The 126,866-nt window shown below is 46.8% G+C and overlaps 1 protein-coding gene across 4 annotated transcripts; it reads left to right on the forward strand.

Moving 5' to 3' along the window:
- Positions 1-33,934: 33,934 nt before the first annotated feature.
- Positions 33,935-114,138, forward strand: VSTM2B (V-set and transmembrane domain containing 2B). Of its 4 annotated transcripts, none has more exons than XM_040329482.1 (6): positions 33,935-34,426; positions 35,740-36,376; positions 37,907-38,088; positions 50,575-50,607; positions 64,904-65,279; positions 113,253-114,138. In XM_040329482.1, exons 2-6 carry the CDS (start codon positions 36,295-36,297, stop codon positions 113,339-113,341), a joined length of 762 nt encoding a protein of 253 aa, XP_040185416.1. In that variant the 5' UTR covers positions 33,935-34,426; positions 35,740-36,294; the 3' UTR covers positions 113,342-114,138. The 4 variants fall into 4 exon arrangements, with proteins under 4 accessions (XP_040185416.1, XP_040185417.1, XP_040185414.1 ...); XM_040329480.1 differs by having other exon boundaries at positions 33,937-34,426; positions 37,904-38,088; XM_040329481.1 differs by lacking the exon at positions 33,935-34,426 and adding an exon at positions 34,699-34,717 and having other exon boundaries at positions 37,904-38,088.
- Positions 114,139-126,866: the final 12,728 nt, after the last annotated feature.

Consider the following 126,866-nt stretch of genomic DNA (forward strand, 5'->3'; position numbering starts at 1 on the left):
AACCTTGGATTACGAGTATAATCCGTTCCAAGAGAATGCTTGTAATCCAAAGTACTCGCATATCAAAGCGAGTTTCCCCATAGAAGTCAATGGAAACTAAGATAATTTGTTCCGCATTGACTTCAATGACATGTAATACCGCATGCAACTAGAGGCGGGGGGGCACCAGAGAGCCTCGGATACATCCAGAAAGGCCCAGGGACAGCTCGGCTGACCTCGGCAAAGTGGAGAACCATAGTGGTTCTCCACTATGGTGGGATCAAAGCTGACTTGAATCCTGGTCACGATGTAGTGGATCACTGTTTCATCAGTATTGTAGGATGGACTCACCACATAAAAAAGGAAAAAAGCAAAAGAGGACGCCTCCTCATAGTGTAAAAAATGTATTTTCCATGCAGGTGGTCAATCAAACATGAACACACTCAAATAAAAATATAAAATGCATATCCACATCAAAAGGAAAAAACACAAAAAGCTTAGAAAGTCCCTGTATCCGAAAAAATAGCACAGTATGGGAATGGCTGCGGCCATGGTATAATATAGCCCCGAGCGTTAGTCAGACCCATCCCGGGCTCCGAAGCATCCAGGAGGGATCGCGCTTCGGCGGGGCCGTCAAATTGCACAAGCGTGGCGTTATCTGTCCGCCGGCCAAGCTAATTCTCAGAAAACGTTTGTGTCAGGTCCGGCCAAATACTCATTTAATGAGTCAAAATCAAAAATTAAATATTAGCCATCTGTTCTGCAGCTTTAGATATTGTTTTCCTAAGATCTCATCTTTTTTGTGCCACTGCCAGGGCAGAGCTGGTTTAAAAAAAAAAAATTAAAAAAAAAATTAAAAAAATTTCTTCTCCGTGACTAAACGCTGGGCGGGTTTTAATATATACAAATACGCGGTGGTGCCTTACCGGTGTTACGTGATCGATGCCTTCTCGGAGAGGTGAGGTGCATATTTATATGTACACAGCAGCTGCAGGGTCCTCGCAGGGAATTAGCAGATTAAAGAGGGGTATAAATTCAATTTTCAAGTCAGATGATACAGCAGTAATTTAGCACCGAGCGCACACCTATAGCAAGCTAATGACTCTGCTGTCATGCTAAGCCAGTTCCTGGGGCACTGCAGTCAGGAGAAAATTGTCTGCAAACTTTATATCATACAACTGCGAGGTTCAAGAGCCCCAGAACTGAGATCTTAAGGGGGTCCTTTCACCCTTTTTGGCAGAGGCGGCTCTAGGCTCTGTGAGGCCTTAGGCAAAACTTGACATGGGGCCCCACTCACACCCATGATGGGAAAAATAATTCAAGGACAAGAGCCTCCTCCCCACAACCCTGGCCGGTGGTTGTGGGGGTCTGCGGGCAGGGGGCTTATAGGAATCTGGAAGCCCCCTTTACCAAGTTGGCCCCCAGATCCTGCTCTTTATTAACCACTTAAGGACCCCTTCACGCCGATATACGTCGGCAGAATGGCACGGCTGGGCACATCATCGTACCTGTACGTTGCCCTTTAAGCCCAGCCGTGGGGTAGCGGGCGCGTGCACGTGACCCGGTCCGAAGCTCCGCGGCCGCGGGACTCGCGGACCTGATCGCCACTGGAGTCCCGCGATCAGTCCCCCGAGCTGAAGAACGGGGAGAGCCGTGTGTAAACACGGCTTCCCCGTTCTTCACTGTGGCGGCGTCATCGATCGCGTGTTCCCTTTTATAGGGAAACACAATCAATGACGTCACACCTACGACCACACCCCCCTACAGTTAGAAACACAAATGCCCCTTCAGCGCCCCCTTGTGGTTAACTCTCAAACTGCAATTGTCATTTTCGCAGTAAACAATGCATTTTTATTGCATTTTTTTGCTGTGAAAATGACAATGGTCCCAAAAATGTGTCAAAAGTGTCCGAAGTGTCCGCCATAATGTCGCAGTCATGAAAAAAAAACGCTGATCGCCGCCATTAGTAGTAAAAAATAAATAATAAAAATGCAATAAAACTATCCCCTATTTTGTAAACGCTATACATTTTGCGCAAACCAATCGATAAACGCTTATTGCGATTTTTTTTTACCAAAAATAGGTAGAAGAATACGTATCGGCCTAAACTGAGAATAAAAAAAAAATGTATTTATTTTTGGGGGATATTTATTATAGCAAAAAGTAAAAAATATTGAAATTTTTATAAAATGGTCGCTCTATTTTTGTTTATAGCGCAAAAAATAAAAATCGCAGAGGTGATCAAATACCACCAAAAGAAAGCTCTATTTGTGGGAAAAAAAGGACGCCAATTTTGTTTGGGAGCCATGTCGCACGACCGCGCAATTGTCTGTTAAAGCGACGCAGTGCCGAATCGCAAAAACTGGCCAGGTCCTTTAGCTGCCTAAAGGTCCGGGTCTTAAGTGGTTAACTAAGGGTTCGGGGGCCACCCGGTGATGTCACCTGGTGAACCCACCCCCTTTTGACGTCATTGACTGAGGGCATGCTGAGTCATTGACATCACAAGGGGGTGGTGCCCAATCCCCAACTTGGGTTGGCAGGGGGCAGGCCCCCTCAAATACAGCTCTGAATGGTCTCCAAGTATTTTCAAGTCTCTCTGGTGCCCCCACCTCTGGCCACATGCGGTACTGCGCACAATAGATAAGAACACAACTAATTATCTTAGTTTCCATTGACTTCTATAGGGAAACTCACTTTGATATGCGAGTGCTTTGTATTACAAGCATTCTCCTGGATTATACTCGTAATCCAAGGTTCCACTCTATGTAAATTGTTGATATATAGTGTAAATAACTGCAATAAATAAATAGGTGTATAGGAGGGACTAATGTGATTGTACAGTATGTAAATTGTTGGTGGTATATACTGTAAATAGCTACAATAAATACATAAGAATATAAAAAGGACTGATGGGAATGTACAGTATGTGAATTGTTGGGGATATATCGTGTAAATAACTGCAATAAATAAATAGGAGTATAGGAGAGACTAATGTGATTGCACAGGATGTAAATTGTTGGGGATATGTACTGTAAAATACCTGCAATAAATAAAGTATAAGAGGGACTCATTAAAAATGTAAAGTATGTAAATTGTTTGCACTATATACTGTAAATATCTGCAATAAATATAATATAGGAGAAACTAATGTAAATGTCTAGTATGTGAATTGTTGGTGTTATACAACGTAAAAACCTGCAATAAACAAATAAGAGTATAGGAGGTACTGATGTGAATGTACATTTTTGGGGCTGTATACTGTAAATGCCGACAATAAATAAATAGGATTATAAGAGGGGCTCATTAAAAATAGTTAAAAAGGAGGGACAGGTGTGGATGTACAGGAGGTTAATTGTTGGCACTATATACTGTAGATACCTGGAATAAAGTATGAGGCCCCGTACACACGATAGAATCCATCCGCTGAAAAATCTCAGCGGATCGGTTTCAGCGGATGGATCCCCTGGTGTGTACGTTCCAGCGGATATTTATCCGCGAAAATTACCCAATTCCAGCAGATAAAAATTTGTAGACATGTCTACAAATCTATCCGCTTGAATTGGCTCCCGCGGATCGATCCGGTGGTCTGTACAGACTCACCGGATCGATCCGTCCGAACCCATCCCTCGCATGCGTCGTAATGATTCGACGCATGCGTGGATATCCTTATATGACAATGTCGCGCACGTCACCGCATCATCATCGCGGCGACGGCGCGACACGTCACCACGATGGGGATTCGGCGCGTATTTCAATCCGATGGTGTGTACACTCCATCGGATTAAAATCCGCAAAGGATTTATCCGCGGATACGGTCCAGCGGACCGTATCCGCGGATAAATTCTATCGTGTGTACGGGGCCTAAGATGTAAATTGTTGGTGCTGTATACTGTAAATACCTGCAATAAATAGTGGATAAGAAGTACTGGTGTAGATGTACAGTATGTACATTTTTGGGGCTATATGCTGTAAATACCTACAATAAAGTATAAACGGGACTAATTTTTGGGGGGTCGCAAACAAACTAAAAAAGAAGATCAATTGCCGCCACTGTGCCCATCAAACGCAGCCACTGTGCCCAGCAAATGCTGCCACTGTGCCATCAAACGCAGCCACTGTACCCATCAATTGCTGCCAGTGTGCCCATCAATTGTTGCCAGTGTGCCCATCAATTGCCGCTACTGTGCCCCATTAAATGCTGCTTAAACTCTTTCAATGCTGCCCCCCTGCAAAGTGCTGCCCTAGGTCTGGGCCTTGTTGGCCTAGGCCAGTATACAGCATTGCTTAGGGCCCCCGCAAAGCTGCGGAGGGCCCCCCCAAATTACTAGAGGCCCCGCCTAGTGAGAAGTCATTTTTGGCCCCTCACCCCGCTTCTCAACACGCTGGCTGCATGGGAGAAGAGTCAGCCCCCCCCCCCCGCTTCTCACTTTAATGTAAGATGTCATTTCCGACACCCCCTTCCCCCGCTTCTCAACTTTAATCTTTAATGTGGCATGTCATTTTCGGCAGACCCCCCCCCCCCCTTCTCAACTTTAATGTGACATGTCATTTTGCTTAGGGCCCCAGGGAGGTCAGGATCGACACTGAGTATTGGAGAGGGACAGATGTAAATGTACAGTCAGGGCCGATCCTAGGCAGGGTGCATTGCACCCAGGCGCCTGCAGAGGTGGGGGCGCCGAAGTGGCAGAGTTCTCCCCTCCCTCCTTCTCTCCTTGTTTGTGTCCGTCCAGAAGTAGTGTTCTGAGCATAGGTATGTGTCCATCCAGAACTGATGTGTGAGCATAGGGCAGCCCGTTCAGCCTGGCAGTGCTCAGGGGAGGGGCTGCTCCTCTTCCTGACATGAGGGTTCTAGTTTTCAGTGGCTGCTGAGTGCTGATGTGCAGGAATGAATTCCTAACACTGGGAGTCTTGGATCCGGCATTGTCTCCACCAACTCCAGTTGGAATGCCTCCCACTTCCATCTCTATCTCAGGCTGCACAGAGAGATAACAGAGGTGAGTCACAGTGTTCAGTGTGCTGGGGGATGGCATCCCCAGCATCCCTTTACATGTGCTCTGGGCTGCCCCTGCTCTAGATGTTTTATGGCATGATAGATTGCATAGGATACACAGCCCTGCCCATTCCTGCGCCTAGTCCATCTACAGATGTGATGTATAATGAGATGTAAAGGGGAGGAGTTAGTAAAATGACAGAAATATTGCCTATGACCCTAGGATCAGCCCTGTGTACAGTATGTATATTGTTGGCGCTCTGTACTGCAATAAATAAATGGGAGTGTTGTATAAGTTTGGAGATCATCAGCAGCACCCGCCGAGCAGGTAAGGAATCAAGTCAGCACTTCTTGCATTCTTTTTTTTTTTTTTTTGCCGGCTAATTAAAATAGACTTATTGTAAGTCTGGCACCCCTACCAAAGTAATTAGCTGGAAAATACACCTTTGGAGATAATTCATAGCGAGTATTAATACCGAGGGAGAGCTTATTGTCTCCATAATGTCACCACTGTGATAGGATTATCTGTGTCACCAAATACACTGACCTCTAGCTAAGCACAATCAGATCTCTATGTGGGCTCTGCCGTTGACGGGTCCGCGGGAGGGAAGGAAATGATTCTTTTGCTGAAACATGCAGCGAGACAAATTATACGGTAGAGACGCCGCCGCGCAAGAATCCAGGAATCATCATGCCATCCTACACAGCCCTTAAAGGGACAGCAAAAAAAATAAAAAACCCCAACAATGAATTACTTTTATTTAACCCTGTCTGGTCTGTTATATTTAAATCATTAAATGCATTTTTTTATATCTGTTCAATAAGTGCAAAAAATTAGCCATTGATCCTGCCAAAAATCCAGTGGGCTGGGGATTTCCTGTGCTCATTGCAATGCTGCACTCTTGTCAGTTGAACAGTTCCCAGTTTTCTGCCCCCCCATGTGGGTCTATATATAAAAGATTATTTTAGTGATAAAAACTTTATTATTTTCTTGAGAATCTACAAGACATTGTGAGATCACAGCTGCCTCCAGAGCCGCTCTCCAAGGTGCTGAAGTTACATGAGAACTGACTGCGGGCCAACGCCAAGTTTCATTCCAAGTGTTCTTCTCTCCACGACGTCTTCCATAGAGATGATTATCGAGCCTCGCTGATTGAGCCTCTCCTAATGAAGACTTCATAATGTTTCACAATCAATTCTATTAATCACAACACGGTGCAATTAGGACAACGCAAGGTCCTCTCCAGACTTCATTGTGTCAAATGAATGGCAAGGACCTTCTCTGCCAGTCTGGGGGGGGGGGGGGTTGGGTCAATATTGTCATGAAACATTCTTTGTAGGTAAGAGGGGCATTCCCCGAATATTATATGAATAAAATGAATACATGCATGAGAATATTAATATTTACAATCAGAATCCAGCCCAGAATCTGGAAATAAGTGTGGAGGAGGGGATGTGAGGAGAAAGGGAGGATGGGAGGACGGATAAAGGGAGGAAAGAAGGGATTAAAGGAGAGGGAAAAAAAATGAGGGAAGCCAAGGAGGGGAAGGAAAAGGAAGTAAAAAAAGAATAAAGAAAACAAGGGAAAGAAAAGAAGGCAAAAACTGGGAGGAAGGAAAGAAGGGAAGGGGAAGTTGAAGCAAAAAAGAGAAAGAAAAGGGATAGGAGAGGAAAGAGAATGAAAAAGGAAAGAGAAATGGAACAGAAAGGGAAAAGGAAAGGGAAGGTAAAGGGAAAGAAAAGAAGAAAAGACAAAGAAAGGGAAAGAGAAAGGTAATGAAAGGAAAGAAAAATGAAAAGATAAAAGGGATAGGAGAAGAAATGAAAGGGAAAGAGAAAGGGAAGAGAATCAGAAAGAGAAAGGACAGGGAAAGAGAAAGGAAAGGGGAAGAGAAAAGAAAGGGGAAAGAGAAATGGAAGGGAAGGAGAAAGGGAAGTACAAAAGAATAAACAGACAAGGGAAAGAAAAGAAGGCAAAAACTGGAAGGAAGGAAAGAAGGGAAGGGGGAAGTTGAAGCAAAAATAGAAAGAAAAGGGATAGGAGAGGAAAGAGAAATGAAAGAGAATGAAAAAGGAAAGAGAAATTGAACAGAAAGGGAAAAGGAAAGGGAAGGTAAAGGGAAAGAAAGAAGACAAGACAAAAAAAAGGGAAATGAAGGGAAGGGAAAGAGAAAGGTAATGAAAGGAAAGAAAAATGAAAAGATAAAGGGATAGGAGAAGAAATGAAAGGGGAAGAGAATCGGAAAGAGAAAGGACAGGGAAAGAGAAAGGAAAGGGGAAGAGAAATGGAAGGGAAGGAGAAAGGGAAGTAAAAAAGAATAAACAGACAAGGGAAAGAAAAGAAGACAAAAACTGGGAGGAAGGAAAGAAGGGAAGGGGGGATTTGTAGCAAAAAAAAAAGGAAAGAAAAGGGATAGGAGAGGAAAGAGAAATTAAAGAAAATGAAAAAGGAAAGAGAAATGGAACAGAAAAGGAAAGGGAAGGTAAAGGGAAAGAAAAAAGAAAGAGGAAAAGACAAAGAAAGGGAAATGAAGGGAAGGGAAAGAGAAAGGTAATGAAAGGAAAGAAAAATGAAAAGTTAAAGGGATAGGTGAAGAAATGAAAGGGAAAGTGAAAGGGAATAGAATCAGAAAGGAAAGGGGAAGAGAAAAGAAAAGGGAAAGAGAAAGGGACGGGAAAGAGAAATGTAAGGGAAAGAGAAAGGAAAGGGAAAAAAGGGAATTTTCCCCCAGGGGTTTTTTTTTGCGACATGGTGTAATAGTCAAAGGAGATGAAGATATAATAAAATTAAATAATTTATTTTATTTATACAAGGAATCAAAATACAAATTAATTGAATTCTTAAAATTATAAACTCTATAAACAATGTTAAAGAATGGTCAACAATACAGTACATTGTAAGCAATTATTAAATTGACATCCCTATGAGTACCCCTGGGAGAAAGAGAGGGAAAGGGAAGGGAAGGGAAGGGAAATAGAAAGGGAAAGGGAAGAGAAATTAAAAGATAAAAGGGATAGGAGAAGAAATGGAAGGCAAAGAAAAAAGGGGGGGGGGAAGCAAAAGGGAAGAGAAAGAGAAAGTAAAGGGAAGAGAAGGGAAAGGGAAAGAAAAGAAAAAGTGAAGGGAAAGAGAAAAGAGAGGGAAAGAGAAAGGTATGGAAAAGAAAAGGTGAAGGTAAATAGAAAGGGAAGGAAAGACAAAGGAAAGGGAAGAGAAAGGAAAAAGAAAGGGAAAGAAAAAAAGAGAGGGAAAGAGAAAAGATGGGGGAAAGAGAAAGGGAAGGGAAAGAAAAGGGAAAGGAAAGAAAAGGGGAAGGGAAGAAAAGCGGGAAGGGAAGGGAAAGAGAAAGGAAAGGAAAGAGAAAGGGAAGAGAAATTAAAAGATAAAGGGATAGGAGAAGAAATGGAAGGCAAAGAAAAAGGAAAGAGAAAAGGAAGGGAAAGAGAAAAGAAAGAGAAAGGCATGGGGAAAAAAGGTGAAGGGAAGTAGAAAGGGAAGGAAAGACAAAGGAAAGGGAAGAGAAATGAAAAAGGAAATAGAAAGGGAAAGAAAAAAAGAGAGGGAAATAGAAAGGAGGGGGGAAAGAGAACGGGAAAGGAAATAAAAGGGGATGGGAAGAAAAGGGGAAAGGGAAGGGAAAGAGAAAGGAAAAGAAAGGAAAGGAAAGGAAAGAGAAATTAAAATATAAAGGGATAGGAGAAGAAATGGAAGGCAAAGAAAAAGGAAAGAGAAAAGGAAGGGAAAGAGAATGGAAAGGGAAGAGAAGGGAGAGGGAAAGAAAAGAGAAAGCGAAGAAAAGAGAAAAGAGAGGGAAAGGCATGGGGAAAAAAAGGTGAAGGGAAGTAGAAAGGGAAGGAAAGAAAAAGTAAAGGGAAGAGAAATTAAAAAAGAAATAGAAAGGGAAAGAAAAAAAGAGAGGGAAAGAGAAAGGGAAGGGAAAGAAAAAGAGAAAGGAAAGAAATGGGGAAGGGAGGAAAAGGGGGAAGGGAAAGGAAAGGAAAGAGAAAGGGAAAGGAAAGAGAATGGAAAAGATAAAGGGATAGGAGAAGAAATGGAAGGGAAAGAAAAAGGAAAAGAAAGAGAAAGGGAAGAGAATTAGAAAGGAATAGAAAGAAAAGAGTAAAGGAAATAGAAAGGGAAAGGGAAGAGAAAAAGAAAGAGAAAGGAATGGAAAGGAAAGGGTAAGAAAAGAAAAAGGGAAGAGAATGAGAAAGAAATAGAAAGAAAAAGGTAAAGGAAATAGAAAGGGAAAGAGAAAAGAAAGGAAAGGGTAAGAAAAGAAAAAGGGAAGGGTAAAAGAGAAAGCAAAGGAAAAGAGAAAGGAAAGGGAAAGTGAAAGTGAAGGGAAAAGATGGAAGAAAAGAGGCAAAGAAGGGAAAAAAAGGAAAGGGAAAAACGGATGGAAAGGGACCTAGCTTCCAGTTCCTGCCATACTACCACTTGAACATAAAACACATGAGGGTATTTCAGAGCGGGGAGCAGTTATCCAGCACATACAGACGCTGTGGAATCGCTCCGTGACCCGTAATACAATTTCTTGTTTCATTGCCTATCCTGTCTCCAGAAAAAAAAAAAAAACATAAATCTGACCCCCGACCCCATCTGTCTCTTCTGTCTTATGACCTTATTTCCTGTCACTATCTATGGAGTTGTCATCATTCTCCTTGTAATGGCCCTAGGGCCCGGTGCCGTACCTCCTGCCGTCACCCCTGCTGTCTGTTACATCTGTGTGCATCACTTTGTCAGGTTCCCTCCCCCCCCCCTGTATAATGTACCGCATGCTTTCCAACTGCTAATTCAGCTGAAAAATAATGACAAAAGTGATATTTTTGGAGGCTGTTGTTGACTTGAGTGCCATGGTAGAAGAGTACAAGGACATCAACACATACATAGTATAAAAACATATTTGGATGTCCTTGTACAGTTACAGTATCAGTCCACAACAGCCTCCAAAAAATATCCCCTTTCTCACAGCGAACATCGGACATTTGTTGTCGGGAAAATCCGATCGTGTGTACGAGGCTTAAGTGTGACAGTGCTAAAAGCTGAAAAATTGGCCTGGGCAGGAAGGGGGGTAAAAGTGGATAAAGTAGCACAGTGTTGAATACAGTGGCGGTGCGTCCATAGAGGGCGCAGGAGCTCCGCCCCCTCTCGCTCCTGCACCGCCACTGAAAACAATACATAGATTTATGCGTTGCATGAATCTATGTATTGTCGCTGGCGCCTCTGCCGGCCACTATTCAGATGGCCGGCCCCCTGGCGAGCGCCGGCCATCTGAATAACGGCAGCTGGTTGGCTGTGGAAGTGTCTATCAGAGCCACACGGGGTGTGCGTTCCCTGGTTAACACTGACACGCACTTCAGCCGATCAGGTTCACCGGATCTGGTTACCAGTAACCCGATTGGCTGAAGTGACATCGAGGGTGGGAGAAGACATCGAGGGATCATGGAGGAGGATGGCTGACCAGAAAAAGGTAAGTGCTGGGCGGGGGGGGGGGGCAATCTGGCGGTATTTTAAGGAGCAATCTGGAGGCATTTTAAAGGAGCAAGCTGGTGGCATTTTAGGAGCAAACTGGTAGCAATTGATGGGCACAGTGGCGACAATGGCATGGCACAATGGCTGCGTTTGGCATGGCACAGTGGCGACAATTGATGAGCACAGTGGCGACAATTGATGGGCACAGTGGCGACAATTGGTGGGCACAGTGGTGACAATTGATGGGCACAGTGGCGACAATTGGTGGGCACAGTGGTGACAATTGGTGGGCACAGTGTCAGAAATTGATGGGCACAGTGGCAGAAATTGATGGGCACAGTGGCAACAATTGATGGGCACAGTGGCGACAATTGATGGCACAGTGGCGACAATTGATGGGCACAGTGGCGGAAATTGATTGCACAGTGGCTGCGTTTGGCATGGCACAGTGGCGACAATTGATGGCACAGTGGCAGCGTTTGGCATGGCACAGTGGTGACAATTGATGGGCACAGTGGCGACAATGGCATGGTACAGTGGCAACCATTGGTGGCATGGCACAGTGGTGACAATTGATGGCACAGTGGCTGCATTTGATGGCATGGGACAGTGGCGACACGTGATGGGCACAGTGGCTGCGTTTGATGGCATGGCACAGTGGCGACAATTTTATGGCACAGTGGCGACAATTTTATGGCACAGTGGCTGCGTTTTATGGGCACAATGGCTGCGTTTGATGGGCACAATGGCTGCGTTTGATGGGCACAATGAGACTGCAATTGATGTTTTTTTTTTTTTTCATTTGTTTGCGCCCCCCAAAAAATTTGGGCACCGGCCGCCACTGGTTGAATAGCAAAAAATGCCTTGGTCATGAAGGAGGTCAAGTGGTGTAATACTGCTTTAGGACAATGTTGTCTCATTTTCGTAAATCACAAAAAGTGTTAACACCTGCCCTAAATCATGGAAGTGCCGCACCCCCCACCCCCCACCCGCATCGCCACCTTTAATTATCCAGCGAAGTCCCTTACCTCGTTTGCTATGCATTGCCTCCCATTACTTATTCATTTATTTGTGCCATTGTCTTTTCATACTCTCTGCCTTTGTGTTGATCCGCATTCTTCTCTTTATTAGAATTGTGCGGCTTGATAAGCTAATTAGCGATTGTCTGGCTCTCTTGGAGAATAACCACAATGCGCACAATGACACCTCCAGACAAACAAACTAGAAAACAATGACAAATGCAGAAATAACACAAAAAAAAACATTTATTTATTTATTTTCCGATAACGACTTCGCCTGCAATCCCGTCTTCTCTTCTTTTCTCTGCGTAATTATGATATACATGGAAGCCATTACATTGTCACAATTTCTCCAACAACAATGAGCTGAGACAATTATTTCAGCTACATCGTTAACTTAATTAGAGATGGCACCTTTCATGTGTATGACGCCGTGACCTTTAATTGCACAATATAAGACAGGTAGTAAAACTCGAAAAGGAATCAGACCGGAGGCATTTATCTAGAATTATAGATCAAGTGGGGTTTAGTTCCCTTTCAACGCATTGGTTTCTTTAATATATCCAAGTAAAAACAAATTTGCACCTAGAATATTTTACCTTTATGCTTCTGTCCCCAAATACACTAAATTGCCAAAAGTATTGGGACGCCTGCTTTTACACGCACATGAACTTTAATGGCATCCCAGTCTTATACAAAAAATAAACTGCGCCAATGGAATAGACCAGCAACAGGGTGCCAGTACCTAATAAAATAATAAAGTCTCTGAACCCCAAATAAAAGATTAAATGGGGGTAGATAATATAAATTGATACAGTTCCAAGTAGTAATAAAGGGATCAAGGTGGACCCCACGAGCAGGATAAACAAACACCACCGTGAGAATGACTTCTTGGGCCATATTCTGAGTAAAGTTACGATGGAGTATCTCAGGATACTCCATCATATCTCTCTTTTTTGGCCAGTGTATCTATGTGAGTGATTCTTAGAATCATTTTCGCATAGATACGCTGAAGATCCGACATGTGTAAGTCACTTACACTGTCGGATCTTAAATGTAATTACTCTGCCGGCCGCTAGGTGGCGTTTACGTCTCATTTGTTTATGCAAATGAGCCTGATACGCCGATTCCCGAACGAATTTGCGTCGCGTAACCGCCGCTTACGTCGTTTGCGTAAACTTACCCCTGCTATATGAGGGGTAAGTTTACGCAAGTCCCACGTAGGCCATGTTAAGTATGGCGTCGGGTCCGCGTCGTGTTTTCCCGTCGGGTACGTCGTTTTACTAAGTCGTTCTTGAATACGACTTTACGTCAATGACGCACACGTCGGCTTCATTGACGTTTTACGCCAAGAACTGGAGCATGCGCACTGGGCTATTTTAAGCCCGGCGCATGCGCAGTTCGTTAGAATCGGGGGTGCGCTTAATTTAAATACAAGCCGCCCCCTTGGATATACGCGTGGCTACGCCGGGCCATTTACACTCCGCAGCCCCAAACTACAGAGCAAGTGTTTGGGGAATACAGCACTTGCTCCTGTAGGTTGGGGCGGCGTAGTGTAAATGGCTTACGTGCCGCCCGCCTAGAATCTTAGAGAATATGGCCCCTTGTGAGGAAACCACCACCTAATGGAAAGCCACTTACCACAACCAAGAGCTTAATAGGCCTATAGAAAACTCCATCCACAGACCGGGGCACCGAGCCAAGAGGGATTCCAAGGACAAATAGGCAGGGTGTGATCGCTTCCTTATAGATGAAAAGGTCCTCGATTCATGGATGGAAAAGAATACGAACCAATAGTGTAACGAAAACGTACTTACAACAAGTAATGTAGTTAAAATCATGTATAAGTTGCCGGCCGGCCCTTTGGGAGCCTTTCCTCCAAACGTTCAAATGCGGTGACGTCAGTGTGCGCCGTCCCAGACGCGTTTCGTCATCAACAGACGTTATCATCCCCATTGATAACGTCTGTTGATGACGAAACGCGCCTAGGACGGCGCACACTGACGTCACTGAGTTTGAACGTTTGGAGGAAGGGCTACTAACGTTTCCGTCCTTATTTTTAAATTAATTTATACGGAGTTACACTATTGTTCCGTTTTCTTTTCCATCCATGAATCGAGGACTTTTTCATCTATAAGGAAGCGATCACACCCTGCCTATTTGTCCTTGGAATCCCTCTTGGCTTGGTTCCCCCGGTCTGTGGATGGAGTTTTCTATAGGCCTATCAACCTCTTGGTTGTGGTAAGCGGCTTTCCATTAGGTGGTGGTTTCCTCACAAGAAGTCATTCTCATGGTGGTGTTTGTTTATCCTGCTCATGGGGTCCGCCTTGATCCCTTTATTACTACTTGGGACTGTATCAATTTATATTATCTACCCCCATTTAATCTTTTATTTGGGGTTCAGAGACTTTATTATTTTATTAAGTACTGGCACCCTGCTGCTGGTATATTCCATTGGCGCCGTGTCCGCTGGAAACCTGTCCGCTCGGCCGTACAGACGACCGAACATGTCTGCTGAAACTGGTCCGCGGACCAGTTTCAGCAGACATGTTCGGTCGTCTGTACGAGCCCTTACTGTGATCTATGATCAGCTGAACAGCGTACAGAACAAGTCTTGGGCCTTGTACACACGGACAGATTATCCGATGAAAACGATCTGCCGGACCGTTTCCATCGGACATGTCCGCTGACGGATTTTGGTCTGATGGATGTACACACCATCAGACCAAAATCCCAGCGGAAAACAAACGCGGTGACGTGTCGCGACGTGGCCGCGCCGTCGCCGTGACGATGACGCGGCGATGTGCGCGGCCCTGAAAGTTCAATGCTTCCACGCATGCGTCGAATCAGTACGACGCATGCGAGGGATGGCGGTCGGTCGGACGTGTCCGGTGAGTCTGTACAGACGACCGAACACGTCCGATGGACAGGTTTCCAGCGGACAGATTTCTTAGCATGCTAAGAAATTTTTGTCCGCTGGAAACTGTCCGATCCGCCGGACAATTGTCCGGTCGGGCCTACACACGACCGGATCTGTCCGCTGAAACTGGTCTGTCGGACCAGTTTCAGCGGATAGATCTGGTTGTGTGTACGGGGCCTTGGTATGTCTATAATGGGAAAAGTCAACCACAGGTGGACCACCTTTGCCCTTTACCTGCCAATTTTTGGGCACGGCTTTTAGATTTGAATTTAAATAAAGAGAAACTTCTTTGCAAGATCTAAAGTCAGCTGGAGACATTCAATTCCCACGGCATCTCTGTGCTTTAAAAATAATCACGCCGCTGTTTTGCGCTGAGCAGAATAAATGGAGTCTTCTATGGTCCTCTAAGTATTGGGTATAGTTACTGCAAATATTAAAGGTCGTGCATATCTTCGCTTTGTGCCACTTGTGATTGAGGACTCTCGTCCAATCAAAAAAAAGGGATTCAGTCAGAATTTTCGGGCTATGTTTGCTTTTCGAGGTCAGATGGCATCACCGTTTTGTTCGCTCTTCACACAGCAGAAGAAATTTCGAGAGGAACTTGCCTGCAAACACATCATTCCCACCATAAGCAAACAGCGGCAGAGTCTCCGTAATTCCTGACCCCTCCGGTGAAGCGCCGTTTGTATTTCTTTTTTTTTATCGAGGCCCCCGTGACCCCCCCCTCTCCGCGCATTCGCTTATCGAGACGCCGAAATGACTTTTCAGCCTTATTATGCCCAAAAAAAAAAACATAACCAATCAGCGGCTCGTAGTTGTGTTTATGCCTCTCCTTGCCTGAAATTGCTTTGAGACCCGCTCTAGACTTGAAGTCAGGAAATAGGAAAGTAATTGTGTAGATATTGAAAACCATGCAAGGCCCTTTGAACTCGTCGCCGGCGCGACCTTTGCTGCTTCTTTTGGGAAACGGATAGGCGGCGGCGCCGATGTTTTTTTTGTTTTTGTTTGTTTGATGGCGGACCAATTCTTGTCGCAAAAAAAAAAAAAAAAGATCAGGTTAACACAACGGGGTTGGATGTTAAGTCACTGACATTTGTAAAAGCGGCCGAGGCGGGAGACGCTGTTATTCCGATGGTTTATTTTCTGGTCAGATTTGATGTTTAACGCTCTGGAGGAAAAATAAAAATGAGACGACGTCGGAATTGTTCTGGTATGAGGTCCAGATAATGGAGAGGGGATGATGAGAGAAGGCATTAGGTCATTTAGCTCTTACAAATTCAATAACTACCCAAGAGGACAGTAAGGGGGCGCCAACAGGGTCAGATTGGAGCTATGCTCTCTCTGTAGAGATCCCTGTTAAAGTGGTTGTAAACCCTCTATCCAGGGGCAGCCTGACCATTTGGGCACTGCCCGAGGGCCCCATGCCACTACAGCGGCTCTCCCTGTCAGAGGGGGGGTCTGTGCTGATAATCAATACATTGATTATCAGCGCAGCCCCATCAGATGTGCCACCGCAGTTTCTCAAAAGGTACCCATCATCTGCCAGCCAGTGCACCCTCAGGATCGCCTGTCAGTGCCCAATAAAGTGCCAATTAGTGTCCACCACAGTGCCAGTCAGTGCCCATCACATTTCCAATCAGTGCCCTACAGAAACACCTGTCAGTACCTCATCAGTGTTGCCCATCAGTGCCACCTGTCAGTGCCAATCAGTACCGCCTGTCAGTGCCAATCAGTGCCGCCTGTCAGTGCCCATCACAGCCGCCTGTCAGTGCCCATCACAGCCGCCTGTCAGTGCCAATCAGTGCCGCCTGTCAGTGCCCATCACAGCCGCCTGTCAGTGCCCATCACAGCCGCCTGTGTCCATCAGTGCTGTCTATTGGTGCCCATCAGTTCTGCATATCAGTGCCCATCAATTATACATATAAGTGCCTCCTCGTCAGTGCCCATCAGTACCACCTTATCAGTGCCAACATAGTGCCCATCAGTGCCACCTCATCAGTGCCCAATTATACATATTAGTGCCACCTTATTAGTGCCGCCTCATCAGTGACCATCAATTATGCATATCAGTGCCTCCTCATCAGTGCCAACTCAGTGCCGCCTCATCAGTCCCCATCAGTGCCACCTTATCAGTGCCAACTCAGTGCCCATCAATTATGCATATCAGTGCCTCCTCAGTGCCCATCCGTGCCACCTTATCAGTGCCAACTCAGTGCCGCCTCATCAGTGGATCGCACCATCTCCTACGACTCCTACGAAGAGTGGTTCCCATCATCCCTAAAGAAGACACAGCGGTAGTGGTAGGGTCAATCATTAACTCCAGATTGGATTATGCAAATGCCCTTTACCTCGGACTCCCAAAATACCAGCTTGCCCGGCTCCAAATCATCCAAAACATGGCAGCTCGACTGGTAACAGGGGAAAAACCCTGGGAACCAATCACACCGTCCCTGAGATCCCTCCATTGGCTGCCCATAAAGGACCGAGTCACTTTCAAGGCCTTATGCCTAACGCACAAATGTGGAAGTGCGCCCTTATATTTAAGTGAGAATATAAAACAACAAAACCTAAACCGAGTTCTTAGATCAACCAACCAAAAATTATTACAAATTCCCAAAGCCCGATATAAGACCAAAGGAGAACGTCGTTTTTCAGTTCAAGGACCTCGACTATGGAACGCTTTACCAACTAATATCCGAATGGAAATTGATCACCTGGCCTTCAGAAAAAAACGAAAGACCCATCTATTCTGATGGTCAAACTGAAGGAAAATGGATGCCAAGCGCCTTGAGGCGATTCAGTTTGCATTTGTAGCGCTATATACGGTATTTATCGGCGTATACCGCGCACTTTTTTGCCCTGAAAATCAGGGCAAAATCGTGGGTGCGCGGTATACGCTGATACCCGCTTTCTCGTGCCGAGTTTTGAATACTGCGCCGACATATACCGAGCGCAGTACACTCGGGTATAGTCGGGCAGTCTCGGCTCCTCTCGCGCTGACGTCCTGGACGTACAGGACGTCAGCGCGGGTAGGCGAGCATTGCCGACAATACACGAGTGTACTGCGCTCTGTATATGTCGGTGCAGTATTCAAACTCTGCGCGGGAAACGAGCGGGGAGGACGCGAGGACGCCGCAGAAGGACGCCGGAGCCGCGGAAGAGGACACCCGACCCGTGGAAGAGGACACCCGACCCGCCGAAGAGGACACCCGACCCGCCGAAGACGGACGCCGGACCCGCCGAAGGGGACACCCGAAGCCGCAGAAGGACGCCGGACCCGACGAGGCCGCCGATGGACGCCGCGCAAGACACCAAAACTGTAAGTACAAAAAAAAAAAAAAAAACTTTTCCACAGGATTGGGGGCCACTTTAGGGGTGTGCGGTATACGCGGGAGCGCGTTATACCGCGATAAATACGGTAAGTAATTCAGTCACTCACTTATCAGTGCCACCTTATCAGTGCCAACTCAGTGCCGCCTCATCAGTGCCCGTCAGTGAAGAAGAAAACAAAATTTTATAACTGAAGCGAAGAAAAACTTTTTTTTATTTTCAACCATTTCGGTCTTTTTTTTTAAAACCCCAGAGGTGACAAAATACCACCAAAAGAAAGCTCTATTTGTGGGGGGAAAAAATGTAGTTTGTGTACAGCGTAGCATGACCGCGCAATTGTCATTCAAAGTGTGACAGTGCTGAAAGCTGAAAATTGTCCTGGGCAGGAAGGGGCAGAAAGTGCCCGGCCTTGAAGTGGTAAAAAAAACAAAAACAAATTGCATCCATATGTGTGAAGTATTTTAGGAAGTTTTGCTCGGTATAATCCTCACTTCAATTTCTATCCTTAAGTAGCAAAACAGAAAAATATATAAATATAAAAAGCGCCCCAAAAAAAAAGAAAGAAGAAAAAGCCTCTTACTTCAATGCGTGAACCCCGCTGTGTTTTATGCAAGGTAGAAAGCTGATTTGTAACGGGAATGTGAGATTAAAGAGTTTTAATATTGTTTGCATTCAGAATATTGTTTACCACAAGGGCTGGTACACATATTGCCGCAGCTGAAAAGCGATGATTTATACGTCTTGCCGCGCTCGCTAAAAACGCTTTATGCTTTGCCATAAAATAATGACATGCTTTTTATTTCAATTATATAGTGGGTGTTCCAAGAAAGATATCGCTAATATGTATTTCTTTCCTTTTCTTTGGGGGGGGGGGGGGGTTCCCGGGACTTAATACTCCAGTGAGCTAAATACGTACATTATCCTATATAGAACGCATACTGATGACGGCAACCTTGCGTGGGGGGGATTAGACTACAATGAATCATAATAGGCAGCCACATTTTTTTAACCACCTAAGCCCCAGACCATTTGGCTGGTCAATGACCGGGCCACTTTTTGCGATTTGGGCACTGCGTTGCTTTAACTGACAATTGCGCGGTCGTGCGACGTGGCTCCAAAACAAAATTGACGTCCTTTTTCTTCTACATATTTTCGGTAAAAAAAAAAAAAAGAAAATCGCAAAAAGCGTTCATTGATTGGTTTGCGGAAAAGTTATAGCGTCTATAAAATAGGGGATAGTTTTATGGCATTTTTATTAATATTTTTTTTTTTTACTAGCAATGGCGGCGATCAGCGATTTTTATTGTGACTAAGACATTATGGCGGACACATCGGACACTTTTGACACTATTTTGGGACCATTGTAATTTTTATAGTAAACAGTGCTATAAAAATGCACTGATAACTGTAAAAATGACACTGGCAGTGAAGGGGTTAACCTGGAGAGGGCGCTGAAGGGGTTAATCGTGTCATAAGTGATTCTAACTGTTATGTTACAGCCTTATTCCAAAATGGATTAAATTCATTATTTTCATCAAAATTCTGCAAACAATCCCCCATAATGACAACGTGAAAAAAGTTGGTTTGAAATATTTGCAAATTTATTAAAAATAAAAAAAACGAAAAAAATCCCATGCACATAAGTTTTCCCCATCGTACCGATCACCCCTGACTGTCCCCTGTGTCCACCTCCGGTCCCCTTCCATGTCCTCCTCAATGCTGCTCTGGTCCCCCTCTTGTGCTCCTCCTCCAGGTCCCCTCTGTGTCCTCCTCCATGTTGCTCCGGTCCCCCTCTGTGCCTTCGGTCCCCCTCCGTGTCCTCCTCCGTGGTGCTCCGGTCCTCCTCTGTGCCCCTCCTCCAGTTCCCCTTGGTGTCCTCTTCCGTTCTGCTCCAGTCCCCCTCTGTGCCTCCGGTCTCCCTCTATGTCCTCCTTCGTGCTGCTCTGGTCCCCCTCTGTGCTCCTCCTCCAGTTCCCCTCAGTGTCCTCTTCCGTTCTGCTCCAGTCCCCCTCTGTGCCTCCGGTCTCCCTCCATGTCCTCCTTCGTGCTGCTCTGGTCCCCCTCTGTGCTCCTCCTTCAGTTCCCCTCAGTGTCCTCCTCCGTGCATCTCCAATCCCCCTCTGTACCTCCTGTCCCCCTTCATGTCCTCCTACGTGCTGCTCCGGTCCCCCTCTGTGGCTCCTGTCCCCCTCCATGTCCTCCTTCGTGCTGCTCTGGTCCCCCTCTGTGCTCCTCCAATTCCCCTTAGTGTACTCCTCCGTGCTGCTCCAGTCCCCCTCTGTGCCTCCTGTCCCCCTCCATGTCTTCCTCCGTGCTGCTCTGGTCCCCCTCTGTGCCTCCAGTCCCCCTCCATGTCCTCCTTTGTGCTGCTCCAGTCCCCCTCTGTGCCTCCGGTCCCCCTCCATGTCCTCCTTTGTGCTGCTCCGGTCCCCCTCTGTGCCTCCTGTCCCCCTCCATGTCTTCCTCTGTGCTGCTCCCGTCCCCCTCTGTGCCTCCGGTCCCCCTCCATGTCCTCCTTTGTGCTGCTCCAGTCCCCCTCTGTGCCTCCGGTCCCCCACCATGTCTTCCTTTGTGCTGCTCCGGTTCCCCTCTGTGCCTCCGGTCCCCCTCCATGTCCTCCTTTGTGCTGCTCTGGTCCCCCTCTGCGCTCCTCCTCCAATTCCCCTCAGTGTCCTCCGTGCTGCTCCGGTCCCCCTCTGTGCCTCCGGTCCCCCTCCATGTCCTCCTTTGTGCTGCTCCGGTCCTCCTATGTGCTCCTTCTCCAGTTCCCCTTGATGTCCCCCTCTGTGCCTCTGGTCCCCCTCCATGTCCTCCTCTGTGCTGCTCCTGTCCCCCTATGTGCTTCTCCTCCAGTTCCCCTTGATGTCCCCCTCTGTGCCTCTGGTCTCCCTCCATGTCCTCCTCCTTGCTGCTCCTGTCCCCCTCCGTGCTGCTCCGGTCCCCCTCCATGCCTCCCGTCCCCCTCCATGTCCTCCTTAGTGCTGCTCCGGTCCTCCGCTGTGCCTCCGGTCCCCCTTTGTCCTCCTCCAGTTCCCCTCAGGGCAAAACTTTTTTTTTCTGCAGGCCACCCCCAGTCTTCAGTATTCACTCTTTATCCACCCGGCTCTTCCAAGGCCCTTTGTTCCAGTTAACCCCCGGGACACGCCGATCCAAGCGCCGCGCGTTGTCTTCTCACAAGTCCTCTTTTATTGTACAGTAAATAAAATATGAAGTTCTTTTCATGTAAATGAGGGGCAGTTTCCCGCACGTGCTGCACGAAGGTCTAGGACATCGTCGCACTCGGTCTCTATGGAAACATTTGCTTTTTAAAGATGGGGTCCGCTTTAAAATAAAAAAAAGGGAAATGTAATGACTATTTGTAGTTGTTGTTTCGCGTCAATGAACAAAACAATCCCCGAGCCCCATCAGTGCAAAGATTCCCCCACCCATAGTTGCCCCATCGATCCCCCCCCCCCGTAGGTTGCTGCTGATCCACATTAGATTAATCAGTCACTTTTTTCTCATCAGCCGTCTCGTGAGACGCCACTCTTAGATCTTTCATTCTTCGCCTGAGGAGCGGCTTGTGAACCGGTGGACATCCAATTTGTCTCCTGACTCACCTGGGGACCAGGAGACCTATTAATTCCCAAGCCTCGAGGCCGGCCATCTTCCCGGAGACACCGCATTACCTGTTATAACCCTACGACGGCACGCAGCCTTGCCGATTACACCGAGGCAATTTGTGTAATGCCGTTTCGCGTGCGACGTCCTCATCCTTCATCCGTTTCTGAGAGCGCGTGACTCCCCTCCTCCGTAATGTGGAATCTATAGGATGCTATCTGTCCTTTCGAGGAGCATTGGCTGGAGGTGTGGATTGTCTACGTTGAGGAGAAAGGGTCTGCGAATGTGACTTTCACCAAACATTCACTGGTGGTGAATTAATCACAGTGGCATCACTAGGGTCGGTGCCATCTGGTGCGGTAAAACATGGTGTCACCCCCCTAAAAAAAATGCATCCTGCGGAAGAACTATGGGGAGAGGGCAGAGAGAGAGGGGGCAGGGAGAGAGAGGGGGCAGGGAGAGAGAAGGGGCAGGGAGAGAGAGAGGGGGCAATGAGAGAGAAGGGGCAGGGATAGAGAAGGGGCCGGGAGAGAGAGGGGGCAGGGAGAGAGAGGGGGCAATGAGAGAGAGGGGGCAGGGAGAGAGAAGGGGCAGGGAGAGAGAGGGGGCAGGGAGAAAGGGAGAGGAAGGGGGGAAGGGAGAGAGAGGGGGCAGCGAGAAAGGGGGGAAGAGAGAGAGAGAGAGGGAGGACAGGGAGAGAGAGAGGGAGGGCAGGGAGAGAGGGAGGGCAGGGAGAAAGAGGGGGGCAGGGAGAGAGCTGGGGGCAGGGAGAGAGAGGGGGGCAGGGAGCAGTGGCATCACCAGGGTTGGTGTCATCTGGTGTGGTAAAGCATGGTGTCCCCCCAAATAATTTTTGCAACCTGGGGGGAGAGAGAGGGCAGAGAGAGAGGGATGGACAAGGAGAGGGGGAAACAAAGAGAGAGCAGGGGGCAGGGAGAGAGAGGGGGCAGAGAGATAGGTGGGCAGGGAAATAGAGGGGGCAGGGAGAGAGAGGGGGTGGCAGGGAATGACTGCCAATGTGCACACCTGCCCTGGTGCCCAACCAGCAGCCTGAGGGCCACACGTGGGCCACTGATGTTTGCCATGCAGCCCCTTTTTATGTGTTTCCTCTGTTGATATCACAGGGATTCATAGTTACATAGTAGGTGAGGTTGAAAAAAGACACAAAAGACACAACACCATAATCCCCCCTCCACCAAATGATTTGGACCAGTGCACAAAGCAAGGTCCATAAAGACATGGATGAGAGAGTTTGGGGTGGGGGAACTTGACTGGCCTGCACAGAGTCCTGACCTCAACCCGATAGAACACTTTTGGGATGAATTAGAGAGGATACTGCGAGCCAGGCCTTCTCATCCAGCTTCAGTGCCTGACTTTAAAAATGCGCTTCTGGAAGAATGGTCAAAGCTTCCCATAGACACACTCCTAAACCTTGTGGACGGCCTTCCCAGAAGAGTTGAAGCTGTTATAGCTGCAAAGGGCGGGGCCAACTCAATATTGAACCCTACGGACTAAGACTGGGAAGCCATTAAAGTTCATGTGCGTGTAAAGGCAGGCGTCCCAATACTTTGACAATATATACAGTATATGTGTACATCGTAAAAGAGTATATAATGTCTTCTTTATAAAATATGGACTGTCCAAGGGGCCCCTGGGGGCCTAGGTCAGCTCCGGCACTCCAGAAAGAATCACTGGACTCTTCAGGATAGAAATGCACTTTTTGCATTCATCTTCTCTTCCTCTAATGGGATTAATTAGGTTACGCTGGACCGGGGTTTATGAATGTAGCTGCACTTACCTATTACATTAAGCTGTCACCCTGTGCACGCTAACATCTGTCATACTGTCAGCAATATTCAGACATACCGTACATGGGATAATACTATTCCCACTCCGACAAAAAGGATGAGAGAAAGAGAGAAGGAGAGAGAGAGAGAGAGAACCAGAGGAGAGAGTAGAAAAGGACAGAAAGAGAAAGAGAGAGAGAGAGAAGGAGAGAAGAGAGAAAGAGGAGCAAAGAAGAGAAAGAAAAGAGAGAGAGAGAGAAAATAGGGAAAGAACAAGAAAATAGAGTAAAAAGACGGGAGAGAGAAAGAGAGACGGGGAGAAAAAAGAAAGACAGAAGGAGAAGAGAGAGTTAACCAGAAGAAAGAGAAGAAAGAGAAAGTAATGCAGAAATTCCCACCATGTGTACGCGACACATGGTGGGAATTTCTGCCAGCAAAAGTCCGATATAAGCTTTTGGTCGGAAATTCTGGCCATGGCGACATTAGACTTTTGCTGTCCAAAAAATAAAGGGAGAGAGAAAGAGAAGAGAAGAAGAAAAAGAAAGGAGAGAGAGAGAAAAGAGACAATGGGCCAGATCCTCGTAGTTTTCCCGCGGCCGTAGCGTAAGCCGTTTACACTACGCCGCCGCAACTTACTGGAGCAAGTGCCGTATTCCTCAAGCACTTGCTCCGTAGTTTGCGACAGGGTAGTGTAAAAGGCCCGGCGTATCCCCGCGTAATTCAAAGGGGGCGGCTTATATTTAAATTAAGCGCACCCCCGTGCCGATCGAACTGCGCATGCGCCGGGCTAAAAATAGCCCAGTGCGCATGCTCCAGTTCTCGGCGGAAAACGTCAATGACGCCGACGTGTGCGTCATTGACGTAAAGTCGTATTCAAGAACGACTTACGAAAACGACGTACAAGACGGGAAAAGACGACGCAGACCCGACGCCATACTTAACATGGCATACGTCGGACTGGCGTAAGGTTACCCCTCATATAGCAGGGGTAACCTTACGCTTACCCAAACGACGTAAGCGGCGGTTACGCAACGCGATTTCGTTCGGAAATCGGCGTATCAGGCTCATTTGCATAAACAAATGAGACCTGAACGTAAACGCCACCTGGCGGCCGGCGGCGAATTACATTTAAGATCCGACAGTGTAAGTGACTTACACCTGTCGGATTTACAGCCTATCTATGCGAAAATGATTCTAGGAATCACTCGCATAGATACGCGGGTCAAAAAACAGAGATACAACGGAGTTTCCTGAGATACTCCGTCGTAACTCTTCTGAGAATATGGCCCAATGAGAGGAAAGAGAGAAAAGAGGGAAAGAACCAGAAAAAAAGAGACGTGTGAGAGAGAGAGAGCGAAAGACAGAGGGAGAAGAGAAGAGAGAGTGAACCATAAGAAAGAGAGAGTGAGAGAAGATAGATAAAAAGCCAGGAGAGAAAGAGAGAGAAAGAGAAAAAATCTGAGAAAGAAGAGAGAGATAGGGAAGAGACAAAGAGAAGAGAAAGAGAAGAGGAAAATAAAGGAGAGAAAGAGAAGGGAGAGAGAAAGTAGAGAAGAAAGAGAGACATGAGAGAGGGAGAGATAGGAGAAGTGAAGAGAAAGAAAGAAAGAAAGAAAGAAAGAAAGAAAGAAAGAAAGAAAGAAAGAAAGAAAGAAAGGCCCATATTCTCTCTAAAAATCCGCGGGCTGCGCTTAAGGCACTTACACTCCGCTGTCCCAACTTACAGGAGCAAGTGTTGTATTCCCCAAACACTTGCTCCGTAAGTTGGGACGGCGGAGTGTAAATGCCCCGGCGTAGCCTGGCGGATCTCCAAGGGGGCGGCTTGTATTCAAATTAAGCGCGCCCCCGATTCTAATGAACTGCGCATGCGCCGGGCTTAAAAAAGCCCAGTGCGAATGCTCCAGTTCTCGGCGGAAAACGTCAATGACGCTGACGTGTGCGTCATTGACGTAAAGTCGTATTCAACAACGACTTACGTAAACGACGTACCCGACGAAAAAACACGACGCGGACCCGACGCCATCCGTAACATGGCCTACGTGGGACTTGCGGAAACTTACTCCTCATATAGCAGGAGTAAGTTTCCGTTTACGCAAACGACGTTAGCGACGGTTACGTGACGCAAACTCGTTCGGGAATCGGCGTAGAAGGATCATTTGCATACGCAAATGAGTCCTTCACGTAAATGCTATCTAGCGGCGGACCGGCGTCATTACATTTAAGATCCGCCAGTGTAAGTGACTTACAGATGGCGGATCTTAAGTGTATCTATGCGAAAATGATTCTAAGAATCAGTCGCATAGATACACGGGCCAAAAAAAGGGAGATACGATGGAGTATCCTGAGATACTCCATCGTAACTTCTATGAGAATATGGCCCAAAGAAAGAAAGGGAAGGGAGAAGAGACAGACAGGAGAGAGAGAGAGAATAATCAAGTAAAGAAAGAGTTAAACAGAGAAGAGAGAGAAAGAGAAGAGTGAAAGAGCCATAAGATAGAGAAGAAAAAGAAACATGAGAGAGAAAGAGAGGAAGTAAGAGAAGACAGAGGGAGGAGAGAAGAGAGTGAATCAACAGAGAGAGAAGGAGAGAGTAATAGAAGATATAGAGCAGTGTTTCTCAACCTTGCTAGTGCGGTGACCCCTTGATAAAATTTCCCAAGTTGTGGGGACCCCTAACAGTAAAATTATTTTCGTAGCATGGGTTGTCAGCACCCAAGGCAAGACAAGTAATTTGCGCCATTAACTCACTGACATTTAATGCTCCCTGAGTCCCTTCCATGTACCAAGTTCCATGTACCGCTCTTTCTCTTTGTTCAAGACATTATATCATGATTAAGCACTAACCAATAGTGTGAAACGCGTAGGCTGTTATCCCAATTGTTTGCTGTTATTTGTAGTGCCATTTTTATCCTTTTTACCAATAAAGACAACCATCAAGGTTTTTATTGGAGTGCGGCTGTCCTTTCATCTCCTCTCTCACGCGCAATTTTCAGTTACAGCGACGCAGTGCCAAATCGCAAAACGTGCTCTGGTCAGGAAGGGGGTAAATTTATCCGGGGCTGAAGTGGTTAAATAGTCATTTCATTTGGAGTAAAACAGATTCAGGACTCATGTTATATTTCTTTTAGTGAATTGGGCAGTTTTGATACAGAAATGTTCATGAAATAAAAGGATCTCTTGGCGCTTCTTTGTGAATTTCCTCCATGGAGGCCATGAGATCCGCAACAGTCAGGACAGGTTTGCTTTAAGGCTGAATTCTTTAGCAGGTGCGCCTCTAGAAATACCAAAACTGCTGACTAAATACACATTAGAGCTGGAGCGTCTCCAAATGCTGAATTATTCCTGCTGCCGTGACACGATGGGTGAGTGCAGGCGAGCGAGCGGCCGCTTAGAGGTCCCTTATGGCAGCCGATCTACACCGCGCTCCTTAGCATGCCGACCAGAGAGCAGCGGCCTGTCTTCTTATTAGCAAATGTATTATTATTATTATTATTATTATTATTGGTGTGGCTATTGTTATTATTATTATGTTTATTATTAACCACTTCAATACCGGGTTCCCCCCTTCCTTCCTGCGCAGTCCAATTTTCAGCTGTCAGCGCTATCACATTCTGAATGACAATTGCGCGGTCGTGCGATGCTGTACCCAAACAAAATTGTTATATTTTTTTCGCACAAATAGAGCTTGCTTAGTGGTATTTGATCACTACTGGGGTTTTTATTTTTTCCGCTACAAATAAAAAAGTTTTTCTTAGTTTGTTACAAAACTTTGTAAATAAGTAATTTTTCTCCTTCACCGTTGGGCCCTGATGAGGCTGCATGATGGGCGCTGATGAGGCATTGATGAGGTGGTACTAAGGAGATGGCACTGATGATGGGCACTTATATGCAGCACTGATTGGCACTGATATACAGCACTGAGGGGCACTCACAGGCAGCACTGATGGGCACTGATAGATGGCCACTGATAGGTGGCACTGAAGGGCACTGATGGGTGGCACTGATAGATGGCAGTGATAGGCAGCATCAAGAGGCACTGGCAGGCATCACTGATGGCTGGGCACAGAGTGCCATCCCTAATGGGTACTGATTGGCATCCCTGATGGGTGCTTGTGGGTCATGAGTGTGTATCCTTGGTGGTCATGGGTGGGCATCCCTGGTGGTCATGGGTGAGCATCCTCGATGGGTCTGCACTGATAATCAATGCGCTGATTATCAGAATAGACCCCCCCCCCCTGTCAGGAGAGCAGCCAATCGGCTTTCCTCTACCTGCGCCTGTCAGTGGGAGTGTAGACTCCCATGTTAAACGTCAGTCTAGTCATGGACACAGTGAGGCATGGGCACAGTGAGGCATGCACATGGACACAGTGAAGCAAAGTGAGGCACAGTGAGGCATGGGCACAGTGAGGCATGGGCACAGTGAGGCATGGACACAGTGAAGCAAAGTGAGGCATGCAGATGGACACCCGGGGCCAGATTCACAGAAGAAGTACGCCGGAGTATCTGCTGATACTCCGGCATATTTTCACATTTGCCGCGTCGTATCTTGATTTGGAATCCTCAAACCAAGATACGGCGGCTTCTGGCTTCGATCCGACAGATGTACGGCTTTGTACGCCTTCGGATCGTAGGTGTAATACTCCGGCGCCCGCTGGGTGGAGTTCGCGTCGTTTTGCGCGTCGGGTATGCAAATTAGCTGTTTACGGCGATCCACGAAGGTACGCGCGTTTGTCGCATTCTCTTACGTCGTCGCTAGTCGGCTTTTCCCGTCGTAAAGTTACGAGTGCTATTTAGGTGGTGTAAAATTAGAGCATCCATGTTAAAGTATGGCCGTCGTTCCCGCGTCGAATTTAATTTTTTATTTTTTTTGCGTAAGACGTCCGGGAATACGAAAGGACGTAACGCACGTCACCGTTCAAAAAACACGTCGGAGCGCCGTAATTTCGCGCAAAGCACGGCGGGAAATTTCCAAACGGAGCATGCGCAGAACGTTCGGCGCGGGAACGCGCCTAATTTAAATTACACACGCCCCGTTTGAATTAGGCGGGCTTGTGCCGGACGGATTCACGCTACGCCGCCGCAAGTTTACAGGCAAGTGCTTTGTGAATCAAGCACTTGCGCTGAAAACTTGCGGTGGTGTAACGTAAAGGGCATACGTTACACCGCAGCGCAAGTACCTGAATATGGCCCCCTAGGCTTATACTCAAGTCAATACGTTTTCTTATTTTTTGTGGTAAAATTAGGTGCCTCGGCTTATATTCGGGTCGGCTTATACTCGAGTATATGTATATGGTAAACAATATAGCTTTTTTTTGTTTAATTTACAGTCTTTTTTTTTTATTTCGTTTATATAGCAATAAAAAATAAAACCCAGTGGTAATCAAATACCACCAAAAGAAAGATCTATTTGTGTGAAAAATAAATGAATAAATGTTTGTGTGGCTACAGTGTTGCTTTTCTTTTTTCATTCTCATACAAAGAATACAATATACACAATATTCAATGTTCCTTTATATTTGAAAATGTTTTGTAGAATCCTAATCAAGGTTCCTTTTTTTCTTTTTGGTGTTGTGTCAGTAATGCATTTCAGTTAGTTCAGCTATTCCTATGTAACTTTGTACTTTGTGTATCTTCTCCTCCTCGTGTTGTATTATACTCCTGTGACATTGTTGCTATACATTGTTACATTGAATTCTGCTACAAGTGACATCAGGGATCACCTCTTTATGGTTGGTATGAAAAATGTTCTATTGGAAAGACACATTGCTGCGGTATTTTATTTACCGTTCCGTGATGTGCTTATTATATATAGAGCGGGTAAAATAATTATTCAACACGTCACCATTCTTCTAGGTAAATACGTTGCTAAAGGTGCTATTGACATGACATTTTCCCCCCACATGTCGGTAACAACCCACGCTATCCATACATACAAAGACACCGAAACACATAAGTTCAGAAATGAAGTTCTGTGTAATAAAATGGAATGACGCAGGGAAAAAAGTATTGAACACGTGAAGAAAGGAAGGTTCAAAAAGGCATGGAAAGCCAGCTGAAATCTATTAGCCGGATTCATAGAGAGTTACGCCCGCGTATCAGTAGATACGCCGTCGTAACTCTGAATCTACGCCGGCGTTAATTTAAGCGTATTCTGGAAACCAGGGGCCAGATTCACAAATGAGATACGACGGCGTTTCTCCTGATACGCCGTCGTATCTCTGTTTCTATCTATGCGACTGATTCATAGAATCAGTTACGCATAGATATCCATAAGATCCGACAGGTGTAATTGTTTTACAATGGGGGGAGTTTGCGTCGTAAACCAGCGTCGGGTATGCAAATTAGGAGTTACGGTGGATCCGCAACGGTTTTTCGCGTTCGCTACGTCGCCGCTAGTCTAGTTTCCCATCGCAAAGTTAGTCGTGTTTTTTTTGGTGCCCTAACTTTAGTCAGCAAGTGTATTGCTGTCTAAAGTATGGCCGTCGTTCCCGCGTCGAAATTCTAAATTTAACGTCGTTTGCGTAAGCCGTCCGGGAATACGGAAGTACGCTACGTGCGTCACCATTCAAAAAAATGACGTCATGGCGCGCAAAGCACGGCGGGACTTAAGAAACGGAGCATGCGCAGTAGGTCCGGCGCGGGAGCGCGCCTAATTTAAATGGCACACGCCCATTTAAATTGGTCCGCCTTGCGCCGGAGGCCGCCGGCCTAGTTTTCATCGCAAGTGCTTGGTGAATCAGGCACTTGCGATGAAAAATTGCGGCGGTGTAACGTATTTAGGATACGTTACGCCACCGTGATTCTACGTGAATCTGGCCCCAGGTACGCTTAAATTAGGCTAAGATACGAGCGGCGTAAGTCTCCTACGCCGTTGTATCTTAAAGTGTAATTTTTAGGCTGGCCGCTAGGTGGCGCTTCCGTTGAGTTCAGTGTAGAATATGTAAATGACTAGATTCACGAACGTACGTGCGCCCGTCGCAGTAAAGATACGCCGTTTCCGTAAGAGATACGCCGCGTAAAGATAAAGCTGCCCCCTAGGAGGCGTAGCCAATGTTTAGTATGGCCGTCGTTCCCGCGTCGAAAATTTTACGCCGTAAGTCGTCCGTGAATGGGGCTGGACGTAATTTGCGTTCACGTCGAAACCAATACGTCCTTGCGGCGTACTTTGGAGCAATGCACACTGGGATATGTACACGGACGGCGCACGCGCCGTTCGTAAAAAACGTCAATCACGTCGGGTCACGAGTAATTTACATAAAACACGCCCCCCATCCTCATTTGATTTAGGCGCGCTTACGCCGGCCCCATTTACGCTACGCCGCCGTAAGTTAGGAGGCAAGTGCCGTCAAGTGCCGTCAAAACGTCACTTCCGCCCATAGCTCTTTTTTCATATGACAAAAAATGTGTTATTTTATTTTTTATTGCATTTAAGTCCAAATATGAGATCTGATGTCTTTTTGAGCCCAGATCTCATATTTAAGAGGACCTGTCATGCTTTTTTCTATTACAAGGGATGTTTACATTCCTTGTAATAGGAATAAATGTGACCCAATGTTTTTTTCTAATGTGTAAAAATAAATAAAAGAAACTAAAATAATAAAAAAAAATGTTTTTTTTTTAAAGTGCCCCATCCCGACGAGCTTGTGCAGAGAAGCAAACGCATGCGTGAGCAGCGCCTGCATATGAAAATGGTGTTCAAACCACACATGTGAGGTATCGCCGCGTTAGAGTGAGAGCGATAATTCTAGCCCTAGACCTCCTCTGTAACTCAAGACATACAACCTGTAGAATTTTTTAAACGTCGCCTATGGAGATTTTTAAGGGTAAAAGTTTGTCGCCATTCCACGAGCGGGCGCAATTTTGAAGCGTGACGTGTCGGGTATCAATTTACCCGGCGCAACAATTGTGCTACTTTTACTGTTGTCTTATTTTTTAATTTAAAAAAGTTTATTTTTTCCAAAAAATTGCGCTTGTAAGACCGCTGCGCAAATACGGTGTGACAAAAAGTATTGCAATAACCGCCATTTTATACTCTAGGGTGTTAGAATTTTTCTTTAGAATGTTTGGGGGTTCTAAGAATTTTTTTCTATTTCGATTTTTTCACCTTCGGTGCTAAAGGACCCTGTCCATAGGCGTGCGCACGGTGGGGGGGTCACTTTGGATTCTTTCACCTTGGGTGCTAAAGGACCATTCATAGGCATGTGCACGGTGGGGGGGGTCACTTTGGATTTTTTCACCTTGGGTGCGAAAGAACCCTGTCCATAGACGTGCACACATGGGGGGGTCACTTTGGATTTTTTCACCTTGGGTGCTAAAGGACCCTCCATAGGCTTGCACACAGGGGGGGGTCACTTTGGATTTTTTCACCTTGGGTGCGAAAGAACCCTGTCCATAGACGTGCACACATGGGGGGGTCACTTTGGATTTTTTCACCTTGGGTGCTAAAGGACCCTGTCCATAGGCGTGCACACATGGGGGGGTCACTTTGGATTTTTTCACCTTGTGTGCTAAAGGACCCTGTACATAGGCGTGCGACGTAGATTACCCCAATTTGGACCCCTGATATTTAAAGCAGGGGGTTCACCGAAAAAAAAAATTTTAACATGACATTCAGCCGAGTTGTCAGAATGACAATCGGCTGTTTTTTTTTATTTCTGTGCCGTACATACCGTATTTTCACCGGCGCTTCCGGGTATGTAAGCTGCGGGACTGGGCGTTCCTTATTGATTGACATCCTTCCGAACGGCGCATACAGCGCGTGACGAGTTCCCGAAAGAAGCCGGACTGCGAGTCGGCTCTATACGGTGCCTGCGCACTGACGTTTGGCTTCTTTCGGCAACTCATGACGCGCTGTATGCGCCGGTCGGAAGGATGTCAATCAATTAGGAACGCCCAGTCCCGCAGCTTACATACCCAGAAGCGGAAAAAATGTTTGGGTGAACGCCCGCTTTAAGCAAAGCCCCCTAATGGGGTTCCTAAAAAAAAAATTACAAAATAAATTAAAATAAAAAGAATGTTAAAAAATAATAAAAAATAAAATAATTCAAATAAAAAATACCGACACTGTCCACTCCCCTACTGACATCAATCTCTGCCCTACTTACACTGTCAGTATATTCACATGCACAGAAAACATATCTGTGTTTGAGCTTTGGGGTGCACACCCTAATGCAATAAGCTGTGCCCACCTATGACCCTGTCCCCGCACTGGTAGCAGGGCCGGCCCTATGATGGGACCGGGTGGCACCATGGGTACCAGGCAGCACTTTTAGGGGGGCAGCATACTGATGCCCACCAGCCCGTCCCGCCAGCTCCGCTACCCAAATAAAATTGATGTCCTTTTTTTCCCCACAAATAGAGCTTTCTTTTGGTGATATTTGATCACCTCTGCGGTTTTTATTTTTTGTGCTATAAATATATATATTTTTTAACTTTTTGCTATAATAAATATCCCCAAAATTTTGAAAAATAAACTATTTTCTTCAGTTTAGGCCAATATGTATTCTTCTACATATTTTTGGTACCAAAAAAAAACCACAATTACGTACATTGATTAGTTTGCGCAAAAGACATTGTGGCCGCCGGCAATTCACAGGTCCCTTTATACTCCTGGATACATGTATAGAGCCATGGCAGGTCCTTTTATACGCCTATATGCATGTATAGAGCCATGACAGGTCCTCTTTATACATCTATAGAGCCATGACAGGCCCTCGTTATACATGTATAGAGCCATGACAGGTCCTCTTTATATTCCTTTACATGTAAAGAGTCTCGACAGGTCCTCTATATACATGTATAGAGCCATAACAGGTCCTCTTTATACTCCCATACATGTATAGAGCCATGACGGGTCCTCTTTATACTCCTTTATACATGTATAGAGCAATGACAGGTCCTCTTTATACTCCTTTATACATGTATAGAGCAATGACAGGTCCTCTTTATACTCCTATACATGTATAGAGCCATGACAGGTCCTCTTTATACTCCTATACATGTATAGAGCCATGACAGGTCCTCTTTATACTCCTATATACATTTATAGAGCCATGGCAGGTCCTCTTTATATTCCTTTACATGTAAAGAGTCTCGACAGGTCCTCTATATACATGTATAGAGCCATGACAGGTCCTCTTTATACTCCTTTATACATGTATAGAGCCATGACAGGTCCTCTTTATACTCCTTTATACATGTATAGAGCCATGACAGGTCCTCTTTATACTCCTATATACATTTATAGAGCCATGGCAGGTCCTCTTTATATTCCTTTACATGTAAAGAGTCTCGACAGGTCCTCTATATACATGTATAGAGCAATGACAGGTCCTCTTTATACTTCTTATCATGTATAGAGCAATGACAGGTCCTCTTTATACTCCTTTATACATGTATAGAGCCATGACAGGTCCTGTTTAGTTATCATGATATAAAATAATGAATGTGGGGGCCTTTTGGTTGGCGTGATTTTTTTTCTGGGGGGGGGGGGGGCAGCATTTTATTCTTGGTCCCAGGCAGCACAATGTCTTGGGCCGGCACTGACTGGTAGGCATGCAAAAGCAGCCCTGGTACATTTTACGGTCCCATTTTTATGATCCAGTTTTTGTGATAAATGCAGTTTTGGGATCGCAGCCTACAGAGCCCTGTGTGATGATGCAAGAAGTGACTAGCCCAAACAGACCGTCTCAGCTTTGCAGCAACGGCCCTGATTATTTTAACATGTTGGCAGCCTTGCCTCTGAAACCCAGCAGCAAGCCAGCCTGTGAATTCTTGGTAGCAGTGCGCCCCCTATCTGCCGCAGAAAAAAGACTCTGCCTGCATCCTCCTCCAGCATCAGCATCTGTCTGTAGCATCCTCTGTGTGACTCTGCATCCACTGAGGAACCCAAAATCCGAATCCAGGGATAAGAACGGGGGGGACACCCCATGTAGGAAGCCTTTTGTATTGAGTTTAATGATCAGGCTAACTCTTCAGAGGAAACAGGTTGATCTGCTATCCCCCCCTTACCCCCCCAATACTGCTGGCTCCAGCGCCATCCAGCAAGCATGTTCCATCTCACTGCATAGGGCAGGGGAGGGGTGTAGAGGGAAAAACTGGCTACAGCGCTGACTGCTAACTTTGCAGAAAGGAGGGAAGCTGCGACTGCAAGCCACCGTCTTCCTGAAATAGAACAAATAAAAGCAGCCCTGCCAGAAGACTGGATCTGGAAGGATGCTAGCCCCGGCTCCTGTCGTCCCCTGCAAATCTTGGAGCCTCTCCTCTCCTCTCGCAGACACCAATGCAATCCTGGTCTATCTTCAGACTGCATGGCAGAGCTGAAAGGTGAGCAATCTCTTCTGTCTGCTGCTGACACACTTCTAAGGGTACCTGTGCCCCCCCCCCCCCCCCACCCCCACCAAAAAAAAAAAATCCTCCATCCTCAATCCGTCCTTATCCTTGGCTTGAGCAGGCTGCAGAAAATCTCTCCTTCAAGCCCCCCGAATCAGTGCAGCAGGCTAAGGGGGGGGGGGGGGTGCAGAAATGAAGTCATAGCCTTTGCAATATGACGAGTAGACCCCTTCCCAACTTCATTATTCCACTGGGACCTAATTATCGCCTGTATTATTCGTACAGGTAGGTTACCACGTAGAACTTTCACCTATTATTATTTATTTTTATTATTTTTTTGCAAGCTTAATTTGCAACCTAGGAGGCTATGGGCAGCATACAGGTTGCTTGTGCAATAAAATCACCCCCCCCCCCCTCCTCCCAAAAAAAAATGAAATCACGTAGGAGTTACCGTCGCAGCTTTGCTATTGCATAATTCAGCTAGAATGTAAAGAGAGGAGCTTATTTATGTTGCATCTCATTATTTTTTTTAAGGGGGCTTTTGCTTTGGTAAGAGTCCCCCCCCCCCTCTTTCCCTCGTCAAAGGGTTAAGCTCAACGAGCCAATGATTTTTATTTAGGTGCAATCGCTTTTGAATGACACGGGGCGATGTGCTTTTGTTGCCTCCTGACAAAGCCAATAGTTGGGTTTCGACTCAATAAGAAAGGTTTTTTATTTTTTTATTTTTTATTCCCCCCATTGTTGCCTCAAATGCATTCAACCCCTGTGCATTGATTTAGTAGAGGAGCCCCAAGGCAGCTAAAGGCTTCCACAATAGTCTCTATATTGCCCCCCCCCCCTCTTAAAAAAAGAGAGAGGGGGGTTGTGGATTGACCTGCATTATACCATCTTCAAACCAAGAGGTGGATGGTGGGGATCTTGTTAAAGTCTGGCCCTGCAGGGGTTAAACATACGTGCCCTCTCAATCCCTCCCCCCCCCCTCCTCCTCCTTCTCCCAGTGAAGTGGGGGACCGAGAAGACACATGAACTGGGCACAGATGAGCATTTTTTTTTTCCCTGTTTCTTTTTCTTGGCTCGTAAAGTGGAGGCTCGTTTTAAGCTCACTTTGATTATTTTTAAGAAAGAAGCCCCAATGACTTGTAGATCATCGGTTGGTAGGGGAAGGGGGGGGGAGAGATCTATCTTTTCCAAGCCGGATGAAATCCTGATGTCTTTTCTTTAGGTTGATCATCTTATGTGGATTTATATATATTTTTTATTTTTTGTGGATTGAAAAAAACAAAAAAAATACTTTGGTTTGATTTCAGATCTGTCCATTTTCTCGCTCGGGACCCAAGCAGGAGAAGGTGTAGAAGGGTATTTCGGATAAACCAAAAAAATCACGAGGAAAGATCCTGGTCAAAAAAAAATAAAAAAACAGCAAGAGATCGACTGATTCACTGATGTGGAGTGACATGAAGCCCGCTTGTTGACTCAGTAGGTCTTCTGTACTGCAAGGCTCAATCTTGAAATGGGTTTTTCGATGGTGCATCTTGTCCTTATGGCTTTTGGATAGCCAAAAAAAAAAAAAAAACTAGAAATTTGGAGATTTTAGAATTGGGTTCTTGCTCTGGGATCCCATGCTGATCTAGAAGAAGACCCTACCAGCTTCAATGTGGATGTTATAACTGGTTTTTCGAGAAAAAAAAAGGGGATCACATTGGGGGTGATCTGCATTTTGGTAAAGGGGGGAAATATTACCTTTACCTCTATCTGCATTTTCTCCACCTTGACCATGGGATTGAAATTCTCCTAGTTGGCTCGTTGGAATTCACCTGTGAAATTCGTCTATTTTTTTTATTATTTTTTTGCCATAAACTGACATGTATGAGATGGAAAAACAAGGTTTATTTAGTGCCCTTTGTTACTTGATGCTGAATTCCCCTCTTCTATTTAGTGTACACGGTAAGTACCAACACTACGTTGTCTAATATAGACCTTTACAAGACGTTCCAGCCAGTCTGATGTAAATGTGCCCCCTAGATTTCCCAACACTACGTTGTCTAATATAGACCTTTACAAGACGTTCCAGCCAGTCTGATGTAAATGTGCCCCCCTAGATTTCCCAACACTACGTTGTCTAATATAGACCTTTACGAGACGTTCCAGCCAGTCTGATGTAAATGTGCCCCCTAGATTTCCCAACAGTACGTTGTCTAATATAGACCTTAACGAGACGTTCCAGCCAGTCTGATGTAAATGTGCCCCCCCCTAGATTTCCCAACACTACGTTGTCTAATATAGACCTTAAGAGACGTTCCAGCCAGTCTGATGTAAATGTGCCCCCTAGATTTCCCAACAGTACGTTGTCTAATATAGACCTTAACGAGACGTTCCAGCCAGTCTGATGTAAATGTGCCCCCTAGATTTCCCAACACTATGTTGTCTAATATAGACCTTAACGAGACGTTCCAGCCAGTCTGATGTAAATGTGTCCCCCAGATTTCCCAACACTACGTTGTCTATTATAGACCTTAACGAGACGTTCCAGCCAGTCTGATGTAAATGTGCCCCCCTAGATTTCCCAACACTACGTTGTCTAACGAGACGTTCCAGCCAGTCTGATGTAAATGTGTCCCCCAGATTTCCCAACACTACGTTGTCTATTATAGACCTTAAGAGACGTTCCAGCAGATATCCCCTGTTCCTTTGTTGGGTCCTGCAGCATTTGTAGGGGCATTTCGGCATTACAGGTGCAGATTTTAATCTCTCTCACTTTGCATTAGGAAGAAAAAATTAGAATTTCAAATGAGAGTTTTGAGCAACGTAGAGAACAATATAACATCTGCACAGGAAGCGTGCGGTAAAAATCTGCTTGAAATGTATACATGAGCATTTGAGCATCGGTTATATTCCAAAGATGATAGATGGAGAAGGAGAGAGATGGGTACTGGTAGAATATTTGGGATTTGAAGGGAGGTTCCTTAGGCAGACAAGCACAGTTTTGGGGATATATCTGCGTTTTAATGCTTGCTTGCACATACAGACGGGGGTTGTATACTTAGATTGGTGTGTTTAAAACAAATGGTGCAATGTGCCCATGACAGAGAAGGCAGGACCATGTTGGTGGAGGCACCTTCATAGTGGTATGTGGCTTCCAATTGTGTAGGCAATGGAGACTTTTTGCTCTAAAAAGTGGTTTTGAAATGAGATCCTTATGGCAAGCTGGCAGCAATGGAAATGGGGAACCCAATTTCAGGACTTTATGAGGTCTTAGAATTAAGAAAGGGGGTGTTTGCTCCTATCTTCTGTGGACCAGTGGAGTGGGATGCTACACAGTATTTCTTGACTTTTTAATCCACTAGAGTCTAATTTAACCAAACGCTGCAGACCCAGGGGTAAAACCTGATCAGATTAAGGCAGAGCGGTCTAATATTGTCTATTAATCTGTGCTGTTAACCACCACCATGTAATTCTATCTCCCACTCTCAGCAGCGTTTACTGAAGTCCCCAAAGATGTGACAGTGAGGGAGGGAGAGGATATAGAGATGCCTTGTGCTTTTCGGGCCAGAGGATCCACGTCTTTTTCTTTGGAGATCCAATGGTGGTACATCAGAGAGGTGACCAGGGAGACAACCTTGGAACTAGCTATGACCGCCCCCGGGAGCAGAAGCAAGGTAATGATTACTGTGTGTACCATGCAACGTTATGCCATGTACAGTGAGATGCTTGATTGACAGGCGCCCCTGCATTCTACCGGCTGCTCATGGCCACTGTTGCACACAGCCAATAGGAATTGAGTTCAAACTTAGCAATGAGTCACCAGCAGACATCAGGACACAATCAAAGGGTTTTAGTCCTCCCACAATTGAGGGAGAGGGGGGGGGGGTGCATTAAATCTCCCCATAAATTGAGACTCTAATAAGGTCATGTAAAGAGCAGTGGTGCCAAAGACAGTAAACCACAAACCAATAGGGTTTCAGCTTTCACCGGTAAGGACCACAAAGCTGATTGTTGATTGGTGGCTATGGGTTATCCCAATTTGAACAATTTTGGTTCTCCTGGAGTGGAGGGAGGAGGTTGCATTAAACCTCCCTAGAGGACCATGCAAAGGATTAGTGGTTGATGTACCAAAGACAGCATTTCCAGAGCAGCCAATGGGGTTTCAGCTTTCACCAAATAGGGCCACAATACAAATTGTTGATTGGCTGCCATGAGCTGTAACTACAAATAGTGGTGGGCAACAGTAATCACAATCAAAATATTTTAGTCCTCCTGGAAAGGAGGGGCAGGGTTGCCTTAAAACCCCCCTATAAATTGAAGTTCAGACCATGCAAAGAGCTATAATGGTGTACCAAAGACTGTATGTAATCCCAGAGCAGCCAATGGGATTTCGGCTTTTGCCAGTTAGAGCCGAGAAGCTAATTGTTGATTGGTTTCTATAGGCAGTTTTGGATATTGCTTTACCTTAATAGACGATTTGTGTCCAAAAACCAATAGAATGCAGTATCCCTCAGCAACCAATCAGATTTGAGTTTTCATTAGCTCACATTAGCTGGATCAGGCAAACAGGAATGGTAATGTGGTGTGCAGAGTGAGCTTGGGCAACCAATTAGAATGTTGGATCGCTGAGGAGTTAATTGTGACTGGTTGGCTGGTTGGTTAGTTGGTTGGGTGGCTGGTGGGGGTTTCAGCATGCTACATGTTATTCTTAAGTTAAATAAGAATACTCACTGTATGTCCTCTATATCCCCCCCCCCATTCCTAAAATCTAACGCAATTCCAGAAATTCTCCCCCCCCCCCCCACACTTCCCCAGGCCAGCCTCCCAGTTTTACAATTAGCTATTTAAATAGAAGTAAATAGATATTGACAAGCAGGATTACTAAGCTCAATGGATGCCAGGCAGGGCAGCCGCGTGAGCATGATGGCTTTCCTCTACCCCCCCCCCCCCCCGGCTGCCAAAATCCATCGCACAGGATGAGTCGCACCGCTGAGCTTCCCTCGCTGTAAATGGACAATTTGCTATTTTGGAGATGGAAGTCAATTGACCCCTTTTTAATACGGGACAGTACTCCGCCACAGCAATAATTCAAGTTTATGTAATTTGGCTCGTCTTACCAGAAGGATCAGCTGGCCAAGTGATTTCAGCAGCTGCTGCTGAATATATATATATATATATATATATATATATATATATATATATATATATATATATATATATATATATTTATATTTATATATATATATATATATGTTATTATGCCTACTACACATATTGCTATATTCTACATTACATGATTTTTTGGTGTTATTCTTGGAATACAGTGGTGGCCTGCTGTCAGTTCCATAATAATCCCCTGAACATTATCTTGCCAGGAGAGAGTGAATGGACTAATTAATATACATGTTAATATGAAGTTTGAAATATGTTCCCCAGGCTTCCTCACTCCTAATGAACATTCTGATCCATCTCTGTCATACCACGGGCACAGCCACAAATCTTCTCACTGCCTATTCATTCTTCCTTCCCTGCTGGTTCTACGTTTCCTGTCTGCCCTCCCCGTCTCACTCTTCTTCTATTTCTGCCCCTCATTATAATCCCCCCCATTATCCCCCCCCATCACCCCCATCTTCCTACCCTTCAACACACACTACACACACACACACAATTTGTCTCTCATCCGTCCTCCTAGACCCCCTTCTCTTTTTGTCCCCCTCTACTTTTCTCTCTTTTTGCCCTCCCCCTCTATTTGACTCTTCCCCCATTTTTTTTATTACCCCCCTTTCCTGCCCCCCATATTCACTATTCTCTATCCCCCATTCCTTTATCTCTCTTTCCTAACCCTCATTTCCTACCCCCTCCCCTCCTTCCTCTTACTCCCTATTTTCTGTTTCTTTTTTCCCCTCCTTCTCCTCCATCCCTCTCTTCTCCTCTAGGTTTCTCCTTTTCTCTCACACCCTTCCTCTATCTCCCTTTCATTTCCATCTATCCCCCCTTTCTGTGTCTTAGTCCCCCTCTTTTCTATTCTATGTCCCTCTCCCTCCCTTTCCTTCTTCCCTCTTTACTCTTTTATTCTACTCCCTTCATCCCACTCTTCTCCATGTCTCTCTCCCTCTTCTTCCCTCTTTACTCTTTTATTCTACTCCCTTCATCCCACTCTTCTCCATGTCTCTCTCCCTCTTCTTCCCTCTTTCTCTCTACCCCCTCTGTCCCTCTCTTCTTCTTTATGTCTCTCTCTCTCCTTCCCTTTCCTTCTTCCCCCTTTACCCTTTCATTCTCCTGCCTCGATCCCTCTGTTCTTCTCCATGTTTCTCCCTCCTTACCTCTCCTTCTTCAATCTTTCACTCTCCCCCCTCCACCTCCTCCATCCCCCTCTTTTCCTCCATGTCTCTCTCCCACCCTCTTCTTCCCTTTTTCTCTCTACCCCCTGCATCCCTCTCTTATCCGTTATGTCTCTCTCCCTCCCTCTCCTTCTTTCTTGTTTTTCCTTCTTTATTATTTCATTCTCGCCCTCTTCTCCTTTATGACTCTCCCTCTCTCTACTTCTCCTTTTTTTCTTTAATTCTCTCCCCTCAACTTCTCTTTTCTCCTCTATGTCCCCCTCCCTCTAATAAGTGTCCCCCCCCCCTTTTCTCTTTTACTTTCCCCCGTTTCCCTCCTCCATCCTTCTCATTTCCCCTATGTCTCTATCCCTCCCCCTCCTCTTTCCCTCTTTTATTCCACCCCCCTCAACAACTCCTCATTTGTTTTTCCTCTATCTTTCCCCCTGCTTTCTAACCTACCCTCTATTTTCTCCTTCTCCATCTCTCCTCTTCTCTTCTATATCTATCCTCCTCTCTCTCTCTCTTCCCTATTTTCTCATTCTCTGTCTCTCCTATTCGCTTCTATACCTATCCTCCTCTCTCTCTCTTCCCTCTTTTCTATTTTGTTCTCCCCCATCCACCTTTTCCATCCCCCTCATCTCCATCCATCTCCACCACGTATCTCTCCTTCCTTCTCCCTTTTCTCTTTCTTTCCTCTCTCCCCTTCTATCCCTCTTTTCCTCTATGTCTCTCCTCCTCTCCCTCCTTCTCTTTTTTTCCCTCTTTTCTCTTTCATTCTCCACCTCCATCCCTCTCTTTTCCTCTATGTCTCTCATCCTCCTTCTCTTATTTCTCTTTCATTCTCTCCCCTCCATCTCTCTCATCTTCACCATCTCCTCTATGTCTCTCCTCCTCTCCTTCCCACATTAGTCTTTTATTCTCTCCGTTCCACCCCTCCCATCTCCACCATGTCTCTTTCCCTACTCCCCCCCCCCCTTTCAATCCCTCTCTTTTCCTCTGTCTCTCCTCCTCTCCTTCCCACATTACTCTTTTATTCTCTCCGTTCTACCCCTCCCATCTCCACCATGTCTCTTTCCTTCCCCCCCCCCCTTTTCAACCCCTCTCTTTTCCTCTGTCTCTCCTCCTCTCCTTCCATTATTTCTTTTTCATTCTCTCCCCTCTCATCTCCTCCACCTTCTCCATCCCTCTCATTTCCTCTGTGTATCCCTCCCTCCTCCTTTTCCCCTCTTTTCTCATTCATTCTCCCCCTTCCATCCTTCTCTTTTCCTCTATGTCTCTCGTCCTCTTCTTCCCTTATTTCTCTCCCTTCCATCCCTCTCATCTCCATCCATCTCCGCCATGTATCTCTCCCTCCTTCTCCCTTCTCTCTTTCTTTCCCCCCTCCCTCCCCCTTTTCTCCTTCTCCTTTCCTCTATGTCTCTCCTCCTCTCTTTCCATTATTTATTTTTCATTCTGTCCCCCCATCTCCTCCACCCCTCTCATTTCCTCTATCTCCTCTGTGTCTCTCTCTCTCCTTCTCCTTTTTCCCTCTTTTCTCTTTCATTCTCCCCTCTCCATCCCTCTCTTTTCCGCTATGTCTCTCATCCTCTTCTTCCCTTATTTCTCTTTCGTTCTCTCCCCTCTGTCCCCCCATCTCCTCCACCCCTCTCATTTCCTCTATCTCCTCTGTGTCTCTCTCCCTCCCTTCTCTTTCATTCTCCCCCCTCCATCCCTCTCTTTTCCTCTATGTCTCTCATCCTCCTTCTCTTATTTCTCTTTCATTCTCTCCCCTCCATCTCTCTCATCTTCACCATCTCCTCCTCTCCTTCCCACATTAGTCTTTTATTCTCTCCCTTCCACCCCTCCCATCTCCACCATGTCTCTTTCCCTACTCCCCCCCCCCTCTTTTCAACCCCTCTCTTTTCCTCTGTCTCTCCTCCTCTCCTTCCCACATTACTCTTTTATTCTCTCCGTTCCACCCCTCCCATCTCCACCATGTCTCTTTCCTTCCCCCCCCCCCTTTTCAACCCCTCTCTTTTCCTCTATGTCTCTCCTCCTCTCCTTCCATTATTTCTTGTTCATTCTCTCCCCTCTCATCTCCTCCACCTTCTCCATCCCTCTCATTTCCTCTGTGTATCTCTTTCTCCTCCTTTTCCCCTCTTTTCTAATTCATTCTCCCCCTTCCATCCCTCTCTTTTCCTCTATGTCTCTCGTCCTATTCTTCCCTTATTTCTCTCCCTTCCATCCCTCTCATCTCCATCCATCTCCACCATGTATCTCTCCCTCCTTCTCCCTTCTCTCTTTCTTTCCCCCCTCCCTCCCCCTTTTATTCTCTATCTCCTCTGTGTCTCTCTCCCTCCTTCTCCGTTTTCCCTCCTTTCTCTTTCATTCTTCCCCCTCCATCCCTCTCTTTTCCTCTATGTCTCTCCCCCTCTCTTTCCATTATTTATTTTTCATTCTGTCCCCCCATCTCCTCCACCCCTCTCATTTCCTCTATCTCCTCTGTGTGTGTCTCTCTCTCCTTCTCCTTTTCCCCTCCTGTCTCTTTCATTCTCCCCCCTCCATCGCTCTCTTTTCCTCTATGTCTCTCATCCTCTTCTTCCCTTATTTCTCTTTTGTTCTCTCCCCTCCATCCCTCTCATTTCCACCATCTCCTCTGTGTCTCTCCTCTCCTTCCCTCATTTCTCTTTCGTTCTCTCCCCTCTGTCTCCTCCATCCCTCTCTTCTCCTCCACATCTCTCTCCTCTCTCTCTCTTTTGCTCTCCTCCTCACCCCCTCCTCTTCTCTCTCCATGTCTTTCAATGGTTTTCTCATTCACATTTCTTTCCTCCCTTGTAGATTGTAAGCTCTTGACGTTATTATTATTATTATTTTTTTTATTATTATTATAGTTCTCGTTAATGCATTTCCACATCCTGTAGACACATTCCACATTTTCTCCAGCACTGTAGAATCTTCCAGCTCTCCGGTGCTCTATTGACGCTCTCATTTCTCCGTACCTTTGTCACCCACACAATCGCAATCTTTATTAAGAGAGCCTAGCGCGAGTCTGAGCCAACGTCTGCCCCTCTCCTGAACCAGACGCTGTGCTCAGGATGGATGGAACCAGAGGACAATATCAAGGAAAGGTGAAGCACTTTTCCTTCTTGGAGAACAAACTCATATACAATTTTTTGAGCTGTGTGGGCGGACGGCTTGAAGACGGTGCGGCTGTGCGCTGATATTTATTCCCGCTACTTGTATGTGTAAACACCTCTCTGGCAGACGTGCACCCTGGGATGCGGAGCTCGATTCGCTCTTTCAATATGGTGATTACTGTTATGACAAGTTGGCCCATTTATGCGTTTGAGGCTTTCTTGAGGCACGCCATAGGCTTAACATATATGTCTTGTTTCCTGTCCCACTCTGGCACTGGGCAGCCTTGTTATAGCACCCTGTGGCCCGGTGACTACAAAGCACTAGAAGTCCAAGCCGCTGGTTAAAGCTGAACTCCAGGCGATAGAATTTAACACAGCTCTATAGTCATTATTACAAAATAAATTGGTGTTTGCGTCACGGTGGCGTCACTCACATCTGTTGTATGTCTTACCACCCGAAAGGGTCAGTTCAGACTGGCATCTTTGCGTCATGCTTGTTTGAATTCACCTTGTTTCTTTGGGTAGGCAATAGATCTGCAAATTGTGTCCATTACAGTTAATGGGACAGTGCCAACCATGGCTATGGTGGTTGCGGCATGGTATTTCATTGTAAAATCCCCCCCTTTGTATCGAAAGATGAAATGCCCTCTCATTGGTTCTAAATTGCAAAATGAAAAGTGATCCAATGGGACTATGCCACAACCACTTGCCAACCATAGCTATGGTGGCAGAAGAACAGTATTTCAATGTAAAATCCCCCCTCTGGATCGAAAGACAGGCATTCATGGAGGTGGCAGTATTTCCCCCTTGAATACCCTCTCATTAGTTCTAAACCACGATCTGAAAAGCAATCCAAAGGGACAATGCCACAACTACATGTCAACCATGGCTATGGTGGTTGCAGCATGGTAGTCAAATGTAAAATCTCCCTCTGGATCAAAACACAGGCATTCAAGGAGGCAGCAGTATTGCCCTCTAAGTGCCCTCACACCAGTTCTAAACCGCAATCTAAAAAACGATCCAATGGGATCATGCCACAACAACGTGCCAACCACAGCTATGGTGGTTATGGCATAGTATTTCAATGTAAATTCCCCTTCGGATTGAAAAACAGGCATTCATGGAGGTGACAGTATTGCCCCCTGAATGCCCTCACACCAGTTCTAAACCGCAATTTGAAAAGCAATCCAATGGGACCAGGCCACAACCAGGTGCTAACCACAACTATGAAGGTTGCAATGGTGGTCAAATTAATTTCTAAACCTTGATCTGAAAAGCAATCCGCTGGTTAAAGCTGAACTCCAGGTGGATGCAAGCGATACAATTTAACACAGCTCTATAGTCATTATTACATCATTCAGAGCAAGCCGTGTAAGGCTAAGTTCACATAGGCCGTGGTAAAAAAAAAAAATTGGTGTTTGCTTCACGGTGGCGTCACTCACATATGTTGTATGTCTTAACAGCCGAAAGGGGCAGTTCAGACTGGCATCTTCGTGTCATGCTTGTTTTAATTCACCTTGTTTCTTTGGGTAGGCAATAGATCTGCAAATTGTGTCCATTACAGTTAATGGGACAGTGCCAACCATGGCTATGGTGGTTGCGGCATGGTATTTCATTGTAAAATCCCCCCGTTGTATCGAAAGATGGGCATTCATGGAGGTGGCAATATTGCCCCCTTAAATGCCCTCTCACCGGTTCTAAATGGCAAAATGAAAAGCGATCCAATGGGACCGTGCCACAACCACGTGCCAACCATAACTATGGTGGTAGTGGCTCAGTATTTCAACGTAAAATCCCCCCTCTGGATCGAAAGATGGGCATTTATGGAGGTGGCAGTATTGCCCCCTTAAATGCCCTCTCATTGGTTCTAAATGGAAAAATGAAAAGTGATCCAATGGGACTATGCCACAACCATTTGCCAACCATAGCTATGGTGGCAGAAGAACAGTATTTCAATGTAAAATCCCCCCTTTGTATCGAAAGACAGGCATTCATGGAGGTGGCAGTATTTCCCCCTTGAATACCCTCCCATCAGTTCTAAACCACGATCTGAAAATAAATCCAAAGGGACCATGCCACAACTACATGTCAACCATGGCTATGGTGGTTGCAGCATGGTAGTCAAATGTAAAATCTCCCTCTGGATCAAAACACAGGCATTCAAGGAGGCAGCAGTATTGCCCTCTAAGTGCCCTCACACCAGTTCTAAACCGCAATCTAAAAAGCGATCCAATGGGATCATGCCACAACAACGTGCCAACCATAGCTATGGTGGCAGCGTCACAGTATTTCAATGTAAAATCCCCCCTCTGGTTAGAAAAATGGGCATTCATGGAGGTGGCACTATTGCTCCCTTAAATGCCCTCTCACCAGTTCTAAAGGGCAAAATGAAAAATGATCCAATGGGACCATGCTACAACCACGTGCCAACCATAGCTATGGTGGTAGTGGCACAGTATTTCAATTTCAAATCCCCCCTCTGGATCCAAAGACAGGCACTCATGGAGGTGACATTACCCCCCCCCCCCCCCCCCCCCGAATGCCCTATCACCAGTTCTAAACCGCGATCTGAAAAGCAATCCAAAGGGACCATGCCACAACTACATGCCAACCATGGCTATGGTGATTGCAGCATAGGGTCACGAGGAGGGGGGGGGGGGGAGCGGGGAGCCGGACCCATGGATTTAACATTTTTTTTTTCTTCAAAAAAAAATAAAAAAAGAAGCACATGATCAGAGACTGGTAATTGGTTTAAAAAAGGGTGGGCTCTGGGCCCACCTACTTCTGTGATAATAGCAAATACAGTTTGTCTATTGTCTTCCTGCTTCTTCTCAGGAAGTGGGTCTTAAGATCCGGAAGGAGAAGCGACTGTCCGGTCTCCAGAACATTCTCTGCTCCGGTGACTGATCAGGCTCGTTATCCCCCCCCCCCCCCCATCACCTGGCCCGAGCCAGCTTCTTCTATCTGGGCACCGGGGTTCCAATGCTTCTCCTGCGTGGGGATCCTCCGAAGCTGGGAGCCCCTGGACCAGGCTGATACAGGCACCATGGCGCAAATACTTCCCTAAGGCCTAGTACACACGAGAGGATTTATCCGCGGAAACCGGACGGTTTCCCCGGATAAATCCTCTCGAGGATTTCCGAGGATTTTGATCCGATGGAGTGTACTCACCATCGGATCGAAATCCGCGCCGAAATCCCATCGCGATGATGACGCGGCGACGTGCGCGATGCTGTCATATAAGGAATTCCACGCATGCGTCGAATCATTACGACGCATGCGGGGGATCCATTCGGACGGATTGATCCGGTGAGTCTGTACAGACCAGCGGATCAATCCGTTGGGATGGATTCAAGCGGATAGATTTTAAAGCATGTCTTAAAATTTTTATCCGCTGGAAATCCATCCCAGGGGATAAAAATCCGCGGAAACAGATCCGCTGGATTGTACACACCAGGAGATCTATCCGCTGGAGCCGGTCCGCGGATCAATTCCAGCGGATGGATCCTCTCGTGTGTACGGGCCTAAGCATTCCTTCCTCCAGGGAACCAAGCCCAGCAGCATCCCCATCCCCCAGCAACTGATTGGACCCTGGGCAAAACATTTCCACCTGCTCTGAGACATACAATAAATATCAGCTAGACTTAAAATCAGTTTACTGTATCAGATCAGGCAGTGATTGCGATTGGTTGCTAGAGGTTACAGCATATCATTACCACTTACTGACTGGTTGCTAGAGGTTACAGCACACATTACGGCACACTGATTAGTTACTAGAGGTTACAGCACATGGTTTCTTCTTGTTGATTGGTTGCTAGGGATTACTGTACAGGAATACTGCTCACTGGTTGGTTGCTTGAGGTTACAGCACATCATCTTTTTACTGCGAAGGGGCGTGATATACATATGAATGCTGCCTTTATTTACATATGAATGCCGCCGGCCTCAGCTATTTACATATGAATCCCAACACTATTTACAAATGAATGATGGTTATTTACATGTAAACACAGAGTCTGCGGGTGAGTCACCTGTACACAACAATAGGGCAGAGCTGGGCAGCATTAGTAGCAGAACTTCACACTGAGATATCAGGACACAGCACATGACTAAAACCTTCATGGGGCAAGGGAATTTATACTGGGATAGTTGGCAAGTATGAGGCAGCTGCTTTAATGACAGGGCCCAGGGCAGCTGCCCCTTTTTGCCCTGCCTTAAAGATGGCCCTGCTGATGACCTATTGGGGGCTTTTAAAGTAATACACCTCACAAACTGATCCGTGACTGCTGCTCCTCTCTGCCAATCCCTTCACTAGCTTCCTCTACCCCACTGTGTAAAATTCTAAATGATAACATACATGCATACAAGGCCATTCACAACATCGCCCCAATCTACATCACCAGATGTAGATAACGCCCAAATCGTTCCCTCTGCTCCTCCCAGGACCTACCGCTCTCTAGCTCCCTTGTTACATCCTCCCATGCACGCCTTCAGGACTTCTCCAGAGCCTCTCCCATCCTCTGAAACTCCCTGCCCCAGTATGTCTGATCAGCCCCTACCCTGACCACCTTTAGGAGATCCCTGAAAACTCAATTATTCTGGGAAGCCTATCCCACACCCACCTAACAACTGTCCCAGAGCCCCCCCCCCCATCAAATCCTTTTCTGCAGCTATTACCTTTTGTACCACCACCCCCTCCCTTTAGAATGTAAGCTCTACGAGCCGCGCCCTCCTGTACCTTTTGTATTGAACTGTACTGTAATTGTGTTGTCCCCCTCTACATTGTAAAGCGCTGCGTAAACTGTTGGCGCTATATAAATCGTGTATAATAATACAAAACATTGGGGGCCAGATTCACAAAGAGATACGACGGTGTATCTACAGATACACCATCGTATCTCTGACTTACACTGGTCCTATCTATGCGCCTGATTCATAGAATCAGTTACGCATAGATAGGGCTAGATCCGACAGTGTTACACTGTGTTACACTGTCGGATCTTTTTTTCAATTTAAAAATGGCGCCAGGGGCGTTCCCGCTGATTTACGATAAATAATATGTAAATCAGCGAGATACGCAAATTCACGAACGTACGCAGACCTGACGCAGTCTTCTTACGACGTTTCCGTAGCGGTTTTCCCGTTGTATACTTACCCCTTCTTTTATCAGGCGCAGCCAATGTTAAGTATAGCCGGCGTTCCCGCGTCGAATTAGAATTTTCCTACGTCGTTTGCGTACGCCGATTCACGAACACACGCGTCGCAAGTCCCGCTCACGTCGCAACCACTGACGTCCTAGTGACGTCAGTGGGAGCAATGCACGCCGGGAAATTCCCCGGACGGCGCATGCGCATTTAAATCGGCGCGGGAACGCGCCTGATTTAAATAGTACACTCCCCTAGCCGCAGAATTTGAATTCCGTGGGGGGATTTAGGATCCGCCGTCGCAAGTTTGGAGGTAAGTGGTTTGTGAATTAGCCACTTGCCTCCTAAACTTGCGGGAGCGGATCTTAATTCACGTAGATCGAGCGGATCTATAGATCCGCTGCGCTACGTGAATCTGGCCCTGGGTATTGAAGTTTGTCTCCATTTCACGGGGCGCACCCAAACTTACGTTTTTTTACATGTTGGTTATTTTTCTTACACTGTGCAACCTTGTGTTATATATTTTCCCCCAAATTTTGTAATTTATTGCATTTGTGTGCTCTAAAATTAACTTTAGTGTATTTTTTACTAACATTTTGCATTTCCTATATCTTTGCGGTAATATCACATGACATAAAAATTTGGAACGGCCACTATTTTATTCTCTAGGGTGTCTGCTTTTATGAAATATTTAAATATATATAGGTAGATTCACACACATTGGCCTAACTTTAGGGCGGCCTAGCCTAGCCTGTTTAGGCTACACCGCGGTAAATTAGTTAGGTTAGTAGTGATTCACAATCTACTTACCTGATAATCTACGGCGGTGTAGCCTAAAACGAGCGGGCGTAAGGGCGCCTAATTCAAATTGCTTGGAGAGGGGGCGTGTTGTATGTAAATGAGGCTTGACCTCACGTTTTTTGACGTTTTTTGACACTGCGCATGCGCCGGGCGACTACATTTCCCAGTGCGCATTGCGGCTAAGTACGCCGTACGGGCCTATTGATTTCGACGTGGACGTAAACGACGTAACTCCCGATTCGCGGACGACTTACGCAAACGACGCAAGCATTTCGAACCTCGCGGCGGGAACGGCGGCCATACTTTAACATTGTTATTCCGACTCATAGGTGGAATAACTTTAGGCCGCCTAAGGCCTTACGGAAACGACGTAATTCGACTGCGGCGGGCTGGCGTACGTTCGGGAATCGGCGTATCCCCTCATTTACATAATCTACGCCGGCCGCAATGGAAGCGCCACCTAGCGGCCATCCGAAAAATTGCAAAATTACAAATTTGTTTAAGCGTATCTCTGTTTGAGCATACGCTTAAACAAACGCCGGCGTAGATTCAGAGTTAGGTCGGCTTATCTACTGATAAGCCGGCCTAACTCTTTGTGAATCTACCTAATAATGTTTTGGTGGTTTATGCAATCTTCAGGCCTAAAATGATTATTTTTTTAAACATGCAAACAAAAAAAAATAAAAAATGGAAAAAACGGCTCTGGCAGCGAAATGGTTGAAGAACAAGCTCAGCACTAAAACCACAATAATCTTCCTTTTCTCTCTTGTTTACAGCTCATCACCAATAGAGATGGGACAAAAATTAGCGTAAGTCCTTCTCAAAATCTTTTTTGTTTACCAAAACTCATTTCAGAACGTGTCTAATGCTATGCGGTGCAGCTCGCGGTGATAAATGTGGTGTGTGTGCGTGGGTGTGGGGGGGGGGGGTGATCAGCTCCAATGGCGCAGTTGACAGCTCTGCTGCTATAAAAAGGCTTTTATGCCGTGACTCGTGTGGGGACAGCCAATGGCTGCTTGGGAAGTGGTCAGCTCCTCAAGGGGTTAAAAGGGCCCATTGACCTCTCGGCCTGCCAAAGGCAATCTCAGCACAATGGTTGACAATAAAAGAAAGAGAAAGCCTATATTTAATGCTATTGGGAAAGGGTGGGGGGGGGGGGGGTCTCGGCAAAGTTGGACTTTAATGGCAGCCTTGAGCATACTAATTAGCAGGACTCTAAAATTAGCCAAGTTATTCCTATACCTGTTTTGATTTCGGCAGGGTTTTTGCTTGCCTGTGATTGGATGGTTAAAGCTGAATAACAGGTATGACTTTTCTTGCGGTAGTTGCATTGGTCAAGTTTGGTCCAGCCAAGTCGCTGTAGTAGCAGCAGCAGCTACTGCAGTGATTCTTCGCTTCCACAGGGATCGACCAGGTATGGAATAAATATCCTTACATTGGTCCAAGTGTAGATAGTCAACAATAACCATACTTGAAAGTCATCTTTAAAGTGGTCAAGGTCTTGCTATATGTACTGGGATGCAGGGATGGTGGGAATCCCTTATAATGGGCACTAGTGGCGTCACTAGGGGGTGGCTAATGGGGCTATAGCCCCGAACCTGGGGCCCATTCCCCCCCCCCGAGTCCAGGGTCGGCCCTACCGTGAGTGTCGCGGCCGCCTGTCACAGCGCTGGCACTTTCACTGAGTATGCACTTGGTGGTTCACTGACAGTTAGAGCCAGAGATCAGTGTGATAGCGATTCTCTTCCTCTGCTCTGCCCATATCATAGAGTCGGGAGGAACTTTCTCACACGAGCTCCTGAGCTGGGGAGGTGGCAGGTGAGTGCAGAAGGAAGAAACTCTGTACTACCCTAGCCTATCTTCTATATACACACTAGCCTGTCTTCTATATACCCTAGCCTTTCTGTATACACTAGCCTGTATTCTATATACACTAGCCTCTCTGTATACACTAGCCTGTCTTCAATATACCATAACCTTTCTGTATACACTAGCCTGTCTTCTATATACCATAACCTTTCTGTATACACTAGCCTTTCTGTATACACTAGCCTGTCTTCTATATACCTTAGCCTTTCTGTATACACTAGCCTGTTTTCTATATACCCTAGCCTTTCTGTATACACTAGCCTGTTTTCTATATATCCTAGCCTTTCTGTATACACTAGCCTGTCTTCTATATACCCTAGCCTTTCTGTATACACTAGCCTGTCTTCTATATACCCTAGCCTTTCTGTATACACTAGCCTGTCTTCTATATACCCTAGCCTTTCTGTATACACTAGCCTGTATTCTATATACACTAGCCTCTCTGTATACACTAGCCTGTCTTCTATATACAATAGCCTTTCTGTATACACTAGCCTGTCTTCTATATACACTAGCCTTTCTGTATACACTAGCCTGTCTTCTGTATACACTAGCCTCTCTGTATACACTAGCCTGTCTTCTATATACCCTAGCCTTTCTGTATACACTAGTCTGTCTTCAATATACCATAACCTTTCTGTATACACTAGCCTGTCTTCTATATACACTAGTCTTTCTGTATACAGTAGCCTGTCTTCTATATACCATAACCTTTCTGTATACACTAGCCTGTCTTCTATATACACTAGCCTTTCTGTATACACTAGCCTGTCTTCTTTATACCCTAGCCTTTCTGTATACACTAGCCTGTCTTCTATATATCCTAGCCTTTCTGTATACACTAGCTTGTCTTCTATATACACTAGCCTTTCTGTATACACTAGCCTGTCTTCTATATACCCTAGCATTTATGTATACACTAGCTTGTCTTCTGTATACACTAGCCTCTCTGTATACACTAGCCTACCTTCTATATACCCTAGCCTTTCTGTATACACTAGCCTGTATTCTATATACACTAGCCTCTCTGTATACACTAGCCTGTCTTCTATATACCCTAGCCTCTCTGTATACACTGGCCAGTCTTCTGTATACACTAGCCTCTCTGTATACACTAGCCTGTCTTCTATATACCCTAGCCTCTCTGTATACAGTAGCCTGTCTATATACCCTAGCCTCTCTGTATGTGACAATCTGCATCTGGTGGCAGGTGACATGACAAGCTGCATCTGGTGGCAGGTAACGTGACAAGCTCTCTGGGGACCCTGATGTAAGGGGGAGGCTGTCTGGAGACCCTGGTGTAAGGGGAAGGCTCTCTGGGGACCCTGGTGTAAGGGGAAGGCTCTCTGGGGACCCTGATGTAAGAGGGAGGCTTTATGGGGACCCTGATGTAAGGGGGAGGCTTTATGGGGACCATGATGTATGGGGGAGGCTCTCTGGGGACCCTGATGTTAGGGGGGGCTCTATGGGGACCCCAATATAAGGGGGAGGCTCTCTGGAGACCCTAAAGTAATGATAATATATCATGTAAAATATATGGGCTCTAGCCCCAGATCTTTTGTAGACCTAACAAAGCCCCTGATGGGCACAGCAGGTGTATAAACTCAGGAACTCAGTCCAGGGGTGATGGGAGTCCCTCATAATGGGGACAACAGGTGTATTGACCTTAAGGATGGTGGGAGACCAGTGTAGGGATGGTGGGACTGGAGCCCCTCATAATAGGCACATTAAGTGTGCAGACCTGGGCATTCAGCTCAGCATGAGGATGGTGAGGGCCCCTCATAATGGACTTAATAGGTGTACAGATCTGCCTGCAGGGACTGTGGGAGCCCACCACAATGGGCACAACAGGTTTGCAGATCTGGAAACTCAGCTCAAGGGATGGTGGAAGTGCCTCACAGTGGACTTAGAATGTGTAAAAACGCACAAACCAAATGTAGGGATGGTGGGAACACCTTATAATGGACACAGCAGGTATACAGACCTTGGAACTCAGCTCAGGAATGGTGGAAACCTCTCAAAATAGGCACAGCCGGTGTACAGACTCTGGAACTCAGCTCAGGAATTGTGGGAACCTCTCATAATCGGCACAGCAGGTGTACAGACCAAGAAACACAGCACAGGAATGGTGGGGACCCTCAAAATGGGCACAGCAGTTGTACAGACCTGGGAACTCAGCACAGGGATGGTGGGAACCCTCAAAATGGGCACAGCGGATGTACAGACCTGGGAACTCGGCACAGGGATGGTGGGAACCTCTCATAATGGGCACAGCAGGTGTATAGACCCAGGAACTCAGCACAGGGATGGTGGGAGCTCCCATAAAAGGCACAGCGGGTGTACAGACCCAGGAACTCGGCACAGGGATGGTGGGAACCCTCATAATGGGCACAGCAGGTGTACAGACCCAGGAACTCAGCACAGGGATGGTGGGAACCCCTCATAATGGGCACAGCGGGTGTACAGACCCAGGAACTCAGCACAGGGATGGTGGGAACCCCTCATAATGGGCACATCGGGTGTACAGACCCAGGAACTCAGCACAGGGATGGTGGGAGCTCCCATAAAAGGCACAGCGGGTGTACAGACCCAGAAACTCAGCACAGGGATGGTGGGAACCCTCATAATTGGCACAGCGGGTGTACAGACTCTGGAACTCGGCACACAAATATAGTCTCTGAGAGATAGAAGGAAATGGCCTTTCCCGCTCAGCGGGGCAATAACAGTTTTGGGTGGACTGACCCTTTAATGGAGCCGGCATTGTCTGGTGGGGATTTATAGCCGGGCTGTGCGCCGGTTGGAGCAGCTCCTGTGTGTGTTGCAATATTGCAGTGAACATTCTTGCTGCAATGGACAGAGAGGTAATAAAGCACCGGGACTCACCATAAATCCTTCAGTCCATCTTCCTCATGTGTGAAATGAAGGATCTCTGCGCTCCGGTGAATTTTTTATTTTTTTTTTGGCTGGAGATTGTTGAGCAATAAAACAAGAAAAGGAGAAAAAGGCCGTTTTTATCCTGAAGGCGGAACAGTGCAGGTGAATGCGAGAAGCGTGTCTGGCAGGCCGTTCAGCTGCATTACATCTTGTACTTCCTTCTCTGGCTTTCAGCTCCGTGGTAAAGAGGATGATTTTTTTTGTTTTTTTGTTTTTGTCGCAGAAACTACACAGTCCTATAAATCCTGTTGCCTGTGTAGCTCTTGGTGTTCACAAATGTCTAAAGCAGCCTCTCACCTTACTTACTACAAAGTTGCAATGTATAGTTTGATCACTTGGGAGCGGAGGAGACTGAGGAAATGCTGCCTCTTGCCTGCAGCAGACTGATGACACCATTTAGCTGGTTGCCGACCAGCCGCCGTCGTTTTACGGCGGCAGGTCGGCTCCCCTGCGCAAGAGCACGTAATATATTGTCGGCTCTCGCGCAGGCCACTCCCGTGCGCATATCCGGCGGGCGCGATCGTCGCCGGGCACACGCAATCGCTCGTTATAGAGCGAGGACCGGGAGCTCGTTATAGAGCGAGGACCGGGAGCTGTGTGTGTAAACACACAGCTCCGGTAACCCCCCTCCTGATGTAAACACACTGGGCCAGATTCACGTAGAATCGTGGCGGCGTAACATATCCTAGATACGTTACACTGCCGCAATTTTTCTTTGCAAGTGCCTGATTCACCAAGCACTTGCGATGAAAACTACGCCCGCGGCCTCCGGCGCAAGGCGGGCCAATTCAAATGGGCGTGTGCCATTTAAATTAGGCGCGCTCCCGCGGCGGACCTACTGCGCATGCTCCGTTTCATAACTCCAGCCGTGCTTTGCGCGCCGTGACGTCATTTTTTTGAACGGCGACGCGCGTAGCGTACTTCCGTATTCCCGGACGGCTTACGCAAACAACGTTAAATTTTGAATTTCGACGCGGGAACGACGGCCATACTTTAGACAGCAATACACTTGCTGACTAAATTTAGGGCACCAAAAAAAACGACTAACTTTGCGACGGGAAACTTGACTACGGACGACGTAGCGAACACGAAAAACCGTTGTGGATCCGCCGTAACTCCTAATTTGCATACCCGACGCTGGTTTACGACGCAAACTCCCCCCAGCGGCGGCTGCGGTACTGCATCCTAAGATCCGACAGTGTAAAACAATTACACATTTGTAAATCTGGCCCATAGCTCCCGGTCCTGTCAGGGAGAGAAATGCTGATCTTCTGTTCATACAATGTATGAACAGCGATCCGTCATTTCTCCTAGTGAGGCCACTCCCCCCTACAGTTAGAACACACCCAGGGAACATACTTAACCCCTTCCCCGCCCCCAAGTGTTAACCCCTTCACTGCCAGTGGCATTTTTATAGTAATCCAATGCATTTTTATAGCACTGATCGCTATAAAAATGCCAATGGTCCCAAAAATGTGTCAAAAGTGTCCGAAGGGTCCGCCATAATGTCGCAGTACCGAAAAAAATCGCTGATCGCCGCCATTACTAGTAAAAAAAAAATATTAATAAAAATGCCATAAAAATACCCCCTATTTTGTAAACGCTATGGCCCAGATCCACAAAGATCTGCCTATCTTTAGGCAGGCGTAGCGTATCTCAGATATAATACGCCGCCGTAACTTAGAGCGTATTTTCCGTATCCAGAAAGAATTTGCGCCGTAAGTTACGGCGGCGTAGTGTAAATGTGTCGGCATAAGGGCGCGGAATTCAAATGGCTAAGATGTGGGCGTGTTTTATGTTACTAATACATCTTGACCCCACGTAAATGACGTTTTTTTGGAACGGCGCATGCGCCTTCTGTGGGGGTATCCCAATGCACATGCTCGAAATGATGTCGCAAATAGTCAATGCTTTCGACATGAACGTAATTTACGCAAAGCCCTATTCGCGAATGTTTTATGCAAACGACGTAAACGACAGAAAATTTGATGCTGTCCCAACGTCCATACTTAACATTGTGTACGCCTCATAGACCCAGGGGTAACGTTACGGCGGAAAAAGCCTTACGTAAATGACGTAAAAAAATGTGCCGGGTGGACGTACGTTTGAGAATCGGCGTATCTACCTAATTTGCATATTCCTTGCGTAAATCTACGAAAGCGCCACCTAGCGATCAGCGTAAATATGCACCTAAGATCCGACGGCGTACTAAGACGTACGTCAGTCGGATCTAGCCCCCATTCAGGCGTATCTTGTTTTGTGGATACAAAACAAAGATACGACGGGGCATCGTAGAACTTATGCGGCGTATCAATAGATACGTTTTTTGTGGATCTGGGCCTATAACTTTTGCGCAAACCAATCAATAAACGCTTATTGCGATTTTTTTTTACAAAAAATATGTAAATGAATACGTATCGGCCTAAACTGATGAAAAAAAAGTTTTTTTATATATTTTTGGGGGACATTTATTATAGCAAAAAATAAAAAATATTCATTTTTTTCAAAATTGGCGCTCTATTTTTGTTTAATAGCGCAAAAACGAATCTCTCTCTATGGAGCCACTTCACATATCTCCATTGTGGCTGCGGAGCGGCTTGCACAGTGCATCTTTGGCTCAGTTTCAGGGCCGAATTCAGGAAAAAAATGTGTCCCTGATTCGTCCCTGAAACAGAAATAGATAGATAGATAAAGATAGATAGATAGATAGATAGATAGATAGATAGATAGATAGATAGATAGATAGATAGATAAAGATAGATAGATAGATAGATAGATAGATAGATAGATAGATAGATAGATAGATAGATAGATAGATAGATAGATAGATAGATAGATAAATATAGATAGATAGATGGATGGATGGATGGATGGATGGATGGATGGATGGATGGATAGATAGATAGATAGATAGATAGATAGATAGATAGATAGAAAGATAGATGTAGTTCAGCAAGGCTCCACCATTGTACATCATGACTAAACAAACACTGTCTATATAATTGGAGGCTAAGGGGCAGTATGGGCAGTATGGGAAGTATGGGCAGTATGGGAAGTATGGGCAGTAAATGCACGATGGGCAGTAAGGGGCAGTATGAGCACTATGGGAAGTATGGGCAATATTAGCAGTATGGACAGTATGAGAACTATGGGCAGTATGGACAGTATGGGCACTATAGGTAGTATGATCAGTAAGGGGCAGTATGGGCAGTATGGGGCACTATGGGCAGTATTGGCACCATGGGCAGTATTGGCACTATGGGCAGTATGGTCAGTATTGGCACTATGGGCAGTATTGGCACTATGGGCAGTATGGGCACTATGAGAAGTATGGGAAATATTAGCAGTATGGTCAGTATGAGAACTATTGGCACTATAGGCAGTATGGGGCACTGTAGGTAGTTTGAAGGGTATGGGGCACTATGGGCACTATAGGCAGTATGGGGCACTATGGGCAGTATTGGCACTATGGGCAGTATTGGCACTATGGGCAGTATGGGCACTATGGGCAGTATTGGCACTATGGGCGGTATGGGCAGTATGGGCACTGTGGGCGGTATGGGCACTATGGGCGGTATGGCGGCCCCCATGTACACAGATCACTACACGCTGTCCATACACACACATCATCACACATTAATGAGATCCTTCAGGCTAATCTCACTCACATGTAAGAAATCCATTCCACCAATGACAACCCCCCCCCCCCCCCCCGGGATCCGGCTTTCCTCTGATGACTCTTTAATAAAATATTGAAGAGAATTGGAGGTCTCTCGGATCAGAACTGACCTTTGTTATGTCTTCCAGCTGGGAACATTGAGATACAATGTTTCTTTCAGCAATTACTTTATTACCACGTCCCCCCCGTCCCCCCCCAGCTAACCTATCCAGTTATATCATCACCACAGCTGTCTCCTGGGGGGTTATACATTATTAATGACGATTTGCATTTATTTATTAACTTAGAAGGGTGAAGGACTGCCGTTCCCTTCATCCCGAATGTCATATATAGAACCCGGATGATACATCGCAGAACCTGGATTGTTTGGTAAATTGGTGAAGTGGTCCAAAGGATGACTTATTACCGGTTCTGCTATGTGCCACTTTCCTAATACACAGCGCCCCCTGGAGGATCCTGGATTTATCACTGTTGGAGGTTGTGTTTTTTTTTTTTTTTTTATGTTGTGAAATATTATGCCGCGTACACACGGTCGGAATATCCAACAGAAAAAGTCCGATGGGAGCTTCTGGTCGGATATTCCGACCGTGTGTAGGCTCCATCTGACTTTTGCTGTCGGAATTTCCATCCAAAAAAATATTGAGAGCTGATTCTCAAAAAATCGGTTGCCTGTAGCGATTCCGACGCGCAAAATTCCGACGCATGCTCGGAAACAATTTAGGCCATGCTCTGAAGCATTGAACTTTATTTCCTCGGCTCGTCGTAGTGTTGTACGTCACCGCGTTCTTGACAGATGAAGGTTCAGAGAACTTTTGTGTGACCGTGTGTGTGTGCGTGCAAGCCAAGCTTAAGCGGAATTCCGTCGGAAAAAAACATTCAGGGCCAGATTCATAAAGAAGATACGCCGTCGTATCTCCGAATCCGGCCGGTCGTATCTATGCGCCTGATTCATAGAATCAGGTTCCGCATAGATCTCCCTAAGATCCGACAGGTGTAAATGACTTACACCGTCGGATCTTAGGCTGCAATTCCAGGCCGGCCGCTAGGTGGCGATTCCATTGCGGTCGGCGTAGAATATGCAAATGTGTTGTTATGCCGATTCACGAACATACGATTTGCCCGTCGCTGTAAATGTACGCCGTTTCCGTAGAGATACGCGGCGTACAGATAAAGCTGCCCCCTAGGTGGTCTAGCCAATGTTAAGTATGGCCGTCGTTCCCGCGTCGAAATTTGAAATTTAACGTCGTTTGCGTAAGTCGTCCGTGAATGGCGCTGGACGCCATTTACGTTAACGTCGAAACCAATGACGTCCTTGCGACGTCATTTAGCGCAATGCACGTCGGGAAATTTTAGGGACGGCGCATTCAATGATACACGCCCCATTTGAATTAGGCGGGCTTGCGCCGGACGGATTTACGCTTCGCCGTCGCAAGTTTACAGGCAAGTGCTTTGTGAATCAAGCACTTGCCCATAAAACTTGCGGCGGTGTAACGTAAATGTGATACGTTGTGCCCCCGCGATTCTACGTGAATCTGGCCCTCGGGGTTTTTCCGACGGAAAATCCGCTCGTGTGTACAAGGCATCAGAGTTATGAGAATACTTCTAGACCAGCGATGTACTTGTACGTCCCTGGACTGCGGGTGGTTATACCGTTTTTTAGAGCCAGCGGTCAGCTCCCTTGTAAAAGCAATCCTAGTGGCCAACTAGGTGCTGGATTGCTTTTACAAGCAGTGGGAGAGGATGTCCCCCCCCCCTCTTGTCGCCTTCCGATAGGTGGGTGTCAGTCAGGAGAAGTGGACGTTCCTAGAAACTTTTAGCCAGATTCAGGTAGACGTGCCTAACTTTAGGCAGGCGTAGCGTATCTCCTATACACTACGCCACTGTAAGTTAGAGAGGCAAGTACAGTATTCACAAACAACTTGCGTCCTTCACGTTCACTTTGAAGCAAATGACGTCCTTGCGACGTCATTTGTCGCAATGCACGTCGGGAAAGTTTCCCGACGGAGCATGCGCCCTACGTTCGCGCGGGAACGCGCCTAATTTAAATGATTCCCGCCCCCTACGGGATCATTTAAATTGCGCGCGCTTACGCCGGGCATTTTGCCGGAGCGCACATGCAATTTACGGAACTACTGCTCCGTGAATCGCGGGTAGCGCAGTAAATTTGCGGGGGGCGCAGGGCAAAAATGGTGCCCTGCGCCTACGTAAAAAAAGCGCAAGGCTACCTGAATCCGGGCCATTATCCTTTATTTTTAGTGTCCCTTTAATGCAGCCATTGGTTAGGTGGCGTTCCGTGTGTTTTCATTCCAAGTCTAATGTCTTTATAAAGATGTACAGAGGTGGGGTGATTGTACGGCGGGCCCCTCTTGTAATCAGCGGCATGAAGATGCTGTGCAGAGGTTGTGCACCGGAGTCGCAAGTGCAGGTAATGACTGTGACCCGGTGACGGCGCGGAGCGGCGGCGGCGGAGGGCACATTTGATTATCTGTGTTGCAGGTAGCTCAGTAATGACATTTAAATGTAATAAAATCAGGACTATTCATGGCGGTCGCTTCAGAAGCGTGACTCCAGAATGAGGGTGGAAGACTAAAAATAGGCAGTACTTCCTGCCTGCCTTCATCAGTCGCTGCCCTTCAGTCCCCTTCAAGGTGACCGCAAGACGCCAGGCTAAAGAGGACCAGTCTAAGATAGGGCTTACGCCGCGATCTGAATATTCTTCAGACATTCAGGATTACGTACTAAAGATTTCGTTTTCCCATTCATGTATCTTTGCTTATTTTGTTTGTTTCAGGAATTATGGGGCCCCTTACACAGCTTCAGGCATGGGAGGGCCCCTAAAGCACTACCGGGGGGTGCTGCCACCTCAAATTTAGAAGCGGGGGGGGAGGGGGGATTGCCGCACGTTGAGAAGCCCTGTGGAACTCTGGGCCCTTTAATAAAAAGAAAAAATATATATAAAAAATCTAAAAAAAAGGGGTGTTGCCACCTGGGGCCCTGGGGACCTCTGGGGCCTTTAATAAAAAAATAAAAAATAAATATATAAAAATAAATATATTTTTTTTATAAAAAAAAAAGGGGGGATTGCCATCCGGGGCCCCTTACAGGTGTACTGCCTGTACCCCCCTGATGGTGGCCCTGCTTACATTTCTAAACTGTTGGCTTTTATGTGTTTTTCATATATACAGTATATATAGCTATACTATAGCTATATACTATATTATCATATAACAGTAATATTATTATCATTTATTTTACAAATAAATATTGTTGACAACGCATTAGCCAAAGAGAAAGCACAGCAGATGCAGTTTCTTTCATGTTTTTTTTTTTATATACAGTATATATTTTGTTTTATAAATGAGTATTTATTATAAATATACTTTGTTTTACAAATTAACATTTGATTGATGACAAAGGATTCAAAGAGCACTATGCATTAGCCAAAGAGACAGCACAGCAGATGCAATTTCTTTCATGTAGTATTTTTTGTTATATACAGTAAATATTTTGTTTTACAAATGAGTATTTATTATAAATATGCTTTGTTATACAAATAAGCATTTGATTGATGACAAAGGATTCTAAGAGCACTCTGCATTAGCCAAAGAGACAGCACAGCAGTCTCACAGCAGTGGGCCACAGCAGATCGCTCCTGTCTTCCAAGGGCATATGGCCGAGTGGGGGCTATCTTGCCCTCACTGGGTTTGGTGCCCAGCCATCGGCCACACTGGATCAGTTTTGGGCTTACTCCGGTAAGCTTGGAAATGACCGGGAAGCGTCGGGAGGGGCCACCTCTCCCACGCCTAAAAAAATTGATCCCATGGTGAAGAACACTAAATACACAGGGGTAGATTCAGTAACATCTGCGCTTTTTTTACGTAGGCGCAGGGCACCGTTTTTGCCCTGCACCCCCGCAAATTTACTGCGCTACCCGCGATTCACGGAGCAGTAGCTCCGTAAATTGCGTGTGCGCTCTTTAAAATTGCCCAGCGTAAGCGCGCGCAATTTAAATGATCCCGTAGGGGGCAGGAATCATTTAAATTAGGCGCGTTCCTGCGCCGATCGTAGAGCGCATGCTCCGTCGGGAAACTTTCCCGACGTGCATTGCGGCAAATGACGTCGCAAGGACGTCATTTGCTTCAAAGTGAACGTGAATGGCGTCCAGCGCCATTCACGAATCACTTACGCAAACTACGTAAAGTTCAAATTTCGCGACGCGGGAACGACGGGAATACGTAACATTGGCTGCCCCTGCTAATAACAGGGGCAGCCTTACGCGAAAACCGCCGTACGTAAACTGCGTACGCAGGGCTCGCGTAACGTTGTGAATCGGCGTTAGTATGCAATTTGCATACTATACGCTGAGCACAACGGGAACGCCACCTAGCGGACATCGCAAGAATGCAGCCTAAGATATGCGAGCATAAGAGCCTTATGCCACGCATATCTAAGGCTGCAGTCGGCGTAACGAGGTTCCTGAATCAGGAGCATTCGTTACGCCGGCGCAAGTAAGCAATTGCGCTGCGGAACTATGGTTACGCAGGCGCAATTTCTCTCTGAATCCGGGCCACAGAGACTAATAGAGTAGTTCTGTGTCATGTGATTGCTGTGATGATCACAGCGATCATCAATGTAAACCATGTAGTGATCAGACAGTGAAGAACACCAGCTAAAGACATAGAGCCGAATAGAGCAGCTCTGTGCCATGTGATGGCTGTGATCACCAATCACAGTAATTGCCAATGTAAACAGTGTGGTCATTAGACAGGGAAGAACACCGGCTAAAAGCACAGAGCCAGAGAGAGCATCTCTGATACATGTGATTGCTGTGATGACCAATCGCAGCGATTGCCAATGTAAGCAGTGTAGTCATCAGACAGGGAAGAACATCGGCTAACAGCCCAAAGCCGGATAGAGCAGCTCTGTGCCATGTGATCACTGTGATTGGTCATCAGTGTAGTACTGTTTACTTTAGTGATCCCCTTTCTCTGTTGTGAATCCATTTGTTAAATCCTCTGGCTTCAGGGGAGGAAGGCTGTGATTGAAGGTGGGAGGAGTTTTACAGGGCCATTGACAACTAATGTATCGTTTTTGTGGGGGATTTAAGGTGCGAGTGATAACCAATGATGGGGGAGGGCTTGTGAAGTCTTACAATGCCACTGGCCACCGATGCTGTTACATTTCTGGGGGTTATGAAATGCTACTGACTACAATGATGGTGGGTGGGGGGGAAAGGTTGGGGGGTAAAATGCCATTGACCACAATGATGGGTAGGGAGCTTGAAATGCCACTGGCCACCAATGCTGTGATATTTTTGGGGGGGTTATGAAATTCCCCTGACTACAATTATGGTGGGGGGGAGGTGAAATATCATTGACCACAATAATGTTGGGGGGAGGTTGAAATGCCACTGGGCACCAATGATGTGACATTTTTGGGGAGGTTATAAAGTTCCATTGACTACAATGATGGTGGGGGTGAAATGCCGTTGACCACAATGATGGGGAGGGAGCTTGAAATGCCACTGGCCACCAATGCTGTGATATTTTTGGGGGGTTATGAAATTCCACTGACTACAATTATGGTGGGGGGGAGGTGAAATATCATTGACCACAATAATGTTGGGGGCGAGTTGTGGGGGAGGGGAAGAAATGGCACTGGGCACCAATGATGTGACATTTTTGGGGAGGTTATAAAGTTCCATTGACTACAATGGTGATGGGGAGGGTTGAGGGGGTAAAAAGCTATTGACCACAATGATAGTGGGTGGGGAGTTGGGTGGGGAGGGGGGGGGGTAGAAATGGCACTGGCCACCAATGATGTGATATTTTCTGGGGTTCGTAATACTCCACTGACTACAATGATGGCGGGGGGAGGGGGGGAGAAATGCCATTGACTCATTGACTACAATGATGGCCGGGGGGGGGGGGTGAAATGCCATTCACCACAATGATGTTTGGGGCAAGTTGGGTGGAGGGGTAAAAATTGCACTGGCCACCAATGCTGTGATATTTTTTTTTGGGGGGGGGGGTTATGAAATTTCAATGGCTACAGTGATGGCGGGGGTGAAATGCCATTGACCGCAATGATGTTGGGGGGGAGTGTGGAGGAGGGGGGTAGACATGCCACTGGCCACCAATGCTGTGATATTTTTGGGGGTTTATAAAACTCCACTGACTACAATGACGGTGGTGGTGGGGTTGGGGGGGGGGGGTAAAATGCTATTGACCACAATGATAGTGGGTGGGGTTAAAAATGCCACTAATCAACAAAGTCGTGACTTTTTTGGGGGGTTTATAAAATGCCACTGACCCCCAATGTTAGAGGGTTAAAATGCCACCAACCATCAGTGATTTTTGGGGGTGGGGGGGGGGTTTAAAGTCAATGAGATGACCATTCACAATACTGGAAATTACCAATAGGCGATCTAGCGCCCCCTATGGGTGTACCACGAGATTTTTTTGTCCTTCATGTCCCCGCTGGGGAGATTTATTCTCTTTGATCCAAAATGTTACAGTTGTCACCAGAACAGGAAGTGAAGGGAAATGGGGGACAGTCAACATTCCTACTCTAACCACTCGTAGTCTTTCAAGCGTTTTCTGTGATTTTCTTTGTCATTCCAGACGGTCCGGGTGCAAGGCAACGACATATCGCACCGCCTGCGGCTCTCCAACGTCCGGAAACAGGACGAGGGGGTGTACGAGTGCCGGGTGTCGGATTATGGAGACGATGAGACTCAGGAACACAAAGCCCAGGCCATGCTGAGGATCATAGCCCGCTACTCCCCGCCCGACATGCAGGCCGCCGAGGCCGTATCCCACATCCAGAGCAGCGGGCCCCGCAGGAATAACCCGGGCAACAGGGCCACCCCGGAACCTGGGAACAAACGCCCCAACCCTCCAGGGGAGAGCCTGGTGCCATCGCAAGCCACCGCAGCATCTTCCTCAGCTTCCCCTGCTCCTGGAAAGGCAGCCATCCTGCGGCAGCAACACGGATCAGGTAAGGCTTTCCGCTGATCTGCGCTGCCATCTAGTGACCGCCGAGAGTTACTGCCGGTCAACAAAATGTCATTGCAACAAAACAACAATATTTGTTTCAATGTTTCTTTTTTTTATTTATTTATTGGAAACAATGTTTTCCACGTTTAAAGGCCACAATGTTACATTCATAAGGCTGGATTGTGCAATTGTTAACCAGTAGCAGATATATTTTTCCATCTCTATACTACTTGTGTCAGTGTAACACTTCCAGGTATTTATTATCTCTCACAGAGGTCACAGTACTCCCCGTGATGATGCCTTCATCAGATTGTTCTCTATATTTTATTCTACACTTTATTTTGCATTTTATTTTACAATTCATATCAATTTTTTTTACATTTATTTTACATTTTAATTTACACTTTATGTTCTTTTATTTTACATTTTATTTTACACTTTATATTCTTTTATTTTACATTTTATTTTACACTTTATATTTTTTTATTTTACATTTTATTTTACACTTTATATCCTTTTATTTTACTATTATTTTATATTTGTTTACACTTCATATCCTTTTATTTTATATTTTGTTGTCCAGTATTTTTCTTCATTTGCTGCCATCATCTAAGCCCCGATGAAGGTGGTTTTGAACCCCTGGAATGTGTTTTTTTTTTTCTTCTAAAATCTTGTTATATGCAATAAAGATTTATTGGATTACATTTTACACTTTATTTTGCATTTATTTTACTTTTTATATTTAAAATACATTTTATTATCATGTATTTTACATTTTATTTTACAATTTAAATTCTTCTATTTTACATTTTATTTTACACTTTATATCCTTTTATTTTACAATTTTACATTTAATTTTACACTTAAATATTTTTTTAACATTCTATTTCACACTTTAGATTCTTTAACTTTACATTTTATTTTACTCTTATTTTATTCTTTTATTTTATATTTTGTTGTCCAATATTCTCCACATTTACTGCCTAAGCCCCGAGGAAGGGGAGTTTGAACCCCTGGAACCCATTTTTTTTTCTCTGAATATTTGTCATATACAATGGGGTAGATTGAGGTAGCAATTACGCCTGCGTATCCATAGATACGCAGCGTAATTGCTAATTTGCGCCGGCGTATCGACTTTTCTGTATTCAGAAAGCTCGATACACGGACTGTAGCCTAAGATATGACTGGCATAAGGCTCTTATGCCGTCGTATCATAGGCTGCATTCTTACGCTGGCCGCTAGGTGGCGTTCCCGTAGTGGTCGGCGTAGAGTATGCAAATTGCATACTCACGCCGATTCACAACCGTACGCGCGCCCGGCGTTTGCATTTTACGTCGTTTGCGTTCGTCGGTTTCTGCGTAAGGCTGCTCATGCTATTAGCAGGAGCAGCCAATGCTAAGTATACCCGTCGTTCCCGCGTCGCGATTTTTGAAAATTACATCGTTTGCGTAAGTGAATCGTGAATGACACTGGACGCCATTTACGTTCACGTTGAAGAAAATGACGTCCTTGCGACGTCATCTACCGCAATGCACGTCGGGAAAGTTTCCCGACGGAGCATGCGCACTACGTTCGGCGCGGGAACGCGCCTAATTTAAATGATCGACGCCCCCTACGGGATCATTTAAATTACGCGCGCTTACGCCGGCCAGTTTTACAGAGCGCCCGCGCAAATTACGGAGCTACTGCTTCGTGAATGAAGCGCAGCGCAAGTAATTTACGGAGGCGTAGGGTTAAAACGGTACGCTGCGCCTCCGTAAGAGTGCGCAGCCCTACCTGAATCTACCCCAATATTGTTTAACTGGATTACATTTTACATTACATATTTATTTTACACCTTATTGTGCATTATATTTTAAACTTTATATCTGTTATTTTACATTTATCATACATTTAAATTTACACTTTATATCCTTTTGTAACCTTTTTTATTTTACAATTAAAATTCTATTTTACATTTGAATTTACACTTTATATTCTTTTATTTTATATTTTGTTTTCTAGTAATCTCCACATTTACTGCCATCATCTAAGCCCTGAGGAGGGGGGGGGGTGAACCCCTGGATCCCATTTTTTTTTTTTCTTCTGAATACTTGTCATATACAATATTGTTTTACTGGATTACATTTTATATTACATTTTATTTTACACCTTATTTAGCATTTTATTTTGTTGATTGTTTTCAAGGTGGTAGAATCTATGATTGAGCAATGATCTTTTGCTTTTTTGCATATGGTGAGCATTGTTTTTATCCGCATCAATTTACGGGAATGGCCTATGTAAACTCCAACAATTGGTTTCTCTTATTTGATCTGTTAAATATACAAATAACAGCAATGTGTTATATTTGTTTAAAATGGGCATAAAACCTGTTGATCCTGCCAGAAATCCTGTGATAATAACTTCCTGCACTCTCTGCCTCTGCCGACTGTTCTGTTTCAAATGCACCTTTATGTATGTGCAGACACACCTCCTTAGACCCAGTCTGTTTGGACAGTATGGTCACCTGCTGACTTGACACCATCCACAGGCAGATTAACTCTTCGATAAGACACAAAAGTTAAATGCAAAACAATTTTACGTCAGACAATTGCAGTACAAAGGATGATTTTTCCAGTCGTTTGAAGTGTAAGAAGACAATGACTTCCCTGAGCCCTGTGTCTGTTTATATAGAACACTAACTGAACATGGAAGTAGTAGGCAGGGGTCTAGCTAAGACTAAACTAACTAGACATAAACAGGAGGGGGAGACAAAGGGAGATACCAAATCACATTAGTAAACAAGTTGTAGTAGCCAAAAAAAAAAAAACACTACCGTGTTTTCCCGAAAAGGCGAGCAGAGGAGTGGGGAGCCGGTTTCATGCTGGTGTCGGCCTGCTCCGTGCACTGGGGAGGGGGCCGTGGGCGTCGGGCGGGAGGAGAGCAGAGGAGGGGGGAGCCGGCATCCTTCTGGCATCAGCCTACTCCGTGCCTGGTCCGTGCACTGGGGCGGGGGCCGCGGCCGTCGGGCGGAAGGAGAGCAGAGGAGGGGGGAGCCGGTGTCCTGCTGGCGTCTGCCTGCTTTGTACGCTTAGGGGCTGGGGCTGCAGGCATCGGGCGGGAGGAGGGGGGAGCCAGAGTCCCGCTGGCGTCTGCCCGCTCCATGTGCTGAGGAGGGAGGGGCTGCGGGCATCGGGCGGGAGGAGAGAGGAGAGGGGGAGCCGCTGCAATCATTCTGCAAAATGGATTAAAAAAAATGTTAAACTAATTTTACTAGGACTTATTTTTGGGGTAGGACTTATATTGAAGCCCTCCCCAAGAATCATGCTAGGTCTTATTATCGGGGTAGGTCTTATTTTCGGGGGAAACTATATGGCAGCATATTTCAGAAAAATTATTACCTAATGCAGTTCAACACATGAAAATAGGACAGAACAACTGTTATCAGCTACATTGTTCTCAATTCTACAATGCCTTGAAAAAGTATTCATACCCCTTGAAAGTTTCCACATTTTGTCATCTTACAACCAATAACGTAAATGTATTTTATTGGGATTTTATGTGATAGACCGGGTTGCATGCTTAAATTGAGGGTCTGGTATTGATTTGGGGGGGACCCCATGTCATTTTATTCTTCTGTTTCTCCTTTCACTGTCCAGTTAGGGCAGGGGTGGGCAATTATTTTTTCGATGGGGCCACATGAGAAACTAAAAATATTTTGGAGGGCCGGGCCAAAAGGCTAAACTCAATACTGCATAAAATCAATTGTATTTCTTTATAAAAAGCAGTAAATATCATTGTTGGAAAACTGGTACGAGTACTTGTTATAGACATGGCACAGGAGGGGGACAGAGGCTGGGGACATGGCACAGGAGGGGGACAGAGGCTGGGGACATGGCACAGGAGGGGGACAGAGGCTGGGGACATGGCACAGGAGGGGGACAGAGGCTGGGGACGACACAGGAGGGGGACAGAGGCTGGGGACATGACACAGGAGGGGGACAGAGGCTGGGGACATGGCACAGGAGGGGGACAGAGGCTGGGGACATGACACAGGAGGGGGACAGAGGCTGGGGACATGGCACAGGAGGGGGACAGAGGCTGGGGACATGACACAGGAGGGGGACAGAGGCTGGGGACATGACACAGGAGGGGGACAGAGGCTGGGGACGACACAGGAGGGGGACAGAGGCTGGGGACATGACACAGGAGGGGGACAGAGGCTGGGGACATGGCACAGGAGGGGGACAGAGGCTGGGGACATGGCACAGGAGGGGGACAGAGGCTGGGGACATGGCACAGGAGGGGGACAGAGGCTGGGGACATGGCACAGGAGGGGGACAGAGGCTGGGGACATGACACAGGAGGGGGACAGAGGCTGGGGACATGACACAGGAGGGGGACAGAGGCTGGGGACATAACACAGGAGGGGGACAGAGGCTGGGGACATGACACAGGAGGGGGACAGAGGCTGGGGACATGACACAGGAGGGGGACAGAGGCTGGGGTCATGGCACAGGAGGGGGACAGAGGCTGGGGACATGACACAGGAGGGGGACAGAGGCTGGGGACATGGCACAGGAGGGGGACAGAGGCTGGGGACATGGCACAGGAGGGGGACAGAGGCTGGGGACATGACACAGGAGGGGGACAGAGGCTGGGGACATGGCACAGGAGGGGGACAGAGGCTGGGGACATAACACAGGAGGGGGACAGAGGCTGGGGACATGACACAAGAAGGGGACAGAGGCTGGGGACATGACACAAGAGGGGGACAGAGGCTGGGGACATGACACAAGAGGGGGACAGAGGCTGGGGACATGACACAGGAACGGAACAGAGGCTGGGGACATGACACAGGAGGTGAACAGACGCTGGAGACATGACACAGGAGGGGGACAGAGGCTGGGGACATGACACAGGAGGGGGACAGAGGCTGGGGACATGACACAGGAGGGGGACAGACGCTGGGGACATGACACAGGAGGGGGGACAGACGCTGGGGACATGACACAGGAGGGGGACAGACGCTGGGGACATGACACAGGAGGGGGACAGACGCTGGGGACATGACACAGGAGGGGGACAGAGGCTGGGGACAGGCAGCCACTGTTTAATCAATAACAATTGATTAAACAGTGGCTGCATGTGATGGCACAGTGGCTGCGTGTGATGGCACAGTGGTTGCGTTTGATGGGCACAGTGGCGACAATTGATGGCACAGTGGCTGCGTGTGATGGGCACAGTGGCAACAATTGATGGCACAGTGACTGCGTGTGTTGGCACAGTGGCTGCGTGTGTTGGCACAGTGGCTGCATGTGATGGCACAGTGGCTGCGTTTGATGGGCAGAGTGGCTGCGTGTTATTGGCACAGTGGCTGCGTGTGATGGGCACAGTGGCTGCGTGTGATGGGCACAGTGGCTGCGTGTGATGGGCACAGTGGCTGCATGTGATGGGCACAGTGGCTGCATGTGATGGGCACAGTGGCTGCATGTGATGGGCACAGTGGCTGCATGTGATGGGCACAGTGGCTGCATGTGATTGCACAGGAGGGGGACAGAGGCTGGGGACATGACACAGGAGGGGGACAGAGGCTGGGGACATGACACAGGAGGGGGACAGAGGCTGGGGACATGACACAGGAGGGGGACAGAGGCTGGGGACATGACACAGGAGGGGGACAGAGGCTGGGGACATGGCACAGGAGGGGGACAGAGGCTGGGGACATGACACAGGAGGGGGACAGAGGCTGGGGACATGGCACAGGAGGGGGACAGAGGCTGGGGACATGACACAGGAGGGGGACAGAGGCTGGGGACATGACACAAGAGGGGGACAGAGGCTGGGGACATGACACAAGAGGGGGACAGAGGCTGGGGACATGACACAAGAGGGGGACAGAGGCTGGGGACATGACACAGGAACGGGACAGAGGCTGGGGACATGACACAGGAGGTGAACAGACGCTGGGGACATACGCTGGGGACATGGCACAGGAGGGGGACAGAGGCTGGGGACATGACACAGGAGGGGGACAGAGGCTGGGGACATGACACAGGAGGGGGACAGACGCTGGGGACATGACACAGGAGGGGGACAGACGCTGGGGACATGACACAGGAGGGGGACAGACGCTGGGGACATGACACAGGAGGGGGACAGACGCTGGGGACATGACACAGGAGGGGGACAGAGGCTGGGGACAGGCAGCCACTGTTTAATCAATAACAATTGATTAAACAGTGGCTGCATGTGATGGCACAGTGGCTGCGTGTGATGGCACAGTGGTTGAGTTTGATGGGCACAGTGGCGACAATTGATGGCACAGTGGCTGCGTGTGATGGGCACAGTGGCAACAATTGATGGCACAGTGACTGCGTGTGTTGGCACAGTGGCTGCGTGTGTTGGCACAGTGGCTGCATGTGATGGCACAGTGGCTGCGTTTGATGGGCAGAGTGGCTGCGTGTTATTGGCACAGTGGCTGCGTGTGATGGGCACAGTGGCTGCGTGTGATGGGCACAGTGGCTGCGTGTGATGGGCACAGTGGCTGCGTGTGATGGGCACAGTGGCTGCATGTGATGGGCACAGTGGCTGCATGTGATGGGCACAGTGGCTGCGTGTGATTGGCACAGTGGCTGCGTGTGATTGGCACAGTGGCTGCGTGTGATTGGCACAGTGGCTGCATGTGATTGGCAAAGTGGCTGCATGTGATTGGCACAGTGGCTGTGTTTGGGAACAGTGGCAACAATTGATTGCACAGTGGCTGCGTGTGATTGGCACAGTGGCTGTGTTTGATGGGAACAGTGGCTGCGTGTGATTGGCACAGTGGCTGCGTGTGATTGGCACAGTGGCAACAATTGATTGCACAGTGGCTGCGTGTGATGGGCACAGTGGCTGCGTGTGATGGGCACAGTGGCTGCGTGTGATGGGCACAGTGGCTGCGTTTGATGGGCAGAGTGGCTGCGTGTTATTGGCACAGTGGCTGCGTTTGATGGGCACAGTGGCTGCATGTGATTGGCACAGTGGCTGCGTGTGATTGGCACAGTGGCTGCGTGTGATTGGCACAGTGGCTGCGTGTGATTGGCACAGTGGCTGTGTTTGGGAACAGTGGCTGCGTGTGATTGGCACAGTGGCTGCGTGTGATTGGCACAGTGGCTGTGTTTGGGAACAGTGGCTGCGTGTGATTGGCACAGTGGCTGCGTGTCAATGGCACAGTGGCTGTGTTTGGGAACAGTGGCTGCGTGTGATTGGCACAGTGGCGACAATTTATGGTGGCACAGTGGCTGCGTGTGTTGGCACAAGTGGCTGCATGTGTTGGCACAAGTGGCTGCATGTGTTGGCACAAGTGGCTGCGTGTGTTGGCACAAGTGGCTGCGTGTGACCCCTCCCGGCCCTGCCTACTGTTATCACCGCGGCGGGGAACATTAGACAGCGTTCGTTTGAACAGCTGTTTTCCCTGCTGCGCATAGACACTCCCCCTTGGACGGATCTGTCCAATCGCGAGCAAGGGGGAGTGTCTATGTGACTCCCCCTTGCTCGCGATTGGACAGATCCGTCCAAGGGGGAGTGTCTATGCCATAGACACTCCCCCTTGGACGGATCTGTCCAATCGCGAGCAAGGGGGAGTGTCTATGTGACTCCCCCTTGCTCGCGATTGGACAGATCCGTCCAAGGGGGAGTGTCTATGCGCGGCTGGGAAAACAGCTGTTCAAACGAACGCTGTCTAATGTTCCCCGCCGCGGTGATTAACGTGACAGCGGCGGCGGTTTCGGCGGCGGGGGTGGGCCGGATTAAAAGGTCCGCCGGGCCGTAGTTTGCCCAGGTCTGAGTTAGGGGGTGGGGAAGGAGACCTGTAAAGTGAAAGTGAAACTCCAGCAGAGAACGATCAGGTCCCACACAACCACCAGGCCAGGGTTGTAGGGAAGAGGCCCTTGTCCTCATCAACCTGAACCTCCCAGGGTATGTGACCTGGTATGGCACTTCCCTGACCCCCATCCTTTCCTGGAGAGGCAGGCTGCATGTTCGGATTAAGCTAGTATTGATTTAGCAAGGGACCCCATGTCAGCAGAGAAAAAAAGGGCCCCAATAATCACCAGACCAGGGTTGTGGGAAAGAGGCCATTGTCCTCATCAACATGGGCCTTCCAATTTTCCTTGTAAGCTTTCTTTATTTTGTAAATAATGTAATGCGTGAGGAGCTTCTCCTGCATCTCCTTTCACTGTACAGTCACAGAGAACTGTTCAGTCAGAGGCTGGGATGTGGGGGGAGGAGACCTGTAAGTGAAAGTGGAACTGCGGCAGAGAATGATCAAGGTCACCCCATGGAAAATACATATTATTCTTGACGAGATTAAGAGTTGAGCTCATCAGTCTGCTGCTTCTCCTTTCACTGTTCAATCGGGGGGGGGGGGGGGGAGGAGGAGACCTGTAAGTGAAAGTGGAACTCCGGCAGAGAATGATCAGGTTCCCCCATGGATAATACATATTATCCTTGACGAGATTAAGCAGTCTGCTGCTTCTCCTTTCACTGTTCAATCAGGGGGGGGGGGGGTGGGGGAGGAGACCTGTAAGTGAAAGTGAAACTGCAGCAGACAGACAGGGCCATGCTGTTTGGCAGAGCTGTGTAAATCTCAAGATTGGATGGACAGAAATTGCTCCCATAGACATATTCACCGGTGTATTCAGCTGTATGCCGGGAGCCGAGCTCTGCACTCGAATCGCGTCGTCATTAGTATTCCGTTTCTCCATGTATGTAATAATATTTGAGAAGTAATGTGCAGCAATAGCGATGCGCTGACCTCTCCCTCGCCACTCTCACCCCCTCCCACCGCTCGCCATCTGACATTCTGAGTCTTTCTGAGAAAATCCACTTCCCGCCTGTTTAAATTTTAACTATCCAGCGAGAAGCCAGCGCATCCCCCCCCCCCGGCCGCCATGGCCCCCCGCCAGGGTTACAAAGTGCGGCCAGACGGTATCTGCAATTAATAATTGATATCACAAACAATGTCTGTTGCCTCTCACCTCGCAGCGGGAGCCTCCCAGCAGCCGGAGGTGATGAGATGAAAACGCCCGAGGCGCAAATTCCTCCTCGCCGACGGCGGCCTGCTGGTTTTGCGTTCGCTTTCGTGAAACAAGAGCCGACTAATATTATTGACACGGCGGCTGTACCGGGACGGGCGTTTAAAGGGAAACTGCAGTCCGCTCACATAATTTGCAATAAAAACATCTTTGCCATTCTGAAGCTTCCCTCCAACCACTTTGCATATTATTTTATATATACTGTGATTCTGTACTTGTCAAATATGCTGCAGAAATCTCCCTCCAACGAGTCTGGCTGCAGCCATTTTAACTGTGGGCAGCTGAAGCTGCTGCCTGTTCACTTCCTGGATTTACACAGAGGCACACCTCCAGCTCTGCAGCTCTTATTGGCCCTCTTATGACTCACCCCCCCCTCCCTTCCTTCCTGGAAAGAGAGAGAGAGCTGTGCATGATGTCATAAGCCTAGGCTAATGACCAGACACAAGAAACAGGAAGTGGGCTGTATAAGGAAACAGGAAGTGGGCTGTATAAGGAAACAGGAAGTGGGCTGTGTAAGAGATTTACTGGCAGAACATTTTTTTTTACTATCGGAAAGTTAAAACAGCAACAAGAGCAGAAGATTTAATAGATGGAAAGATGACTGAAGTTCTGCTTTAATTGGCAAAGGATGCAAGGGATTATGGGACAGGATTGTGGGGCGAGATTGGCCACCTCTCCATCTGTGATGTCATTGCCCTAATATGGAATTCTACCCTTTTCTACCAGTCCAGGAACAGGGGGCCAAATCCTCAAAAGGGATACGCAGGCGGAACTGCTGTTCAGCCTGCGAATCCCTGTGCCTATCTTTGGAACTGATCCTCAGAAGCAGTTTTCCAAAGATAGGCAGAAGATCCGACATCTGTGAACAACTTACACTGTCGGATCTTAGGATGCAGTACCGCATTCCGTCGCTGGGGGCATTTCGAGTCGAAATGCCGCTTTGCGTATGCAAATGAGGACTTACGGAGATCCACAAAGCTTTTCAGCTTTGTGTATTCTGCGTAAGTTTACGTTTGCATACGTAAAATTAGTTCTGCTTTTACAAAGTGTAAACTAGTAACACCTTGTAAAAACAGATCTTTTTTTCGATCGCCGCGTTTTTTTTTTAATTTTAAATTTTTTTTCCTGGCGCGTAACTTTTTTTCTACCCGACGCAACTTTATTGTGCCGTCGCAATCCACAAAGCCCGACGTAACGTAATTTCGCGCGCTGCCCGTCGGGAAAATGACATCACGAGCATGCGCAGTACGGCCGGCGCGGGAGCGCGCCTCATTTAAATTGTCGTCGCCCCCTGCAGAAGAGGACCGCCTTGCGCCGGAGAGATTTAAGTTACACGGCCTGAAATTTCTAGGTAAGTGCTTTGTGGATCGGGGACTTAGGTAGAAATTTTAAGTCAGTGTAACTTAAATGGGCAAAGTTAAGTTAGGCAGGATTTCTGAGGATTTGGCCCAGGGAGCAGTAAGGAGGCCTTTGGATCCCTTAAAGCGGTACAAAACCCCAAACCAAAAATATAATATTGCAGCTTACCAGTCATTAGATGTGGCGGCTGCATATAAAAATATAATTATAAAATGTCACTGTAAAAATATAAATGTATTAACCTACCTTAAAAGTGGAGGGTGTCAGTAGGGCAGTGGATGGTGTCAGTAGGGCAGTGGAAGGTGTCAGTAGGGCAGTGGGTGGTGTCAGTAGGGCAGTGGATGGTGTCAGTAGGGCAGTGGGTGGTGTCAGTGGAGCAGTGGATGGTGTCAGTAGGGCAGTGGATGGTGTCAGTAGGGCAGTGGATGGTGTCAGTAGGGAAGAAGTTGGTGTCAGTAGAGCAGTGGATGGTGTCAGTAGGGCAGAGGATGGTGTCAGTAGGGAAGAAGTTGGTGTCAGTAGAGCAGTGGATGGTGTCAGTAGGGCAGTGGGTGGTGTCAGTGGAGCAGTGGATGGTGTCAGTAGGGCAGTGGATGGTGTCAGTAGGGCAGAGGATGGTGTCAGTAGGGAAGAAGTTGGTGTCAGTAGAGCAGTGGACGGTGTCAGTAGGGCAGAGGACAGTGTCCGTAGGGCAGTGGATGTGTCAGTAGTTTTTATTATTTTGATTTCTAAATATTTTTTACCATTTTATCCGACAATCCCAGCACCTTAATGCGGCTGCCAAAGCAGCCTTATGCTGGCGCCATGCCCATAGTAGTGTTCTCTGCCTGTGGACAATGTCAGTAGGGCAGTGGAGTGTGTCAGTAGCGCAGTGGAGGGTGTCAGTAGGGCAGTGGATGGTGTCAGTAGAGCAGTGGACGTTGTCAGTAGAGCAGTGGATGATGTCAGTAGAGCAGTGGATGGTGTCAGTAGAGCAGTGGATGGTGTCAGTAGGGCAGTGGATGGTGTCAGTAGAGCAGTGGACGGTGTCAGTAGAGCAGTGGACGTTGTCAGTAGAGCAGTGAATGGTGTCAGTAGGGCAGTGGATGGTGTCAGTAGGGCAGTGGATGGTGTCAGTAGAGCAGTGGATGGTGTCAGTAGGGCAGTGGATGGTGTCAGTAGGGCAGTGAATGGTGTCAGTAGGGCAGTGGATGGTGTCAGTAGGGCAGTGAATGGTGTCAGTAGAGCAGTGGATGGTGTCAGTAGAGCAGTGAATGGTGTCAGTAGGGCAGTGAATGGTGTCAGTAGGTCAGTGGATGGTGTCAGTAGGGCAGTGAACGGTGTTAGTAGGGCAGTGGACGGTGTCAGTAGGGCAGTGGATGGTGTCAGTAGGGCAGTGGACGGTGTCAGTAGGGCAGTGGACGGTGTCAGTAGGTCAGTGGATGGTGTCAGTAGGGCAGTGGATGGTGTCAGTAGGGAAGTGGATGGTGTCAGTAGGGAAGTGGACGGTGTCAGTAGGGCACTGGACAGTGTCAGTAGGTCAGTGGACAGTGTCAGTAGGTCACTGGACGGTGTCAGTAGGGCAGTGGACGGTGTCAGTAGGGCAGTGGACGGTGTCAGTAGGTCAGTGGACGGTGTCAGTAGGTCAGTGGATGGTGTCAGTAGGTCAGTGGACGGTGTCAGTAGGGCAGTGGATGGTGTCAGTAGGGCAGTCGACGGTGTCAGTAAAGCAGTGGACGGTGTCAGAAGGGCAGTGGACGGTGTCAGTAGGGCAGTGGACGGTGTCAGTAGGTCAGTGGACGGTGTCAGTAGGGCAGTGGACGGTGTCAGTAGAGCAGTGGACGGTGTCAGTAGGGCAGTGGACGGTGTCAGTAGGGCAGTGGATTCATTCTCCTACCTATAGAGATGTACACAGAACAGAAGCGGGAGGCAGCACAGCTCTGGACAGAGGGCGGGAGAAGGAGATAACTTTCGATATTAACAAGCTGGTGATTGGTTTCTAGGACCTCCTAGCAGCCAATCATCTGCTGGTTAGTATGAAAAGTTAACTTGGCCAGCTCCCGCCCTCCGCTCTGAGCTGTGCTGCCTCCCGATTTCTGCTGTGCTCTGAGAAAGGGTGGCAGAGGAGGCTGGAAGGAAAGACTGGCGCCGAGGTGCTGGGGTCAGTGAAGCAGAGGAGTTGTTCACGATCTACCCGTCACCCTCACGTGGTGGACAGGTAGATCCCAATCAATAGGGTTGCCAACCCCTGGGCTGGATGATACTGGGTGTCCTCCAGCCAGGAAATTAGGTGGGCTCTATCTTATCTATCTTGTGAGAAGCTCACAGTGTGCAGTGAAATCAGAGTAAGCCATTTCAGGACAACTGTGCACGACTGAAGGGAAGGCCAGAGTTCTATTTTAAATCCTAAATCTGTACATCTCTGGACCACAAGAGACCAGGTGACCGCTTAAAATATACTTTTTTTTTTCTTTGGCGTGAAAATAATTAGGAGGCGGTAATATTTCTTTGCCCACGTAATGGCACAGCGCATTATCCCGTGCGTAATTCAGTCTCCTGGGCCCCTGCCAAAGGGCAGGCGGTGATAGAGCGACTCGCTCAAGGTCACAGGAAGCTGGCACCGGAACAAGAACAGTCTGTAGCCGCTCTCTAATGATCCCTGAAACACAGATTGTGGCAACGTTGGCGATTCATCAACGCTGAGCGGGCAGAGACGGATCGCCGGGATAATTCTCTCTGCATTTGCATGCAATTTACAAACATGAAATATCAGCGGCGTGACCTAGAAAGTGAAATATGAAGTCTTAGAAGGTTTAAGACAATGGGGATATAAATGGCTTAATGGCTCAAAACGCAAACCGGGACGACGGCGGCATCAGAGCTGCGCCATTGTAATTGAAATCCGTTTCCATGTAGTTATAACTATACTTTTTTTTTATCTCTGATACGGCCAGTCGTTGCCTCGTTGGCGGCGTCCCTCCTGTTAGATGGCCTTTTCCTGCTGATGTGCGAGATTCCCATTTTACGAGACTTCTATTATTGGTCTAGTTAGGAACACCGGTGCCAGACACACTGCTCCTCCTGTCCCTCTCCCCGCAGTTCCCTCTCGGACACTATCCTTTTCCCAGTTAGCACCCCCCTCTCCCATTGGCTGGTAGAGGCACTGCTCTCAGGTATCGCCCTCTATGCTAGGTAGTGGTTTACTAGCGTCCTCTCTTTCCATTGGCGTTGGCAGTGCTATGGTATTGTGGCACCCTGGGCTTGTTATGGCGCTCACCTTCCTGGCTCCTGTGCCTTGCCTTGCCACTGTCAGGGCCGGATTTGCTCTCCCTGCCGCCCCAAGGCCAGGTTCCGCAATGCACCCCCCCGCCAACCGAACCACCCCCCCCCCCCCCCCCCAATCAACAGGGAATGGCAACCAGATGGCAGGGGCGGCACGGTTAGTTCAAATGTTTTTTTTTTTACTTTTCTATTTTTTTTAATTTGTAGCTTGTCGTTTACTTTTTTTTTTTGTATCATTTTCTTATTATTTTTTATATTTTTTTTTTTCTTAACTTTTTAACCATTTTTTTGACAGGTTCTCTTTATTGACCCTGTCACCTCCAAAAACAGGAGTCCTAGCACTGTACTAGAACTCCTGTCACAGCTGAGATTGGAAGAGCACAACTCACCCCTCTCACTGTGTACATCTGCAGCAGGGACAGGAGACAGGGGACTCCATGCCGCTGCCGCCCCCTCGGCGCCCTGCCGCCCCGAGGCCTGGCCTCGGTCGCCTTGTGGGAAATCCGGGCCAGGCCACTGTTGCTTGACTTCTTGTCTAATTCTTGACTGAAGGCAGATTAGTCTACTGATACCCACCTAACCTGACCCTTGCCTGAATACAGATTACTCAATTGAACGCCGCCTGCCCTGACCCCTGCCTGGATAATGGATACCGTACTGATGCCCTGACCCCTTACTGGTAAACAGATACACTACTGAGCATTGCCTGCCCATAGCCTTGTCTGGATTAGGCATTCAATACTGATTGCTGCCTGCCCTGACCCCTGCCTGGATATAGAATACCCTACTAATAACATATAAACTACTGATGACCATTTGCCCTGACACCTTGCTGGTAAAGAGATACACTACTGAGCACTGCCTGCCCATAACCTTGTCTGGATAATGCATCCAATACTGATTGCTGCCTTCCCTGACCCCTGCCTGGATACGGATACCCTACTAATAATGGATACCCTACTAATGACCATCTGCCCTGACACCTTGCTGGTAAAGAGATATGCTACTGAGCACTGCCTGCCAATAACCTTGCCTGGATTTGGCATCCAATACTGGTTGCTGCCTGCCCAGACCCCTGCCTGGATAACAGATACCCTACTGATGACCATCTGCCCTGACCCCTTACTGATAAACAGATATGCTACTGAGCACTGCCTGCCCATAGCCTTGCCTGGACAAGGTAGCCAATACTAATTGCTGCCTGCCCAATGCCTGGATAATGGATACCATACTAATAACAGATAACCTATTGAAGACCATCTGCCCTAACCCCTTTACTGGTAAACCGATAACTACTGAGCACTGCCTGCCCATAACCTTGCCTGGATAAGGCATCCAATACTGATTGCTGCCTGCCCTGACCCCTGCCTGGATAAGAACTACCCTACTGATGACTGCCTGCCCTGAACCTTGCCTGGATAGTGATATGCTATTGATTGCTGCCTGCCCATAACTGTGCCTGGATAAAGTATATGATACTGATTTCTGCCTGCCCTGACCCTTGCTTGGATAATGGATATCTACTGCGTGCTGCTTGCCCTTACCTTTGGCTGTATACAGATTTGCTACTGGTTGCTGCCTGCTGTTACTCTTGCCTGGATAACGGATACCTTACTGATTGCTACCTGTCCTACCCTTGCCTGTAAAGATGCACTACTGGTCGCTACCTGCCCTGACCCTTGCCTGGAATATTCATATGTTACTGATCGCTGCCTGCCTTAACCCTAGCCTGGATAATGGATACACTACTGATAGCCACTTGCCCTTACCCTTGCCTGGATGATGGATACACTACTGATTGCTAACTGTTCTTACTCTTGCCTGGATGACTGATACTCCACTGATTGCTACTTGCCCTGACCCTTGCCTGGATAATAGATATGCTAATGATCGCCACCTGCCCTGACCTTTGTCTGGATAATGGATACACTACTGGTCGCTCCCTGTCCTGACCCTTGCCTGGATAATGAATATGCTAATGGTCGCTCCCTGTCCTGACCCTTGCCTGGATAACTGATATCGTACTAATTGCTACTTGCCCTGACCCTTGCCTGGATAACTGATACCCTACTGCTTGTTACTTGCCTTGACCCTTGCCTGGACAACAGATATGCTACTGATTGCCACCTGTCCTGACCCTTGCCTGGATAATTGATACACTACCGGCTGCTCCCTGTCCTGACCCTTGCATGGATAGTCAATGCACTACTAGCCGCTCCCTGTCCTGACCCTTGCATGGATAACTGAAACCCTACTGCTTGCTACTTGCCCTGACCCTGACCCTAGCCTGGATAACAGATATGCTATCATTAGCCACCTGCCCTGACCCTTGCCTGGATAATAGATACACTACTGGTCATTCCCTGTCCTGACCCTTGCTTGGATAACGGACATGCTCCCTGTCCTGACCCTTGCCTGGATAACTGAAACCCTACTGCTTGCTACTTGCCCTGATCCTAGCCTGGATAACAGATATGCTACCGATCGCCACCTGCCCTGACCCTTGCCTGGATAATGGATACACTACTGGTCGTTCACTGTCCTGACCCTTGCTTGGATAACGGACATGCTCCCTGTCCTGACCCTTGCCTGGATAACTGAAACCCTACTGCTTGCTACTTGCCCTGACCCTAGCCTGGATAACAGATATGCTACCGATCGCCACCTGCCCTGACCCTTGCCTGGATAATGGATACACTACTGGTCGTTCACTGTCCTGACCCTTGCTTGGATAACGGACATGCTACTGATTGCCGCCTATCCTGACCCTTGCTTGGATAACAGATACAATACATATGGCTGCCTGCTCTGGTAAGGGTCCAGACAATCCCTAGTCCCAGTCACTTCCACATTCTATGCCTGCCTAAGTTGAACCTTATGTGCCTCATGAAACCACCTGATGCAGAGCTCTCTCTCTGAGGTCCAGGCGCTGCGACTATTTTATACTTATCTGTTCACCCAACTATGGCTGGAAAAAAAGGAACATTTCACCAGTCACTCCTTTCCAACACAAATGAAACTTTAAGTGAAGAGTGTTGCAGGGGATGCCTGATATTCACACTCAAGCTCTGTGCAGACATTTGAAAATTAGCCTCTGGTACTGAATGGGAGCCTCTGCTTTAAAAACAAACATAAAAAAATGTAATGGTTTATTTAAAAGCGGTTACGTGCCTTTCATTCAGACTAGAGTCTAAAAATGGTATCACCTCATTCAATGTAGCAATCTCCTACAGGAATAAGTGTTACCAGGGGTCATGCTACGTTGCAAGATGCCCCCCAGCGCAACAGCAACCTGTAAAGCTCTAACTCAATAGGACGGCTAAATAGGCCGGGATATGTCAGATTTCCGAAGACAAATAACAGATCTGGTGCCATTTCAACCTTCCCGGGGGCTTAAACCAACATAAAGACACCTTATTCCTGTACAAATCCAAACTGGATAAATGAGTGCCTTACATTCCAATTTGACAACTAAGAATTGGATGATTGATGATGAAAAAGGTGTTCCTATATTTAGAAATAAAAAGTGCCAATCATTTATATGGCGCAAGCAGGGTTTTTTTTATCAGCGGGAACGCAGCGAGTAATATAGTTTCGGGACCTCCAGCACAGAATGTGTGTAATGGCAAAGGGAACCAGAGTGTGCTGGAGGGTCTATGGATCGCTTGGGGGGCTTGTGTGTGGGGGGGGGGGTTTCTAGTGTTGATGGGGAGGTTTATTGTTGCATCTATTGTTGCTAGTGGGGGTCATTGGTTGCTGTAAGGGAGGGGTCTATTGTTGCTTGCTGCTGGGAGATCTATTGTTGCTAGTGGGGGGTCTATTTTTGCTGGGGTGGGGGGGATTTTTTTTGTGGTGGCTCTATTGTTGTTGGGGGCATCTATTGTTGCTGTGGAGGTCTATTATTGATGCGGGGGTCTATTGTTGGCTGCAGGTAATCAATTTTTTTTGCTTTTCTTGTTATCAAATTCCATACAAATGATTTGGTTCTGTATTCTCTAAAAGGGGTGGTACTGGAAGGTGGGTAGGGGGTGGAACCAAGGGATGGTGCTCTGAGATGGGTAGGAGGTGGAGACAAGGAGTGATTTTAAAGGGGGGAGTATCTGCACCTATTCCTTGAGAAAAAAGCCCTGGGCATAAGTCTCTGGAATAGGGGTCAATCACAAAAATTGAATGATGATTTACCAATTTGCCACTAGGGGGCATAGGTATGAGAGAGCACCAGATTCTGTACTTGCAAATTTTTGGGAGGAACCCTGTCCTCATTTTAACCACTTCCCCATGTGATTGGACACCCTTAAGGTGTTCAATCATAGCAGAAAAGGATGGGAGAAGACATTGAGGACTTGGAGGTAGCGTGGAGGACAGCGCCGTGACCTGAGACAGGTAAGTGCCGGGTGGGGGGGCACACTGGCAGCATTTGATGGGGCACACTGGTGGCAATTGATGGGGCACACTGGTGGCAATTGATGGGGCAGACTGGTGGCAATTGATGGTGGCTCACTGTTGGCAATTGATGGGGCACACTGGTGGCAATTGATGGGGCACACTGGTGGCAATTGAGGTGGCACACTGGCAGCAATTGATAGTTACAATAGCTGTGTTTGATGGCATAGTGGCATCAATTTATGGGTACAGTGGCTGCGTTTTATTTGCACAGTGGCAGCGTTTAATGGGCACAGTGGTGGAAATTTATGGCTACAGTGTCTGCATTTGATGGGCACAGTGGCTGCGCTTGATGGCACAGTGGCAGCGTTTAATGGGCACAGTGGTGGAAATTTATGGGTACAGTGGCTGTGTTTGATGTTTTTTTTTCAGTTTGTTTGCACCCCCCCCCCCCCCCCCAAAATTTTGAGCACCAGCCGCCACTGGGCAATGGTCTCCAGGACTAATATGGCGAATCTCATTGGATCCTTCTCAGTTCTTTGGATTACCCATCACTTTCTGTCCTGATGGCAATGGTCTTCATAACTAATATGGTGTATCTTATCTGACCCTTCTCCATTCTTTGGATTTCCCATTCTGTCCCAGTGATAAAGGTCTCCAGGACTAATATGGTGCATCTCATCCAACCCTTCTCCAGTCTTTGGATTTCCCATTCTGTCCCAGTGGCAAAGGTCTCCAGGACTAATATGTTGCATCTCATCCAACCCTTCTCCGTTCTTTGGATTTCACTTTCTGTCCTGGTGGCAATTGTCTCCGGGACTAATATGGTGTATCTTATTTGACCCTTCTCCATTTTTGCTATCCCATAACTGTCTGTCCCAGTGACAATGATCTCCAGGACAAAAAGAGGGGACGCACCTCAGAAAGTGGTCAGCAAAGGCAGATCTCCTTTAAACATATGAGTTGGGCTTCCTGGCACTGGCAGTCATCAGATAGGGAACACATTTCAGGACAAGCTGGTGACGAAAAGCATTATGGTCCAGCCCTTCATAAGCCACGCTCTGCTGCTTCCATTGCTGTATGGACGATTCTGTCTGGTTAATGATACCGTGGCACGGCGTTCTATGGAGTTAGAGTGGGCGGTGTAATAACAGAGTGCCCATCAACAGCATTAGTGTCAGCAGTGATTTCCCTCGATAACAATGCTGTGATTTCACCGAGGATTGTCTTACTTTCAAAACAGACGAAAAATGCCTTCATTTGCTTCCTAGCTCAGTTCTCGTGTCATGGAGATCCTATAATAACATAGAATGTTAATCATATTATCCTAGATCCCAACTGTGTCTCATCCAGAGCCAATTCTCTCCATCCCTCTTCTCTCTGCAACCATCTTTCTTTTAAGGTAAACTATGCAATCAGCTCCTGGTCATTTCTATAGAGTGCAGGGATTTTATCCACTATTGTAACTTCATTTCAGATCCTTACCCGCATCTGTTTTGTAAGTACCAAGCCAAGCCATTGCCTTTAGAACTGATGACTTTTAACCCCAATGACATTAACCTAATGCAGCTAAGTGGCCATTAGACATGTGCATTCGTTTTCGTCCGAATGTATTTTCGTTCGAATTTCGGGTATTTTCGTTATCGTTTTGACACAGAATCCGAAAGATCCGACATAAAAAAATGCTTTATTTTCGTTTTCGTTGCTACAACAGTTCAATGAAGATAGGAGATTTGATATGACGGTGACAATAGCAATCTGTGCCTATCAAATCTGCAGTCAAATGTGCCTAACCTTAACTCCATTAGTCCAAGATTATTCTACATAGAAAGATGGAAAAGATTCGACATAGAGAGAAAAGATTCAACATAGAGAGAAAAGATTCGACATAGAGAGAAAAGATTCAACATAGAGAGAAAAGATTCAACATAGAGAGAAAAGATTCAACATAGAAAGAAGATTTGACATAGAGAGAAAAGATTTGACATAGAGAAGATTCGACATTATAGAGACAATGGGGCAAATCCACAAAAAAACACCATTTACATAAAACACCCCCCCCCATCCTCATTTGAATTAGGCGCGCTTACACCGGCCCCATTTACGCTACGCCGCCGTAACTTAGAAGGCAAGTGCTTTGCGCATACAGCACTTGCCTCTCTGACTTACGGCGGCGTAGCGTAAATACGATACGCTACGCCGCCTGAAAGATGCGCCGCCGTACCTGAATCCAGCTATGTGAGGATAACTAGTTTCCTCCTACCTGTCATTCTGCCATTCCTTTGCAGCGGCATTGCTCCTTCTTAGTATAACAGACATTTCAAAAAGTTCACCCAAACCACAGCTGTTAAAACTTTTCAGACATTCACTCATCTCCAGCGCCGACCACAAAAAGCCTCCAGCTGAACAAATTTGAGGATAACTCATTTACCTCACTATGTCATTCCATCAATCCAACCACAAAAAGCCTTCAATTGGAAAATATGAAACCTACAACTAAACAATTGGAGGATAACCCGTTTACTCCGATATAACCTTCCGCCAATCCTTTGTGGTGGCAATTGAATGACATTGCTTCTTCCAGCCTACATCTTCACACCCTCCTACATCACACAACAGTTATCTCTGTTCAATATTCTAGACATTTAAAAAAGTTTAGCCAAACTACATCTTTCAGAAAATCTCTCATCGCTAGCGTCAATCACATGAAGCCTCCAATTGAAAAATTGAAGGATAACTCCTTTGCCTCAAGGTATCAATTTGATTCCCACTAAGCAACTCTTTTTTTTTTCAAATTCCAAATTTTGTAAGTTACAATAGTTTTAAAAAGTGCAACCAAACCACGACTGGTCAAACTTTTCAGACATTTGTTTATTTTTAGCTTCAACCACATGAAGCCTACAACTGAACATTTCGAGGATTATGCCGCGTACACACCATCACTTTATGTGATGAAAAAAAATGACGTTTTTAAAAACGTCACTTTAATTGACTGTGTGTGGGGGAAAACGTCGTTTTATGTCTTGTAAAAAACGACCAAAAAAAATTGAAGCATGCTTCAATTTTATGTGTCGTTTTTCAAAAGTGCACTTTTTACTTCACAGAAATTGACCGTGTGTAGCAAAAAACGTCGTTTTCTAAGACGTTTTTTCATCCACGCATGCCCAGAAGCTACTTATGAAGCAAGCTTCAATGGTAAAACGTGGTGGAACGTAACCTCGCTTTGCAAGATCATTGTGAGAAAACGATGGTGTGTAGGCAACTTCGTCTTTGAAAATTGAAGTTTCAAAAACGTCATTTTTTACTTCACAGAAAGTGTCGTTTTTTTTATCACATAAAGTGATGGTGTGTACGGGGCATAACTAGTTTTCTCCAACCTATCATTCTACCATTCTTTTGCAGCGGCATCTGAATGTCATTGCTTCTTCCGATGCAATGCTTCTTCCGATGCTTCTTCCGAAAATAAACACTACCCCAAGCCGCTCCCTCAGGTCAACTAACCAGAACCTCTTCTACATCTCCAAGACCCACTACAAATCAAAGGGCGAACGAAGAGTCGCAGTCCAAGGACCCCGTCTATGGAACGCTCTACCCGCGAACATCTGCTTGGAAGAAAACCATCTGGCCTTCAGGAAGAAGCTTAAGACCCATCTCTTCTGAAGGCACAGGCTGCAAAAGTGCCTTGAGGCAATTTAGTTTGCGTTTGTAGTGCTATACAAGTTACTCATTCATTCATTCATTTCAAAAAGTTCCACTGAACTACAGCTTATCAGACCTTTCAGACAATCTCTCATCTCTAGCACCAACCACAACTGAGAGATTTGAAGATAACTCCTTTCCCTCAAGGTATAATTTCATCATTCCATTGTGGCGGCATTTGAAGCCTCGTACACACGATCAGTCCATCCGATGAGAACGGTCATAGGTTAACCGATGAAGCTGACTGATGGTCCGTCGTGCCTACACACCATCGGTTAAAAAAACGATCGTGTCAGAACGCGGTTACGTAAAACACAACGACGTGCTGAAAGAAGTTCAATGCTTCCAAGCATGCGTCGACTTGATTCTGAGCATGCGTGGATTTTTAACCGATGGTTGTGCCTACTAACGATCGGTTTTGACCTATCGGTTACCAATCCATCGGTTAAATTTTAATGCAAGTTGGCTTTTTTTTAACCTATGGTTAAATAACCTATGGGGCCCACACACGTTGTCCTCTGGTTAACCTATCGTGTGTACGAGTACTTAGTGACATTGCCTCTTCTGACCTAATGCTTCCCACTGAGCAATTTTAGAAATTCACAAATTTTGTAAGTTACAAAATTTAAAAAAAAAGGTGCAACCATACTACAACTGGTCGAATTTTTTAGACATTTGTTTACCTTTAGCACCAACCACGTGAAACCTTCAACTGAACAACTGGAGGATAACCCATTTACGCCAATATAACATTCCGCCAATCCTTTGTGGTGGCATCTGAATGACCTTGCTTCTTCCAACCTACATCTTCACACCCTCCTACATCACACAGTTATCTCTGTTCAGTATTCTAGACATTTATAAAAGTTTAGCCAAACTATATCTGATCAGACTTTTCAGACATTCTCTCATCTCTAGCGCCCACCATGTGAAGCCTCCAACTGAACAATTGGAGGATGGAGGATAACTCGTTTCCATCAAGGTATCATTCCATGGCAGCATGTGTCATTAAATCTTCCGACCTCCATCTTCGCACCCTTCTACATCACACCACGAATATCTCTGTTCAATATTCCATTTCATTTCATTGTCTGACGTCTTCCCCCGCTGCGTGACTTTGAGTTCTCTTCTGGAAAAATGGATTTTGAAAAGTTTGGCATAATAGGAGCAAGGTGTGAGAAATCAGCTTAGTCTGCAGCGCATCACGTTTTTCTTGTCATCTGTAATTCGCTAACCCAGCGGTTTCTTGCGGGGCTCAGACTGCCCAGTACCAGCCGCCTCACCGCAGTGAACAGAGACTGTGCAGTTCTATAGAAAAAAAAAATACAATTTAATAAAAACAAAATCTAGATCTGCTGTAAAGAGGCTCTTTATCTGTGTCGGCTTTTTGTTCTCGTATGCACATTCCCTAAGATCATATAATGTTCCAAATTTCGGCCCCGTGGGGAAGATGCGACCTTCTCAGCAGTGGCAGCCTTCTTGTTCTATCAAGTATGGGTTTCCTTGATTTTCCTATGACTGGAGAAAGTTACCCACACCAGGGCTGGACTGGGACAGAAATTTGGCCCTGGACTTCATCCAGACTGGCCCACATTGACAGGTCTCTCCCATGGCGGCCGGACAACTCCCGTACCCCCCCCCCCCCCCCGAGCCACCCTGGTAGTACCAGTGGGAAAGCTAGACATTATTTCACCCGGGGCAAAGAATCAGTTCGGTGCCCCCCCCCCCCTTATGGGACAAAATTAGGCAGAAGGGAGAATCTCCCAGGCCATAGCTGTTGAGTAAGCTGTCTGTCCCCTCCCCCATGCCTCTCTCCCCCCCCCCCCCCGTTCCTCTGGTCCTTCCCCTGCTTCTTTGTTTCCCCCAGGTAAGCGCTGTGGGGAGGGAGAGGAGGTGAGCGGTGCAGGAAGGGAGAGACAGAGGAGCAGAGGGGGGCGGTGGTCCACTGTCACTAAAGCTGGCCCACTGAGCCATCGGCCCACCGGGAAACTCCCTGTAGTCCCAATGGCCAGTCCATCCCTGACCCACACCTGGTGAAGTAGAACTCTTGGCAAAAGTAAAAAGATTGTAGCCAGGGCCGGCACAAGGGGGTGGGCAGGAGGGATGGCTGCCCTGGGCACTGTGGTATCATGTGGGGTAGGGGGGCACCCCAAGGAGATTGGGGGGAGGGGATTTGTGTTGGAAGGGGGGATATGGGGAGAGGCAGGGGGTAAGTATTGTTCTAAGAGGGTAAATGGGGGGGGGGGGTAGTGCTAAGAATGGTAATCTAGAGAGATTTGTGTTGGGAGGGGAGAGGGGAGAAGATTTGTGCTTGGAAGTGGGATTTGAGGGGAATTTGTGCTGGGAGGGAGTGATTTGAAGTGTGGGGGATACGTGTATCAGGAGGGGAAAATTTAGGACTAGAGGCTTTGTAACAGGAGAAGGTGCATTTTTTGTTGGAGGGAGGCATTTGACCCGGGTGGAGGATTTGGGGGCAATGATTTTTGCTTGGAGGGGGGATTTCAGCAGGGGGTGGATTTGTACTGGGAGGAGGGGGGATTTATGCTTAGGGGGTAAGCATGTTGATTAGTGCTCAGTGTTTTTGTGGGCAATGCATGAATCTATCTATGGTGATAGAGCGGTGAAGGAGAGAGGGGGCGGCGCTTCTGCGCTCTTTATGGACGCACCGCCACTGGGGAGTCCTGTGATCTCTGTGAGAGGTAATAAATACCCGTTAGCATTCTGCACTCGATATATAAAGAAAAAGAGTACTGTCCGTGATACTTTTTTTTATTTGCACCAACATATAACATACCTTCCAACTTTCTGAGATGGGAATGAGGGACACCTATCAGCAAAAGTATGCAGGCATAAGACACACCTCCTTGCCACGCCCCCTTAAAGGAGAATTGTACAAAAAAATAAGATTGGTTAAACCCACAAGTGCTTATTTCACCACTACTATTCCTTTATATTGGCTTTTGGAATTTACAAATTTAGAAATCAGATGAAAGGTTTGGCACTGGGAAACACTTTTTGATAGATAAAAAGTGCATTTTATATACAACTGTATAGATCAGACCAAAATGAGGGACAAATGAGGAGGAAAAGGGGACAGAGGGACATTGCTCCAAATCAGGGACAGTCCCTCGAAATCAGGGACAGTTGGGAGCTATGATATAATTTTTCATGGAAGAGATTCAGTTTCATGGACAGTCACCTGTCACGTCACCTGTGGCCAGGTGACAAGTGCACCCCATAGGGGTCAGGGATGCACCTCAGGGTAGTGAACCCTATAGCCGACTGCTGCTATCTGAGAGGAAGCGTGAACCCAAGATCGCCCAGGGCGCGGAGTCTAAGACCCAGCTTTGTGTTCACCAGAGCCTCTAGTGGTGAGGATGGCCTTTGCCGCAGCTGGGCCCAGGTCGCGACCCCTGGGATCCCCTAGGTTGCGCTCCACAGAGAGAGAGGGGAAGCAGCAAGCAGGACAAACGGAAGTGATGGGTAAGCCGAGGTCAGGGCAACAGGAAGACAGGGTTGAAGGAATGGGTATTACCGCGCTACCAAAGGGGGTGGGAAAAGAGGGTACAGCTGCGGCACTAAAAGGTGTGTCAGACCATAGGATAATAACAAAAAAGAAGATAGTGTTGCGCTGGGCAGACAGGGTTACCGAGGGACAGGCAAAGAGGTCAAGGGCACAGGCAAACAGGAGAAGTCAGGGACGAGCCAAAAACGGTACACAGAGAGGTAATCGTAGCACACTGCAGACAGGAACTTAAACAAGCAACACTGTTGAACAGCACTGCAGGCCTGTAGTGCAACAGTTAATATAGACTTCCTGGGATGGCCTGGGTGGGGCCATACAGGAAGTAGAGGAGATAAGAAGGTAACCAGAACAGAGTCAGGCCTCTTAATGGACAGATGGAAACAGGTAAGCTGCCAGACTATTGCATATCCATGACATCACCTCAAGCACTTAATCTATAAAACATTTCTGATGCTTGGTCCACTTTAAGCACAGTTGCATTGCCTCCTCAATGGCATTGATTGTCTCTTCTCCCGGGGGTTGCTCCGCAGTAAGCCGTGGTCAATGGCCGTTGATTGATTGTCAGCCTAACCAAAAATATACAATTGTGGAACCATTTTAATTACCGCTCTCACACCCTTAATTTTTCTTATTCAAGAGCACACAGATGGCACATTCTCTATTGCATGCAGATACATAACATGTAATTTCTATGATGCGGAAGAAGCTCTTCCAAAATATCTCCTTTGGCAAAATCTGCTTAGAGTGCTATTTAGCCCAAAATAAGTTTATCAGGATACACTGGATCCGAGAGATTTGGCTTTGGTGTGTGAGTACTATATATGAAAGCGGTCCGAAACAAGGGCCGTCTTTAATGTTGATTGGACCATGGACAAAAAAAATCTTGCCCCCCCCCCCCATGCATTTTTGCTCTCCACCTGCCCTGAGACATACAATAAATATCAGCTAGACTCAAAATCAGTTTACTGTATCAGATCAGGCAGTGATTGCGATTGGTTGCCAGAGGTTGCAGCCAGGGGCGGACTGACCATTGGGGCACTCGGGCACTGCCCGAGGGCCCCATGCCACTAGGGGGCCCCATTAGTGTTTCCAGGCTCAGTAAAACCAGGGACAGTATGTAAATATCTGTGTTTTTTTACATCTGTCCCTGATATGTCCGATACCGACATGCTTTTGATGTGAAAATCCCGAGATTTTATCTGCCCCGCCTCTGCACTGCCTCCTGGCGTGGTGGCCATCTGTAAGCCGGGGGGCCCCATTATCTTCTATTGCCCGGGGGGCCCCATGAGTTGTCAGAAATTGGATATTGGAGTGTTGTTAACTGGGAAGGCCCAGCTGCCTGCGTGCCAGCGATCAATGTTGCACAGTGTCATTGGTTGCTAGGGCACTGGCAGCTGGGTCACAGTGTCATTGGTTACTGTGCCAGCAAAGGGGGGAGAGAGCAAAAATGGGGAGAAATGGGATATTGGGGTATTGTCACCTGGGAAGGCCCAGCCGTCTGTGTGCCAGCGATCAATTTTGCGCATTGTCACTGGTTGCTAGGGCACTGGCAGCTGGGTCACAGTGTCATTGGTTACTGTGCCAGCAATTGGAGGAGACAGCAAGAAATGGGGAGACATGGGATATTGGAGTGTTGTCAACTGGGAAGGGGTGGTAAAAAAAAGCCACCCCAGGCTTAGCTTAGGCATGCTCCTCTATCTAATGCCCTGTACACACGATCAGGCTTCCATCGGAGGAAAAGAGAACATGTTCTCTATGTAAACTCTGATGGAATTCCTCGGAATTTCCGATGGAAAAACTCTGATGGGCATACACACGGTCGGAATTTCCGCTGGAAAAAGTCAGTCTGACTTTTTCCATCGGAAATTCCGATCGTTTTGTGCGAGGCATGACTGTTTTTGCCCCCACAGGTACTTTTATGCGGTTCTTTAGAAAACGGTAGGGAGACAACCTTAAAAGTCGTATTGTGCCGCCACCGCGGAAGGTCCGCTTTGAATAAAACTCTGAAATGTCTGCGGCAAAAGCCCAGAGGCTGCAGAACAGATCTTTTGAGAGTCGTTAAGCTGGTTGTTTTCCACTATTTGTAGGGTCAGCACAAACAAGACAAGGGGAAAAAAGCTGTACATTCAGTAGATTTAATGGTTCCCTGCTTCCTCGTCAGATGTCTTTAAACTCTAATGGAGCATAAATCAGTCGGTCGTCTGCGCTGGTGTAACACAATCCGCCGCAGTCTCTGCGAGGGCACCAGGGCCCCGGATAATTTTGTAATATTTTATTAATTCACCCATCAAGTAAACAAAAGGAAAAAAGATTATGCTGATTTTTAAGGACGCTTTTGTTCCCACTTGTCAGATGTACTTAGCGTTCGCTTTGACTCTCCGCCGCGAGCCAAGGCTGATTTCAACAATTGTTGTGTTGTTTTTTTTTTATGTTTTTTTTATTTTTTATGTTACATTAAGAGAAAGGCGGACAAAGCGGTCTACCGCTGATTGGTGATTTGTGAACAAATAGTTTGAACTTGTTTTTCGTAATGAAAAAAACAAATCTGTTCATGGTGCAGCGGGTGTGAAATACGCAAAGAAAGTGATGTTGTCACGTCCCTGGCGGTAGAGCCTGATGTGCGGAGGGGCGGCCTCTCTTACAGCTCTGAGCCCCTGGTAGAGCAGACAGGAAGCGCAAGAGTGCAGAGTCGCACGAGTGCCTGGCAGGATCGCTGGGCTGGAATCTCGAAAAAAACGCAGGAGGACACTGGTGCAGGAGAAGCCGAGGAGCAGCTGTCAGCAGATAGCAGAAACGGCTTTGTGCGGGAGCTTACATACCTCCCAACTGTCCCGGATTTCGCGGGACTGTCCCGCGCTTCCCAATAAATCCCGCGGTCCCGCGATCAGTGCCAGAGTACCGCGATTCGGCGGCACCCCATCCCCCCGCGATTACTGCGATTTGCGTTAAATCCTGCTGACCCGCCAATCGCTGACCCTCGATAAACCCCCCCCCTGCTCAACAACTCCGATCCACGGATTCCCCCCCCCCGTTCAACAACTTACTTTGATCCGCGGAATCCCCCCCGCTCAACAACTTTGTTGGGAGGTATGCTCATTTGTCCCTCATTCTGAAGTTGAAAAGTTGGGAGGTATGCGGGAGCACCACAGGCAGGAGGGCAGAAGAAGCTGCGGATGGACGGGTGCACAACAGGACTGAGAAGGACTGGAGAGGAAGCGGGTGCAGGCAGGCCGGGTCATACACTGGCGGGCACGTCAGGAACCAAAGCGGAGGCAGGAGCGGAGTCAAGGTGCAGGCCGGGTCGGTATTGGGCTGGCAGCGAGGTAGCAGGAGCCGCAGGCAGGAGCAAGGTCAAACAAGCCGGGTCAGATGCAGGTAGACGGCAGGAGCGTCAGAGACAAGCCGGGTCGGGTAACAGAAACAGGAATCGGATACCAGGATCAGGATACACCAAACGCTCTAGAACGGACGGCACCTGAGTCCGGGAGTTGGCCCAGTTTAAAAGGCCTGTCTGGCGCCAAACGATCAAGGAGTGCACGCCGCAGCGCGCGCACGTGCACAGGTGCACGCACGTGCACGCGCTCTCACAAGAACAGGAGTCACTGGCCGTCTTCTACGGCCGCCATCTTGGATGTTGGCATGCCCTTCCTGACAGATGTTTTATCTGTAAGAAGATCTTTTCTTTTTTCAGTCTTGATGTATAAAAATTATTCAGCTTTAGGCATTTTTCAAAATAAAAGTCATATATATGACTGTGTTTATTTACCATTCACTCCCTGGATTCATCATAATGAAATATAAAATGAAGATGTTCTGAGACCCTTATCATGCATTGGATTCATGACTTAATGTATAGTTTTCTTTGTGTTGACATCTAGTGGTAATCCGCTGTAACTACAATTTGTTATTACTGTATTCTGAAGTGGTACAATCTTGTTTACCTGCATGTTTGGATTTGTTGGTTTAGTCCCTCATTCTTCATGTTTCTTCAGTTAGTTTACAGCCTTCATAGTGGGCACTAGGTGAAAAAAATCATTGGAAAAGGGAGTAGCCGCTCCAGGTGGGAACCCAGATGAATATCCTCAAACTCAGGTGCAGGCAATGCACTTAGCAAAGCAGGAACAAAAATTGTCTCTGAACAAATTGTAGCCTTTATTAAAAGAAGGACAGCACTACAAGTCACAGCAAAGTAAAATAAAATAAAACCAAAACTCTGACGCGTTTCGCACTGAATCATAGCTAAAAAATACAACAAATGATATCCAAAAAAATCTTTGTCCATTGATACTTTAACCACTTGCCGACCGCCTAACGTACATATAAGTCAGCAGAATGGCTCGTGTGGGCAGATCAACGTATATATACATCGCCTTTAAGACACGGCATTGTGGGCGCGTGCGCTGCGAGACTGACCGTGGGTCCCACAGACTCAATGTCCGCCAGGAGTCCCGCGATCGGGGAAATGCTGATGTAAACAAGGCGAATTTAAATATTTTTTTTTTTTGCGTAAGACGTCCGGGAATACGAAACGACGTAACGCACGTCGCCGTTCAAAACATTACGCCGGGGCGACGTCATTTTGCGCAAAGCACGGCGGGAAATTTTCACACGGAGCATGCGCAGAACGTTCGGCGCGGGAGCGCGCCTAATTTAAATGACACACGCCCCATTTGAATTAGGCGGGCTTGCGCCGGACAGATTTACGTTACGCCGCCGCAAGTTAACACGTCAGTGCTTTGTGAATCAAGCACTTACGACGAAAACTTGCGGCGGAGTAACGTAAAGGGGATACGTTACGCCGCCGCAATTTTTCATGAATCTGGCCCGATGTCTCTGCCTCACTTGCATACAGTGATATGTTTATCTTTGTTTTTCACAAAGGCCTTTGGCAGGAACGCAGATTGGTGGCCAGAAGTTGACGTCATACAAAAGCTTTGCCAACATAGTAAGTTTATTTGTCAGCAGACTCCTCTGTTTGTCCGGGAGCGAGGCAGCAGTGTGTTAGCGAGAGTTCTGCGATGCCAAATTTTCAGTTGGGAGTAGGAAGACGCTGAATTGGCCGATGACTACATCAGCTTGGCTCCCGGACGCTCCTGGCAAGCTTGGAATCCGTGGAGTCATTCTGCTGAGAAATAACGTAAAATAGATATATTAACCACTTATCCCCCGGACCATATTGCTGGTCAAAGACCAGAGCACTTTTTGCGATTCGGCACTGCGTCGCTTTAACTGACAATTGGGCGGTCGTGCGATGTGGCTCCTAAACAAAATTGGCGTCCTTTTTTTCCCCACAAATGGAGCTTTCTTTTGGTGGTATTTGATCACCTCTGCGTTTTTTAGTTTTTGCGCTATAAACAAAAATAGAGCGACAATTTTGAAAAAAAATAATATTTTTTACTTTTTGCTATAATAAATATCCCCCAAAAATATATAAAAAAAAAAAAAATTTTCCCTCAGTTTAGGCCGATACGTATTCTTCTACCTATTTTTCGTAAAAAAAAAATCGCAATAAGCGTTTATTGATTGGTTTGCGCAAAAAGTTATAGCGTTTACAATATAGGGGTATTTTTATGGCATTTTTATTAATAATTTTTTTTTACTAGTAATGGCCGGCGATCAGCATTTTTTTTTTGGTACTGCGACATTATGGCGGACACATCGGACACGTTTGACACATTTTTGGGACCATTGGCATTTTTATAGCGATAAGTGCTATAAAAATGCATTGGATTACTATAAAAATGCCACTGGCAGGGAAGGGGTTAACACTAGGGGGCGGGGAAGGCGTTAAGTATGTTCCCTGGGTGTGTTCTAACTGTAGGGGGGGTGGGACTGACATGGGGAAATGACTGATCTTCTGTTCATACATTGTATGAACAGAAGATCAGCATTTCTCTCCCTGACAGGACCGGGAGCTGTGTGTTTACACACACAGCTCCCGGTCCTCGCTCTGTAACGAGCGATCGCGTGTGCCCGGCGGCAATCGCGCCCGCCGGGCACACGCACGGGAGTCGGGGGCGAGTGGCCTGCGCGAGAGTCGACGTATAGCTACGGGCTCTCGCGCAGGGGAGCCGACCTGCCGCCGTATAACTGCGGCTGGTCGGCAAGCAGTTAATGGCTAAGCTATTGGAAATATCTGTCTTGTATTTACATTCGCTGGTCTTCTGCTGATACTCATCCAGATATAAAGGATTACCCAATACAAAGGTCATTCTGATTGGTTGCTTGGCTGAAGCTGGTCATAGACAGACATGCATACCTCCCAACTTTCTGAGATGGGAATGAGGGACACCTATCAGCAAAAGTATGCAGGCATAGGACACACCCCTTGCCACGCCTTCTTAAAGGAGAATTGTACAAAAAAATAAGATTGGTTAAACCCACAAGGGCTTTTTTTACCACTACTATTCCTTCATATTGCCTCTTGGAATTTACAAATGCAGCAATTTAGAAATCAGATGAAAGGTTTAGCGCTGGGAAACACTTTTTGATAGATACAAAGTGAATTTTATATACATCTATATAGATCAGACCAAAATGAGGGACAAATGAGGAGAATGAGGGACAGAGGGACATTGATCCAAATCAGGGACAGTTGGGAGGTATGGACATGTATCCCTGAGAAAGAAGATATCAGTCTATCTTTCAATGACTCGTTACTGCTTATGGAGCTGCCATAACACTCATTGGGTGCTGGCAGAGGTGCATCTCATGGGGCCCCCGGGCAATAGGAGATTATGGGGCCCCCAGACAATAGATTATGGGACCATACAGTATACACACACACAGACAGTATACATACACAGTATACACACAATATACACACACAGTATACACACACAGTATACACACACACTGAAAAGGTACTGGAGGCGGGGCAGCTATAATCTTGGGATTTTTAGGCCAAAAGAATGCAGGGTAAGGGACATTTCAGGGACAGATGTAAAAAAACACAGATTTTTACATACTGTCCCTGGTTTTACTGAGGCTGGCAACCCTGATGGGGCCCCCTAGTGGCATGGGGCCCTCGGGCAGTGCCCAAATGGCCAGTCCGCCCCTGGGTGCCTGTAAGCACTTTACTCCATAGAAGGGCATGGGGTGGAGGCAAGGAGATTTTTCAAGACATTGGAGAATCCTTTGTGATCAGGATCTCTGTCTACCACACCAGTAAATGCCTCATAGTCACAAACAGCATTCAACATTGGGAAGTTTTAGTTTTTGTAGAACTATTTATGGACAACACTACTATTACCCACTGTGCTTTATTATGGGCTCCTGTGTTTTATTCTGAGGCACTTTACTTTATTATAGGGGGTTGTATTTTACAATGGGGTGCAATGATTTATCATAAGGTTTTGTACTTCACTATAAGGTACTGTACTGTATTATAAAGTATTCTACTGTACTATGGGATACAGTTCTTTATTGTAGGATATAGTATTTAACGATGACGTACTGAATTTTATCATAGGGTGTTGTACTCTACTACTGGATTCCATTCTTTATTGTAGGGTTGTGTATGTACTATGTGTATTTTATCATAGGGTATTGTGCTTTAATATTGGATACTGTACTTTATTATAGAGTATTGCACTTTACTATGGGGTACTGTTTTATATTGTAGGGTTTTGTATTTTACTATGGGTTACTGTACTTTATTATAGAGTATTGCACTTTACTATGGGGTACTGTTCTATATTGTAGGGTTTTGTATTTTACTATTGGGTACTGTACTTTATTATAAAGTAATTGTACTTTGCTGTTGGATACAGTGTATTGTACTTTAATGTGGGATGCTGTACATTATTTGAGAATATTGTACTTTACTACAGGGTACTGTTTTTATTGTAGGGTATTGTATTTTACTATGAGGTACTGTACTTTATGAAGAGGTGTTGTGCTTTGATTTTGGATACTGTACTTTATGATAGAGTATTGTACTTTACTATAGGGTAAAGTTTGTTGTTGTAGGGCACTGCACATTATTACGGGATACCATACTTTTTTTTATAGAATATTGTACTTTTTCTTTTGGGGTACTGCGCTTAATTGTAGGGTACTATAAGGTACTGTGATTTATTGTAGGGTAGCGACGCAGTGCCAAATTGTAAAAAGTGCTCCGGTCAGGAGGAGGGTAAAATCTTCCGGGGACTGAAGCGGTGGGACAAGGGGGAATTTTTCTTGGTCAATCATCCTAAATATATCCATTCCCAGCATGCTCTCTTCTTCGGACTGATCTCATCTTTGATTTGGATTCTGCTTTCGTCAGGAGCCTGATTAGCATCGTTTGTGCAGCTGCCCCACGTCATTTAATTGCAGCAAGGCCACCAATGCCCCCGATAATTCCCACCCTCCGCCACCCCTGATTGCATTAAACGCATCGACATAGAGAGCCGCGAAAGCCTGAGATACGGGCCAATCAGAGGACCAGAATATCTCTGATTAGACATTATATGAGAAGCACGCCGCTCTCCCCGCACATGAGGATCATGTTTGGCCACATCTTGAAGGGAATTAACTTCTCAGCATAATACAAACCATACTTCTGCACCCAACCACGACACCTCAACACTGCTTAACCACCTAAGCCCCGGACCATATTGCTGGTCAAAGACCAGAGCACTTTTTGCGATTTGGCACTGCGTCGCTTTAACTGACAATCGTGCGACGTGGCTCCCAAAAAAAATTGGCGTCCTTATTTCCCCACAAATAGAGCTTTCTTTTGGTGGTATTTGATCACCTCTGCGGTTTTTAGTTTTTGCGCTATAAACAAAAATAGAGCGACAATTTTGAAAAAAATGAATATTTTTTACTTTTTACCAAAATAAATATCCCCAAAAATATATATAAAAAAAAAATGTTTCCTCAGTTTAGGCCGATATGTATTCTTCTACATATTTTTTGTAAAAAAAACAAAAAACGCAATAAGCGTTTATTGATTGGTTTGCACAAAAGTTATAGCGTTTACAAAATAGGGGATAGTTTTATGGCATTTTTATTAATATTTTTTTTTTACTAGTAATGGCGGCGATCAGCGATTTTTTTTCGGTACTGCGACATTATGGCGGACACTTCGGACACATTTTTGGGACCATTGGCATTTTTATAGCGATCAGTGCTATAAAAATGCCACTGGCAGAGAAGGAGTTAACACTAGGGGGCGGGGAAGGGGTTAAGTATGTTCCCTGGGTGTGTTCTAACTGTAGGGGGGTGGTCTCACTAGGGGAAATTACTGATCTTCATCATTGGTGTCAGTGGGAGGAATAGTGTCCCATCATTGGTGTCAGTGGGGGGAATAGTGTCCCATCACTGGTATCAGTGGGAGGAATAGTGACCCATCATTGGTGTCAGTGGGAAGAATAGTGTCCCATCATTGGTATCAGTGGGAGGAATAGTGACCCATCATTGGTGTCAGTGGAAGGAATAGTGACCCATCATTGGTGTCAGTGGGAAGAATAGTGTCCCATCATTGGTATCAGTGGGAGGAATAGTGACCCATCATTGGTGTCAGTGGGAGGAATATTGTCCCATCATTGGTATCAGTGGGAGGAATAGTGACCCATCATTGGTGTCAGTGGGAGGAATAGTGACCCATCATTGGTGTCAGTGGAAGGAATAGTGACCCATCATTGGTGTCAGTGGAAGGAATAGTGACCCATCATTGGTATCAGTGGGAGGAATAGTGACCCATCATTGGTATCAGTGGGAGGAATAGTGACCCATCATTGGTGTCAGTGGGAGGAATAGTGACCCATCATTGGTGTCAGTGGGAGGAATATTGTCCCATCATTGGTGTCAGTGGGAAGAATAGTGTCCCATCATTGGTATCAGTGGGAGGAATAGTGACCCATCATTGGTGTCAGTGGAAGGAATAGTGACCCATCATTGGTGTCAGTGGGAAGAATAGTGTCCCATCATTGGTATCAGTGGGAGGAATAGTGACCCATCATTGGTGTCAGTGGAAGGAATAGTGACCCATCATTGGTGTCAGTGGAAGGAATAGTGACCCATCATTGGTATCAGTGGAGGAATAGTGACCCATCATTGGTGTCAGTGGGAGGAATATTGTCCCATCATTGGTGTCAGTGGGAGGAATAGTGACCCATCATTGGTATCAGTGGGAGGAATAGTGACCCATCATTGGTGTCAGTGGGAGGAATAGTGTCCCATCATTGGTGTCAGTGGGAGGAATAGTGTCCCATCATTGGTATCAGTGGGAGGAATAGTGACCCATCATTGGTGTCAGTGGGTGGAATAGTGACCCGTCATTGGTGTCAGTGGGAGGAATAGTGTCCCATCATTGGTATCAGTGGGAGGAATAGTGACCCATCATTGGTGTCAGTGGGAGGAATAGTGACCTATCATTGGTGTCAGTGGGAGGAATAGTGACCCATCATTGGTATCAGTGGGAGGAATAGTGACCCATCATTGGTGTCAGTGGGAGGAATAGTGTCCCATCATTGGTGTCAGTGGGTGGAATAGTGCCCCGTCATTGGTGTCAGTGGGAGGAATAGTGTCCCATCATTGGTATCAGTGGGAGGAATAGTGACCCATCATTGGTATCAGTGGGAGGAATAGTGACCCATCATTGGTGTCAGTGGGAGGAATAGTGACCCATCATTGGTGTCAGTGGGATGAATAGTGTCCCATTATTGGTATCAGTGGGATGAATAGTGTCCCATCATTGGTGTCAGCTGGAGGAATAGTGACCCATCATTGGTGTCAGTGGGAGGAATAGTGTCCCATCATTGGTGTCAGTGGGAGAAATAGTGACCCATCATTGGTGTCAGTGGGAGGAATAGTGACCCATCACTGGTGTCAGTGGGAGGAATAGTGACCCATCATTGGTGTCAGTGGGAGGAATAGTGTCCCATCATTGGTGTCAGTGGGAGGAATAGTGACCCATCATTGGTGTCAGTGGGGGGAATAGTGTCCCATCATTGGTGTCAGTGGGAGGAATAGTGTCCCATCATTGGTGTCAGTGGGAGGAATAGTGTCCCATTATTGGTATCAGTGGGAGGAATAGTGACCCATCATTGGTGTCAGTGGGTGGAATGGTGCCTCATTGTTGAGTGGATAGAATAGTACCCTAAAGGCCAGTACCCTATTGGGAAATGTTCAGGTCTGTGATATTTCTGGATACATTTTTCCTACCTCTTCAATAGCATATTTAGCATCATGACAATCCTGCCATTTACAGTCAGCAGGTAATGAATGGAAAGTACAGGAGCCAAAGCCTAAGAAACAAAAGCGCATTGTTCGGCGGGAACAAGTGTAGGTGGGAAGAGTCTGTTGCTCAATTCTGGATCCATCTGCTCGGGAATTTATATTGTTACGCAGACGGCGTCACTTGTGCTCACCGGGAACGTCGGCCAGATTAACATTAGCGCGGACCTTTATAAAACATTATTAACCCCGGATCAGTTAAAGGGGAACTCCAGGCAGGTGTAAAATTCACACCATGTTAATGCAGTTTTGTATTTGGATAAATATATTTCGATTTTTTTTAAATACAGCTAGCATAAGTAGCTGATTCTATCTTAAGCAGTGCATGCTGTCAAGAGTGAGGCCATCTAGTGGTGGAAAAGCAGTACTGCTTGGAACAGCTGCAAAATAGAAAAAAAAGCAAAAGCTACTTTTTTTATTTTAGCTTTTTGTGGACTATTCATTTTTTTTTTGTATTATTATTATTTTTGTCCGCTCTAAGCTGATCTCTCGCACATAGATAGCTAAAAATAAAATTGAAAGGGTAAACATTCTCTTTTAATATACTGCCGCTAGTCTGGAGAATTATCGCGCCGAGCTGTCAAAAACATATTTCAAAGCCAAGCTGCGATTGTATTCCCCCGTGACAACGTCCCCTAAAATACAGAGCTAATCAAGGCCGGCGTGAAATCCGAGTCTCCCGTATCCGTCAGTGTCACGGCTGCCCTTCTGCTCAAGTGTCCCTTCCGCTCCCAACGCCGAGTTTTGGACGAGTGATGACATTTCTGCCGAAACAATACATCAAGCCGCTGACAGTCAGGTGGCTTCGCGGGGCCCCACGGCTGATAACGAATATATTGTCAAACCTTTGAAAATAATTTATTGCCTCTCCTCTTCTTCCGTGAAAAAAAAATATAAAAAGTCAAACTTTCCCGTCTGATGATGATAATAGTTTTACAAATGGCGAAAATTAAAAATGTCGTCTCTCGAGATCAAAACAAAGAACGGAGGCATCGAGCGTGCCGTTACCAGAGACGGCGTGTGAGGATCGCCTAGATTTTAGCACACTCCCCTCCATGGCTATATATGCGTGCACGCTCCCCTCCATGGCTATATATATGCATGCACACTCCCCTCGATGGCTCTCTCTATATATATATATGCGTGCACGCTCCCCTCCATGGCTATATATATGCATGGACGCTCCCCTCGATGGCTCTCTCTATATATATATATATGCGTGCACGCTCCCCTCCATGGCTATATATATGCATGGACACTCCCCTCCATGGCTATATATATACCTGCACGCTCCCCTCCATGGCTATATATATACCTGCACGCTCCCCTCCATGGCTATATATATACCTGCACACTCCCCTCCATGGCTTTATATGCGTGCACGCTCCCCTCCATGCTATATATATGTGTGCACGCTCCCCTCCATGGCTATATATATACTTGCACGCTCCCCTCCATGGCTATATATATGTGTGCACGCTCACCTCCATGGCTATATATATATACCTGCACGCTCCCCTCCATGGCTATATATATGCGTGCACGCTCCCCTCCATGGCTATATATATACTTGCACGCTCCCCTCCATGGCTATATATATGTGTGCACGCTCACCTCCATGGCTATATATATATACCTGCACGCTCCCCTCCATGGCTATATATATGCGTGCACGCTCCCCTCCATGGCTATATATATACTTGCACGCTCCCCTCCATGGCTATATATATGTGTGCACGCTCACCTCCATGGCTATATATATATACCTGCACACTCCCCTCCATGGATATATATATGCGCGCACGCTCCCTTCCATGGCTATATATGCGTGCACGCTCCCCTCTGTGACTATACAAATGTGTGCGCACTCCCCTCTATGAATATTTATGCGTGCACACTCCCCTCTATAAAATATTTATGCGTGCACACTCCCCTCTATGACTATACAAATGTGTGCACGGTTCCCTCCATGACTATATATACAGCATATGCGTGCACGCTCCTGTCTATGGCTATACAAATGTCTGCACACTCCCCTCCATGGCTATATATATATATATATATATGCGCGCACGCTCCCTTCCATGGCTATATATGCGTGCACGCTCCCCTCTATGACTATACAAATGTGTGCGCACTCCCCTCTATGAATATTTATGCATGCACGCTCCCCTCCATGACTGTACAAATGTGTGCACGCTCCCCTCCATGACTATATATTTCCATGTTCCCTCCATGACTGTACAAATGTGTGCATGCTCCCCTTCATGACTGTACAAATGTGTGCATGCTCCCCTTCATGACTGTACAAATGTATGCGCGCTCCCCTCCATAACAATATATATGCATGCACGCTCCCTCCATGACTGTACAAATGTCATGTGTGCATGTTTCCCTCCATGACTATATATACAGTATATGCGTGCACGCTCTTGTCCATGGCTATACAAATACATGCACACACAAATCCCTCCATGACTGTACAAATGTGTGCACGCTCTTACTATATATATATGCGTGCACGCTCCCTCCATGACTGTACAAATGTGTGCACTATACAGTATATATATATATATATATATATATATATATATATATATATATATGCATGCATGCTTCTCTGCATGACTGTGCAAATGCGTGCACGCTCCTGTCCATGGATATACAAATGCGTGCACGCTCCCGTCCATGGATATACAAATGCGTGCACGCTCCTGTCCATGGATATACAAATGCGTGCACGCTCCCGTCCATGGATATACAAATGCGTGCACGCTCCCGTCCATGGATATACAAATGCGTGCACGCTCCTGTCCATGGATATACAAATGTGTGCACGCTCCCGTCCATGGATATACAAATGCTCATTGGTCACATGACAGTTCTAATCATGGAGGGGAGCATGGATGCATTTGTATTGTCAAGGAGGAAAGCTTGCATGCATTGGTATAGTCATAGGGGGAGCGTGCACTCTTATGTATAGTCATCAAGTGGAGCATGCACACATTTGTACAGTCACAGGGGGGGGGGGAGAATGCACGCATTTGTGTAGTCATGGAGTGGGCACGCTCCCCTCTATGACTAGCATGGTCACGTGACCAATGAGCTCTTGCCATTACAAGCTTTTTGGGGGATGCTCATGCCGGGGCATTGTGTATCACGGGGTACGGTGTGCAGACCGCTACACGCGCAGCACAGGGCGTGACGGGTCCGAAAGGGTGATGGAGATACAGTATTTGGAATCTTGTCTCCTTTGGGCTAGATTCAGGTAGGGGCGCGCAATCTAACGGCGGCGCAGCGTATCGTATTTACGCTAGGCCGCCGCAACTTACAGGAGTAAGTGCAGTATTCACAAAGCACTTGCTCCGTAAGTTGCGGCGGCGTAGCGTAAATAGGGCCTGGCGTAAGCTCGCGTAATTCAAATGTGTAAGGGGGGGCGTGTTTTATGTTAATGTGTGTTGACCTGACGTGATTGACGTTTTGTACGAACGGCGCATGCGCCTACCGTCTACATATCCCAGTGTGCATTGCTCCAAATGACGTCGCAAGGACGTCATTGGTTTTCGACTTGAACGTAAATTACGTCCAGCCCTATTCGCAAACGACGTAAAAAAAAATCTAAAATCGTAGTGGGAACGACGTCCATACTTAACATTGCGTGCGCCTCATAGAAGCCAGCACAATGTTACGCCGAAAAAGCCTTACGCAAACGACGTAAAAAACTACCGCCGGGCGCATGTACGTTTGTGAATCGGCGTATCTAGGTAATTTGCATACTCTCCGCCGAAAACGATGGGAGCGCCACCTAGCGGCAAGCGTGAGAATGCACCCTAAGATACGACGGCGTAAGAGACTTACGCCAGTCGGATCTTAGGCTAATGCCGGCGTATCTAGCTTTCTGAATACAGAAAGTAGATACGCCGGGAGCTGCGGTAGCTCAACGCGATTGGCACTGCGCTGATAAGCCATTCACCTCTGCAGCTAGAGGTTCGGATCCCGGTCTCGGCTACATGTGAATTGAGTTTGGTGGTCTCAGCCTGGCTCCCGGTGGGTGTGCTATGCGAGGTAAGCCTGCGCTTAGTATGCCCACCTCCCTCCCACAAAAACCACCACACTTACACACGCACTCGAAATTAGATTAACATGCACGCACTTTGACCACGGGTCTCTAAATAGAGAGGCAAAGGACTAACGGGGCTGGTTGAGCGGGCTAGATCCTCTCACTCCCTTATAGGGAGTCCCTCTGCCCCGTTGGGCTTCAAAGCGGAGCAGGTAGGGCGGGTTGTGTGGGAGGACCCCCTCACACACCCGCCATTGCCACCCGGGGCATGGAGAAAGGTGGCAGATTGCCTCTGGGGGAGGCCTGCCTACTCCTAAGTCCGGCTCCTCTCTCGAGTACACGCACAAAATACACTTAAAAAAAAAAAAGAAAGTAGATACGCCGGCGCAGCTTTGAATTTACACGGCGTATCTATGGATACGCCGGCGTAATTCTTTGCTGAATCTAGCCCGTTGTATTTTTCATGAAAAGGGGAACTTGCCCTTTAAATAGAGAACATGCTTTTCAATACAAGTGATTGATTCTACTTTGAAACAGAACGTCTTTTTCTTTTATGATCGGAGTGTCATCATCATGGGGGGGGGGGGGGAATCAAAGCATCGCTCTAATAATTCCCTCTTTCTATAATAAATAAATAAAAAATGACTGAGGACGTGTTCACTGTAATGAGGCCTTTACAGCCTGTGGATCCTACAAATGATACATATATATCTACTTCATAAAAAATAAATGTATACATTGTAATAGCCGAATGGGAGCCCCTACATACCGCATGTCTAATACATTTCTACACATATAAGGTTCTGTCCAATCAAGCGTGACAGCCGCAGTAATTCACTTTATTGCAGCTTTATAGAGGGAGCAAGAGCGCCATCTGGAGGGATTTGTTTTTTTTCATTATTCTTTACCTTATTACATTTATTAGATTTAGCCGTTTATTGGTCTGCTTGTTACATATGGCGCAGAATGAGCGGACGGATCTTTTTGCAGCCAAATTACTGATTTAGCTCGTTAGCAAAAATTTTGACAAAGCAGAAGTTCAATTTCGCTCAAAGGTGAAAAATAACCTCTACAGGCTTTTATTTATTTAGAGGGTGTGTTTGGTACAAGAACAGGTCCAGGATCGCTAAAGGAGCTTCCATAACCCTCCTGACATTTAATCGCTTCCAGTCCGGGACAATTCGACATTCCTCTCCTACATGTAAAAAAAAACATCTTTTTTTGCTAGAAAACTACTTAGAACCCCCAAACATTATATATTTTTTAACCACTTAAGCCCCGGACCAATATGCAGGTAAAGGACCTGGCCCCTTTTTGCCATTCGGCACTGCGTCGCTTTTACTGACAATTGCGCGGTCGTGCGACGTGGCTCCAAAACAAAATTGGCGCCCTTTTTTCCCCACAAATAGAGCTTTCTTTTGGTGGTATTTGATCACCTCTGCGGTTTTTATTTTTTGCGCTATAAACAAAAATAGAGCGACAATTTTGAAAAAAAAAAAACATTATTTTTTACTTTTTGCTATAATAAATATCCCCAAAAAAGATATAAAAATGTTTTTTTCTTTTTACTCAGTTTAGGCCGATGCATATTCTTTTACCTATTCTAAATAAAGCATATTTGGAATTTTCGTCGGCTTTGGGTGTTGCCAAAAGAACCTGCCCACATTCCACCCCTGAAGAGCAAAGCCACTCTGCATGATGGTCTTTGACTGTGGGTGTTGCCAGAAGTACCTGCCCACATTCCACCCCTGAAGAGCAAAGCCACTCTGCATGATGGTCTTTGACTGTGGGTGTTGTCAGAAGTACCTGCCCACATTCCACCCCTGAAGAGCAAAGCCACTCTGCATAATGGTCTTTGACTGTGGGTGTTGTCAGAAGTACCTGCCCACATTCTAGCAATGAAGAGCAAAGCCACTCTGCATGATGGTCTTTGACTGTGTGTGTTGCCAGAAGTACCTGCCCACGTTCCACCCCTGAAGAGCAAAGCCACTCTGCATGATGGTCTTTGACTGTGGGTGTTGTCAGAAGTACCTGCCCACGTTCCACCCCTGAAGAACAAAGCCACTCTGCATGATGGTCTTTGACTGTGGGTGTTGTCAGAAGTACCTGTCCACGTTCCACCCCTGAAGAGCAAAGCCCCTCTGCATGATGTTCTTTGTGGGTGTTGTTAAAAGAACCTGTCCACGTTCCACCCCTGAAGAGCAAAGCCACTCTGCATGATGGTCTTTGACTGTGGGTGTTGTCAGAAGTACCTGTCCACGTTCCACCAATGAAGAGCAAAGCCCCTCTGCATGATGTTCTTTGTGGGTGTTGCCAAAGGTACCTGCCCACATTCCACCCCTGAAGAGCAAAGCCCCTTTGTATTATGGTCTTTGACCATAGGTGATGCTATAGGTCCCCACACAAATTCCTCTTCTAAAGATCGAAGCCTGTACAAATGCTGGTCTTTGACTGTAGGCAGGGCTAGATGTACCATCCACACTCCACCCCTGAAGAGTGATGTAGCTCTGCATACCAATCTGTGACTGTGGGTGCTGCTAGAGGTAACGCCCCACATTCCACCCCTGAAGAGTGATGTATCTCTGCGAATGGCTACTGCAGCATACCATGGGTACTGCTAGAGGTACCCTTCTACATTTCATTCCAGAAGATGCCAGACGTTGTAAGACAATCGATTAAGGTGAGTAATACTGAGTGTTCCCAAATAGGATTGACTGAGTGTAATTAAAAATACATTGCCAGGTATGTGTCAAAACTGCTGCCAATCGCAAAACAGTAACTTGGCGTTGTCAGCCTGATACAGGAAGTGATGTTACTGGCGGGATCTCCCTGTAAGAAACTTTGCAAAAGATTAACAAAAAGAGATTGGCTTAAAGGGTCACTAAAGGACATTTTTATTTTTTAGCTAAATAGCTTCCTTTACCTTACTGCAGTCCTGGTTTAATGTCCTCATTGTTCGTTTTTGCTTTGATTTTGCTGTAATTCTCTGTTCTGAACAGTCTGTTTCCTGATGAAAAAAGTCATGGGAGCTTTCTCTCTGTGGTCACTAATCAAGGAGGTGTGATTACTGTTAGGTAGATTCACATACCTGGCTGCAACTTTAAGGCGGCGTAGCTTAAGGCATTTAAGCTACGCCGCCGTAAGTTAGCGAGGCAAGTACATGATTCACAATGTACTTGCCTGCTAAGTTACGGTGGCGTAGCCTAAATCGGGCGGGCGTAAGGGCGCCTAATTCAAATTTAGCTAAGGGGGCATGTTTTATGTTAATGGAGCTTGACCCGACGTTTTTGACGTTTTTTTTAACTGCGCATGCGCCGGGCGCCTACATTTCCCAGTGTGCATTGCGGCTAAGTACGCGGCACGGGCCTATTGATTTTGACGTGGACGTAAACAACGTAAATCCCTATTCACGGACGACTTACGCAAACAACGTAAAAATTTTGAATTTCGACGCGGGAACGGCGGCCATACTTTAACATTGGCTACACCACCTAGGGCCCAGCTTTAACTTTAGGCGGCCTATCTATTACGTAAACGGCGTAAATGTACTGCGGCGGCCGGGCGTACGTTCGTGAATAGGCGTATCTAGTGATTTGCATATTCTACGCCGACCGTAATGGAAGCGCCACCTAGCGGCCAGCAGAAATATTGCAACCTAAGATAGGATGGCGCAAGCCGTCGTATCTTAGATATGTTTAAGCGTATCTCTGTTTGAGAATACACTTAAACATAGGTCGGCGCAGATTCTGAGTTAGGTCGGCGTATCTACTGATACGCCGGCCTAACTCTCTCTGAATCTAGCTATGTGTGTCTAAAACCCCACAGCACCAATCAGTTTCGTTTTCCAAATCATCACTGCCCTGTATTGGCTCTGTTCATCACAGAAGCATGAAACGTCATGGAAAAACGAAACTGAAACTGTAGGTACATTATATGATTGATTTTTTTTCTATTTTTAATCATTTTTTAAAGGAATCAGTTAACTATTATGTCTCTATACCCTGTAAATAGTCATTTCAGCAAAAAAAATGTTTTCCTTTACAACTCCTATACAGTGAGGTATGATTTTATATGAGAACATAGTAAAAAAAATGATTTTGGCTTTAGATACACTTTATGTTATCATTTTTGCCATGACTACCCTCCAGATAATAGATGATGGCTGACGCATTTCACAAGGCCGGCATTCATTAGTTCCCATCAGCATCTTGCAGCTACCAATGACAGGGCCTCTTCGCCTTCTACCCATTTCCCAGCCGCTCTCTCCAGGGCCCCGCGCTCGCAGGCGTCTGATCAGGCCTTATTTGCAATTCTACAGCTAAGCAAATAGCGGTGGGAATGGTGACATGTTTACTTCTCATTACGAGGCTCAGCTCGGTGATTTTACCGTGCGGTGTGTGCAGCTTTCTATAAGGGAACATGTGCAAAAGAGTAATTGAATGTAATGTGTGGTTTCAAGCCAGTACACATGACCTGCCTGAGCGCACAAATTGAAATTACATCTGCAGACACAATATGTGGCAACTGCTATGACTAATGTATAGGAAGCCAAATGCTGCCACAGGTATCAGTTATGTGCTCACAGCCCCGTCATTTACCTTTATTCTGCAGAAAAATTGGATCCAGGCGTTGCGGGAATCAAAGCGTATTTTTCGCTGATTTATTATAGTGTTTGGTGGAATATAGGAATGCGCTGTCCGTGATACATATAATAACAATATGTGTTTTTTTTTTTTGTTTTTTTTTTATGTAAAGAGAATGTGTAAGGTTTTGTATATATTTATTATGTTCAAAGCCACCGAAAATTGCAAATATGTTTTATTTTTTGTTCAGTTGGGCAAATAGGAATTACTGCAGGTGAAGGTTTGGTATTTACCATTTCTAGCCACTAGGTGGTATTATATGCTTCCTTTCACAATTTGACAAGGCCCAAAATGATAGTAGACCTTTCAGTAACATTACAATAGGTGGATTCAGAAAGACTTGGCGTATCAGTAGATACGCCAGCCTAAGTCTGAATCTGCGCCGATGCAAATTTAAGCGTATTCTGGTAGCCAGATACGCTTAAATTAGGCTCAGATACGAGCGACGTAAGTGTCTTACACCGTCGTATCTTAACGTGTAATTTTTAGGCTGGCCGCTAGGTGGCGCTTCCATTGCGATCGGCGTAGAATATGTAAATCACTAGATACGCCGATTCACAAACGTACGCCCGGCCGACGCAGTACAGATACGCCGTTTACGTAAGGCATTTTCAGGCGTATAGTTATTCCATCAAATAGTTGGACTAGTAATGTTAAGTATGGCCGTTGTTCCCGCGTCGAAATTTGAAAATTTTACGTCATTTGCGTAAGTCGTCCGTGAATAGGGCTGGACGTAACGCTAACTTACGGCAGCGTAGTGTAAACACAATACGCTACGCCGCCGCAACGTTAAGGCGGTCTTTCTGAATCCACCTACAAGTCTAAATGAATAAAGTTCTGATATCAGAGGCGTAACTAGATCCTTCAGGGCCCTGATGTAAGAAGCAATGGTGCCCCCCCCCCCCCCTACCTGACCTACAGGGCCCTTTCCATTGGTCCTGGGGATCCTGGCTTTTAGATCTTTCAGGGATCTGCTGTAAGAAGCCATGAAGCCCCCCCCGCCTGACCTCCAAGGCCCCTTTCCATTGGTCCTGGGATCTTTCCTCTGGTCCCAGGGTGCTTCCCACTGATCCCAGGGCCCTTTATCCTTTATTATTCAGTATGTTGTATACATAGAGGATCCATTATATAATTGTATACATAGAGGATCAATTATAGAATACATTGTATACTTACATGATCCATTGTATAATACATTGTAGAGAAAGGGATATCACCGCTCCAGGCAGGTCAAACAAAGGTAAAAACCTCTCCTCCAGATTGGAAGCCCCAGGTGCATATAACAATGCAAAGAAATTTTAGTCATAGCTATGACTAAGCACTGTTTGTTAGTGTGAAACGCGTCAGTTTTCTGTCCGTTCTGATCTGCTGTGACATGTATTTTTGAATCAATTTTTTGAATAAAGGCAAAAACTTTTTTTGGAGTGCGGCTGTCCAGAATTTCTCCCCATTTGCACAGAATACATTGTATACATACAGGATCCATTATATAATACATTGTATACATACAGGATACATTATATAATACATTGTATACATACAGGATCCATTATATAATACATTGTATACATACAGGATCCCTGATATACATTGTATACATACAGGATCCATTATATAATACATTGTATACATACAGGATCCCTGATATACATTGTATACATACAGGATCCATTATATAATACACGGTATGCATACAGGATCCCTGATATACATTTAGCCAGATTCAGGTAGAGTTACGCCGGCGTATCAGTAGATACGCCGTCGTAACTCTGAATCTGCGCCGTCGTATATTTAAGTGTATTCTCAAATTGAGATACACTTAAATCTAGCTAAGATACGACCGCCGGCGCCGTCGTATCTTAGCTGTCTATTTACGCCGGCCGCTAGGGGCGTGTACGCTGATTTACGCCTAGAATGAGTAAATCAGCGAGATACGCCTATTCACGAACGTACGCTTGCCCGTCGCAGTAAAGATACACCGTTTACGTAAGGCGTATTCCACCATAAAGATGGCGCAGCCAATGTTAAGTATGGACGTCGGAACCGCGTTGAATTTTGAAATTTTTACGTCGTTTGCGTAAGTCGTCCGTGAATGGGGCTGGGCGTAATTTACGTTCACGTCGAAACCAATAAGTCTTTGCGGCGTAATTTGGAGCATGCGCACTGGGACACGTCCACGGATGGCGCATGCGCCGTTCGATCAAAACGTCAATCACGTCGGGTCACGATTCATTAGCATAAAACACGCCCACCTCTTCACAATTTGAATTAGGCGCGCTTAGGCCGGCACATTTACGCTACGCCGCCGTAACTTAGGATGCAAGTGTGAATACAGCACTTGCCTCTCTGACTTACGGCGGCGTAGCGTATATGAGATGCGCTACGCCTGCCTAACGTTAAGCAGGTCTACGTGAATCTGGCTATGTAGTTTTAGTAAATCAACCCTCATATGACTGGTGTGGCAGTGATCAAGGATACAGACTGGTGACAGTATTTTATTTTTTATTTTTGATAATTTTTTTATTATTTTTTTGATAATTAAAAAAAAAAAATCAGGAGAAAATCTATTACAATTTACCACCGAATTAAAACCCAATTTTTCCTGAAAAAAATTAATAAATATAATTCACCTGGATACACAACGTAGTTGCAATCATATGTACAGTTTTACTAACACATGTCAGGTTTGTTTTGACCCTGGTCATGAAGGGGTTAATTTGCCGCTTTTTTTTTATAACGCCATTTTTCTGTTCTCTTGCAGGCACAGGATCCAGCGTGACCAGCGACCCCATACTTTACATGCTGCTGTTGATATTTCATCAGCTTGTGTTTTTGCTGTTTAACCACTGATGGACCATTTTGTGAGTCATTCCTCTCAACCAACCAAACAGCCCACAGAGAACTTATCCAAAACCTCCCCTTTCTCCCTTTCCCCCCTTCTTCTTCTTCTTTACGAAAGCTGCAAATTTACGAGAAAAAAAAAAAAAAGGACAGGAAAAAGACTGAAAGAAGCATGGCAAAACTCTTCACAATGAATATTAAATACAAAAAAATAAAAAATTACAAAAAATAACAAAAAAACATGTATTTTTGGAGAACCTACACGAAAGTAAAAAATGGAAACCACCCAAGTATTGCATCTAGTTTAAAAAACAAAAAGAAAAAAAAAGAGGAATTTAAAAATCATACACACAAAAAGTCTGGTTGACGCCTTGCTGCGCGCATTTATCAACGGAATAAAAAAAAAGAAAAACAGTAATCATCAGGCATTTCCTTCCCAAGATGGCGATCGTTGTTCTTTTTGCACGAACTTTTGAGCAATTATTTTTATGACAATCTGTAAATTTATTGCGTTTAGAAACCTTCTCATGAAAAAAAAATAATATTTTTAAGTAGGGTGTGTGTTTGGGTTAATTTTTTTTTTTTCTGTTTTTTTTTTTTATTAAATTATTTCATGTCCGTACATTTTTTTTTTTTTTTCATTTTCTTTCTTCGAAGGCAGATCAGACTCGTCATTACTCACCGTCGATAATATTTATTTTTAAATAAAGGTTGGAATCAAGGTAAGACAAACTTGTTTATAACAAAACAAAAACCTGTATTGTATAATGCTGAATAACAGTTGAATAAAAAGAGTTTTGAAATAAGATTAGCAAGATTTCATTTTCCAAATCCGAGTTTAATGAGCCCGATAAATATTTGCGGGGGCGTCTTTGATCAGTTCTGCGTTCGCAGGAGTGAGAGGATAATATTTCGGAGCTGTGGGAAAATTTGAGAGAATTCAATTCACGTGTAAACAAGATAATGAAAGCGACAAACAAAAGATCCAAAAGTCCAAAATCTTAATAATATCAGTTCACAACAGGATAACAGATAACAGAAAACACATTTGTGATTATATATGGGCTCATTCACATGGGCAGCTGGGGGGGGGGGGCAGTAAAAATAGGTAGTAGACATGTGCAGAACAGAATTTTTTTTTTTAGTTGCGGATAGATTCGTTATGTTACTAATTGTGGGCTAGATTCAGGTACATTATCGTATCTATCGGCGGGCGTAGCGTATCTCAGATACACTACGCCGCCGTAACTTAGGGCGCAAGTTCCGTATTCAGAAAGAACTTGCGCCCTAAGTTACGGCGACGTAGTGTAAATGTGTCGGCGTAAGCCCGCCTAATTCAAATTTGGCTGGTATTGGTCGTGTTTTATGTTAAACGATCATGATCCCACGTAATTGACGCTGTTTTCAAACGGCGCATGCGTCATCCGTGGACGTATCCCAGTGGGCATGCTCGAAATCACGTCGCAAATAGTCAATGCTTTCGACTTACGCAAAGCCCTATTCGCGAACGTTTTACGCAAACGACGTAAACGACGGAATATTCGACGCTGTCCCGACGTCAATACTTAACATTGCGTACGCCTCATATAGCAGGGGTAACTTTAGGCCGGCCCGACGCCTTACACAAACGACGCATATAGATACACCGGGCGCAACTACGTTTGTGAATCGGCGTATCTACCTAATTTGCGTATTCTACGCGTAAATCTACGGAAGCGCCACCTAGCGGCCAGTGTAAATATGCAACTAAGATACGACGGCGTAAGAGACTTACGTCGGTCGTATCTTAGCTAAATTCCGGCGTATCTTGCTTTCTGAATACAGAAAAAAGATACGCCGGCGTAACTTCTTTCTGAATCTAGTCCATAGTTTTTCTGATTAGTTTCTGAATTGCTTTAGTTTCGTTTTGTTTATAAATTTTCTAACGAGTTCCAAATTTTCAGAACGTTTTGAATTTGGATCGGTCGAAAAATGATCGACCGATACAATTCTGTGAGAAGAATAGCTGGTTGTTAAGGAGCAGGTCGGGAAGCCGGACCGCCGTGTCCTTAACAACCCATTGCTCGTCAGCTGTCAGCGGGCTTCCCTGCTGACAGATGAATGTAAATAAAAGAATGCCGGCAATAGAAAATTCTGGAAAAAAAATGCGTGCCCCCCCCCAATCCATACTTTGTAAGGATTTTAAGGGGCAAACTGGGGTCTGGTATGGTTCAGGAGTAAGGGGGGGGGGGTGGAGTTGCATGCTCAGATAAATGTAATTTGCTGCATTGCTCCATTTTCCCTTTAATGGAGCAGCATTTCGGTGGCAAGGGGCAGCGGAAAGGACAAGTGCCAAACATGGTGACAGGAGATGGTGTGCTTGGTGGTCCTAATTAGACTCTGTTTCAGCAATCTTCTGAAAGTCCTCTACAGCTGGTTTTATTTTGACTTTCATGGTGAAGATCCTTCCACCCGTCCTACCCTGATCACCGAGAAAGACCAGGGTGGGCATTAAGGCCCTTGCAAAAGTATATTAGCAGATTGGTGGATTGACATCACAAACTTCATACAACCCCTTCTACATAAGTGGGACAAGGCCAACTTGCATCCCCCTCCCCTCCTACATGAGCATGGGCAAGGTTCTTTAGTACTGAAGGCCAACGTCAGCCCCCTTCCCCTCCTACATATGTATCTTTAGCACCCAAGGCCAAAGTGCACCCCACTCCTACATGATTTGGACTAGATCCTTTAGCACCCAAGGCCAATGTGTACCCCCCTTCCCTTCTACATGAGTGGGGACAAGGTAATCAGAACCCAAGGCCAAAGCTTGCCATCCTCCCCACCTACATGAGTGGGGACAAGGTCATTTCGCACCCAAGATCAAAGTGTGCCCCATCTTACATGAGCAGGGACAGGGTTCTTTAGCACCCAAGAACCTAGTGTGCCCCCCTTCCTGCCTACATGAGTGAAACAAGGTCCTTCAGCACCTAAGGCCAAAGTGTGTCCCCCTCTCTATCTACATGAGTGGGGACAAGGTCCTTTAGCACCCAAGACCAAAGTGTGCCTCCTCCCTATCCTCCATGAGCGGAGATGGGTTTTTAGCACCCAAGGACAAAGTGTGCCCCCTCCCTTCCTACGTGAGTGAAGACAAGGTCCTTTAGCATCCAAGACCCAAGTGTCCCACCTCCCCTCCTACATGAGGGGGGGAAATGTTCCCCCTTTCCCTTCCTACATGAGTGGGACAAGGTCCTTTACCACTCAAGGCCAAAGTGCACCCCGCCCCCTCCCCTCCTGCATGGGCGAGGACAAGGTCCTCAGAACCCAAGGCCAAAGTGCTTCCCCCTCCTACATGATTTAGACTAGGTCCTTTAGCACCAAGGCCAAAGTGTACCCCCCTTCCCTTCTACATGAGTGGGGACAAGGTCCTCAGAACACAAGGCCAAAGCTTTCCCCTCTCCCCACCTACATGAGTGGGGACAAGGTCCTTTAGCACCTAAGGCCAAAGTGTGTCCCCCTCCCTACATGAGTGGGGACAAGGTGCTTAAGCACCCAAGACCAAAGTGCCCCCCCCCCCCAACCTACATGAATGGGGACAAGGTCCTTTTGCTCCCAAGACCAAAGCATGCCTCCTCCCTATCCTCCATGAGCAGAGACAAAGTGTGCCCCCTCCCTTCCTTCATGAGTGTAGACAAGGTCCTTTAGCATCCAAGACCAAAGTGTACAACCTCCCCTCCTACATGGGGGGGGGGGAATGTTCTTTACATCTCAAGGTCAAAATGTACCCCTCCTCCTTCCTACATGAGTGGGACAAGGTCCTCAGAACCCAAGGCCAAAGCTTGCCCCCCTCCCCAGTCCCCACCTACATGAGTGGGACAAGGTCCTCAGAACCCAAGGCCAAAGTTTTCCCCCCTCCCCACCTACATGAGTGGGACAAGGTCCTTTATCACCCAAGACAAAAGTTTGCCCACATCCTACATTAGCAGGGACAGGGTTTTTAGCACACAAGAACCTAATGTGCCCCCCTTCCTTCCTACATGAGTGGGACAAGGTCCTTTAGCACCTAAGGCCAACGTGTGTCCCCCTCTCCACCCACATGAGTAGGGACAAGGTCCTTTAGCACCCAAGACCAAAGTGTGCCTCCTCCCTATCCTCCATGAGCGAAAATGTGTTTTTAGCACCCAAGGACAAAGTGTGCCCCCTCCCTTCCTACATGAGTGGAGACAAGGTCCTTTAGCATCCAAGACCAAAGTGTCCTACCTCCCCTCCTACATGAGAGGGGAAAGGGTTCTTTACCATTCAAGGTCAAAATGCACCCCCCTTTCTTCCTACATGAGTTGGACAAGGTCCTTTACCACTCAAGACCAAAAATGCACCCACCCCTCCTACATGAGTGGGGGAAAAGGTCTTTTAGCATTCAAGTTAAAGTGCACCCCCCATCCCCACCTTAACTACAAACTACTGCAGTAATATAAGTTGCAGGTTCTTCCCTTCAGCCTAGCCCTGTTTCTATCCAAAACCGAAGAAAATAAATAAAAGTTTCAGCTTTAGATTGGCTATAAGTTTCTAAAAGTAGAATCAGCGTGAGTCCCATACGCAAGCCTTTCAATATGGCAGCCAATCATCTTGCACAGTGCACGGCTCAGCTCTAAGAGACCCGGCACAGCAAAGCACAGCAGGTTCGACAGCATGTATTTTTAGACAGCAATACCTGAGAATTTAGAAAACACAGACATTCCATTCAGTGTAAGTGAATTACAATCTACCAGGAGGAACACAGCAGGCGGCAAAAATTAGCGGAAAGAGAGAAGAAGAAAGTGTGCCGATGTAATTGAGGAGACATTTAAGAGTATCTGAAACAAGAGCGCAAAGTTCTGATGCGAAAACAAGGTTATCCAGGTCACGGATTCACTGCTACCTACAGATGACAAAGAATACCAAACTTCCATTTCTTTCATTTAGTTTAACATTTCTACACTTTTTTAAAGTGATGTTCTATATGAGGTCACCAGCATAAAAATTCTTGTTTTATATATATTTTCCCTTTCTTGGCTCCTTGCTCTTTCGCTCCTTCTGCCGCGTACACACCATCACTTTATGTGATGAAAAAAAATGACGTTTTTAAAAACGTCACTTTAAATGACCGTGTGTGGGGGAAAACGTCGTTTTATGTCTTCTAAAAAACGACCAAAAAAAATTGAAGCATGCTTCAATTTTATGTGTCGTTTTTCAAAACGTCAACTTTTACTTCACAGAAATTGACCGTGTGTAGCAAAAAACGTCGTTCAAAACGACGTTTTTTCACCCGCGCATGCCCAGAAGCTACTTATGAAGCAAGCTTCAATGGAAAAAGTGGTGAGAACGTAACCTCGCTTTGCTAGAACATTGTGAGAAAAACGATGGTGTGTAGGCAACTTCGTCTTTGAAAATTGAAGTTTCAAAAACGTCATTTTTTACTTCACAGAAAATGTTTTTTTTTTTCATCACATAAAGTGATGGTGTGTACGGGGCATTAGAAATTTTATGGGAAAATCCAGATCTGCATTCTTGTCCTGAATAGATGAAAATATCAAAGCCTGTGCATTAGCATGGTAGCCAGGCAACTGGCATTTTCAGAAGGATAGTAGCCCACATACCTCTATCAGTACATGGTTCTCCTAGGGATATAGGGCCTGATCCACAAAAACCCGGCGTAACTTAATTTTTCCCGTTTAAGCTACACCGCCGCAAAATCTCTACCTAAGTGCCCGATCCACAAAGCACTTACCTAGAAATTTTGAGCGGTGTAACTTAAATCTGTCCGGCGCAAGGCGTTCCTAATCTAATGGGGCGAGTCCCATTTAAATTAGGCCCGCTCCCGCGCCAGACGTACTGCGCATGCTCCCGACGCGATTTTCCCGACGTGCATTGCGCGAAATTACGTTACGCCGAGTTTTGTGAATCGCGCCGGGGAAAAAAAGAGATGCTGCGGGAAAAAAAAAAAAAATAATTGACAGCGTCGCGGGAAAGAAGGGTCTACTTTTACAAGGTGTACTAACTTTACACTTTGTAAAAGCAGCCCTAATTTTGCGACAGCAAACTAATACTTACGGAGAAAAAACGAAGCGTAAAAGCTTCGTGGATCTCCGTAAATGCTAATTTGCATACCCGACGCTGGATTTCGACGAGAAATGCCCCCAGCGGCGGCTGCGGTACTGCATCCTAAGATCCGACAGTGTAAGTCCCTTACACATGTCGGATCTTCTGTCTATCTATGAGAAACTGATTCTGTGGATCAGTTCCATAGATAGAAACAGGGATACGACGGCGTATCAGTAGATACGCCGGCGTATCCCTTTTGTGGATCAGGCCCATACTGTATAAACTTGAGTATAAGCCGACCCAAATATAAGCCGAGGCACCTAATTTTACCACAAAAAACTGGGGAAACTTATTGACTCAAGTATAAGCCTAGGGTGCCCATCTGCATGCCTCACTGTGCCTCACTTTGCCTCACTGTGTCCATGTGAATGCCTCACTGTGTCCATGCCTCACTGTGTCCATGCCTCACTGTGCCCATGCCTCACTGTGCCCATGCCTCACTGTGCCCATGCCTCACTGTGCCTATGCCTCGGGTCCAGGGGACCTACAGCTGGCCAGTAGCGGGTCCCCAAAGTTACCGGAGAAATGACCGTTTAACATGGGAGTCTATGGAAGGATGCCCGAATTTGAAAAATCGGTGCTCCCCGGCCGTAGGTCCCCCGGATAAAAAACTTTGCACACTTGTAGAGGAAGAGTAGGGCTATATGTGTGCCAAGCTTGGGGTCTAGGGGACCTACGGTCGGTACCGGGTCCACAAAGTCCTGGAGATCAGGCGCAAAAAGGTGACTCGAGTATAAGCCGAGGGGGGCATTTTCAGCACCAACAAATGTGCTGAAAAATTTGGCTTATAATCAAGTATATACGGTGTGCCCCGGTGCTGGGGATATCTGGGGTGTAGTGGGGTACCAGTGCTGGGGGTATCTGGGCTGTAACAGAGTCACAGTGTTGGAGGTGTCTGTGGTGTAGAGTGGTTATTGTGATGAAGGTGTCTGAGATATAAAGGATGGTCAATGTGATGGGGGTATCAGGGATGTAGAGGGGTCACAGTGCTAGGAATATCTGGGGTGTAGAGTGGTTACAGTGATGGAGGTGTCCAACGTGTAAAGGGGTCACAGTGCTGGGGGGATCATGGGTGTAGAGGGGTCACAGTGCTGGGGGGATCTGGGGTGTAGAGGGGTCACAGTGCTGGGGGGATCTGGGGTGTAGAGGGGTCACAGTGCTGGGGGGATCTGGGGTGTAGAGGGGTCACAGTGCTGGGGGTACAGCAGAATCACAATGATGGGGGTATCTGGGCTGTAGGGTTGTTATAGTGCTGTGGGTATCAGGGGTATAACAGTGCTGGATGTATCTGGGATATAGAGGGGTCACAGACAGTGCTGTGGGTATCTGGAGTGTAGCAGTGATGGGGGTGTCCTGGTGATAGGGGTGTTGGGCAGTCCTGTTGCTGTGGGTATCAGGAATGTAGAGGGGTAACAGTGTGTACATGACATGTAGTGGGCTAATAATCTTGGGAGTATCTGGGATTTCTCAGGGTCACAGTGCTAGGAGTTTCTGGGGTGTAGTGGGGTAACAGTGCTGGGGATATTTGGGGTGTAGAGAGAAATGAAAGGTGTTAGTAAGTAATTAGAAAGAGTTGTAGAAAGGGTGCAGATACACTACGCCGCCGTAACGTACAGCGTATTTTCAGTGGGCCAGATTCAGGTACATTTGCGCGATATTTGCGGGGGAGCAGGGCAACGATTTTGCCCTGCGCCCCCGCAAATATTTTGCGCTGCCCTCGATTCACGGAGCTACTGCGAGGGCGCGCCGGAAAATTTGCCCGGCGTAAGCGCGTGCAAGTTAAATGATCCCGCCGGGGTCGGGAATCATATAAATTAGGCGCGCTCCCGCGCCGAGCGTACAGCGCATGCTCCATCGGGAAACTCCATCGCAAGGACGTCATTTGCTTCAAAGTGAACGTGAATGGCGTCCAGGGCCATTCACAAATCACTTACGCAAAATTCAAATTTCACGTCGCGGGAGCGGCGGCTATACTTTAGCATTGGCTGCCCCTACTATTAGAAGGGGCAGCCTTGCACTAAAGTTGCCGTACGGAAACTCCGTACCTGGCTTGCGCGGGGCCCGCGCAAGTTTGTGAATCAGTTGGTAGTATGCAATTTGCATACTACATGCTGATCACAATGGGAGCGCCCCCTATCGGCCCCCGCAAGAATGCAGCCTAAAATCTGCGAGGCATAAGAGCCTTATGCCGCGCAGATTTTAGGCTGCAGTCGGTGTAACGAGGTTCCTGAATCAGGAGCACTCGTTACACCGGAGCAAGTAAGCAATTGCGCCGTGTAACTTATGGTTACACGGGCGCAATTGCTTCTTGAATCTGGGCCAGTATTCTCAAAGAATTTGCGCCGTAAGTTACGGCGGCGTAGTGTATCTTTGTTGGCGTAAGGGCGCGCAATTCAAATGGATGTGATGTGGGCGTGTTTTATGCTAATTTTACTTGACCCAATGTAAATGACGTTTTTTTTTAACGCTGCATACGCCGTCCGCGGGGGTATCCCAGTGCGCATGCTCGAAATTAACCTGCAAAAAGCCAATGCTTACAACGTGAACGTCATTCTACGCAAAGCCCTATTCACGAACGACTTACGCAAACAACGTAAAATTTTAAAAATTCAACGCGGGAACCACGTCCATACTTAACATAGGATACGCCTCATATAGCAGGGGTAACTATACGCCTAAAAAAGCCTTACGGAAACAACGTAAAAAAATGCGCCGGCCGGACGTACGTTCGTGAATCGCCGTATCTAGCTAATTTGCACACTCAACGCGGAAATCGACGGAAACGCCACCTAGCGGCCAGCGTAAATATGCACCTTAGATCCGACGGCGTACTAAGACGTACGTCAGTCGGATCTAGCCCAGCTTCAGGCGTATCTTGTTTTGTGGATACAAAACAAAGATACGCCGGAGCAAACTAGAAGTTACGCGGCGTATCAATAGATACTCCAGCGTAACTCGTTTGTGGATCTGGCCCAAGATTTATAAGCTGTGGGTACTGTGGGGGGGGGAGGGGGGGCAGGTGAACTATTTTCACATTACTGGTTTAGTAACACGTTAAAAGGATTATTAACATTTTCTTTTATCATAGCATGGTGACCTCCCCACCCCAACAGTGGCGCCACTAGGGTTGGTGTAACACCGGTTTGAAAAAAAATGGTTTCACCCCCCCACCAACTATAGTCCCCCCTCAGTACAGACACCCCTCCTGCAGTATAGATCCCCCTCCCTCAGTACAGAACCCCCACTAAGTACAGACCCCCCCCTCCATCAATATAGACCCCCCTCCCTCAGTATAAACCTTACCCCTCAGTACAGACACCCCCTCAGTGCAGACCCATCAGTACAGACACCCCCACCTCAGTGCAGACCCCCATTGGTACAGACACCCCCCCTCAGTGCAGACCCCTTCAGCAGTACAGACACCCCCCTCAGTGCAGACCCCTCCAGCAGTACAGACACCCCCTCAGTGCAGACCCCTTCATCAGTACAGACACCCCCACCTCAGTGCAGACCCCCATTGGTACAGACACCCCCCCCTCAGTGCAGACCCCCCCAGCAGTACAGACACCCCCCTCAGTGCAGACCCCCCCCCCAGCAGTACAGACACCCCTCTCAGTGCAGACCCCCGAGCAGTACAGACACCCCCCTCAGTGCAGACCCCCCAGCAGTACAGACACCCCCCTTAGTGCAGACCCTCCAGCAGTACAGACACCCCCCAGCAGTACAGACACCCCCCCTCAGTTCAGACCCCCCCAGCAGTACAGATACCCCCCCTTAGTGCAGACCCCTCTCCCCTCAGTATAGACGCCCCCTTACAGACCTCAGAACAGCAGATACACACAGCGTTGTGTATCCCTCGAGCGCGGGCTCCTCCTCTGTGGATGTAAACAGAGAGGAGGGGAGGCGGCTTCATTCTCCTCCGCTAGGGGACACAGCCACGGTTCGAGGCACAGGGCAGCGGGTGGTGTTAGTGGTGCCGCTGCCCACTGGTGTCACCCCTTTGGCGGATGTCACGCGGGGGCGGCCCACACCCCCTCTAGCAACGCCACTGCACCCCAAGTCTGTGATTGGACAATAAAGGGGGCAGTAGTAGGCTGATGAGATCATCTCTCCTCTCCTGACAGCTAGCAGAGCCTAATTGGCTCAAAGTACAGCTGCTCCTGCTCCCCGTCTGAGTGCAGCTGTGCCACGGAATACATAAGTCATACATTAAGACCAATTCAGCTACCTACATTAGTTGCTTATAAAATAAAAACGTACGGCTTTTTAATGACCGCATAACAGCATTAAACGCCATTCTTTTAATATATCTGCCCCGGGTTGGGCCGTAAATCAGTTGGGTTTGGGAGGAAACCATGAAGCCAAATGAAATTTCTGAAGATACAGGTGGATGGTAATGATTTAAATGGAGAAGACGGGGAAGGCAGGCTGAGCGCAGGACGACGCATTTCATAAGCCTTCGCCGAGCCGCTCGCTGACTCAATCTATTGTGAAAAATTGCTCAGTCCTGACAACGTAATTATATTACTTTCAAAGAAGTGGATAATAAGAGTTCTCTCCGGGCAACTGTGCTTTCCAAACCCGGGCCTTGTTTCTAGGCAATAATTAAAATCCCCGTCATGTTTGTGTACGGTGCGCCGAGAAAAATCCAATTTTCCATTTAAATAAGAAGCATAACAAAGCGCGGCTCACCCGGAGTAGCTGTAACAATTTAATATTATGGTAGATGTTACTTCTTCCAGGTAGGAGGCTTATCCACTTTGCAGAATCTGAACTCCGGGATCAGCAAATATTGTCTAAATCCATTCCTCATGTGTATTCTTCCCTGAATCTCGGTGTGCTTTGTGTATTTCTTCCAGATCTGTGCAGAAATCCAGTGTGAGACTTCCTGTAATAAAGACCGCTCGCTGCTGATCTCTCTCCTTGTGCAGGGAGACTGTAGTTTTCTGCAGGGCAGCCCATAGTGGGTGGGGCCTGTCAGGCCCCTCCCTCATCTCTGCTCTCTCACTGCTTGTGCAGGGTGACTGGTCTTGTCTCTGCCCCTCCCGTAGTTTTCTGCAGGCAGCCTGTAGTGGGTGGAGCCTACTGGGTCCCTCCCTCATCTCTGCTCTCTCTCCTTGTGCAGGATGACTGGTCTTGTCTCTGCCCCATCCTGTAGTTCTCTGCAGGGCAGCCTACAATAGGTGGAGCCTACTGGGCCCCTCCCTCATCTCTGCTTTCTCTCTCCTTGTGCAGGGTGACTGGTCTTGTCTCTGCCCCCTCCTCTATTTTTCTACAGGCAGCCTGTAGTGGGTGGAGCCTGCTGGACCCCTTCCATATCTCTGCTTTCTCTCTCCTTGTACAGGGTGACTGCATACCTCCCAACCGTCCCGGATTCCGCGGGATCCTCCCGCAATTCAAAGTGTGTCCCGGGGTCCAGCGGACTAGACATTACGGGGGGCGACATTCCGTGCCTCCATGTTTGATTTCCCCCGCCATGTTTGGTGTCCGGTGCCTGGCCTGTGATTGGGCGTATTGGCATCATGTGCGTCGTGGGGCTGGCCTGTCTGCGGATGTCCAGAAGTCCCGCCTCCGCATGACCGCTAGACGCCCAATCACAGTGCGGGAAATACGGACCATGGTGGATGATGGAGGTGCAGGTGGATGGCGCTGGCGGGGAGTCGGGACAGAGGTATTTGCACAACAACTTTGATCTCCGGCACCCCCCTGACCCCCCCCCCCCCGCTCAACAAGATGTCCCGCATTGGATTTTTTAAATGTTGGGAGGTATATGACTGGTCTTGTCTCCGCCCCCTCCTGTAGTTTTCTGCAGGCAGCCTACAATAGGTGGAGCCTGCTGGGACCCTCCCTCATTTCTGCTCTCTCTCTCCTTGTGCAGGGTGACTGGTCTTGTCTCTGCCCCCTCCTCTAATTTTCTGCAGGCAGCCTGTAGTGGGTGGAGCCTTAAAAACTACAAGTCCCATCGTGCCTCTGCCTCTGGTGTCATGCTTGTGGCTGTCAGAGTCTTGCTATGCCTCATGGGACTTGTAGTTCTGCAACAGCTGGAGATCCGCTATCCCTGACATAGGATATATATGTGGGGCGGTCCTTAAGTGGTTAAAACTGATGTTTGCAGTGGTCACGATGCGCCCAGTTTTTCTCGCCAACCCCGGTGAGCGTTTTGCACGTCCCCTGTAGAAGTGACAGGTGCTCTTGAAGTCGCCCTCTCAGCCTACCTCATCCTAGCGAGCGAGGAATGTAATAATTGCATTTGGAGCTTTTCCCCCCGTCATCATTAGGAGTGGAATGATACAATCTATAACAATGGCAGCTTGTATGGGCTCTGGGGAAAAATAGACCAATTAAGAGTAGAGCAGATTTGTAATAGGTGTCAGCATCGGCACCTCGGCGGCGCGTTCCCGGCGTATTTATAGCAGGCTGCGGCGAGCGCCCACCATGTCACTCACTCTGTAATATCTCTGAATGGCAGGGATAAAATGAGTCAGCAGCGACTCCCCGGCCTGCCGCTCGATGATTTGTATTCATTAGGAGCGCGGCGTTTTATGAGCAGCGCGGCGGCGGCTCTCTTTGTCTTCTTCTCGTCATCTGGTGAAATTAAAGTGAAAATATACATAATCGTTCTCTACCCAAGTCACGATTTTGAAGCCCCGGATCATCATGGAGACAAGTGGAGGTGCCTGAACGCGTTTCATTGGAGATCCGTCAGATCGGAATCTGCGTTCTAAAGAAAAAAAGTGGACCGTTTATCGGCCTTACAAGTTTGCGTTAATAGAAATTCACCCTATAAAGTCATCCTTAGGCTATAGTGAGTTTGCCTAGGCTGAGATGATGTCATTAGTCTGCTGCAGGCTGGAGGGAGCATTTCCTCAGTCTCCTATCCAACAGTGATTGCTCAGAATGCAGCACTGTAACACTTACAGCGGGGGCTGACCCGTGTCAGACTTTTACAAACACAACCTAGCATTGCACAGCAGTGGCGTAGCGTGGGGGGTGTGAGGGGGACCACCGCCCTAGGCGCAAAATTTAGAGGGGCGCTGTAGGCAGGTAGGTGTATTTTAGAAGAGGCATTGAGTGTCTCTTTTGCAATAGAAAGCCTGCTTGCTCGTAGTATTTGGCAGCAGAGCTTTAATTCGCTTTAATGCAGCACATCCAGCAAGCACACCGAGCCGTAACGCCAAGGGCATTCACCTGGGTTGTTATTTCCAGGACATTACGATCCCTCTCCACCTTGCTGGTAGTGCCAGCCTGTGCCCCATAGAGGCAAGCGCCATATTTATCCAGGCCCTCAATAATCACAGCCTTCTCAGCAGGGGAGAAATTCAGCTTCCTCTTTTTCTTAGCACCTGGTGCAGACAAGTCCTAGCAGTAATAAAAAATGCTTGGGTACTTTTGCACTTGACGGGCGCATCTCTCTGGG

The sequence above is a fragment of the Rana temporaria genome, chromosome 11 (assembly GCF_905171775.1).
Source record: "Rana temporaria chromosome 11, aRanTem1.1, whole genome shotgun sequence".
NCBI classification, from domain to species: Eukaryota; Metazoa; Chordata; class Amphibia; order Anura; family Ranidae; genus Rana; species Rana temporaria.

What these genes read in the sequence shown, in the direction of transcription:
- VSTM2B (XM_040329480.1), top strand. Translation starts at nt 36,295, where the DNA reads ATGTATGAGATGGAAAAACAAGGTTTATTTAGTGCCCTTTGTTACTTG. An exon ending in TCTTCTATTTAGTGTACACG is followed by an intron (nt 36,377 to 37,903) that starts GTAAGTACCAAC and finishes TCCCACTCTCAG; the next exon opens with CAGCGTTTACTGAAGTCCCC. An exon ending in CCCCCGGGAGCAGAAGCAAG is followed by an intron (nt 38,089 to 50,574) that starts GTAATGATTACT and finishes TCTTGTTTACAG; the next exon opens with CTCATCACCAATAGAGATGG.